The 144179-nt window shown below is 38.7% G+C and overlaps 4 protein-coding genes across 5 annotated transcripts in view; 1 reads left to right on the top strand and 3 right to left on the bottom strand.

Moving 5' to 3' along the window:
• Positions 1-5160, bottom strand: part of TDO2 (tryptophan 2,3-dioxygenase) — a 12319-nt gene extending 7159 nt beyond the window's left edge. Inside the window, exons 1-5 of the mRNA XM_082315326.1 lie at positions 5117-5160; positions 4636-4741; positions 3381-3471; positions 2474-2544; positions 598-725 (exon numbers count right to left, since the gene is read on the bottom strand). Of these exons, the coding sequence (XP_082171452.1) occupies positions 598-725; positions 2474-2544; positions 3381-3471; positions 4636-4741; positions 5117-5151 (431 nt within the window). The 5' untranslated portion in view covers positions 5152-5160. The remainder of the gene's footprint in view (positions 1-597; positions 726-2473; positions 2545-3380; positions 3472-4635; positions 4742-5116) is intronic.
• Positions 5161-16102: 10942 nt separating this feature from the next.
• ASIC5 (acid sensing ion channel subunit family member 5) lies at positions 16103-31686 on the top strand (the record flags this gene model as incomplete). The annotated part of the gene is made up of 10 exons (XM_082314981.1): positions 16103-16142; positions 18813-19119; positions 21112-21343; positions 22493-22612; positions 23609-23758; positions 24324-24471; positions 25624-25680; positions 27812-27980; positions 30768-30859; positions 31487-31686. 10 exons carry the CDS (start codon positions 16103-16105, stop codon positions 31684-31686), a joined length of 1515 nt encoding a protein of 504 aa, XP_082171107.1.
• Positions 31687-50357: 18671 nt separating this feature from the next.
• On the bottom strand, positions 50358-97430 carry GUCY1B1 (guanylate cyclase 1 soluble subunit beta 1). Its single transcript, XM_082316285.1, has 14 exons — positions 97385-97430; positions 96968-97041; positions 79891-79991; positions 78733-78851; positions 73609-73806; positions 64834-65064; positions 63261-63377; positions 62295-62428; positions 61299-61496; positions 59273-59510; positions 58269-58409; positions 56147-56301; positions 55703-55829; positions 50358-52275 (listed from the first exon to the last, which is right to left on the bottom strand). The coding sequence occupies exons 1-14, from the start codon at positions 97385-97387 to the stop codon at positions 52252-52254; spliced, it is 1860 nt and encodes a 619-aa protein (XP_082172411.1). The 5' UTR covers positions 97388-97430; the 3' UTR covers positions 50358-52251.
• Positions 97431-105406: 7976 nt separating this feature from the next.
• GUCY1A1 (guanylate cyclase 1 soluble subunit alpha 1) lies at positions 105407-138655 on the bottom strand. Of its 2 annotated transcripts, none has more exons than XM_082316391.1 (9): positions 138576-138655; positions 120491-120902; positions 117399-117460; positions 115712-115770; positions 113921-114630; positions 111908-112393; positions 111228-111371; positions 108870-109024; positions 105407-106616 (listed from the first exon to the last, which is right to left on the bottom strand). In XM_082316391.1, the coding sequence occupies exons 2-9, from the start codon at positions 120737-120739 to the stop codon at positions 106415-106417; spliced, it is 2067 nt and encodes a 688-aa protein (XP_082172517.1). In that variant the 5' UTR covers positions 120740-120902; positions 138576-138655; the 3' UTR covers positions 105407-106414. The 2 variants fall into 2 exon arrangements, with proteins under 2 accessions (XP_082172517.1, XP_082172518.1); XM_082316392.1 differs by lacking the exon at positions 138576-138655 and adding an exon at positions 127154-127175.
• Between the last annotated feature and the right edge of the window lie 5524 nt (positions 138656-144179).

Here is a 144179-nt window from a genome sequence, read left to right as displayed (position 1 = left end):
AGAAGAGCTACCAACCACTGGCCCAGCAATGCATTGAGCAGCTACTGGAGAGCAGAAGTTACTGGGGAGAAAGAAGAAGAGCCAGCAATGCTTCCTTCAGCCACAAGCCTCCAGCACTGCAGACCCACTGAAAACACAAAGCAAAGAAACACTGTGCAAACCAAGACAGCTGAAATATCTACTTGAGAATCTACAGAAAGTGCATTTCTCTCACCCAAGCACTTCTATGAGTTGCCACAGAATACAGCTGCAACTGCGCCTGCTAAGTTTCAAGTAAATTCTTAATGGAACCATGAGCTATTTCTATTGTTTCTATTCTTTTAACTTTTTAATCTGAAACCATTCAGGAGCACCACACATAAACATCAACAATTAACTTGTAGTTCTTTGCAGAGCACGCTGGACTCACACTCAACGCTCAACTTCTTAATTGACCCTTGCGCTCTAATGTCGCGGTTGCCTCTCTAAGGTATGCTCTCCCCTTGCTGAACGATGCATGTAACACAAGCTGCCAGGGCACATGCAAAATTCACAATCAGTTCTAAGGATGGGAATTACCAGCTCATGGACTACTGTGGAGGAATAGTATGTATTTACCTGAAATCAAAGAAGTCCAATGCAGTCATAGTTTCCAAAACTGAAAACTGTTCCACAAGTAATTTCAGAATCATTGAAATTCTGTTAATTCGAGTAATAACCTTCAGCATGTTCCTCTCATCTCTTACCTGCAGAAAAAATAAAGTTCATAACCAGACAGAATGGTGTTCTCTTTATATCCTACCTATTTATTTTACGTCTTGTCACTGTTGTGCATCGCTATAGTTCCAAAGTCCTTTCCATGTGAAATCCATAGCAGCAGAATCTCATATTGAACAGAGCACCCTGTTTTTAACTGAAAACTGAAACTAATTTTCAAAGATTGAAGTCTGTTTTTCTTTGACTGATGATACATTACAACTAGGCCAAACATACAGGATTTTTTTTTTCTTTTCTACATTTTTGACTGAAATAGAAGTCACCATAAGAAATTAAATTCTAGAACAAAATAATTCATATCATGATCATTTCCAATTATTACAATGTTATTTTAATGATATATGATATAATGGGATAATTATATTATGTTTTCTATCATAATCACGTCTACAATAATTTCTATTATTGTGAAGGAACAAGTCAGAAGGCAGGTGTGGAAAGTACTTAAAAGCTGAGAAGCAGAATAATCCGAGAGGTACACGAGGAAAGCTCATCTAGAAAGATGTTCATCAGACATGTGCATTAGCAAGCAGAGGAAAACAGAGAAAACTGCGTCGGGTAGGAAACAGAAAATATTAAATGGAAAACACAGAAGCTCTCTTCTGGCTAAGTTGGACACTTTGCCTGCAGAGGAGTCTGCTAAAATTCCTATGAGTTTCAATGGGATTAAATTTCTCTCTAAGACCTGGGCATGCAACCAGGAAATATCAAACTACAAAAATGAAAGATGACAACCATTTCCTTAATGGCCTGGCTGTGTACTTAACCTTAACATTGACATTTCAAATTCTGATTATAAGCAAAGTTTCATTTTTCACAAAAATAAAAAATGAAAAATTATTCTGCTTAATAACGGATTTTGATCAGTTATAATTTGATATAATGTTCAACTAAAAAGCCAACAAAATTATGAATGTGGAGGACAACAGAGAACATTTTCATTGGACATTATGATAAAAAGGTTCCTTCTTTCAGTCTGGTCTAGTTTCACATTTTCTTTGTATACACATGCTCATTTCTCAAATTACATGCAGTCAGCCATTTTCTGTCGATGTAATACCAAGTCAGGAGTTTTCCCTTGTTATCTATTATTATGAGGTGTGTTTAGGTTTGGACAAATGTTTAAAGATGTTCAAAATACTCCTGTTACATTTGTAATTTTCAGAAATTCTCATATGATTGTACACCGTGATTTTGATTATTGCTTTTCTATTGGATTTAATAATACACAACTACCAAAATGAGTTTTCCTTTCATATAGCAGATATTGGATGGAAGGATATAGTATGTAAACTTCAAAAAATTGAATAAAGGCAGAAATTACTTTTCAACATAAAAATACCCGTGAGACCTCTGGGTTTCAGTTTTGCCTCTGAGCATGCTTCTTCTGCAGTAGAATATTCCCAAGTTAAGTTTCGGCAGTTATCCAGTACTAGTAGGAGAGTATGAGAGCATTTTGGCCACTGAAATTGCTCTTGGAGAGTGAGCTACGAAAAAGGCAGACTTCAGGGGGAAATAAGAGTTTGCTGATCAAATGTCTGTACTATCAGGATATAAGTGCCACTCACCCAAATTTCATTGTTTTTTTTTTTTGATGCTGTTTTTAAAAACGAGCACACATTGCTTTAGTAAACCCAAATATATCAGGCTGGAAGGCAGGAGGCAAGAGTAAGAGAGGACTGCATTTTCCCAAAATTAATATTTGCTTTTAACTTACGTGGCCATTTTGAAAGATCACCCGCACAGAGTCCATTTCCCACAGAATCTGCTTAAACCAAAGTTCATAAGCTACAACAAGAAGGGCACTGTTAGCATTAACTTCAACATTACTTTGGTTTTTCTTCATAGCATTGAAGAAGTAAAACTCTTACAATTTGATTTGAAATGAGTAGCCTACATTTACACTGCTGGTGTATAAAAAGATGCTGATACTCAAATGAATTTCCTGTTACAGTATGCTGTCCTTTACCTAAACTGTTACATGAAATAATCTAGCATCGAGAATGTTAACAGATTTTTTTAAAGCATGTTTTACACATCAGGTATTTGATGTACAGAATGTTCATTACAAAAGGGGGAAAGAGAAAATCTAGTTCTGATGCTTCAATAAAAGCTAACCCCAGAGCTGCTTACAACCTTTACGTCATCTACATGTTTCCTGTCAACAACAGGAAAATATGCAGGCCAGTGCCTGCAAAACACGAGGATATTAGCAGTTAGGGAGCGCCTAACCAGTATGCTGGCTTCTAGACAGCCTCTAGATGGTTAAAATTGAAGTTTCAGAGAAGGCACAAGCCAACACACAAAGTTTGCCTACAACAAACTGCATAGCAGCCTATTACTCAGATGGGGAATGATTTTCACCACCTTAATTTCTCTAGAAACAGAACATCCAAATCTTACCAAATCCAAAGGTTGTACTTATGGCTTCATAAGCATAGAGTTGATTACAGCCTTACAGATGACATAGGGATAGATACAAATATGAATGCAGATAAAAGAGTAATTGTAGTGACTGTGTCTAAAATGAAAACAAATTGTGTATTGCATGTTTCAGCATTGAATAACTCCCTGTGGCAAAAATGCTGGTCTGAACCACCACTGAACTCCTCCCAACCACTTACCTTGATGCGTCACAATGAAAAGATGCTCATCATGGATTTTGTTTCCTTTCTTCTCACTCTGAAGTTCCTGAGCATTCAATATTTTGTTCAGCTTAAAAATAAAGATAAGACTGTTCTGTAAAGCTCTCAATTCTGCTATTAGCAATGGTAGTCCTACTGTGTAGAGCTAATATTTCAGGATAATATTAAAAAAAAATATATATATATATAGCCCTCATATTCAAGGTTGTATGAGAAGTTAGACTAAATGGTCTCAGGTGTCACTTTTAGTTTTTAATTTAAAAAAAAATCTTGCCTAAAATGGAATGTTTTCAAGTAAAAAAGTTTGGAAAATCATTTTAAGGGTGTTTTTAATTATAAAAAAAGAGAAAACAAAATATGCAGCATGTTTTCCAGATCTTACATCTATACTGTTGTGTTCTGTGAAAACAGAGCTCCTATAGTAAAAAATCTGTGTAATCATGCAATAACATCTGCACAAGAGCTCTGATTTGAAGCTGTACTAGTTATTTCAGTTCTGGCATTACTATATATTTTTTTTTACTGAGTCAAATTTACAGTCTAATCATAGTTGTTTAGAAAGAAATCTTTGCAAGATTCCATATAGTAGGTCAACAAATCAATCTTTTGTTCAAAAGCACAGAGTAATTCCACTCACTTTAGTTCATGCTGTCACCAAAATAAGAGAAAGTCTGGATTCTTTTATTACTTATGGCACTTTATTTTTGCTTATTTCTTAATTACTTAGGGTTGTTGTGGTTTTTTGTTTGGTGGGGTTTTTTTGGGTGTGGGTTTTTTTTTTTTTTTGGTCCCCCCTAGTCATCATCCCACCCCCTAGATTTCTGCAATATATTTTTCCAGCCAAATATTCTGGGCTTTCATGCAATAATTCAGGGAAGTTGCACACGGCCTGCTGATGTGGAGAAATTGCCAAGTGGTGATTGTCAGAGCAAAGAAAGCCTTTTGTGGTGCACCACTTTACAGTTCAGGTTTACCAATATAAATAATTCCCTACCAAAACCCTCAAAATACCCAGCTTCCCTACAGTTTGAGAAGCCATCCCACAGTCCCCCTGCATCATCCCAGTTGAGACAGGCACCCATGCCCGTGACTGCATGTGGAGAGCTCAGGTAGATGAAGGGCACTTGGAGACCTGTCTTAGTGACTGGCTGACTGCTGGAGAAGCGTCAATCACAGGTCCCAGCTCAAGTCTTAAGAGTGACCAGGGCAGTAAACATGAAATCCTTAAACTTACTTGGAGGTAGTCTCCATAGACAAGTCCACCTTTGCTGGCTTTATTTATCCCTTCTTGTGATTTGTCATCTTTTTCATCTTCCAAAGATAGCTTGCTAAAATTAAATCTAAGAAGAAAATTAAGTAAATATATAAACTATTTAATTAAAGAACTATGAATATACTTGCCTTTTTACTAACAGATGTATCTACAATTCAAACAATGCTTTGTTTTGAGAAACTGAACCACTAAAGCAGGCTTTTGAGAAAAAGAGTACGCCTGAAATACCTCTTGTCACAGTAACAGCTGGCAGCATTACATCTAGTTCATCAAATAACAAGTGCTTGGACAAGCCCTTGTACAATCTCTTTTCCTTTAGCGATAGCTACAGCTGTCTATTTGTTGATAATCATTAATTCCTCTCTGAGCTTTCATATCTTACATTAATATTATATCATTTGAACTGACATTATGAAGCAAAACACAGGGACGAGGGACTCACAGGTAATTGTTCCCTTTGAAGGGGCATCCGTTCATGATTCCAGGATCCAAACTTGCTGAGCTGCACACCAGGGAATACACTCCGTTAGCGTTCCCAAATCTGCTGCAGCAGCCTTATATGTAACTGCCTTATCTCAGCGCCTAGGCCAACCCCCAAATTCTCTTCCTTAGCCCTCAGCCCATCCCCGCTATTCAATAATTACAGAAACTATCACAGCACAGACGTCAATAACTTCATGTGTTGCTGGCTTTCCAGTTTTTTTGTTTGTTTGTTTTGGTTTTGGGTTTGTGGGTTTTTGTTTTTTTTTTCCAATCAGTTAAAACAGGAATGGCTGGCATACTTGCTTTGTCCTATGGCACACACTTTTTGTGCTTTTTACTGCAAGGTTTCCACCAGTTGCTTCTTTGGAGACCAAAGCTGGTGTAAGGGGTAAGTCAATGAGAGGTCTGTGTGTGAGTAAAAGACAATATTTAATAAATTAGGAATTGTTAAAGTAGCTTTTTAACTTGCAGCCCCTTCCACCAAGATATCAAGATACTTTTAAGTTTAAAAAATGAAACATATGGAAAAGGAAAGGGGAGGGGAAGGAAAGGAGAACACATTTCTATGGCAGACTGAATAATGCTTGTAAGAGATTTCAGGTAATACACATACTTTCAAAAAACGCACACAGATTAAGTAAAAGAACTAAAAATAATTGTGTACGTCTCATGCTATTTTCCAGTGGTTTAATTCATGACAATTTCTTAATTTTATTTCCTCTTACAAAAGTTTCACTCTCATTTATTGACAAATGTTACTCAATGCTATTTAATCATCAGCTTAACACACAATGAAGTAACATGTAACTAGTGTGCACTTCTTTCCTGCCTGCCAGCCTTTTCTGAAAAAAAAGTTAATGCTCAGTTTTACTGCAAACAAAGCTACAGGGCTGCTGTGAACCCAGACCGTCTGCTCTCTGCAAGACTTACTCTGCTCAGTGGCGTCCGGGTAGCGGTTTCAGCTGTTCTAGTCACCCATCACGTGGGTGATGGAATGTATGCCCTGCTCAGCCAGATGCTCTATGTCAGGCTATACAAATATTAGCTTAAAACTAAGCTGAGCCACAAGCAAAGTAGAACTCCACCGAGGCAACGCATCAAGCAAGGTCAAGGCACTTCTTCCTTCATGATGTAAAACCTGACAGAGGAAAATAATTCTCTCACCACACACATCTACACATCTGCTCGGGATGCAGGCAAGTAGAGGTGAAAGTGAAGACTGTGCACTGGCATATACATCAGAAATTAAATGCTGAAAACTGCTTTTCACCATCCCATTTGCACTCAAACAGCTTGATTACAAATATAATAATCTCTCACATCCACAGACCTCAAAGGCATGGACAAGGAAGGTTTATCTTGTAATTTCTATACACTTTTCACCTGAAACATCCAGACTGAGCCTCCACAGTGAAATCAAACTTTGTTACCTTTTCTCATGGCACAAGCAAAGAAAGAGTGTGAACCTAGTAAAAATAAGGACAGTTGAAAAATATTGAACTCTTAACCTCACCAAAGAAGTTACTGTCTGTTTTCTTGTGCAGTTTTAGTTTCTTCTGTGGGACACAGAGAATAATAAACTTCCAGAGCAATGGTCTCTGACTTGCAACCTTTACATTGCCTACCCAGTATGCGAAGGACTTTGAAGTATCAGAGCCCTTTTAAACTCTGTGCTTAACAAAACATTAACTCCCTATTTGGAAAGTAATGCTACCCTTAATCAGTTCAGGGTTACCAAACTCACTTGAAATCTAGCTGAGGATACTATCCAAACCAAGCACTAGACAAACTCCCCTTCTGATTCAGCAACAGACAAGCTTCAGTCAATTAAATAAATCAGCCAGACTACAATGATTTAGAAAGTTACTTCCAGTATTTCCAACATGTTCAAACTCTCTGTTTAGGGACCTCACAGCTGATTGGTCCCAAAGCACCTCCATCCTAAAAACAACCAGCCTAGTAACACTTGCGAAACTTGACAATCCACATGAAATGCATCCACTCCTCATCGCTCTTGCTTGATGACCATGTTCACTTTCTCCTGCTAAACCTCTTATGCTGGTGCATTTAGAAAGCTTGGCTATCCCCAGGACTCTCCTGCTGAGAGAACATTCCCAAGTGTCTCCAAGTCCTTTATCACCCATATCTGCCTTTCCATCACTAGCAACCAAGAACCTTATGATATACCTGAGAGGATTCAAAAATATGATTCTCCAAATCATCAGAAAACTGCAAAGACATTGGACAAAAGAAACACAAGCAGTTTGTTTCAAGCCCACGCTTGGGCCACAAATACATTCCTCTAACCATGTTTGTACAACATCATGCTTTGATTTAAAATAAGAAACAAAAATATTTTTTGCAGTGCTGTCAATACATGAAACACTATTATCAAAATATTCACTCAGATCCTAGAAAAGCCCCAACAATTTAACAATTCCTTTCCATGGCAGAGATAATTAAAAATAAGTAAGCTGTCACTTCCATACACAATGCAGAATGAAGGTGGTAAGCTCAAGTTTTGTATTTTTATGAGAAGCAAAAAACAAATATGTTTAAGAAAAAAAGACTACCTAGTGAATTAGTTTAAAAATGTCTTTAGCATCTAAAATATATACTTTATACTTTGTATATACATTGTAGAGCAAATACTACAGACTATATCCTTTGCATTAAATGCAAATCTGTGTTTACCAGGCAAAGTATATGAACTCTCTGATTTTGCACACAAACCAGAAATAATTTGCTCTCTCTTTTCTCTCTCTCATAGGTAACCCAACTGAAAGAAATGTTCAATCTAAAATGTGCATAAATTCAATCAGTCTGATTTGATGCTGCAGTAATTTAAAAGTCCATGTTTCACTTTGAAAACTAGAAATGTTCGAAGTGGCTTCACGTTAACTTCTTGAGCAAAAGCCTTACCTCTCCCCTGGCCTGCCTCAAGAACAAGGAAGCAAAATGAGACCACTGTATTCATGTTTTATAGAGAGAAGCAAAAACAAGTATGGGACTTAAAGTTGGTAGCTTCTACCTGCATTGCATATCTAGCCAGGGCAAGCTCTATAGACTGACCATTTCCTGAAAAGCTGGGTAATATTATGGTAATATTATCCTTGCAACCACTCATTTAAGGAAATTTAATCTCATGCTAGCTGAGTTCTGCTCTTTCACCATTTCGATTACAATAGACCTCAAATTATCCAAAATCAGTGGAAAAAAGAGGTCTTAATAAGGACTTGAAAACCCCTTGAAATAAAACCATAGACAATACAGAACTATCATTCATTCATCTTACTGTCTGCCTTCATCTGATCTCAGTAAGGCTTCACAAGTGTGTAATGAACTTGGTACTAAAAAAAACAAAAAAAAAAAATTTAAAAAGTGACTTGTACTACCTGATTATGAAATTGTCTGTTGGCAGCGTATATGATAGCACAGCTTAAAAGAGCCCTCAGGTTTGGATCAGCTCAGAGCCTTAAACTCTGGCGTGGCTGCGGACACTCTTAGAAATGAATGTGCTTCTACCATGCTGCTCAAATTTGGGGCTCACTGTAGGGACCTGATTTTGATTTGAGTGGTTTGAGTGGCCTTTATGCCCTGACAGAGATTTTACAGCTACTTTGCCATCTCTTTATACTAGCATAATCATAAATGAGTCTTGATGAAAAAAAGACTTCCATGTGAATATATCTGAAAGCAAAACGTAACCTTAATTTTAATTGACGGTATTACTTTTTTCTCAAAATGCATCAAATGATGCATTCCTTTTTCACCCTGAACACTCAGAACCACTTAGAAGCAGACGTAACCACACACACAACTTGCTGTTCGTGCTGTGGATGACTGAGTAAGGCTATGAAAACCAAGTGTGTGTGTGTGCCCTTGAACTTTTATTTAGTTATTTGTTTATTTACTTTTAAAGTATGAAAGTCAGACAGAAAGACTTCTGTTCATCCCAGAAACATATCAGAGGACTCTAACCTTCAGCAGACAGTGAGAACGTTCTGTTTTGTGAGTGGGCTGAATACAAGACAAACAGTGAAACATGGCAGGAAAAACTCGACAGCTTCCCAGAATTGCACTTTGCGGCCTTCAAACGAACTGTCATGGCCTTCATGACCAAGCATGGGAATTGTTAAGCACCCTTCTTAATCCACCATCATCCCCTTTCTGTTTACCTCCCCTTCCTCAGGTGGACATGGGGTGGCTGGGCTAGCTTTGCTCATCTCAGCTGCAACAGGGTTGCAGAGCAGAGAAAAACTGAACGAACTTGGACTGAGATACGTGATTCATATGGGCAAAAAGGGAGCCTCCCTCTAGCCTGGCCAAGGAGAGGTTTGATGTAAGCCAGAGGTGGGTGGCCTGTATCATATTTTGTAGATAGAGCTGGAGCCAAGAGTCTGCATGTTCTTATTGTGTGGGGCTCTATACCTGAAACATTAGTTTGATGAGGACAGGTAAGAATGACCTCCTATGTATTGTCATGAATCCAAAAAGAGTCTTCTCTCCTACTAAATTAGAAGTGACCTGTTCACCCAAGCCAAATCTCAAGTTATTCTACATGAAATCACTCATGAAGAAGAAAAAATGCACACACAAATGATTTGGACAGTGTCACCCATTCTTCTGCTCAAACTCTTATTCTGATTACAAAATCATCACAGATCAATTTGTTTTTCCAATGCTCATTAACTTGAACAAGATCTTGGAGACCTTCTGGCTACAAACAAGCGACACTTGAAGCTTCCCAACACAGAATTACAGACTAGGAGTTATCCAGCACAGGTGGCTTCTACCTACATAACAGTGGCTGCAGTGAGTTGGATAAAAGATCCAAAAGACCCACGCCATGCTGAAGAGTTTCTACTAGAAAGTAGCAGACGTCTTGGGAAGAGCTATTAGAACAAAACAAACAATCAAACATTTAAAACAAAAAACTAAAAAGCATGCTTACTGTTAGATAATTTCCCCAACATATCCATCTAACTTTCCAATGTTGATAGTCCAGGACTTCCTAAGATACCTGTGTCCTTGCATTTGATAACACTTCTTCTGGAATCCACAGCCTGCAGCAATGAGTTCCATAACTGAAGTGCATATCGTGTGAAAGAGTGCTAGTTTCAAACTTCCTGCCAAGTAATCAAGTAATTTTAATTTCCATTTGGTACTAAGTCATGGCTTATGAGAAATAACTGTACTATACCTTTATAGTCCCAGTCACCCTTTTCTGCACTTGTGCAGATACTGTTGTGACCTTTTTGAGACGAAGCATTCAAAAGACAAACGTCTTTTCGATATATAGATGTGAGCATTGTTAGTTCCATAAAATCACAGTGATGAAAGAACTTCTCTCTTGGACAACGAACCCACAGTTATAATAGTGAAACGCGGTACAGCAGCTACTAGTAGGTTTTGGTCGACAAGGTACAACTCAAACTGCACAGGTGAAGCATCCAGTAGCCTAAGCCAGAACCTCACCGTGCTGGCTGCTACACAAGCCCTGAACAAAAATCACTTCCCCGCCAATTTCATAATATAACAAGAGATAGACAGGTGAGTAAAGACACATAAAAGGAAGGTGAAAAGGAGAAGAGAAATTTGGCACCAAAACGTGTCTTCTGCTCAAATGAGTGTTTTGTGGTTTTCGAAACTGGACTTGCTACTTCACTAGCATTTGAAATTAACAGTCGGTTTTAAGAAAAATAAAAATTTAGTGACTCAAGGCTAAAACAAACAAGCTTAAAGTTGATGCAATATTAATAATCCAATCAGACATTTGTACCTGGGGGAGGAACAGAGCTCAAAGTCTTGCTAACTACAAACAAAGAGAAGAGATAGTGCTGCAAGGATTTTATTTTTTTTTTTTAAATATTGTATTTGTTCTTAACCACAAAGAACTATGTCATCACTTCTCCGCATACCTTTAACTTCCACTTATGTTTCACGCATCCCAGCACAGTCCCCCCCTACTGTCTATCATTTGTGGCTCAACAGAATGCAGCAGAATTTCATTCACATTGCACAGTATCTGACCCTGTTAATTCTGGTACCAAATCTCCTGCCCCAAGCTGTGCTTAAAAAGGAACTCTTCTTAGATTACCACCAGTTCCTCCTACACCTGTATTTTCTAAATATAGAGCACTCATGCTGAGTGTGCTTTCACAGGCTGTCTGTGAGCTGTACTCCGACGGTGAAGCTGCCTGTTTTCTGAATTGTCCCAGAGGAGCAATTTATCTTCCTCATGTTCTGACTGATAATTATTTCCCAGGTATGGAGAAAATGTTCTTTCACTGTTATTGCCAAAACTTCCTCCTTTCATCAACGAAATGTATCACTATCAGCCAAAACTATAAACTTAGGAAAAACAACATATCTTAAATACATGCCACAGAGTTGTCTCAAGGCAAACCCATCCTCTTTTAATGCCTTGCAGCCACATGCTGCAAGGTGCAGTTCTTTAGTATAAGAAGGCTGTTGGTTTTTCCCCTCCTAAACACCTGAATCCTGGTTACCAGTCAGGTACAGTGAAGTCAAAATCTGGAGCCATAAGCTACTCCCATGCCTCCACAGGCATGTATACTTCTTAAACTGACAAATGGGAACAGCCTGGAAGGTATAATAGCATGCTGGCAAATGGGGGCTAGAATTCAAAATTATCTTAATGCACCAAAATAAATAATGTGCAACTTCAGTGATGCAAAGAGCAGTACTTTTGATCTTCAGCTGTGATAACCAAACTAGCAAATAAGAAATTCTTTGGAAATTATCTGGGTGTTTCTGTTTGTTATTCAAAAATAACACGTTAAGCAACAAAAGGCAAAACTGAAAAGAGCAAATTTTGTACTGGAAATTTTAAATTGAAACTTTCTACACAGCATGAAAACCCTCCTTCCCATCCAGAATCAGGAGGAATTTGTCTGTTTTATTATGTCTTGGGCATCACTCTTCAAGAAAGATGAAGACCACTTGGAAAGGCCTCAGAGGAGAATGGCAAGAACAACGAATGTTTGATGCAGAAAATCATAGGCTTACTGTTCTCTCCATAAGAATAACTAACATCCCTTTTGGACTGAGTTTTCTGAAAACACTGTCTGTTGCTGATTGATAGTTCAGTTGCATTTGGACTCTTAGATTCTTTTTGTAAAAAGCACTGCATGTAATTGTGTTTTGTCAGATGCCACTGGAAATCTTTGTCTTTGCTGCAGCACGTCGTGTTCCTGATCAGACTGTTTAGAACATCTAGGCAGTGGTCCAGAGCGAGGAGAAAAGGAGAAAGCTGAACATGTCGGGAGTACAAAAAACACAATCACATGAGCTTCTCGGGCTGTAGCAAAGATACACAAGAGGATGGGTGACAGAAGTAAGGATCCCTGTATCTGCTACAGAAATGCAGGTGGAAAGTGTAGCAAAAGCACTTGCAATCTCTGAGATGAGACAGCACAGATAGCTTGAAAACTCAACTGCCAGGAGGAGATAAAGGATTCAGGAATGTCATATTGACTTAACCCTCCCTTGCAAGGGATTGTGAGTTCTTTCCCTCTTCAGTCCCGGGCTTAGTCGGCCTGCTTTCGCTTTACTCTTTAGCAGTGCAGAAACTTGAGGTGTACCTCAGCCCAGCTCTTTTGTTTGCAAAGGACTCTGCAAAGAAGTCCCTGTCCCAAAGATCTCAAAAGCTCTCAGAGGCAGCGCAGCAAAAGATAGCACATGCCATTGCATGCCACAAAGCTGGCAGTGCTGCTTAACTACATGCTTCTGCTTACAGTCATCAGTGAAGCAGTTAACGCTGTGACAGAAATGAGAAGGAAATGTTATCATTAAAAAAAAAACCAAACAAAAACCAAACAAACAAAAAACCCCAAACAACTTTTTGTCTGAGGGCAAATGCTTCCAATAACCAAGGGGTGTGGTGGTTGAACAGGCTGCAGAGTTATAGGGAACAAAACACTTTATTCTTGATTTCTAACTGTATACCTCATAAAATGCAGTGGTAGCAGCTGGCAATCTGCAAAGTGACAGGATAAAGCGCATTCTGCATATACACAGTAGCTTGTTGCAGTTGATATATTTTTTCCATAGAATTTTGTCTGTTCTAAATATGATGGCCCATTAAGAAAGATGGATAGAATTAGACTTGACCTGTATAACTAAGAGAAGATTGTGGGAGGAAAGTGATAAATACCTTTCCTTCAAAGGGAAGAGTAATAAACAATTTTCCATATACAAGGGAATGGGAAAAGGAGTAACCAGTTTAAATTATGGCAAGATAATACAGACATCAGAAAACAAAAAATAAAGAATTTTCTAGTATCTGTAGAGCAGTAGAAAACATTGACGAGAGCTTATAATTTCTCCAGTCATAGCTGATTCTGCCTCGATGCAGAAACAGACCCAATGAGTCCTCAAACTCTCTTTGAACTCCTCCTTCTGCAGCCCCCCGCCTCCATTGCTGAATCCACTGGCGTACCTGCTTTGAAGGAAGGAGAAAGACAGATCCTCACATATACAATTGGTTACCATTTTCCACATATCCCAGCATTTGCCATGAAATAGCAATGACAGTGCATTATAACAGTCCAGATGGTGGTCACTTCCTTTTTTTCTGCTCTGTTTTTTGGGGTTTTTTGCTAATATTTTTTGTATGAATTGAGTATAAGTATTTGCAGTCTGCTGTATTAGCTGTATTATAGCAAATGCATTACTTGCTCTGTCTTAAAAAGAGATAATATTTGAGATGCTTCTATTAAAAAAGAGAGCGAAGCAAAACATTATAAGAAGCATTAATGTTGATAAAGCACTTACAGAGCCTCATACAATGAGACAGAAGTTGGAAGGAAACACTTTGACATTTTCTGGGAAAAAAAAAATGTCTAATGAAAGCTAAATATGCACCGAATACATATTTGTGTTTGTATGTATGTATTTTCTCTCAGCAGCCCATAAGAATTCCTACAAGACATTTTGCTGCAACTAGGGTATAAAGAAATAACTTTATCAGAAAAACATTATCTATTTGTCTCAGCAAATAGCTATGTTATGCTGGATGCAGCTTTTTTTTAAATTTAGCACCATAAGAGAAGAACTGAACAGCACTGAGGACTGACTTCAAATAACATTTTAAGTACAAAATTTACAATATGTACGAATACAAAAAGTCATGACCATCTCTGTCATCAGTTGATTTTCCTAACCTTTACCACATTAAGTATCAGGGAACATGCTGTTTAGACAACCAGATACACACTGCAAGGACTGAGCGGACAAACCAAGCTCCCTGTGACCAATTTATAATCTGAAAGCTATTTGTGCAAGCCATTTGGGAAAGATGAACAAATACAAGATGGTTGGTCTTCGCCCCCTAGTGTTTGCTTAAGAATTAATGTAAAACAACCATAAAAGAAAGAAAACTTTAAAAATTAATTTATTTTGTAAAACACAACCAGAGAACACAAGCCATGTTTGTCTGAAATATTATATAAGCACAAAGACTCTTTGTAAGACATCAACTCACAGAATTTAAAAAAAACCAAACAAAACAGTAAGATGAATCGTATTTGCTGTGTAGAGAGCAACTTACAGTTTGTACTACTTAATCGCATGCACAGAGCAGTATAAAGGACCAACATAATTTGCTTTAGGAACTCGGGCAACTCAAGCAAGAGGTATTGTCTGAGTTTTGTGAATTAGACTGGTTTGCACTAATAGGACTCAACGGATCTGCAAATAACTGCTTGGCAGTGCATTAGATGTGGCTGAGTTACATACAGATGTTGAAAAACAGTTTACTGTTAAGCACTTCACTGCTTGAGTGAATGCAAGTGCTGTGCAAAGCTTTCCTGAGCAGAGAGCCTCATCGGTGATGCAAAAGTGACAAACAGAGCTGGGATTTCCAAGAAGCTGAGTACAGAAATCTCCTGCTTGCCACACAGGAATGTCTAAACGGAGTTTAGTGCTTTACCTTGCAGCTCATAGCTTGAGCAACACAGCCAGAAAACAGTTGGCAAACAACTGGACAGTGAGGCACTGAGGGGCCAAGCTAATACACCTGATAACCCAAGAACACTGTGGGTAATCAACTGGACCACTACTAAGAGAGCGAAAGAAAGAAGCAGCAGCCATTCCCATCCCCTGCAGATCAGAGAGGGAATGTGAAGGGTTTTATTATTATTATTATTATTTCCTAAAGCATTCATCAAGCGCATCCCAGATTTGAATTTTCTAGTATTTCTTATTGCTTTTTATTAGATGCTTAGTTCCTTGTTTGAAACAAATTTCAAACAAGATCATACCACACATCTAACACAAAAGCAGTCTCTGTCCTTTTTCATAAGGAGTTAATGGAATGATTGATTGACTCCGCATGCGTTTTCATCCTCACCCACAGGGTCAGTTCTCAGGAATAACAGCTCATTTCTGCTAACGCCCACAAGAACATGAAATCTGGAGCTGGTTATGAATCCTGCTGTTCAAAGTGTGGATGAACTGCATCCTGCTGCTGGTGGGAACCTAGCGGCAGACATTTACTGCCCTCCAGAGCAGGAAGGGCTCCTTATCAACTTAAAGAGAATCTATTCAGTTCGGAACAGCACAGTGTCTTACTGAAGATAATTGGTCTTTCTAAAATAAAAGGAAAAAATATGAAAGAAATTTGCAAGGTGATGCAACACACAAGACAAGCCTGCACTTGTACTATTAGTATAATAGGTACTTGAAATGTATATAAATATGTACATCTGATCCTGTCATAAAAATAATCTTCTCTTTTACATTGCAGACCATGTTATTTAAAGGCAAAACATAGCAACCCTGGCAGGTAAATTGCCCAGTGTTATGTGCCATCGAGTATCACCTCCCATTTAGTTTTCTATAAAAGCCATTACCTAGCAATGATCACAGTGATAAGGCAGCTTGTTATCCATTCCTTCCTTACTGAAATAAGCACAGCCTCATGGACCAGCTTGGGAGATTCATTCAATTGGATGCTAAAGGTATGTGACTAGACATGTTAGAGTGCTTTACCAGGAGTTTTGTTACGTTTTGGTAGTTTTTTTCAGGACTGACAAGCAAAATGAGAAAATCTGTCTCCTTTCTCTTGTAACCTTGTCCAAAAATAGCAGTAGTGTACATTTTCAAGATATAAAGAAGAAAGGAGAGGGGAAAAAATCTTGTACAAAAAAAATTGTACACTTACTTAAGAAGTGAGGAAAAGTCTCTAGCTATTGGTATTTTATGTATTTAGAATAAAGCTAACACAGTTTTAACTAGGCAATTATTTCTCTGAATGATACCACACTTCAATGATTTTTAGATTAAGGCAAAGAGGAAATCACAAATCTACCTAGACTAACTAACCCTTGCACAGGGGCCACAAATAATTTTCCTGAAATACCTCCTTCCAGGTAAGAGCTCTGGCTGAAGATAAGCTATCTTTTAAAAAGCCATTCTTTTTTAATGCATTCATTAATGAAAATCCAATCACAATTAAACATTGGGAATACAAAAATAAAAATGTTTTACCGTATTTCTGCTATGCAAGAGCTTAGCTTCCAGTTCTTCCCACTGGGTCCTGTTACATCTTTTTCCTCACTAGATGAAAGAGCCTATTATTATTATCTATCAGTTTCCTATACAAGTAGTTATAGATTGTGATCAATTACCTACTGACTGAAGTTAAAAAAAAAAAAAACCTTTAAATTCAATTTACAGTGTTAACATTAAAGATACTGTGAATTTCTGAGGTTTTTATATAAGCTCATAATAGTATGTCCCTGGCCATGTATCCCTGGTTATACATGCAGGGAAGTAATTTCTTCTTTAACAACATTGACTGGAAAATCAGATTTATCTGACTAACCATGATGGTTCTCGGGGCTTTTCCAGTAATCAGTGTTTCCTGAGGCAAAGCATCTGCAGCCCATCCCAAAGGTATGAGCTACCTTACTAGTTCTTACATGCATGTTCGATATTTGGCTCCAAACATGCGGTTTGCTCTTGGACCTGGATTCTTCTCATTTAGTTACCTCCTTGCTTTTTTACTTATCCATCCTCTACTCTTTGGATCTTCTATAAATATTGGTTTTATTCACATCTTTGACAAAAATATTTTTTATTGTAGTGCCTACATTAAATGTACTTTGTATTGCTACTAAAAGAACATAGTGCTCTCAAGACCTTATTGTCTAATATGTCTAAGGTCTTGCAAGACCTTACTGTCTATCTAGCAGCAGCTTGGATACTCTAACTCACTTACAGCCAGTTCAGCTGTGTTACTAACACAACCTTAGTCCAGATACACACAGCCTAAGTTTTGCACAGCATAGGATAAAGGGTTAATCATTTATAATCTCACACCCACCCATTATTGTGGTGTATTATTTTACTATTCATTATCTGAGACCTGGAATAACCATTCTATTATTAATTATATATCACTGGAATGTACCTATTCCTCATAAACAGATCAAATCCCCAAATAAATTGCTAGTCCCAATTTACACATTTCATGCTATTTTCCAATTCACCACATGAGAAATCTCATACTAGAAGTTTACTGCTTGACCCTACGTAGAGTAGTTAAAAATCTTATTTCTTTCTTTCTATTTTTTTTTTAATTATAGCATTTTCTAATGAAATTTGAAAGTAGAGTAAGGATTCTTAAAGACACTCACCTAATAGCGCTAATTCCTCTGGTGAAAGACAGTAATGAAAGCAGCAGTATGATATTAGATAATCTTATGCATTAATAGCAAAACTTTCACAATCAGATAAAACATCATGTATACTTACTGTAGTAGCTATGCACAAGAGCTGAAATACAGTTTAGTTACATATTTGCATAGATTCTAAGTTACCCTTCTGCTGATTAAGCTAACTAGTGGTTTTTGATAGCAATGGACTTTTATAGAATCATAGAATCGTTAAGGTTGGAAAAGACCCTTAAGATCATCAAATCCAACTGTTAACCTAGCACTGCCAAGTCCACCACTAAACCATGTCCTCAAGGACCTCATCTACCCGTCTTTTAAATACCTCCAGGGATGGAGACTCAACCACTTCCCCGGGCAGCGTGTTCCAGTGCCTGACTACCCTTTCAGTGAAGAAAAGTTTTTCCTAATATCCAACCTAAACTTCCCCTGGCACAGCTTGAGGCCGTTTCCTCTTGTCCTAGTAACCTGTAACCTTTCAAGTTTTACCCAGAAACTTTTAATAGGGAAAAAGTGAAATTCTCTTTCATATCATTCCATATCATGCCCTTTTTACCTTATTTCTCAGAGCAAGTATGAAGGACCAGGCCTTTAATGGGATGTTACTGTAAAAATCAGATGCTTAGCTTTTTACAGTAGGCTCACAGCATCCTATGGTTTTAGATCACTGAGGTATGTCAAAACCCAATCTTTTCCACAGAAGTGGAGCTATTCTTTTATATTAATGTGCTTAAAATATTGCAAGATACAGTCTGTTCTCAGGCAGCACCGAGCTCATCTCTTAGCACACAACTCTTTCATCCTCAGAAGCAAGTTCACTACTTAAAGAGAGCATTTACAATTAAAGAGAAATTTTACAACTGCTTTCCAATATCAAAATTATGTGGTTTCCTTTCTTAAGTGCCTTTTAAATGCTAATTTTAAAAATGTGTTTTCACTTTGTTCCATATTAAGGAATATTGGAAAAGATACGATTGTACTTAATAAAGAAACTGCTGCCACATTTGGAAGACAGAAGGAAGTATCACCAGGAGTTTGCCTCATCCACTTCATTTCATGGAGTGCATAATATTGTTCAAACGCAGAGCAAGACTCGCAAAGTGCTGTGGCTGTTAGTAGTCGTGGGCTGTCTTGCCATTGTTATTTGGCAAATCTGCAGTCGCTTCATCTACTACTTCAGCTGGCCAACCACAACTACAGTGGTAGTTCAGTACGTGGAAAATGTCAAATTCCCTGCTGTGACTTTTTGCAACTTGAACAGGTAAAAGTTATGTTTGTTGTTTGCTCTTGCGAGGCAACACCTCTTTATCTGAAAGCAGTCAGGTTCCACAACTTGCTTGAGCAAATCACATCAAACAAGGAAAATATGGGTCTGAGGGGCATGTCTTCCATACCATCACATGAGATTTAAATGAAGAGGAAAATACAAGAATCAAGGAAAGGAGGTTGTTTTTTTAATCATCCCCCTCCTTCAGATGAACAATTGCACTACAGACTTTTAAGTTTCAAAACATAAGTCGGAGTAGAAAAACCTCCCTGGTGTTGTTCTTCTATGTATGAGTGTTGCTTCTACAGGGTAACTAAGGGACAGTCATCAGTCACATCCAAGTTAAAAATGAAAGACAAGATTTGCAAATAGATTCAAATAGAAACCTCACACAAATGTAGAAATCTTACGCAAAGTAGATGATACTTTTTTTTCAGAGGTGCTCAGCCCTTACAGTTCCAGCTGAGGTCAGTGGGATTTGCAGGAAGGAAGCATTTGGCTTGCTTGGAAGTCATGTATCTGAGCAGGGACTTCACTACAGGTTTCCATTATTTGAAGATAAGATTCAGATGCAGCCACTTTGAAAATAATGTAACAAATCTACGGCCTGATTTTTAGAGCAAATATGTAATTTAGAAACAGTTTTAGAAATACAGAAAGTTTACCCACATTGCTTCCTCAAGAATTGTAAGTTTTCTTATCTTCTACCTTTTGCTGTCAGAATCAGCCAGAAGTCCAAGTCTCAGACATCTGGAGCCATTCTGCCTCAATATGCCTCCTTCCCATTGCCCTGCATGAAGCCACCCTGGGTTATATTGCACAACACGCACTGTGGATAGAAGTCCCTTTTGATTACAGTGGGCTGTCTGTTATAAAAATGCCTCACTTCTTGTAACTATAGCGGCAGCACATTATAAGTAAATAGTCAGCTCCTGAGCATGGCAGTTGTCCGCCTAAGCAACAGTTTGCTGCCACATCCATCTGTTGCTCATGCTGTGCTTGTCCTTCCCTCCTGTTTTTAGTAATCAGGTTTTTTGTTGGCAAGACAAAGAGGCACAGATCTACCTTTGCCTTTATTTTTTGACTCAGATTCAGTTGTGAAGAGTTGTTCCTACCAATCTTCCGTAAGTTGGGGCATTAAGATTTATTATACAAATACATGTATATGTTTTATATAATACATATGTTTTATATTATATTTTTAGGATACAATAGGATTACACAAAATGGCAATTCTAAAGAACATGGTATTGCAGTTTCGTTTGTGCTTATTCTCTTTTCAAACTTATAACTGTTCTGCAAACCCTTACTTTACTTCAATAAAGGACTTCAATGCTGTACATCAGGAAAGCACCTCCAACGCCACATCATGTTTTTGAGATTTTTCAAGTGGATTCTAGGAGTAAGGATCACCCTTGGTTTATATCACCGTGTCACCAGCCACAGAGCTCATGGGAAGGTAGACTGTCTCTACACTGGGGTGTAGTGCCTTAGTATAGCAGGTATATGAGATTACTGCAAATGCACTTAGAAATCAATTTTCTAAATGATGGAAGACAGGTTTTTTTAAAAGGAACAGCTCCTCCCAGCTAGTTTCCTGCATGTAAATGCAATTGTTCAGCTTGTCATCAGTTCTACAGATCTGGTTGTTGGCTTATGCAGATGACTAATCTAGTCCAGTGTTTTTGGGTCTGTTTTGTTTTTAATAAACAACCACACACAACAGAAATGCTTCCAATATGACTAACCAGAATAGCCATGGGAAGGTGTCCATCTTCTGTTTTCAGATATGGAAAATACCTTCCTAGAAATGTAGACTATATTGTTTATTCATGTTGTAGAGATCCAAGTGCAGCATGGTGGGCAAGAATCACTTAGAGTTTGCAAGCAGACAACAAATCGTGTCACAGGTTTGGCAAGAGCAGCCTTGAGATCAGTCCTATAATTGTAGAACTCCAAGCAATTCTTTCTCCTTCTCACTGACAGGTTCCAAGCTCATGCAGTTAGCAACCTCAAAATAATTTTTTTAATTTGGAACATTGTGTCTGGAGTTCTCCACAAATTTGTTATGGAAGATAAACATTCTCAAGAGCTAAATGATTTCCTTCTTGGGAACCGGAACTTCAGCATCAAAGAGTTTACAAGGAAAAATGGGTTTTATCTGAACAGCAGCACATTGCTAGAATGTGAATTTTTTGGAAAGCCATGTTACCCACAGGTAAAGATGTTTATTTTACTAAAACAGTAGCATGGAGGGGAAGGGGATGTATTCTTACCACTCAACTTGAGACATCTAGCTTTGCCAGCTCCCCCCCCTGCTTTCCCTTTAGAGTCGGCCAACGGAGAAAAAAAGCCCTGCTCTAAATCATGCTGAGGATCCCGATTCTCCCACTGACTGCAGAGACAGCCTGCTGGACTCCCTGAGCTGTAAAATGGGATTTCAGTCTAAATTGCTCTCTGCCTAGTGCCACTTCTGCACAGATAGCAGCCCTTGAAAGCTGTCATACCTCCAGGCTGTATCTAACAACCTTTTCCATAAATGGCCTATAACGAAGGTCATTTTGAACGGAGTTTTTTGCGTGACGTGATTGCATAGTTTTGTTCTTGAGGTCAAGAATATAAACAGCCAGGGTATGTATATGCAGAGTCGAGAGGAATTTTAAATAATGAGGTGAAAATAGTCCATCTTTGGGAATTCTGGACAACAGCCAAAGAATATGATCGTCCCATTCTTATGTCGATTCTTCCATAGAGCAATTCCTAACTTAAATAGAAAACATGAACAGAAAAGTCAAGCCTATATTCTTTCAGATAATCTAACCTTTGGATGTGCTGTAGCTTCTAAAATTAGGCATTGGAGAGTCCTCTTAACTGAAAGACACTAGTGCTAATAACTAAAACTAAAGCAATGAGATGCAGTCATATTAAATTATGAGGTGGCTTTGGGAAAAAATGCAAATATTGTACTTTCATATGTAGCACAACATTTAGTTTTGAAACAGTCTTCACTAAACATCTACTGGAAAAATTAAACAATTTGCTTTTGAATATATCATTTCTATATAAAGTAACAGGTATAGAAAAACAACAGGACCTCATTAAATGATTCTGAGTAGTTCATAGGTATTAATAAACAATGTGAAATTTCTCCTTTAAACTACATTTTCTGTAGAAAAGGATGAAATCCTTTTGAATATTTCCATCAATTACCACTTTTCTGATTGTAATATTTAGCACTGCCTTTGGGGGGGAAGGAAAAAAAAAACACCACACACCCCCGTAGTCCATCTCTTGCATTGTAATTCACTCAGGAAACTTCAAGTGATCTTGCTTTCATTTTACTCTTCCCTATTTTCCTTTACTGAAGGATTTTGAACATGTTTTCACTGAATACGGAAACTGCTTTACTTTTAATCACAATGATCTTCCAGCAAGAAGAGTGAGTTTGTCTGGAAGAGGCTTACATTTGCTTTTTGATGTCCAACAGGTACAGCTATCCTAATGATTATAAACAATAAATCATGTAATAACTTACAGATGAGTAGAGGTGTTTTGGTTTGGGTTTGGTTTTTTGTTTGGTTGGTTTTACAGAGACCTTCAGAATTTCATGCACAAAACTTTGTATCAAGACTATTTCTGAGTGTGAGGATATTTTAAAGGAAAGATCTAATACAGATTTAAAAAGTCAGAATTAGTATTGACTGTGCCCAGCTAAATGATTCTGAAAGTTGTGAGTGAGCGTGTGTGTGTGTATATGTATACACACACATACATAGCTCACCTACAATTGAAACATGTCATCAGAGCAGTAATTTAGTTTTATACAAGCACTTTGGGATAACATAATTTCATTTTAATAAAAGGCCCAGTAGGGAAGGTCATATGGTGCCAATTTCTAAGTAGTACTGAATTTTTGTTGCAGCAGCTGTAAGTGCTCAATGCCAGCTAAGATCTGGTCTTTGCACTGTAAACAGTCTCTGACCTTATTAGAATTGTCTTTGACCAACAAAAACCCAGAAAACTCAGGGAATATCACCTTGTGAGATCAGGGAAGAAAACTAAAATCTAGAGTGATAAATGACTTAGACATTCACTTTTGTTCTCTAGGAATTATGAGACAGGAGTGACAGGTTCAGGAGAGGGTAATGGAAAGTTTGCTGAAATGTGATGGGTAGTTGCAAGTAAAAGGAACGAATATCCAAGTTATGAGTAAATGTTTATCTATGCCTTCTTGCTTTTGAAACTGGGAGATGACAGAAGGAATTAAAGACCTGCAAGTTTATAGTAATTGGAAAGAAACCCACAGAGGTAATCAACAAAAGGAAATTCGAGTCAGTTTGCTTCTATACTTTTCTGTAAATTGCCAAAAATGTGACTAGAGATACAAGACCAAATAAAAAAGCATAGTACCATTTTAAATGTAGCTAAAGCTTCAGATGGTAAGCAAAGCCAAAATGATTTTAAATAATTCTTTTTGTATCAGGAACAATTCACTGATGAACCTGCTCTTGGTTACACTGATGCTGGTATAACTTTTGTTATCCATTCACCCAAAGAGCTTCCACGCTTTGATGGTTTAGGTTTACTAACACCGGTTGGCATGCATGCACAGGTCGCAATCCGCCAGCTGAAGGTAAGGACTTTGTCCTTCAAGTGGAAATATTGGTCTTTACTGTCTCTAATTCCCTTCTGAAGCATGACAATGAATTAGACATTTGGGAAGTTAAAATCTTTATCATGCCAAAGCGACTCCTAAAAATAACATTTCCTCCAGACACAAACTCCTGTTTTGGGGAGGGATGTCATTGGTCTTCATAATCTGTATTATTAAAGTCAGCCTTTCTTTCCTAACATCTTACAGTCTCGCTGACATATAATGATACATGGACACCACAGCATTTCCCCATCAACACATTCTGTTACCATTAAGGTTGTCTCAGATTACTAGTGGAATCCAAGTGGAGTAGGCTACCCTTCTGCTCTAGGCTGTCTGATCAGGTCCTACTTTTGCTGTGAGAGAGAGAGGAGATGATTTTATAATCCCAAAAGTACAAACTGTAATTGCTTCCAATTAAATCAAAATGTTACTGCTTATGTCTTCAACAGGTTTCCTTCAGCACTTTAAAGTGTGAGAAAATAATATCTAAATTTAAAACAGAGACAAAAAAATTATATCTTCTGTTATTATTACCCTACAGTCAATTATCCAAGAATACCCATGGGGAGAGTGCAAGCCTGATATAAAGCTTCAGTACCACAAGATTTATAGTACAAATGGATGTTTGCAGGAATGCAAAGCCCAGTACATACAGGACCGGTGTGGCTGTTTGCCATTCATTCTTCCAGGTATTTCTCAGGAATATCTTTATACCATACACTGATCATCTTGTTAGATCTCACCTGTCATTGAACAGTAAAGGAGATGGGGCACATGCTTAAGCGATATCTACAGCTGGGACTAATTAAAATTATATAAATTTGTCTTTTTTTTTTTTTTTAATTCAGAGAAAACAAGCAAGATATCTGGTCAGCTCTAGACCTAGCATCTGGGTCATTGGCTATTCTTAGGATACAGACCAAAAAACTTGAAATAAAAGATTATGCCTCAGGGCTGTGAGACAAGTCTGTAGTCTTCAATCTGACTTCCTAAAGAGCTGAAACTGAATCCATAAGAAGTCATAGATTTTCATATGTTGCATGGAGCTATCTCATCAGCCCGAAACGCAGAGTACAGGTGTATGCGGTAATATTCCCCTCAAGCATCTAGGCATCTTAATCACTCTAGAAATGTAAAGCAGTAACACTGAGTCCCGGCCAGTCTCCTCCGTCCCACCTTTTCAGCATTAAAAGTAATGATAATACTGTCACCTCTCTCCGAAGCAAGAGCTGGAACCCAAATCTCTGCTCACACAGCTCTTTTTTCACAATTGGCAGGCAAGAAAGCTACTGTCATGCCTGCACTTTCTGACTCAACGTATTTTTAAATATCCCCAAGCAAGGCAGCATGTTTTCAGTAAGGGAGACCCATTAATGAGTAACCTCTAGCCTGTTTGTTTGACAACCTCTTGGAAAGGAGGTTGGCAACCTCCCGGAAACTCTCATGAAAAAGGGTTTGAGAAGGAAATTAAGTCTAGGTCTCCCATCTACACTACTTTGTTTTTTTTTCATTTCCACTAGGAAAAACCAGAAATTCCTGGCTTTAGCAAGCTAACACAAAGAGTGAGTCACAAGCTTAAAGGCAGTTCTGGCTGGCACACATAGTAAAGATATTTGCTCCAACAGCAAGCCTCCTGGCTTGGTCTGTTGTCTCTCTTCATTATGTCCCCCTTTTGGTGTTGGTAAGTGCACTGTGCCCGACTGAATTGATTTCTCAGTTGTACAATGATAAACATGAAGTTGTGAGCAGGCTTTGATGACGTTACATTTCAGTTTAGTACAAATAGAGCTAAGGGTTGGATTTTTGATTGAAGTTCCTAAAGTTTGTTATTTGTTTTTAAGGAAATGGAACAGAATGTGATTTGCTGAAGTTTTATAATTGTGTTTATCCAGCAGTCTGTAAGTAATAACTTCATATTCATATTTTCTAAGTCAATTCCAAATAGCAGACAATATCAATTAAAACAAAATACCGAAAGTAGTACTGAAACGGAGTACATCCCAGTTCATTTAATATTCTGAAAATAGAGACCAGACAGAGCATTAAATAGATGCCAATTAAAAAAAATACCAATTCATGTTAGTAATCAGAAATAGTTTAAAATGGAAGAATGTTCAATTAATCTGTTTTCCATTATCAAGCCTCTGGCTTGCATTTTTTGCATCTTCATGGTATCATCCTCCTAGCTCCAATGTTGTATTCTTTTTGTTTGTGACAGAAAAGTGAACAACACAGTAATAACAGGTTTGTTAATTGATAGAAAATATAATTCAAAATCACGGGACTTCAAGGTTTTATCTTTTTCAAAAGTAAAATGAATTGTATATTTTCCAAAGTGTTGCAAATACAATTCATTCCCATAAGCAAATAGTCTGCACACAGTAGATATAAAATTTGTAAGTCACTATAACAGACTTTCTGGAAAATGGCAATCTGAAAAGTAACTGGTCATGAACTTTAGAAAGCCTCCTTTTTAATTGTTTTGGATTTTACTATGTAATGTGACTCTCCCTTCCCAAAGGAATGGATGATTAAGATACCAAGTAGATTAACAAGTTTTGGGGGCCCTGTGTGGGGGTTTATTTCTGTTTTGATCAGGTGTGTGCAACATTCAGGCAAGATCTACTGTTATGAACAATGACTACGTCTTTTTCCTGTGGCTCTTTTGAAATAGATTCCACTAAGTTCACATTTGTATATAATCATGATCTTTGATAGCCTGTTATGGTGGAAATACGTATATTATTTTACTTAATGGATATTCTGTGACCAAGTTTCAAAGAAACCACTGAGAAATAAACAAAAATCACCTAAGTCCTATCAAGGATGGATAGGACTCAGAGCTGGACCCCAGAAGGAACTGGTATCACAGTACTTTACACAGTGAACCTGGCTTGTAGGTGTCTGGTCCCCAGGACCCCAAGTTAGGTTTTAAGTCTCCTTTTACAGTGCAGGAGAGGTTAGACATCTGATAACAAAATATCCAATGACAGCACACTGACCCCGTATCTGCGGGACCTACCGTTGGTGAGAGCATTTATTTTAGGAACTCTAAAGGCCAGCTAGCCAGAATGAAATTCACACCACCAGCATCCCTGGAGACTACCTCAAATCATCAACTAACAGGCTGAGATATCTCCTCCCCTGCAGTTTGCAAAAGCGAGAAGCCCACACGCAGAGGGAACAGACACAATGGCCGCCACCACACCAGGACAAATAGAGCATCACAAGCAGGAGGTTATGGTACTCATTTCAGAGTACCAGATGGCTTTGGGTGATGGTTTATGCTTTAGGAAATATTTATGCCTTACCATTTTTCTTCTACATGAATGTTCTCCGGCTTCCCCAGATTTCTATAACGATTCCTTTCTCTTAGAGCCTCATCAGAGGAATGGTTCCCCACTTTCATGAGCAGCCAGACCTGCAGAATTTTGTGAGTTCTCTTTGGTATTTGAAGAAACAAAGCTCTCCCTAAGCCCTCTTAGATGTCTTAAGCCCAATTATCAAATGGCAGGCAGGGCTTAAGGTAAAGTGAACTTAGCTTACCAAGATTTTTATGTAGTTATCAGATGATAGTAAGCTACAATGGGCATTGCTCCGGAAGCTGTTTCTGTGCACTGAAATGAGCTAGGCAGACATCAAGACCAAGGATTATATACCTAGGTATGTAATCAGAAACCTAGCACAGAACATGAAGAGTCTTCTGCTGTCCTACTGTTTAACTGTGGATGAGAAAAAATACGCACACAAAGCCCTAATGAAGGCAGAAAGACTTACAGGTGCTGAATTTCTTTGGAAAAAGTGACCAAAAAAAATCTCCACCCTTATTACTGTGCACCAGTTTCCCAAATGCCAGTTACAAATACTTATTTGTTGCTTCAGAACTGATAAGTATCTGCTTTTCTCAGGATAACTAACCCATATATTTATCAAAGTCAGTTAAAGGTAATTTTGTAAATTTTTAAAAAAGTTTTTAAACTGGGTGCTTTCTTAGAAATATTTTGTCATTTCTTTCTCCTGAAATTTCAGATGATATAGAGATAAAAGGATTATGTACAGTAGGAACCCACAATTCCACTTGCCCTGCCCCATGTGAAGAAACGGATTATCCTACTACTGTCACCTATTCACATCTTGGAGGAGAAAAAGCCATAAAATACTTTTCTGCAAAACTGAAGAAGAGCCCAGAATACATCAGGTATTCTTGCTTAACACCTTGTCTAATGAAGAAATTATCAATTACTTTTAAGTGTGCTAACAGAGCGTATTATGTAAATATGGCCTCTTAAAAAGATATTCTTATGTGTGGTATTAACGTTGTCTGTGAGATAAAATAATCTCTTAGATAAAATAGATATAAGATTTATATATATATATATAATATACTCAGATACATCTAAGATTTGCGGATAACATAAAATAGATACTGCAATTAAAAAGTAATGTTCTCAATTACCTTCTGTGTCATTGATCTCTTATAATAAAGTTTTTTGATCACTTTTGCAATTAAGAATAAAGAAAGGGCAGGGTTATCAAACCTATCCACAGTCCACATGAGCAATCCATCCAACAGAGAAGACAAATCTTCACCCTTCCACAACTGAAGTCAATGAACAACCGAAAAAGATGCTATATAAAGTTGTTCTCCTTTCTCTCAACCCTTTCCCAAAGGAAGCTTCATAAGCACTGAAGAGCTAGGTTTTATTGTAGCAATAATGTCACAACTTTAACAATCTTTTCTACTGTTAGTAGAATTCACTAATACTGTTTATATTATAATAATTTAGAAAATATTTGGTACAATATTAGTTCTCATGAGGTAGCAGAAGAGTGAAATAGCATAGTTCTATCTGTGTGACTGAAAACACTACACAGCAAAAGAAAGTGGGTCTGTACCCAAAAGAAGACTTTCTAGTGGGAAAACATGTCTCAACAGTATTGACTACACCTTTTATCTAGGAAATGGTGTTAGGACTTACGCCGTGCACAGAGCTGTGTCACTCAGTAGTAGCGCTGAGCTCACATAATCTGCATACTTCTAAACTCATAGAAGAGAGATGCTTATATTTTAATAGCGCATATGTACCTTACTCTTACAATATAATAAATTGATGCCAGATTTCCCTGCAAATACAAGCATTATATATCCAAAACCAGAGTATTTCCAGATTTTTTTGCTAGAAAGATACAATCTAGTTGTCAAAGAGCATTAAATACAGTTTTATAGACTGAACTGACTCTTGGTCACAGATGTAGATGTTGGCAGTACAAATAAGTACTAAGGTGCTACACGAACTCATAGTATCCATACCATCAAAATATGTTTATAAATAACTAAATATAAATAGAAATATTTATAAATAAATTTGGCTAATGAAATATCTATGAGTATTTCATTGTTTCAGTGACTGCAGTTTTCTCACTCCTGAAGCCATCAATCTGCAAATGCCTGCATATGTTTATACATGAACAGGAACTATATGAATCATAGAATAGTTTGGGTTGGAAGGGACCTTTGAAGGTCATCTAGTCCAACCCCCCTGCAATGAGCAAGGACATCTCCAACTAGATCAGGTTGCTCAGAGCCCAGTCCAGCCCAACCTTGAATGTTTCCAGGGATGGGGCATCTACCACCTCTCTGGGCAACCTGTTCCAGTGTTTCACCGCCTTCCTCAGAAAAAAGGTCTTCCTTATATCCAGTCTGAACCTACCCTCTTTTAGTTTAAAACCATTACCTCTTGTCCTATCGCTACAGACCCTATTAAAACATCTGTCCCCAATGATTATGAAAATTAAACCTGTTGTTACATGTAGAAGATATTAATCTTTGAGGACGTTTTATCTTTGTTGATTATTTTATTGTCTGTACACATTATGCACAACCCAGTAATTATTCAATTAAGCAAGTGAAAATACAGAACATTCCACTGTTACCAAGCCTTAACCAATAGGAATCCTGCCCATGTATTAACAAGTGCATATTCTGAACTATAAAACGTAGAGTTCTATTGATTTCTGAAGATGTAAGAAGGGAAAAGTTAAATATTTATTGGATAGTCTTGCTAGCAACTCCATGACAATGGTAAGAAGTCTTATTAATAGAAGCTATGAGAAAAAGATTCTTTTTATTACTCAGTGCTACCAGAGTTTTAGAATTATCACCTAAAGAGATAGAAATGATTATTTTGTACAGCAAACACTATTTTCATGAATATTGTTAATGAGCTCATTATCACTGTCAACCTAAAAATCTGTAGCTGTTCACACTTCTGAAGAATAATCGCTACTGTTCTTCCTAAAGGTCACAACATTATGTGTGCAATCAGTTTTTGTGTCTGTTTTATTCCACAACTCTTATGCTCATATCCTATTTCGGAGGTAGGCAGAATCTTTCTGTAGACATGATATCATAAAGATGAGCTCTTTACTCACACTGAATCATTCCACAGGTCTTGCTTCAACTGAGGTTTACCTACTCTTCCGCTTTTGCAGCAGGCAAGAATATAAGTAGGTAAGCGAGGCTATTAGCAGAGGACAGAACTAAACATTTGATATAGGACGAGGGCTCTTCTGCACAAACATGCTCATTGAAATAAGCACAATTAAATATGCAGTTGCACATAATCAAGAGTGGTAGACTACACTTCCAAGCACTGTATCCACCATAGGTCAGGATGCTTGACACTTCCACTGAAGCTTACCTCTGTAACCCTTAAAAAGCATGAGTCTATCTCACAGTACAGATCTAGAGTTACTTTTTCAACATAGGCTGAAGATCTACTCCTCCGATAAGCTCCTGTTATAACTGTTGTTATTAGGACACTTTTTCTTCTTCAGTCATCTAACTCATTTTGGTAACACTCGTCTAATTGTTCTTTAAAAGACACCATCACTCTCCCTGAACTTGGTCCATGCTGATAAATGTTGGTAAAAATGAACAGCACTCCTGACTGTCTCAAGTAATACTGTATGTATTTGTCATTAGGCAGAACCTTGTGCGTATTGACATTAAATATCATGATCTGAGCTACAAAATAACACAGCAGCAGAAGGCCTTGACTATATCCGAGTTGCTTGGTAAGTGAATGCTTAATACTTATTTATTGCTGATTAATAATTAATCTAAAAATAAAAAAAAAAAAAACAAACACACAAACCTGTTTTTTTATTCCCTCCCCTCCCGAGTCATAGCCTATGTTGTATTCTAAACAAAAAGCAATACCTTTTATATTATAATGGTAATAATCATGTCTGCCTCACGGTCATTTTTTATACTGTCTCCTGTCATTCCATTAAAGAACCTGCAGTATGGACAGCAGCTGAGAGTAAGAATTAAGTTTGGCACTAGTTTACGGCTATGTCACACGCAGGACTGTAAGAATAGTGAAGTTTATGGTATCTGGAAGGGAGAGGGAGAATGTGGGGAGGAGAAGCAAGAGAACGGTTAAAAAGGCATAGAAGGAGGAAATATTTTAAGTACGTTTCACAGTAGGATGTGTTGTGTTGTACTTTTTTTATCTAGAATTTTAAGACACACATTAGTCTTCTCCAATAAACATTCTTAAGAATATTAATTCTGTTTTCTTAAAGTGATGGATTATGTATATTGAATTTATTTAACACTTGAACCCAGCAAGGTTTTCTTTGCTTGCTAGACTAAACCAAATGCTTAGGATGACATATGTTTATTTCCTTCTATTACAGCTGATGTAGGTGGCCAGCTTGGATTGTTTTGTGGTGCCAGTATGATTACAATCATAGAACTGCTCGAGTATATTTTTACTAACTTCTGTTGGATGTGCATCTTTCTTCTATTGAAAGCTCCTGAAATGCCTCAGTGGAACAACCCATCGCAGAACCAACCAACACACAGGGAAAAAGAGAAGGGAATACAGGAATGTTAGTGGCTTGTAGAAGCACAAAACTAATTCTTTCTGCAACTTCCCTTCCTTTTTAAGATACAAAGGAGACAGTAATATTTTGCATTGCTCCCCTCCCTGCACTCCTTATTCTTCCGGCTTCTTTTATTGCCTAGAGCTATTTCACTGTGCTAAATAACTTTGGAAAGTCTCACTTTGTTTCTCATGTAAAGAAAAATGTAATCTTTACCTCAAATTTTATTTTAAAGAATTACCAATTTTTTTTAAATAGCATAGCAAGTGATACTGACATACAATGCAATTTAGCATTTCTGACCCAGTTCTTATCTTCCATATTTTGAATGAGGAGAAACAATATGCATGCCAAATTAACATACACAAGTTTCTTAACCACCATAAAGGTGGAGCATTGCTATGCTGAAAAAGCAGATGCCTTATTAACAACGAAGTCTTTGCTAGTAGGTTACCACTGTTACATGTTCCAGTGAAGGATGTTGTAGCTTTGCCTATCAGAATTAGGAGCGTGCTTCTACAGCGTATTACCTGTTTGTCTGAAATGCATCAAAAAAATAAATCTCATGAGTCTGCCAACTACTATAGAGAACCATAGGGCATCTGAGTGGATGGCAAGCAGGCAAACATAAGCCAAGTTCAGCGTTTAATGCCATGAAAGATGATAATAAAGACTAAAGGCTTCATCTAAGTCTTACTAAAAATCAGTGAGAGTAAGATTTTTGTGGCTTTGGTGCTGAAACAGGCTTCCAGAACGTTTATTCCTTTAGAAGTCTTCAGAAAAGCTTCTGTGCTTTCCTACATCTGTGTGGGCCTCTAGAGCAGTGGTGGTTTAGTCTTATGTTTTTATTTAATCACCAAAGTCTTCTCTAAACTTCCAAATACATGTAATACTCTAGTATAAATAGACACTCTTCCCCTCTGCCCCTCCCCACACACTAAAGCTCATAGAACAAGAAGTGTGCACTGGAGGGGGTGTTGTGTTCTTTCTAAGTACAACATCTTAGTAAACAGCATAATAATTTTAAAATGTGAGAGAGTTAATAGGATAGGATAATTTCATATACAACGAATTTATACAGCGTACGTTTAATACATTTCTTTCTCTAGAATAGGTCTCTGAATACAGTTCTGAACAAATCCATGCTTGCCCTTGATAGTCTCCTGCCAGTCTATCAATCAGAGCTTTTGATGCATTTGGAGGTGCCAAACAGAGCCTGGATGGAAACCCTTTAGGAGAGGTAGACACAAAACAGTCTTGTACAAGATGCACCCAAGACAATTTTAAGACTACATTATAAAGGATTATTCTGATTTGAAGCACTGGCTTCTGTTCAATTAACAGATAACTGTTTATTTGAAAACTTGTTGCCTAGACTTCAGACTAGCACCATATAGACTTTGCTAATCAAATGATTTTTACATTAGAAAGCTCACAAAGGCTACAACATTATACCTTCTGAACCACTGCTCCCCAGTCGGTGCCTGGGCTCTGCAGCCCTCAGACTGTCCAGGAGCACGCCTCTGCGCTCTTAAGGAATGTCAGTTCGGCACCTGAAACTCCAATTGAGCAATCAGCCATAGCCATGCTGTATAATTCACGCTATTCTTCCATACCATCCGCTCAAATTCAGGGACTAATAATAAATTACTTTCTACAAAGGAAGTAGTAAATGTACTTACTAAGCAGCCAAGTCCTTAAGGTTGGATATAAAGTAATGAAAATGCTACCATTTGGCCATCATTGGCAACAGCTTCCCTTCAACATAAGCCCTAGGATAAGCAATTCAGGAAATACAGGAAATGTTTTTGCTTCCTAGAAAGAGATGCCTTGATTTTACTTCTCAGTAACTGTAGGCCTGAGAGACCTTAAGGCTAACTTAAAGATTTTTGCTCCATTCTTTGTTATTGGTCTTTTCTGCTGGTACTTCCCCCCCCCCCCCCATTACCAAGCACATACATACTTGGAACAGCGGCTGTACAAAAAGGTCTGTCTAAACCCACCGTCTGGGGTGTATATTGGCCAATGCAGAGGAAGAATGCAAAGAACAAAGCAAATATGACTGCTACATTTCTCTGAAGATTTCTCCCAGCCTCAAATAATTTGCAGCTGTGAAATTCTTGAGCCAGAAGAAATTATGTTTTTGGAAGTAGGAATCAGGTATTATCTGGCTTCTGCATAAAAAGAAAAGCAGGGGAAAGATTAAATATAGTGATCTAGCACACCTTGTATTTCAGAGATCAAAGTGTTTTGTAGCTACCAATCACAATATTTTTTTTTGTTTGCTTCTATTAATAAGGGCTAAATGAAAGAAAATCAGTATTGTAAGGAGTAAACGAAACTGGCATTGTTTCTGCTATGCTAAAACTTCAAGTGAAATGAAGCACAGAACATGCTAAAGAATCAGGAAAAAAAGCCAGTTCTCGGAAAGGGAAGACACTTGCATCTTCTCTTAGTTTAACGAGACTAAAATGACTTGCTGACTCCACTGACTTTGGACAAGGACAGCTGAAATCACTGCTTGGTTACAGATTCTTCTAACATATATGGCAGAAGGAGCTCTGAAGAAAGCACAAAGACTGGCGTTTTGCCCAAGGTTAAGTAACAGACTCGGATTTTTTTTTTTTTTTCAGCAATGGCTTGTGATGAGATTATATAAAGCAATTGATTCCCCATCACATCTAAATATAGCAAGTGTGCTGCGCAGCAGAGAAATAAGGGTGCTTTTCTATTTTGATGTATGATTACCATTCTATTAAGGCAAGAGAATTTTTAAAAAGCTTTAAGAAAATATTTGGCTTTACTGGATAGGTAAAGATGACATCTCTCTAAGGGCAGCAGAAGCAAGGGATTTTAACAGTTTGATCAGATCACCTCCCAATTTAGCATTACTTTGCTGCTTATTTGTTCGCTTTTCCTTTTCACAAGTGCATGTCCATGCTCCAAGTACAGATATCAGCAAGCTTTTCCCATGCTAATTGTTTGATTCTAAAATGTTAATCCTAACAATGAAATTAGTGACACGATTGGGAAAGGCCCCTTGGGCTCCTTCCAAATCCTTGTCTGACATGCACAAAGAGATGCAACACAGAATTTTGTAGCTAGAAACACATCAGCCTGAAGATGACACCCTCCAACTGGCCCAAAGTAGTAAGTGTTGCACAACAAATGAAGATGGGACATATTTTTAAATGCATTCTGCAGAAGTCATTAAACTTTATTTAACACTGTGGAGAATATCATGCTGTTACATACAACATTTTCTGAAGACTGAAGGCAATTGGGTTGTGTGGATAATGACCTGTGTTTGATTGCTCTGGATTTTATGTCTGTAGGGTATTGTTGCATTCTTTTATGCATTGTATTCATTTTCACACTCTTGGGAAGCAGATCAGAGTGTCAAAGTAGCTCCTGGTACGAGGGAGACAGCTTTATAATCTTATCAGACAGAGAACCTGCCATGATAGATTGGGGTGGGGGAAGGCTGGAGATTGTTAAAGACTTGCATCACCTCTTTTGACAAGTTTCTTTAGCTCATTTCCTTTCTTCTTCTAAGATATTTCACAATGCTACTATTGCAATGTATGTGGCAGACATCTCTAAAGGAGTGCCAGAAAGTAGGGATTTATTCAAGCAGAAATTGCAATTTTGGCCAAAGAACTCAGGAAACAGGTCTGGCACTTGCTTATTTTGAAAAGCAAAATGAACACAAAATGGCCCGTACAAGAGAAGGATTTGGATCAGACTTTTATGCAGAAGATTAATTCATTGCAGCATCTCACCAGTAGATGCCCTACTTACCTTAAGCTTCTGTTCACAAGCTTTCTCATCCGTGGAGCTGATTTCTCATCATCTATTATGGAATTACTCAGTATAACTTCAGTCAGATTATTTCCCTCTGATTAATGATGTATGAGCTGGGGAAATATTTCAAAGGAGTTGCTAGCAAACTCGATGTTACTTAGCCTGAACTAAGTGACAGCATCTTCGCTGCACCATGTTTAGATTAATTTCTGAGGTAAACAAACAAACAAAAATATACAGCCATCCCCATTCTGCATCAAAACAAGCAGATCAAAGTATCCCTTAAGGAGCTTATACAAGCCAGCTGATCTACTGTTGCTCAAGAAAGTGTTGGTTAACGTAAAATAAGAATCTCCTTAATACTCACCAATTCTTTAAGCTGAAACTACACAGGAAAAAAGGAATTACCCCATACAATCACTCAAGTTTGAAGGTAGTTAGCTGTGTCTACCCTCCAGCCCTAATACAAGCATTTGCACTGCGTGTGAATCTGGTGCTGGCAAAACTTCAGGAAAGCAGTCTTCCTTCCCCACGTAGTACCCCACGGCAGCATGATACAGCCCCTTGGTTTCTTATGGCTCCTTTCCAGTTTCACGCTGCTCTGGTGTTCTACCTCTAGAAAGTGTGTCATTTTGGAGTGTGAAGCCTGGTTAAGCGCATATCTAGTTTTGCCTTGCTAATTGTGGCGTTTGCTTTCAAAGAAATGGCCCTGAGCCTTAGAAAATTTAGTAATACTTCCAGTACACTTCAGGCTCCTTGATGAAAAGAAGGTTTGCAGTCCACCTCATAACTGTTAGGATTTCTGCTTACTTTGTGACACTTTCAAAGCCACTCTCAGCCTAGGCAGTTGTTTTGACTTAAAGTGATGAACACCTAGATTAATACAGGTTGTGTCCCTCGTGGATCTCAATCTAAAGCACAGCATTGGGTTCCCTTATCTACTTCCACTTATTCAAGACTTGGCAAATAGGCATTCAAGGCAGGATTGATGATTACATATTTGACCATTGCTGACGTATCCGTCACAAACTTGAAGGCTTCATTTTAAACTTTCTAGCCACCTTCTGTAGGATGAATATTATTTGTTACAGACTTGATCCAGAGTTCAGTGGAAATTTTCCAACCTAAAAACGCCAAACAACTTCAGATCATGCCTGTGTAAACTTACAGATCACTTACAGATTGTGCATGCTCTAGTCTAGAAGTGTTACATCACATCTTGATCTTTTCCTGCAGTCTGAACAAATGGAATTTTTTGGGGTTGTTTGAGTTCAAACTTCTAAGCGATGTATGAATAAAAATGGCAAACAACACCCCATATGAAACAAACCAGATTTGAGAAAAAAACCCAAACTATTTAACTGGAGAAACATCACAAAATGTCTGTTTTAAGACTAATTGTAAGAAACTCTTCACTGTTGAAACATGAAAATCTAGCAAATAGCAACAAGTAGCAAAACAGAAAAAGGCAAAACTGTTACTAAGAGACCTACATAATTCTAAAAATATCTGAGGGAAACAAAGAAAAAAGAGTCACATTGTGCAGTACACCACCATATTTTAGAGAATTAATTTTTCCTGAAGAGTAAGTTGCTAGTTGTTCTTTATTTTACAGTATCCTGGTTCAGACGCGACTCCACTGTGTGGAGCACTTCACAAAACGTGGCCTCTGTTCCAAAGGTCCTCCAGCCTTCGAAAGCTGTAAAGCATCTGTCTTGCCCCTCAATTCAAAGCACCAAAGTGTTTTGGGATAACACTTTAAATGGACAGATAGGGAAGTGAGGTAGGTAGGCAACGGCTATTACCTGTCCCCTCACTCCTACTGCTCGCAAAGAAAGCTTAAATGTCTGTCTTAACATAAAACGAATAGCCTAAATAGCGAGCAGAGAACAGCGACAGCACTGCCCTAGCAATGGGCATGACTCCTTGAGCCTCCCTGGCTAAGGGGGACGTTATGCACCTGGTGTGTGAGGAAGGCGGGGGAGAGCAGTGGTTTTGAACCGTGTCGCACAGCCCTGCTTCCTGCCACCCACTCCTTTTGATAACAGCTTTGAGTTTGCTCCGGCAAATATTCACCCACATCAGCTCTGCTGAGGACACTAGCAAATACTGGATTATGAGGTTTATATTTAAATTTGGAGACAATCTATTCGTTCTTTATTGTTGATACATGACTGAATTCTCTCTAGCTAGCGTTGCCAGTTTCTGCATATCCCATGAGAAGTTTTCAGTACAATAAGCCGACAAGAAACTTTTGGCAGAAAATTCTGTCTGGAAATCAAGAATACTATAAGCAAATTAATAACTATATTCAATCCCAAACATGCATCCAATAGGGGAAATGATCTTTCGGGGGAAGAGAAAGGGGTAGTTTCCAACAGAAGAACAGAGTATTTCTTGTGACACTTCCAATGAGAGATAGGGTTCATATCTCTGAGGAAAATCAGAAGGGCTGAGGATCCAAACAGTTCCTGTGCTATGGAAAACCCTAGACATTTGCCTTCTTTCTTAACCTCTGTGTCTTTCATAACACCAAACAGGAAATATACCTTCTAAATGCTGAACCTGCTACTGAGCTTGCACTCAGCAATGGTGGTAGGCCCCATTAATTAACCCTTACAGGAGCTTCCATCACACTCTCACAGTTTAAAATCAACAAATATATTTCAGAACTCAGCTGCATAATTCTGACATAGTTCCCTCAATAGAGCAAAGAATACAAACACATCCACAAACTGATCAGTCATTTACATGATTTCAAGAGCAGCCCTAGGGTGCCCTGTCAGGAAAACATGCAACTGTCTCTTATCAATATAGATTTCATTAACAACAAAATCCTATGCAATAGTGGTTAAAGCTAGCCAAATTCTGGAGGGTTACAGCAAGGATAAAATTTGACTACTTTCCCTCCCCCCCCCACCCCACCCCCCCAATCTGCCTGTCTGGATTTATAAACACTAGGTTACCCAAAGGCTCTCTACCTTCAAATAATCAACTGAAAGAGGTTAAGGGTTAGTTTTTGAGATTGTTCAGCAATCAGCCATCAAGACAGAATGGCTGTCCTGCTGAGAAAGCTACAAGAGGAATGGATTTATATCATGTATTCTGACTGCATGCATTTGGCTATGTATGACTAACAACAGATTAACAAAATAAAGCATATACAGGATTTGTTAATTAAAATGAATGCATAGTTCACACGCATCAACAGATGAATATTTGCCCTAAGGAGCATGAAGGACAGCAGAACAGACAACAGATGCCAGGCAGCTGTCAGACTTGTAAAACAAAACAACAAATTTCCGTGGCCATACTTACAGAACTGGTTAGTGCCCAACTTCTGCCCCTCTTTTTTTTGTTAAAACTAAAAAAACAGCAACATTGCTTTGTACTGTTTCTTTGCATGCTGATGGGAAGAAAGTCCTCAGCAGGGACCGGAGCCCCCAGCACCTTGCGTGCCAGTCTCCCTCGCCCAGGTCCCCTGCACCCACAGAGCCACGCTCCCTCTGCTACAGGGCAAGGCAGGTACATCCCACACGCTGCTGCTCGTGCAAGTGCCCAGACAACAACAGGGACCCAAATGAGGCCTAATGCTCATAAAGCATCAAGTCTCCTTTGTCCTACAGCCTCCTGATTATCTGTTCCACCTGCCCCTGTAGGGTGGAAACAGGCACCAATGAAAAAGCCACAGCAGTGCTTAAAGTTATTCCCTGACTGAGCTGTGTGCTGGTGGGTGGGGGCCGTTCCTTTCATCACCTGATTTCCTGCTCAGGTCCCTATTCCCTGATTGCTACTAAATTTTTTTGCACCAAGCCATGCACTGATACAATACACCCACTTGCATATCAGCCAGAAGAAAACTGCTCTTTGTTCTTCCCCGGGCAGGGAGTTTTCCAGCATGTGTTTGTTGTTTAGGAGCAGGAGACGTTCCAACCTGACCCAGCTACTGCAGTTAGTAATGCTAATGACTTATGGATGTTTTCAAGTGCAGTGAGCAAGTAAAACAGTTCTGATAAATGCAACCCAAAGTTCACGTCTGTGTTATTGAGATGCATAGGAGAGAAAGGGAATTGTTGAAGAAACAGATGAGGGAAAGAGGCAAAGACTCTTTAACATCAGTCCATCCAGTTTATCCACATCCTCATAATTAAAGGTTGTGCAGTAGTTTGAAGATGGTAGAACTGTAGAACAGAACAGAAGCATCAGACTTAGGGGCTTTTGGCATACTCCAGGTATGAGCAACAATCTGGAAATAATATGATACTAATTTTTCTTTTTTTTGCAAGTATTTTCAATCCTGTCTCCAATTCAGAGACACCCTCAGTCTTAATAGAACTTTTTCTGTATATTTACCAGAGGGCTGTGGTCAAAACGAACATAAGGCACAGAAATAGATGTGTAACACGGACTACCCTGTATTGGGAGTGATAGTGTTGGTCAGCAGAAACTGGAAACTCCTAGCAGAGAAGTGAGCACTCCACAACAGAAGCCACTCCTGAAGTGCTGACGAGCTCTTTCAAACAACTAATTCCATTAACAGACCAGATAAATGCATCACAGTAATGCCCTAATAAAACATTGTCTTGCAGCAGTGTTGCAGTTGCCACAAGTCTCCAGGTTCATAGGAGCAATAAAAGAAGCCACTATGCAAGCAGAAACGACACAAAAAACATTTCTATGAGAAACTATCCATGAACTATGAAATTAAATGTTTAGAAAGATGTGGTCCTATAGTATCTTTGGCTTGTAAGTCTTAAACAATTAAAACAATTATCTCTTAAAATAGGATCTGCTCTGTAACAAGTTTTGGTTGCTTCTAGGACACTTCTTCTAAGAGCTCCCTGTAAAGGTAGTTATGGGAATACCATGTGCTGCTTGGGAAAACTTTAACTCATTTATCTTGAATTGGGGTTGTTACATAACACTGTTGTTACATAATCCTTACCAAAAAAGTTACCAAAGATCAATGGCATTTTAACCATTTCTTATGGAAATAGTGGAATATTTTATCTCCATTTAAAATGGTAGGTTATGTCACATCCTTTTACACATGACAGCTGTTACAATGCAAAGTACCAACGCATCCATCAGAGGCAAAACATCTGGTTTGTGTATTCCTGAAGTAAAATGTAATGAACCACATGATGTATGTTTTCTAAATAACATTAATACCACCAGTATTAAATGAACCAACCACAAACATTAAACTGACACCTGAAGTCCAAAGCAGAGTTAGAAGTAGTCAAGAAGGGAAAGGCTTGTGATTTTCTTGGGGGTGGCAGGGACAGGCAGGGGTAAGATGAGAATTCAGCACTTTTAGTAAAAACAAAGCCAATGAACCAAAAGGCTGGACAATGTCCCTCGACAGGTATGCAGCGTGGTTTGGGGACTGTTGCCCGCGAATAAGGTTCAAGTGAAAATTGAGGTTGGGCCTCCCTCTCACAGAGGTAGAGATCTGAGTGTTAAACCAGCACTTTTGTCCGGATAGCCTCTCTTTTCAGCCTTATAAAATGAGCAATGGAAATTAATATATCTAATTCTGTATTTTGACAAATCATTATGTGCTGAAGGAAGCAATTGCTTTCAAAAATAAATATTTTCCTGTATAACAAAATTGACCTTTCTTTTCTTTCAGTGCCCAAAGCAAAGCAGCAGTTATTTCCATGGTCTTCCTTAGGAGGAGAATTGAGTACCTCAGGAAAGCAAGTTCTTCCAACAGCTGCTGACTTTATATTTTGCAGTTTGTATGCCACTCTTGCTACTCCATGTGAGAGTGTACAGTACCCAAATGGGTGCACAGTCAAAGGCGCCTGTTTGGTCAGTGGTTAATTCCTCACCTTTTAAACAGGAGTACTGCAGGCACAGCAGAGAGCTAACTGCCCGCTAGTCAGGAGAAAGACAACTACCACCAAGGTAACCCTGTGCTTCTTCCCTAGCACATACTTGCAAGATCTTGCTACCTCCAACCAAAAGCAAGCCTCCAGCACCCAAAGGTAAGCCCCTTGCCTCCAGGCTGATGGCCAGCTGCTTCTCTGTAGCCTTTTGCCAGGATGACAACAACAGGGGAGGCTGACAAGACCCTGGAGGTGCACTGTCCTGCAGCCACAGAGAGCTCTTTGCCCCTTCCGTCTGGCAGCAGACTCTGCCCTGTGATTGCAGATCAGACTTCTGGGTGTCCCTTCTGGGTGTCTATGCAGTGCTGGGACAGAAACATCAGCATCAGGTCACCTCCTGAGGGCCCCACTCACCACCTGCTCATGAATCCATGCCTCCACAGGCACTGACCTTGTTCAAAAAGGGAAGTGACATAGAGTGCCATCTGTGCAATCACCAACCCCATGGAGGTCAACATACTGAAGTTGCACATTTGCTAGGTACGTACAATCTCCTGCACCTCCCTTCTGCTTTTCCAAGTGAGGGTTTATCAAGGTTAAGCCATTTGGAGAGCAGGGGAGGAAAGGTAATTGAGCATTCGCAGCCAGAGCTACACTGTATGCAGGTTCCCTTTGATTAGTTTTGCCTTTTCTTCCTCCTCATTCCTGCAAAACGTCTGCAGTCTTATGAATTATCTCCAGCCATGACCTATCTGTGGAAGTGAATTATCCCTACCGTCTGTGTGTTTAATTGAGAATTTACTGGCTGTCTTCAATGAGAGTTTTGCCTGCGTATGAGTTGCAAACTCTTGCATCCTGTACCACAGCTAACAGGACTGCAGTCCCTGCTCTCGGTGGAGGTGATGGCCCAAGACAATGGCAATCAGCCAGAAGGACACAGAAAGACAACCTCCACCTCACAGGAACACTGTGCAATGTGTTTGTGTTCATGTCATGGCCTAACAAACATAAACTAATTCAGCACCAAACACACAGCCCGTCAATTAGCTCCTCTTTTCCAGGGGAAGCTTTATCTTCTAATCATGTATAAACAGATAATAAACATTAAAGCACAATAGGGTAGAACTATCCAGTTCACAGTACCTTCTTCTACACACTTCAATTTAAAAAAAACAACAAAACAGACACATTTCTTCTTCAGGCAGCACATGTTCCACCCTTGTATGACCTGTTGGAGACTGTTAATGTCTTTTTTGCTGCGGTCATGGCAAAGCAAGGCCCTACTGTTACTTTTTCCCAATGTTTTATAGCATGTGATACTTTCCCTTTAACCAGTTTTGAGTTGCTGCCCAAGAAAAATGGCTCTTCCTGCTAAAAATTAATGAACAACAAAAAGAGAAGCCCAGACTAATTGAGCAAATGCCTTAACAAAATGTTTCTGACAATGTTGTGGTGCTTCAGTAGATGGCGTCCACTGCCAGGCTGAGGGCGGATCCAGCAGAGCCAGCACAGGTCTGGAGAGCTGCAGGTCCTGGCTTTGGGCACAAAAGCCTCATACCCTTTGCAAGACTAACACAAGTTCAGCAACCCATCTCATCACCTCCCTTTAAGTTTCAACTGAGAGAAGCTAGGATTTTCTTTTCTACAGTGTGTTCCTCCATCCTGTTTTGTTATGATTTTACAAAGCGAATTGAAATTGTTTTTCGGATGGACAGTATTTTACCCAGGTGGTATTACAGTGGGACATGCAGGTACCTCTCAGGCGGGATCACATGCAAAGCAACCACTACAGCTTTATCTTGTCAGCCTTGCAGAGCTTTCAAAACCTGACACAACAGTCTAATACGATATCCTTTTTGTTTTCTTCAAGAGTGTTATAACATTCTACATAGATTGTAGCAACAGGGGGAGAAAATATTAGCACCCTGCAGCATTTAATTAGAAAACATGACATCATCTGACACAGAACAGGCTCTTCCATTAGACAAGAAGGAACATAAAAACCGGGGACTGGCAGCTGTGCCAGCGAAGAGCTACCCAGTCAGATTTATTGGTTGGCTACTGCGTGATCTCCAATGTTGCAGCAGCAATTCATTTTGTAGGTCCTTTCTGAACAATTTATTGGAGAGTTTTTAGCCTGTTGAGCCAGAAATGAAGAAAGCATAATGAGAAAATGTATCAGTGGCCTTTTAAAGTGTTGGGTTCATTTTGGCTCTTTTTGATAGGTTATGGCACTCAGTCAGAGAGTAATGTTTCCTACTGCTGCAGTGCCGTGTTGCCAGGAAAAATGCGGTCCAAAGATAAGGAAGTATCATAGTTCATAGAATCATAGAATCGTTTAGATTGGAAAAGACCCTTAAGATCATCAAGTCTAATCATTAACCTAGCACTGCCAAGTCCACCACTAAACCATGTCCCTAAGCACCACATCTACCTGTCTTTTAAATACCTCCAGGGATGGGGACTCAACCACTTCCCTGGGCAGCCTGGTCCAATGCCTGACTACCCTTTCAGTGAAGAAGTTTTTCCTAATATCCAATCTAAACCTCCCCTTGTGCAGCTTGAGGCCGTTTCCTCTTGTCCTACCGCTTGCTACTAGGGAGAAGAGACCGACCCCCACCTTGCTACAACCTCCTTTCAGGTAGTTGTAGAGAGTGATAAGGTCTCTCCTCAGCCTCCTTCTCTCCACACTAAACAACCCCAGGTCCCTCAGCCGCTCCTCGTAAGATTTGTGCTCTAGAGCCTTCACCAGCTTCGTTGCCCTTCTTTGGACACGCTCCAGCACCTCAATGTCCTTCTTGTGAGGGGCCCAAAACTGAACACAGTACTCGAGGTGCGGCCTCACCACTGCCGAGTACAGGGAGACGATCACTTCCCTAGTCCTGCTGGCCACACTATTCCTGATACAAGCCAGGATGCTATTGGCCTTCTTGGCCACCTGGGCACACTACCAGCTCATATTCAGCCAGCTGTCAGCTAACACCCGCAGGTCTTTTTCCGCCAGGCAGCTCTCCAGCCACTCCTCCCCAAGCCTGTAGCGTTGCATGGGGCTGCTGTGGCCCAAGTGCAGGACCCAGCATTGAGCCTTGTTGAACCTCATACAGTTGGCCCCGGCCCATCGACCCAGCCTGTCCAGGTCCCTCTGTAGAGCCTTCCTACCCTCCAGCAGATCAACACTCCCACCCAACTTGGTGTCATCTGCAAACTTACTGAGGGTGCACTCAATCCCCTCATCCAGATCATCGATAAAGATATTAAACAGAACTGGCCCCAATACTGAGCCCTGGGGAACACCACTTGTGACCGGCCACCAACAGGATTTAACTCCATTCACCACAACTCTTTGGGCCTGGCCATCCACCAGTTTTTTACCCAGCGAAGCGTACGCCTGTCCAAGCCATGAGCAGCCAGTTTCTCCAGGAGAATGCTGTGGGAAACGGTGTCAAAGGCTTTACTAAAGTCCAGGTAGACAACATCCACAGCCTTTCCCTCATCCACTAAGAGGGTCACCTTGTCATAGGAGATCAGGTTAGTGAAGCAGGACCTGCCTTTCATAAACGCATGCTGACTGGGCCCAATCCCCTGGTTGTCCCATATGTGCCGCATGATGACAGTCAGGATGATCTGCTCCATAACTTTCCCTGGCACCGAGGTCAGGCTGACAGGCCTGTAGTTCCCTGCATCCTCCTTCCAGCCCTTCTTGTAGATGGGCGTCACATTTGCTAACTTCCAGTCAACTGGAAAATTAGTTAAAATGTAACATACCTGGGAATGCAAGAGACAATGGAGATAGATTGTCTCCAACTGTAGTGCTGTGTTTTCCAACTGAAAATACAAGGCAACATTTACCCACAGATACCATAGTGGGAAAATGAATCATGCCCAATAATGAGAGTAAGCAAGAAACCTGTCCTAGGACAAGTACTTCATAAATAAATGTTGACTTTTTCTTGGCATCTTCATGATAAAACAATAATTAATTATAGCTTAAGAAAATACTGACATCTCCACTTTACAATGTATGTACACCAAACCTTAAATTTACACAGTATGAGACACAGATGAGAAAACAATGTTTGTTTGCAATCTGAGACACTTTTTGATCATTGTAGTTGGAGCTCAGGTGTTCCCCTCCTGTCCCTCGCTGTACTGTTCTCTGCCAATAACTGTGCTCCTAAGATTGCTCATACATTTTATGTTAAATAGAAAAGAAGGTGTGCAGGTAGAAGACCAGAGAGTAATCACACAGACCCCACACAGTGCCTTTATCAGGATTACTGCAGTGTTACTGTACTTGTTTTATAGGCTTCATGAGCATCATCTTTTTCCCTGGATACAGTCCCAAGCAGTAAGGAAAGAAGAAAGGTGGCCTACACAGAAGTTGGAGTGTGAGATATACGTATTTATTTATTTATTTATTTATAAAACCTGAGGGGTGCGATGATGTGGGAAAGGCTTTGTGAAAAGGCATATATCTTCACTTTGTGGGCAAGTTTCTTATCCTCTAGATCATTAAATAATTGCTCACAAGCACACCTATAATGTGACAGAAGGCAAGGCTGTTAAATCTCTGAATGATTCACTATGCCCTCTGTGGATAAAGGATACTTACTCTTCAATCTCCTGATACAGGTTGTTTGAAAATCAGATTGTTTCTGAACACGCTGCATCTGAAAATTGCCCTTTATTAAGTTGGCTTGCACAAAATATCTGAAAATAACAGGACATAACCTGCTTGCTTTTCTTTCCAGAATCCTTACACACAGTGTTTAGGACTTGTGAGAAATAGATGTGCATTTCTTCACACTTAGTACATTGCGTATTTCAGTGAGATTTATGAAGGTGGTTTGATTTTTCACACAGTTCATTACAACACTACGCTCATAGTGACATCAGGGCTGCAGCCAGCAATACTGAACTGAAACAGAGTTTTACTTCTCATCTGAAAACTATGACCATGTAGGTTTTGTGTGGGTTTTTTTGTTTGGTTTTTATTTTTAAACAAAGGCTCAAGGACTATTGACTTAATTGGTCATCAGTTCAGGATTATGATTAACACCAGCTAGGAACTATGAACGCTTTCAGTCTTTTGTTTTCACTCAGCTAAGTTCTGTCATTTTAATCAAAAGTCAGTTGTTTGAGCACTAGACAGGATACCACACTGCAAAATCAGTTTTGGAAGGCTAGAATGACCCTGAGAACCTGCAATATAAAAAACCACACAGGCTTCATGCCAGAGGTGTCCAGCACTTGAACAGATAAAAACAAATGTGTGCTAGCATTGGCTGACTGCTGCGAGGTCACAGACCCTCATCACACAAAATCATTTCCCTTGAGAGTACAATTGTGCTGTACCGTAAAATTTGTACTAGGTGCTTTATATATATTGAAATCCCCATAATCAGCTCTGCAAAAAAAACCAATAACAAAGGCATTGTCAATCTGACTGCTGGATATGTGGAATAGTCTGGAACAAAACCTTTATAACAGAGAACACACATCTTCATCCCAGAATAATAATCACAAAATTGTTTTCACATTCCCTGGATGTCGTTATCTCCAAAACAGTCACATTGGCAGAAAGACCCATCGACCATTATGATGAAAATGAACACTAGCCTTTTCCTGCTAATAACAAACAAAGAGTGAATTGGTGGAGACAGCATGTATTGTTGCAGTTTTTCCACAACTGTCACCCAAAGCCAGCCAAAAGTCTGAAGAACAATAGAGAAAAAAAATAGTGCCTTGTATGTGCAGCTATAGATTGGAGAATGGAACCACTTTTTTTTTCTTTGCAGTTAGATTAGCCTGGCTCTGTTTACTGGCTTATTACTTGCTCCCCTCTCATTGTCAGGTAGGTGCATGAAATGACAACAATTTCAGACTCTCATCCAGGAAAGAAAGGACCTTGTTAATTGAAAAATAATAACACACTCTGTCTGTCCCTGGCACTCAAATAAAACAGGACTAAAAGTCAAGTAATGTCCCTTTACTTGGAGATGATAAGCCAACAGAGTGAGTGACAGAATTAATTTACAATAGCGCATAAGCTCCTATTTGTACCACTAGGCTGACTGCCTGATGACTGTCTGGAGAACATGAGCACCAAATTCTCTTCCAGTTCTCATACCGCTAGAACGTGATGACCCAACATTTTTTTTTTCTTTTTTAATATATGATGGCTCTGGAAATGCACTGAATAACCATTTTACAGTTTGTGACAATACATCTATAGTGTTGACCTGTCTACATGGTGAATGAAAAACACATTAGGATACCGATGCCTCAGGCCTTGCTGTGGCTCCATGGATATAGATGTTATTGACAAGGCTATCAAAGTTTCAGAGTACAAGCATGTATTGCAGTGCACAGCTTGGCTGCAGCACACTCAAATGTTTATTAGCTTTAGATTTTGCTGGAGTTTTGCTCAAAGAAAAGGGTCTGGGCCCTCAAGCTCCACCCAGCTCTTATTCATATCATGCTAGCATATGCCTTCCTTTTTCCTTCTTGTGCATATGATTGTCTTTCAAATGTGAGCTTACAACTAGTCAGATACATTTTGTACTACCGCTTACATTAAACATTGTAATATATATATTATATATATGTATGTAAGAGCTAAACTAACTTTTCTGGGTGCTAATAAACTGTTGCTGCCAATGATGCCTAAAATCATGCAGTTCCTCTAAAAACAAACAAACAAACAAAAAACCAACCAAACAAAATATAGCCCAATAGCAGCAGGGTGAATTAACAGTCTTCTGGGCAACAGTTTTTATTACTGTACCTAGGTCTAAGACACATACTGCTGTCTCCTGTTCCTACAAACCTGTAGTGAAGGTAAACAAAAAGTCCCCAGATCCTGCAGAATTTAAGTGTGCATTCAGCTGGACTTAGTGGATAGTCCCAAGAGAAATCACAGCAATAAGGATAAGGCCACTACTTTCATGAATAATGCATCACTCTCTTACATCATCAAATTTGGGGGCAAGGGAGAGACACTATACCTGTAAGATCATTACAGCTAAGCTGGTGCTGGATACAGAAGGGAAAAGAATTGAACTACGAGCTGTGCAATAGCTTGTGATATCAATCAGAGAGATCAGAGCTGGAGCCCTGACGTTCAGTCTTCTGCTCTAGCTGCTGACTTGACTGCACTTTCCAGCTACATCCCAATTATGACATCCGTAGATGTGTTTGCCAGAATGGCAAAGTTTGCAAGCCCACACTCTCCTAAAAGAAAATGGAGTTCTGCTTGTGTAGCTTATTGTTTGGTCTGTCCCCATGTGTAACTTTTCAGAAACATATATGGAGTTAAAAGCAGCACTATTCCACCCATGGCCTTCCCACTTACTGACATTTCAAGATAGTTTTCAAGCTACTGGGGACAGACTTTTTAGTAGGGCCAGTACCGATAAGACAAGGGGTAATGGTTTTAAACTAAAAGAGGGTACATTCAGACTGGATATAAGGAAGAAATTTTTTACAATGAGGGTGGTGAAACACTGGAACAGGTTGCCCAGAGAGGCGGTAGATGCCCCATCCTTGGAAACATTCAAGGCCAGGCTGGATGGGGCTCTGAGCAACCTGATCTAGTTGTAGATGTCCCTGCCAATTTGCAGGGGGGATGGACTAGATGACCTTTAAAGGTCCCTTCCATCCCAAAGCATTCTATGATTCTATTCTTATTTATAAAGCCTTTCTAGTTCCGTAACCACAGTAGTACAACATTTTAATTTCTTTTTGTAAGTAAAAAATGCAAGAATAACTGTTGTGATAATACTGTAAATACATACCCAAATGAGTGTCTCATTCATTGTTTATCATTCTGTTTTTTCCCCAAATATTATCAAACATGAAATTATGTTCCCAAGTTTGTTCCCGCTGAGGACTGGATTTACAGTTTTTACCTTATGGCATACAAACATAAACAAAAATTGACTGCAGAAGGCTCATAACTTGTAACATCCCAACAGAGCCTGTAAGAAGTGTATTGGTGATTAAAAAGTAAATATAGTAATAATACATTCCTCTTACTATGCTAGAATTGATAATATTTTTGCTAAAAAAGTAAACACTCATATTTGCCTACCCATATAAATTTTAAAAAATTAAGTTTTGATAGAATTCCACATGGGGAAGGTCAATGAAAAGATCAGCATCTAAAAATATGGGCCATATTATCAAATAGCCTCATTGGTTGTGGAAGTCTTTATAATGTAACTTCTAAAGATTGACAGTATGTGCTTAATAAGCTTGCTTCAAAATTTACTGAAACCAGTGAGAGTCCTTCTGCTCTTTTTCAAGCCCTGTGTTAGGAAAAAAAGGGAGTATATTGTCCAACAATGCAGCCTTGCATTATGGAAGCCAACCACAGTGCCAACTTTAAGATAGCCGTAGAGTAGCGGAGTCCCCTGCATGGCCACAGCCTTAATTAATAATACCACAGAAACCCAAATTCTTTTGCGTATCTGAATTCAAAGGAAAGCATACGATCCAAAAGGTTACAAACAGCTAAGCATCCCATAATTTGCAATTTCATTGCTGCTTTCCCCTTTCTTCTGTTTAAACTTTTTTACAAAAAATACTACAATAAAAGAGATGCATTTGTAAACGCCTTTGAAAGAGACCTTGGTAATTACTTTGCCTCATGTTTCAGCTAGAGAGCTTCTATTGAAAAAGTAAATCACTGTAGTTAAATAAAAGAGGCAACAGAGCACACATAAAAGAACTAAATACCTGCAGAAGTTTTTAACTGTTATCTGAAAGTAATATTTAACCAAAGTGTGATTTTAGTAGCTGAATGCGGCATTTAAGTGAAGACCAGTTTTAGTAATAAAAGTGGTTAAGTGCTTAAATCGTACTGGTTTCTTTGAGATAAAAGCTCTTATATGAACACAATATATAAGCTATTATTCTAGTGCTTTAAGAAATTGGTTATGTTACAGAGTAGCTTAATAGGAGCTTTAATACTTTGAAATTATTAAGAAGGTAAAATATAAACTCCGAGCATTATTTGAGATTTCTGACATGCCATCTTCCATCAGCTTGAAGTGTAATACAGAAACATCAGTTACTTTACATCCATTTGCATGAATTATGTCAGTGCACAACCACAGCCGTCACCAATCCCATGTCTTTAGGAGTCACCATTAAAGTTTTGGTAAGTTTGATCAACTGTTGCTGTTGTGTATCTATTAGAGCGAGGGCAGTCTCTCACAGAGTGCTGGGATGCGTTGCTGTCCGATGGTGAGATGATGGAAGGGAATCTATGTGTATTCCTCTCTTCATTTCCCATTCCTAAAGCTTTGGTTGGCGATGTCCATCCTGCTCAAAGTGGACGGCTAATAGGTTTTGATTGTTAAATATTGTCCAAGAGTTTCAAAGGAATGTATGCATTTTTGTGACCTCGTCTACTATTTTTGGAGCATTAATTTACACATTTTGAACACTACTTTAATCTGAGGATGTGATCCATTAACCTGAATGTGGCAGACTCTTGGACATTTGCAAACAGGGGAACAACAACTCGATAAATTATTTAAACTTGGACTTCAAATTATGGAATGGAGAACATACTTGTTTTGTATCAAACAATAAAATACAGCTTTCACTAAAAAGAAAATCCCAAAATTTCTCAGTGGAAAAAATAATTTATTGCAATTTCTTTTGCACATTAACATGAAACATTTATACATATATATTCTGTGCTGATAAGGTATACTAGATATAGACAATTTTTATACACAAATTGCACTACCCTATTTTATAATGCAAATATTCAGAAATTATCAGTCAGATAAGAATGGATATTATTCACATAAAAATGCGCTGTGTGTTGTAGTTATGGAAGGTCTATGCATCTGAAACTTTGTCCACTTTTACTAATTGTATCAGCTGATAAAAGACACTATGCCCCCTTACAAGCTTTACATCCCTTTATTATGCCATGATGCCTAGTATATTATCAGGTCCTCCCAAGGAATAAAATAAGATCATTTCTGAAAATTAGAGAGACAAAACCAAAAGGCAACCATGACAACCATGTCCCGGCAGCATGCCTCTTAATTCTGGGGGCTCGATCAGAAAAGATTCAAAGCACTAGAAGTGGTCTAAAATTGTCCAGCAATCTATTATTAACATGACAACTTAATTTAGTTAATATAAATCAATGAGAAATACATTGCAAGTGAACAGCATTTCAGTAGAAGTACATTGGCACATGCTCCAAATGGCAGTATCAGACAAACAACTGCCCCCTTTCAATATAGAAAATGTTTACATAGTGTCTACAAAGGGAAAATGCAGGATGATCTCAAAAGAGGAACCTTTTTCTAACCAGGAATTTACAGTGCATCAAGTGTTATTCACAAAATGGATGGGAAGCATGGCAATAGCAGAACTAAATCTGATAAACAACATTTATACAATAATTTTCATAATGCTTCTTTAGGTATTATTTTTAAAAATAGTTCTTTTGGTTCAGTGTTCTGCCCAACAGCTGAAATACCTATCTTTCCAGAAATGTCAGAGATTCACGTAACCACTATACTTCAGAGATGAAGATGAAGATGTGAAGCATCAGATTGAAGTGGTTAGTTGTGGCGTGCATACTACAAAATTTTATTCAATATTATCTTGGTGGTAGGAAGGGCCACATGACTGACGTGCAAAAATGCGTATCAAAAAAAGGAAAGCTTGAAATACATGCTCATAGCAGAGATATAACAATACCAAACCTTAAGAAAAAAAAATAGCAAGCAAGCCTGGAGAAAAATGGTGAGTATGATTTCAGGAGCAGAGCAAAAGACAATGGTACGGCACATGGGAATGGGAGATACGACGTGAAATAACATCCATAACTAAACCTTACTGCCTGGCACCCTATTTGGAGTCAGTATTGCACCCTATCCAGCGTCCTCTTCCTCTTCGCTCAGCTCAGAAAGCATCTGGCTTTGTTTCCTTGAGTGCATGCAAGTAGAATTTGAGATGTAAGGGATTTCATTTGAAGCAACAACATGGTGGCTCAATGCAGTGACAAAACACATTTTACAACTTGCAACCAATATCAGTAAATAATAAAAATAATAAAACACAGCATAGGTGATGCACGTATTTCTTTTGTATGTGTTGTATGTAGGAACGTAACAATTCCTACATTCCCTGATGAACTACCAGTTCTGATTGAGGTACTTTAACTTGTTCCCATCAGTAATGTGGGGACAGGGCAGAAGAGAAAGATATTTGAAAGTGGGGAACGGTGGAAATTGCAGTCAGACACCTGACGCTCTCTGCAAGCTTTACTTTTTACAACAAATCTGTTTCTCAAGAGAGAAGCTGCAGCTGAACCTCTGTTAAAATAATAATGATAGTAATAATTAATCTTATAACATGCAAACAAGCGGATGCAAAATGAGTAATTGGTCATAGTTGCTTTTGTTCTATGCATATTTCTGATGCAATTCTGATTTTTGCTGTAATGGTATCATGGAAGAGAGATCTGAAGTGGAAAAAAGTAAAGGAGCAGCACTCCAGACCAACACTGATTCTTGTAAATCAAGTTTTTCTCAGAAGTAACTACTGCTCTTGGCGACTGATATTAGAGATGTCAACTTAGGAACCAAGTCTGAGGTATGCTGAGCTGCTCCAACCCTATCATTTTCTACAGGTCTGGCAGAGGGACAGCTTATTTTAAGCCTTGGTTTCACATCTCTATGCCAGCTCTAAGTATTTTGTCCTCTTTCTTCACCATATATAAATTACTGGGCTTCAGGGTAAAATATTATGTTGATAGATTTGCAAATGCTGAGCTAATCACTATCTAAGGGATATAATGAAAAGGAGAATATATCACTATTGTGAATTTATCCTAGATTTAAAGATATTGGAGGCAGAAAACTTTACAGTAAAAGAATAATCAGCAGAAATATCTTCAGGATGATTTAAGAAATATTTTCATGTTTACTTCTATAAGCCACTTCTTGCAATATTGTGGAGTGACCTTTCAGGAAATCTACCATATAGTTTCTGAATATATGTTAACATGCTGTATTTATTGTTATGAACAGTCCCCCTGAAACAGCACTGCACATGATAATACATTAGCACGTGTACGTGTTTGAAAGGTCAGAGAGAAAGAGATTCTGAAAAGAAAACCAAAACTACACCCTTGCCTAAAGCAAAGCCATTACTCTAAGGTAATCAGACAAAAAATGGTTATCCGATTTCCGCTTTTGGATTACAACTATTCTGTACAGCCTATAAAGTGCCAGAAATAACATGAAGAGTACCTTCACAAGAAAAAGAGAAACTGCAAACAGTTCAGAAAATCTTAAAGGAGTAAAACTCAGTGCATCTTTTTGTGTATGGACAGATGAAATTGTGCAGGGAGTGATAAAGAACTAAAAGATCAGAGGATTATATTCTTTCACTTTTCAACATCACCTCTGACAAAATGATTACCAGTTCCAATCACCACATGAATGCATCTTTCTAATCTCCTGTTCTCCCAAACTTACTACAGTTTAGAAGAGATAGATACCTGTGATGGGAGAAGTCCTTCTATCTATAAGAATTACATGTATATCTGAATTTTCAGAATTAACAAGAACTGACAAAAATTAGAGAGACTTTTTGAGTGTGCTTAAACTGTGAGCCTTAAGTGCTCCTGAAAATCAGGCTGACAGTGTTTTTCTGTCAGGTTGATTCCTGCCCCATGTACCCCTCTACAAAGCTTGATCACTAGATAATAGTATCAACAAGTACCTCTCAGGACTGCTGTGAGGATTAACAAAACCAACTGTTGTACAAGATCTCTAAAAGGAAATTGCAATATTTAAAATTCTAAATTATATGAACCCTATATTCACATTAAACACGTGTGAAGCTGAAACAAGGAAAATACCCACCTGACTCAGTACCTCTCTGAAATTTTACATTTAAAATTATAATGTGCCCTGCTACAAATGATAGGACATAATTTATGATGCAGAAAAAAGTGAAAGGTGTTTAATTAAAATATATTTTAAATACAACTATAGACTTGAAAGAATAGTAGTCATGTGAAATTATAGTTAATCTTGATATAGAATAAAAATAGAAAAGTATTATCAAAAGTGGCACCCAGAATATTATTGCAAGTAATATATATTAAAATACAGACTTCAGCAGAGTTAAAGTACTGCTCTCTCCTAAAGTTTAATACTGAGAGTTAATACTGGAAGTTAACATTAAAAAGTCAGTATTCATATACTTGGGTACCAGTGGTAATAAATCTGGATTAGATCTCCTGAAGAGCCCAAACAGTTTAACAGCCTAAATTTCATTTTCAGAAGCACATGAGTATTCAGACGCGTAATGAATTTCCTGTGACTTACAGGAATTATTTCAGCTAAGGTAACTGATGACTTCCATTATTTTAGTCAAGTGTATTTTTAACATCAAACACATTAGCTTAAAACTCCGTCTTTTTGCATTGCTTCAGGACAAAATTCAAGCTATGTAAATAACTTTTACTCTTTCTTTCTCCCTCTTGGCAATGGGTGGAATGTACGCACCTGCTGAGGTACAGCAAATCAGCTGGCATACTGTTACCCGATTAAGTGTCTAAGTTTGTAGCGCACTTATGACTCTAGATCTCATTGGCTTTTAATGAGATTTTGGTTAATACGTGCCCAGACTTCTGAGGCATAAGCTTAAAGACCACTCAGTGCTTGAAGAGCTTTATCCTACATCATTTTGAGAAGAGGATTTAGGCTCATATGTCATTTAGAAGAAACAGTTTTCACCCCATATATTTCTAAAGCAAGACCTCTATCCTGCAACAGTCTCTGAACAAGGAGATCCATCTGGGGTTAACAGACCACCATATACATCAGGTGTGAACCTGCCTGCAGGTAGTTGCTGTACTGTTGCCTAAATATTTGAAGGCACATTTATTCACTCACTGTAAGAAAGCAAATGGTGAATTTTGAAGTTTTGAAGAACCAGACATGTCAGCTAAACAGAAACGGTGAATTTTGAATTTTTGAAGAACCAGACATGTCAGCTAAACAGAAACGGACATTATACTGCAAAATCTAGTACAGTGGAGAAATCCGTAAGAAGAGGGAGATATAAATATTTAAAAACTTGGCATTCTCTCAAGGACTTTTTAAAATACAAAAGTATTCTTTCAGGGACTGCACAAACTGCAAAGACAAATAATCAACGACTTTAATGTGCTGTCAAGATAGTAAATGCATTAATGAAATAGAGTTGTACAAAACTCTTCATTTTTTCTAGGGAACATTTAGTTTTGAAAATGCAAATGGATCTCAGTGGTTTAGATTAAATTTGTCATGTTTATGCCTTGTTTAAAAAAAAAAAATTACACACTGGTTAGTCATACCTCTGTCTCTGTACTCTTTCTGGACAAAAACCAAACCTGCATTGGTTCTTTTTTACCCTTCATAGAAACTGGACCCCTGTACTCCAGGTGGAACTGAGGATCTGAATTTTCTGGTGTCATAAGACACCTGAAATTGAAAGAGAAAACATGTGAATGTATGTATTATGCATGCACGCCACACGCTATATAAAATATTAAACATGCTACAGACATGAGAGCAAATTAACTAAAGAATCAAATATATCTCTAGATCATTATTATATTTGCATACCAGTAACAGTATATCATAATGCAGTCTGCCATCCAGTTTCATGAGAACTCATGTACTTAAATAATGTGTTACAGGAGTCCTGTCACTTTCAACTCCAAAGACACTTTGATGTTATGCTGACAAAGTGATTTCTTTTAAGATGTCAACACCAATAAAAACACCGCATCACTTACCTGTAAGTATATTCAGAGACATTGATCTTTCCCTTTTCTCCAGTAGTTTCTGTTCTGCTTGTTAGATTGACGGTATTTCCAAAGAGACAGTAACGTGGCATCCTTTGGCCTATGACACCTGTGACTACCTCACCAGTATGGATTCCTATTGTTATCTTTAGAGAGAAAAAATAAAGTTTGAATATTCAAAATCAACATAACTCATCTGATGCTTTTGACTAAATACAGGTATTATGCCATTTCTATCTACTAGAGTTTATTTTTTCAATGTGCCACTCCTACTTCTTGAAAGCCTTGCATTTTGTGTTTTGTGTCACTTTTTTTTATTGTAGTGCAGTGTCATGTCTCTGTCTCCCACATGAAAGAACAAACTCCGTATTTTTCCAGCATGCACCATGCCATGCCGCTATTATATACTGTGAAATTAAAAAAAGTGGAAAGAGAGGCATACTCTGCAGGTCTGTGTTTAATGAGTGCCCAGAAGATGCAGAAATGCATGATGTAGGTCAAGAAAAAAAGATGTTTCTCAAAGGAAACATCATGGTATTTTGCATTTAAAAGCTCAAGAGATAGGACAGTGGTTTGGAGAAGCTCATTCTTATAGCACATTACAGTTATTTTAAAGCCCCAGATCAAACCTTCTCACTTCTTTGCCCAGTGACAAAGTGAAGTACACAGATCTACGCCAGGTGTTAGACCAATAACATTCATGTAAATAGAAATATGCATCACAGTCATTACTTATTTTGCTCTCACAACCTTCTGATGAGAATAGGTCAATGCGGCCTCCCCAGTTCTGTATTAACGCCACATCTTCATAAAATTCCACAATAAGTGAACTTCCACTAGTATACATTGTTGCCAGTAATCATTGCCATAACTGCCTATGGAACCGTACTTTTCTTTTTAATGCAGTATTTTCTCATGCTGACGTGAGGATCTGAAGCGTGATCAAAAATATCAGTGAGGGAATATTATTGTTCTGGACAGGCTGGACCGGTGGGCCGGGGCCAACTGCATGAGATTCAACAAGGCTCAGTGCCAGGTCCTGCACTTGGGTCACAACAACCCCATGCAACGCTGCAGGCTGGGGGAGGAGTGGCTGGAGAGCTGCCTGGTGGAAAAGGACCTGGGGGTGTTGGTCAACAGCCGGCTGAATATGAGCCAGCAGTGTGCCCAGGTGGCCAAGAGGGCCAATGGCATCCTCGCCTGTATCAAGAACAGTGTGGCTAGCAGGACCAGGGAGGTGATAGTGCCCCTGTACTCGGCACTGGTGAGGCCACACCTCGAGTACTGTGTTCAGTTTTGGGCCCCTCACTCCAAGAAGGACATCGAGGTGCTGGAGCGCATCCAGAGGAGGGCAACGAAGTTGGTGAAGGGTCTAGAGCACAAGTCGTATGAGGAGCGGCTGAGGGAGCTGCGGTTGTTTAGTCTGGAGAAGAGGAGGCTGAGGGGAGAGCTTATTGCTCTCTACAACTACCTGAAAGGAGGTTGTAGCGAGGTGGGGGTCGGTCTCTTCTCCCAAGTAACGAGTGATAGAATGAGAGGAAACAGCCTCAAGCTGCGCCAGGGGAGGTTTAGGTTGGATATTAGGAAAAACTTCTTCACCAAGAGGATGGTCAGGCATTGGACCAGGCTGCCCAGGGAAGTGGTTGAGTCTCCATCCCTGGAGGTATTTAAAGAACGGATAGATACGGTGCTTGAAGACATGGTATAGATGGACTTGGCAGTGATAGGTTGACGGTTGGACTCGATGATCTTAAGGGTCTTTTCCAACCTTGACGATTTTATGATTCTATGATTCTATGAAGAAGACTCAACGAATTGTACTTGATGCACAATGGGCATTTGTTGATTAGATTGACATGATTGGAAAACAGACATAAATGATGCGGACCTATTTTAGTCCTTTGAAAGGTTAAGGACAATAATTAGATTTTAAGGTCTGGGAACTGCACATGTCACATCTACATGTGACTCTTCATATTATTTGTAGGTATCAGTCTCAAAATCTAACAATAACAAAGCTTGCATGGGCTGGGACTTGAGCATTATCATATTTCAAAGCATTATCATCATATCAAAGAATGGGCTCTTCATTCAAGCCCACACATTTACTAACCTGTACAGGCTCACCATCTACTTGAACTTGGCCTGCTATTTCCATCATATCCAATGCCAGGTGGCAGATAGATCGTGCATGATGAATGCAAGGCTCTGGTAGACCACTCACTGTCATATACTTGTCCCCAACTGTTTCCACCTATCAAGATATATATTTTTCAATTACTTTATTATCATGGGCTTTAGAGGACTAGAATGGACGTAGTGCTTCCTTCAAGACTGCTTGTCCTTTCAAACAGTTTCCCTTCATTTTCATTCAAATCACCCTAATTCCTGTCGTCTCTGCTTGTTATTGAAAAGAAATTATTGTATGCCCACGATGTAACAAATTAAAATAACACTGTGATTGTGTGAACTTGAGCCTCTCTTTTGGGGTCTTCTGAATTTCTGTAGAAACTGAGCACTATGTTTATTTTGACTCACACCCTTGATTCACTTGGTACAGGGCATAAAATTGATTTCTAGTAAAAGCTAGGAATGAATATTATACATATAAACACACAAGCATAAACATGTACATATATATGGGAGATATAGGTCTCTCTCTCTCTCTACCTATCTACCTGCTACCAGCCACATCTGCAACTACACCTCATTCCTAATGAAGGAATGAAATTCACATTGAATAACTGAATAATAAGTTATACTTTACAACCAGGAGACCCAGGTATATGACTGAAAAACTTAAAGCACAGGGTCAGCAAAACCACAAACTCCTTGTGTAAGTGTTCATATCTGCTAAACGTGGAAGTAGATTTACATATCCACCTAATGGGTGACTGTGCAGAAATCCTGCTGAGACCTAAGCCCTTTATATTCCTTCATACACTTAGAGATAAACGACATACTCTTCTTTAGTTATGCAGTATCAGGTAACACAGTTCAAAGACTGAGAACGTAACTATTTTTTTAAAAAAGCCTAAAATCCAAAGGATGGAAAAGGGTGACATGATACTAAATTATTGAAAAGTCATAGATTAAATACTTTGAAAACCTGCTTACCTTATAAACAAATGGATTCCTTCGTGAATCAGTCAGAATATCAAATCTCGTGTAAAGATCATTTAAAAGATTAACAATCTTCATGGCTCCCTCTCCAGAGGCATGTTTACTACAGAAGGTATTGAATCCAACGATGCCACTGAAAAGAATGGTCACATTGTCGTACCGCTTAGCTGGAACAGGACGCTTGTGTCTCAGCTCATTTGCCACTGATGGTGGTAGAACAGAGTACAGTAATCTAAACGTGTAAGAAAAGAAAGGCATAAGCAAAACAGAAAGAATATGGAGAAAGGTCTTTACATCAGCACTCTTCAAATATTAACTTAGTACCTCCCATCGGGTTTATAACATACTCGCATCATCAAAGAGCAATATAAAAGATGTTTACTGAAGAATATGTTATTTGGGAAACAGGAACTGATCTACATCAACATACCTAAAGCCATGACACTTCAAACACACATCAATACATCTAAACTACCAACAAAATGAGGCATATATTACTAATTCTTCTAACATGATCTGCTAATAGTGTCTTGGATCATTTTTGCTTATTGCTTAAGCATTTCTGCCATATCCTCAGCTCCTATAACCTGGTTTTGCTCACAGAACCATAAAAACTGCAAAAAAGGCCATGAAGAGATCAAACAGTTTTCCACCTTTGATCAATTCATGCATTGCTAAATGCTTCCTCTTCTGTTGAGAATGCTGCTTTTAGGGTTTATTGCATGTTTTTTTAATTAATAGTCTATATGACATATTAATGCTTGTTCATACTACATATTAGGCAAATAAAGTCCAAATCGCACACAGACCTTCACCCTACTCTCATGTGTATTCCTTCAACTTTCTAACTGCCATCTTAAGGTATATTTCCCTCCTTACACAGCTAGTGGGCAAGCTGAAGATCTCTGACTGTTTCACAAATCTTGAGCATCATTTTGGTCACAGCCTCCTGCACAAACCCTCATTAGCTGCATTTTTGGCAAGTTCACTACTGCATGAGTTATAATTAGTGAATGCTTTTGGCACATGATATAGTAACTGCCACTGTCTGTTCCAGTGGCTGCCAAGAAGGCTAGCATTCCTGAAGATAAAATGACTTTATAAAGCAAGTCAACAGGAATGAACAGAAAAAGTATTTTTTAGGCTTCTTTTCTCTCTGACTCTTCCATCCATCCCTTTCAAGTCTTTTTACAATAATTTCCATTACTCTGCTACAGAAAAAAATATCTGCCAATAGAATTCATAGCTCAACAAATGTTAATGCTACTACTAAACAAGTATAATCCACGAGACATTCTTCTAATACAGAGATGAGAACTATGTTTTATAAATGAAGAGTCAATCATCAATCCCACAATGCTTGTCACATAAACTTTTGTTTAATTTACTTGCCAGTAGTCCTTGAGCAGAGCTGCCATAGACTAATGCTATGAATTTGATTTTATAGTTACCTGTAGAAATCCAAATCCATTTCTACAGGCAACTATAAAATCAAATTCATAGCATTAGCCTATTGCAAAACTTTACCTTTACATAGACTGTTTTCAAGGCTTATAAGGTATGTTTTTCTGTTCTATTAACCTGTGAGCACAGCAGTCCAGAAAGACAAAGCGGTCTACACCTGGTTTACAGAACTCTGTCAAACAGTAGCATTTGGGCATTCATCAAATTCATCTTGGCTACAGGGACTGCATGTAAGAAAGTTTGCAAAACTACTGTTTTAGGTAATTCACAAAGCAAAAAGGACTGTCAGTTCACTTCTCATAACTTTCCTTATCAGGAACGGAGCCATCAAAACACCTGTGCATGTAACAGCCTAGACTGCAGATGACATTTGACAATCTAAATAAAGAAATACCTTATGAGGCATTAAAGTAAAATGTTCTTTCTTGACTCTAAAATTATCAGCCCTGAATATCTCTTATATTCCTTCCAAGATTCTGTTATTTTTTGAAGAAGATAGCTATAAATAATATATTGCTGTGACTGTTTCAGCTCAAAATCAGGATTTGGTTCTTACGTGTCTGTCTTCTTCTTTTCATCTTCCAGTGCACGCAGTGTGTGCTGCAGTCTGTCAGTGAGGATCTCAAGCTCTTGAGTCAGTTTATATTCCTCTCTGAACTGCTCTCCCAAAAGAACCAGATCACGGGTAGCATCATGCAATGGAATATCACTCAGATATAAACCTCTTCTGGTTAAATCATCCAAGTTCATCACACTGCAATGTGGAGAAATATATAATAATATGGGTACAATTAAACTTGCCAAAGGAGCATTTAAAACTCAAATAAACAGCAGAGGCTGCTGAATGCAGAAGAAAAATTATGCTTCTGAACGTGTGATGACCTGTACAACATACCCCTTCTACGAAATACCTTATTTGTGTTCATTCATGTTAACACAGGGGTCTTGATTTTTGCATTTAAATACAGAATTCTCATTGATGAATTCCATGAACGTATCAAATGGACATACTTCAGTGCACAAATAAAAGCGAGATTATGCTATCGTAGCCTCTTCCCTTTGTGTCTTCATCCACTCTCTTCCTTTTACATGAGATTAACGTATCATAACTGTAATCTGATGTGTTCGCTCAATATGCTCTTAGCTAAAGAAGCTCTCCATTCAATTCCCCATTCCAACCACTTCTTTATAATCATCGCTGCTCTATTACATTAAAACTACTGCAAAAATATATGAATCCACATAGGAAACCAAATCATTGTGACATTTCTTAGCACTGTCAGAGTAAGATACAAAGGACAAAACTTGCCAAAAATCATGGAATCATGAGGAATTCCCATTTGTACAAACTGGGCCAAAGCATCCCAATATTTATATTGAATTATCTAATAATCAGTCAAGTTCTGATGTTTAAATGCTCCTCCCTCTTTTAGTATAAACACATAAAAATCAATGAAATCAATACTTGAACCAATTAATCTCTGTAGTGCTCTTAAAATTAGTAATTGTAAAATGAAAATCAATATTATAGAACTCTTAAGGTTTAAAGTACCTTGGTGAACAAAGAAAGAGAATACTGTCTGCTTCAGGCAAGTAGATCATTTGCCCTTTCAGGCGTAAGCAGCTGATTTCTGTGCCAGTCAGTTCATCTTCACACTCCAGCTTTTCCACATCCAACAGCCCCTCCTGGTCGTGAAAAGTCACAATTACATAAGGGCAATGGTACGTGTTACGCACCAGGCCACGTATGTAAGTGCCTTCACTGTGAAGGCAGTCAGAATGTTTGGAATAGAGTTACAGCCTACTTTAAAACCCAATTAATTTCTTATTTGAACACCATGTACTACCCCTATTTTAAATTTGTGATTTGCTGCCTCAAAGATATAAAGTATGGTATCTTTCTTTATGTTCATGTTCATAACTTGTTGTTTTCTTCTGCATCATTTCTTAACAATAGTTTGACAAAAGTATTGCCCATTCTATGAAGTTCTGTCTGTGCCTGGGAGCATCTCCAAGAAATCTTGTTGGCTTCTCTCAGGTACAGTTTTCTATAACTAAACAGACTCCTTGACATAGTAGATGATACTCTACATGCTGCCTTCATTCATATCACCCACCTCCTCTCCTGCTCTCTCTAGAGAAAAGGACACAGAACTGTCTGAACGTATGGGCCCAAGCAAGAACACATTTCGTATTTGTCTCCCATATGGTTATGAAGCAAAAGTAAATGTAATTGCCTCTCTACATTTACTTTGGTACAATGCCATATAATGGGTTGGCCCCTTGCAAAGAAAGCATCAGACAGTATATGTACTTCACCATTCCTATAAAGCATTCTGCTTAACAGCTACACATGAATTCCCACCTGTGACTTTTTCTTGGCTCAAGACTCAAAAGGGACTGAGTATACTACTGTGCAAAGAATTTTCTCTGAAGACTTCTGAGCTTTCAGCACTTCTTCTTGTCTCTCCAAAGCATGCTTACTTAAAGAAAAGCCAGGTGAATATTCTGTACTTACCTTGGTCCTCAGTACAAAGACTGTATTGATATGTGAGAGGATCCCATGGAAACTAATATCAATATGAGGCCGGACCAAGGAGAAAACTGACAACAGACTGCAATTTCCTGGCTGCAGCTAGAATAAAAAAATAAAAAAAAAAAAGATTGTTATGTTTTATAATAAAAATATACATGGACTAATTCTGTTCGATTTGCTTAGATAACAATACTGAATGGAAGAGAATATATGCTTCATGCATTTCTCCACTAAAACACAGGGTTTTTAAATTAAGGATTTTACATCAGTAGTATATTGACTTCAAAGTGCAATTCTAGTCTGCCGGATGACTTTGTAAAATTGTGTTAGACTATCACATTCGTTATCTGTCAAACTGTTCCCACTCTACAGTAAAAAAAGCTTTCCAATGTCTTCCTCCTAAGTGACCTCCTTCAAACTGCCTTTTCAATAAGCTATGTTCTCTAAAGTATCAGCTCTAATAGGATTCTGATAGCCATCCTCAGTTGGCTGAATAGTTAGTTATAGCTGTTCAGTGAATGTCCTTGGGAAAAATCTGGCAGAGCTACTTACATAGCTCTTCTTTCATATCTTTCTGCAAAATTCAGAGAGAAATCACCAAAAACAAATTGCAGGAGAAAGCAAATAACATAAAATTGCATTTTAAAATTATGCCAATGATTCAGAAACAACATGGTATGTGCAACATTAGCCTACATAACTGCAAAGATCATTTGATGTTTCCATCATCCTACCTTTTGCTTCTCTCATATTACTGCTTTTACCTGTTGCTTATTTTTAGAAACAGTGTCAGCTCTTTCAGGCAAGAACTGAGGTATCCTATTCATATACAGAATACATAAGATTAAATGGACCTCTGAGTACTCTTTTACTGTAAATAACCAGAGGAAATTGCAGCAGCTGCATTCAGTTCAGAACACACATATGTGTGTGTATATATATATATATCTATCTCACAAACATAGTTTGGTTCATGTTAGTTAATACTGATGCTTTTGATGCACAAGCCAAGAAAGTATTCCACAATTTCTGTTATTCTGCTCTTCTGTTATTGTGCATCTCCCAGCTTAAGTATTTGAAGGCATTACTGTCAAGTAATATATACACAGACTATATACCTGCTGCTACACTATACAGTAGTATGGGCAAGACCATTTCCTGAACTCCAGGCCAAGTTGCACTGACTGTCTCACATCCACTTTGAAGAGTTATCTGCCATTTTAATAGCAAATGTATCTTCGAGTGAGCTACAAGAAAGAATCGGGTATCAAGCTAACACCTGAATTGTGGGGGTGATGAGGTTTTCTCTGCTCAAGCTTATTCTCTTACTGCACATGGACATGATCATAAGGAACAGAGCTGTTGTAGAATTAGGGCTATTTTCACAGTCCTTTTTCAAACAGGAGGAGCACAATGTAGTAAATATTATACAGTTACACAGGAATGCCATTTAGACAGAGAATCCTAAATCTATTTTATTCATTTTTAAAATAAACCTGTAAAGCATCTAGCATCAGGAATCTCTATGATTATTCATGCATGAGAATCATCTAACCTGTGGAAGGACTCTGTAGATAGCATTGCCACACTGCGTGACCACCAGATCTCTGTCAAATATTATGTGGAAAGGAAAGGCCTTGCAGAAAGTATAGGGACTGATGCGAGACTCTTGGGTACCATTTTCTTCAAATCTGTCAAGGTCTTCATAGTAGTCCTCTTCTTTAGACTCTTTCTCTTCAATTAAAAACTGAATGTGGTCACATTCCTCATTTCTTTGTTGAATAACCTAGAAAAATGAAAGAAAAAATGAAAAACTAAAAACTTTGCTACTCCTTAATAACTGGAATGCTACTATGAAGACAAGATTACATTTAGAGCAGAAAGATGAATTCAAGAATGATTTTTGTATCTTGAAAAATACTGTATTCTAATAAGTATTTCTGATTTTAGAGTCTTTATAATTCCAGGTGAATAACTATGCCCTTGCTTAGCCACAGTTGCCCTTTGCATGAACAACATACTGATGATCGCTCAAATACAATTTATAAAGCCTGAGTGAAATGCACATCCTGAAATCAGGGGTCAAGGCTCAAGTTGTGCTTGCTTTTACTGGTACTTGCCAGAAAACAGGACTCTCCCCTCCCCTTGAATGAACATGTGGCAAATCTTGAATTACACAGCCCACTTGAATCCTTATTTTGATGAAAGGTTTTTGCGAGGTCTGTAACACAACAGGAAACAGTGCTGACCAGAGGATGTGCATGTCACAGTCAGCCAGAAGAAAGGCAGATGGAGCAGATGTTTGAATATACAGTCCTTACACATTCAAGCAGTGATGACTGCAAGATCAGGACCAACAGATAAAACTAAAAGCAATGACAATCTTCTGCAAGCTGCATTCCATATTAAACGAAATCACAGCAAAACGAGAGTCATCTGCATCAGTCGTCTCAAATAAGTGTCTTGAATATAGCATTTCAAACTTCAGTAAAGTTACTCAAAGTTAGTAAAAAATATGAAATTAATAGGGATTATTTTGTTTGCAGTGAGAGTCATGTATTGCAGTATAATTAAAGCTAATAACTAATAGACTAACATAATTTACCTTGAGAGGCCAAATTCATCTCTTCTCAAGCCTAATTAGATTTAATGACTGGAACAGAACAATTCTATTTACACAGCATTGTTTAGCAGCAACTTTCTGGAACATGTTGCACCTGATTCTACTTTCATGTAAAGTCTGATCCTAAAGCCACTGAAGCAAAAAAAGACTTCTTAAAATCTCCAATGCACCCTGATTCTGCCCTTTACACAAAGTCTAACCACAGAGATTAACAGTTACAATATGAAAACAGAATGGATATGCACAAACACTGCACTTCATCCCTAAGATGTTTAGTTTATTAAATACTTCTCTACAACTGTCAGCCATGCTACTTGACTGGTTGGGGAGTGCTGATTCCTTTATTTGTACCTATACAAATGGAGGAGTGTAAAACAACAGAACAATATTTTATTGCTTAATAATGCTTAGTTTAAGAAGGTAGTGTTCCTTGATCTCCTATTTGACCATTCATTTAAAGGAAAGAGAGGCTTTTCTGGAGGACAGTTCAGAGCAGGAGCCTGATTTAGGTGCTCTACACTATGTGCTGCATTAGTCTTCTCTTTCTATTGCATACATAAGTAACTGAGAGGAAGATCAGCCTACTAAATTTACCAGCTAATGCAGGTACTTAAAGTTGGATGTATGAACAAGTTCAAATGTTAATGATGATAAAATCTAATTTCCTCAAGAAACTCTGCTGGTAATCCATATGGCAGTGTGTGGCAAAGAGAAGTGGGAAATTACAAGCTAATAAGAGGTAAGCCTTGGAAAGAATATGTGGTGGTCATTTGAGGAAAACAACTTCTGTGAGTTTGTCTAGGAAAATGGAACATAGTAGATGGAGAGCTAGTTTTCCTCTGAATTCAGGGTTTAAAGGTTCTCCATGTCTTCCTCTTTTTTAAAATCATTATCTCTGAAATTGTAAGAGACTGTGGCCATACTGAGGATTGATAGAATGCAGTTAGTGTCTTAGTTCTTACTTTCTATCACTCATACACACTCCCACAGGCTTTATTTTATTCTTACTATTATTGCGGCCAGGGACAGCTGAGATTATACACAGTAACCTTTTTCAAATTCTGTAGAATTATCACTAGAAATGATCTATGCTTCCAGATCATTTCCAGTCTTGGATCTTACTTCAAAGAGTTGCTCTTGCCACAACTGGAAAAAAAGAATGCGTACTTTGGATGAAAACCTTCTTCATTCAGCAAAGCAGTCCTAAAATTGATTTTTAAAGATCTAATAATTTTTAAGGAAATGTTCATATTAACAGCACTTCACTTTCCAGAGATATTATCACCTAATGGCCACCTTAGACACTGCACACTAGTATTCTGTTATCAACCTGCACCTGTAACTTATAGGTTTTTTCCTGCTACCATGCAGCACCTAATGGATTTTTCTTAACTTCCCAGTTTTTTCCATTTATTAGAAATGAATGATGAATCAATAAAAAAACCTCAAGTGTTGGTTAAAAAAAAACTCGCCTATAAAAACAGAAGTGCTACATGCTTCAAGACGTCTAGCTAAGACACGACCCTCCACAGATCCTACAAGCTTACACAGCGATGAAGTCAGTCATCACACACGATGTGCTATTTTGGTAACCTTTATAGATTAGAACTGTATCAGTAACAGTGCAAAGCTGAAAATTTCCCAGGCATCTTCAAGTTCATTTGCAACACTATTTTTGACCAGACTCAAGGGCATCTAGAAATGCTTGCTGGACCAGTGCATCACATTAGTGCAGCAAATGAACAACAGCCCAAACACATGGAAATGTGTCAGATCTACGAGACAGCCACAGTGCCAGCTGCACACTCTTGGTAAACCTGATATGCTGTGGACATGGCTGGTTTACTGAATTTGATTCTGGTCATCCACACACAGACCCTTATTAACAGAAGCTACAATCATATCCCTCTCCAGGCTAAGAAAGCTACTGATTCATCCTTAAATAACTTCCCATTGGATATGTAATTTCATGATGTCTTTTCTGCTCACATCATTTATGCACTATCTAATATTCCTATGTCATGATTTCATCCACCTTGTGAGCAAATTTAACATGAGCACTTCTGGCCATTAACATAGTATGTTAAATTCTGTCCCTTTACACTTGTACCTACAGATCCAGTCTAACTGTCCAGATACTTACCTGGCATAAAGACCTGCCCGAGATACTCTTCAGTAAGCTTAACTAGAATAGAACTTATCTCTTGTTTCATTTTGCAAGCGAAGTTTGCAAGCCGCAGAATTTCATTATCATTTAAATCATTTAAATTTATCATTTAAATATTGTTGAAGAAGGCTCTGTTAAATAGAAGTTCAGTGACAGAAGCAACAAAGCCAGGAATCAAGTCTAATTCTTCCTCCCCCTGCGGTCTTAGCTGGTGAAGTGACATCAGTTCACCACGTCTAGGAGCTCTATCACCATAGTAACTGCAGCTAAAAACTGAAGGGAAAAATCACTCTCCTGGTTTCAAAGAGAATATATAACATCTAACTGCTAACCTGCCTGTGCTTTCCAGAAGATGTATTTTCAGCGTTTGTCCTTGCTTAGCCAAGTGAAAAGTCACACCAATATTTCAGGGAAGGACAATTCAGAGAACAGTTATTCTAAAATGACTTTGTGGTTTAATGTATTTGGTGAGCTTCACACAAGATAATAAATCAAGCAGTATCACTGTGATACAGCATGTATAATGAACACATGCTATCTATCTGTTAAACTGTCACTGATGTATCTACAAGACAAGACTCAATTCTATAGACACGAGCATAGCCCCACGACACACTCGTATCTCAGCATGGGGGAGGGACAGAATGCCCTTGGACAGGGATCTTTTTCCATCAGATTGTGAAGATTAATACAAAGTCAGGTTTTTGACATTTAAAGGTCAATACAGGATGAAATTCTTGATCTCTTCTGATCAAAACCAACTATGCAATGCTACTTGACAAATTTCACTGCAGCTGTTTCAGGGTAATCCTGAGGCAAAGCAGTTCACTGTGAAAATGGTACCACTCTTAGCTTTGCACACCCAAATTTAAAACTGTGGAGGTGTCTCCACCTGGCAGCTGGTTTCAAGGCAGAGACTCTCCCTGCACTGAACCTCTGAGCCTGGAGCTAGTGAAGTTTCCTGCTGTCCTTGTATCAGAATTAGAGGCTGATTATGCTCCACGATTGACTTATCTTCATACACAGCTAGCATTTTAATGTATGGATCAGTACTGCTTGTCCTCCATAACAAGTACCTAAGTGGTTTTTAGGTCAGCTCTCCAGCTGGTCACATTCTGGCTTTGTTTTTTTATATCGCCATTAGTAATGAGACAGTCAGAAATTACTGTCTTGTCAAGGATTTCCCCTTGCCTTTTCTCACTTGATATTGTAAACCATCTAAAAGAAAGAGTTTGATATTCTGCTCTCAGATAATAACAGAACTGCATAAATCTGTTTTCCCAACAGATTTTTGCGCTTTGTAGGATTGCACAACATTCTTCGTTGAGCCATACCATTTGTAGCCTTGAGGGAATCTGTCCTGACTTCACCTTCACAGGTCACCCTCATTTATACACAAACAACCTCTGACAAGTGAAGCAAGAGAAGTCATAGCCAGAAGGCTGCTAACAGAGATCCCACGCCAAAGCTGGTGACCAGCACCATGACAATTTTCAGTTCTCATACTGAGACTGGCAGAACTTAAATATTCTTAGTGTGTTCTCAAAGTCAGCAACAATTCTTGGGACAATACCTGCTGCAAAAATTATATAGTCTTAGCTCTATTTAGCTAAAAATGGATTGCCATATCAGGGAAGATAAGGCAAACTGGATTGGAACTAATTAATCAATTAATGTCAACCTAGGCTTTCCTGAACTATCCAACTGGAATTGTGAATCCAAGTTAAAAAAAAATTGCCTTCCTTTCAGTGCTAACAGAATTTAACAGAGACAAACTGAGACCTTTTATTTTTTTTCCTGCTTTCAGCACACACATATCCTAGGTGCTAAAAGAAAAGGTACATTTCCTGAAGGACACGATTCTGGAAAAAGAAAGCCCTACTGTATTTCAGAAGAACATGTGTGTGTGTATATATGTATGTAAGTATATATAAAATAGTTCTGTGTGAAACTGCAGAAAGGTGATAAAATTAAACACCTTTTTTTTCCATTTAGCTATTTCTCCACCCAAAGAAATAATTTGGGACAAAAGATGAACAATGTGTTTTTCTCAATATTTATTTTTCCTCTTGTGATCATGAGACTTCTCAGGTTTTCTCTGCAGGTTGAGGGAGGTGATCCTTCCCCTCTACTCAGCAGTGCAGAGGCCACACCTGGAGTGCTGTGTCCAGTTCTAGGCTCCTCAGTACAAGAGAGAGATGGAGCAACTGGAGAGAGTCCAGTGAGGGGCCACTAAGATGATTAAGGCACTGGAACATCTCTCATAAGAGATGAGATAGCTGGCTTGGAGAAAAGAAGGCTCGGGAAGATCTTATCCATGTGTACAAATAGCTGAAGGGAGGGTGCACAGAGGATGGAGCCAGGCTCTTTTCAGTGGTGCCGGGTGCCAGGACCAGAGGCAATGGGCACAAACTGAAACACAGGAGGTGCTGTCTGAACATCAGGAAACGCTTTTCCACTGTGAGGGGGACTGAGCACTGGCACCAGTTGTCCAAAGAGTTTGCAGTCTCCATCCTTAGAGATAGCTGAAAGCTGTCTGAACATGGACCAGAGCAACTGGCTCTAGGTGGCCCTGCTTGAGCAGCAGGGGTTGGACAAAATGACCTCCAGAGGTCCCTTCCAACCTCTGCCATTCTGTGATTCTGTGTAAACCATGAAAAAAAAATCTAACCACTTAATAAAAACAGTATTATTGTAAACAATTAAGATCTGCCACCACCTTCACAGAAACTGGTAATATGTAAGGCAAATTCAAGCAAAATTTCATGAAAATACAGACTTAGAAGCATGCATTCTCTCAAACAGATTTATGTAAGCATTTCTTCTAAATAGCCGGAGAAGGAAAGTTGATAATAAAGTATTAAACATCAAATTGCAGATATCAACTTTACACTAATATAAAGAGAACTGCAGAACTTACTAAACCAGTCTTGTGTTGGATTGTTATCTAAATGCTTTGGATAAAGAGATTTGGAAGGACAACTTGGGAATCAGCTCTGTTCTTGCAAATTGGAAGGGAACTCCCATAATAACATGAGAAACTTAGGGCTAGGCACTGAGGCTCTTATCAGTTAAAAAAAAAAATTCTTCCTTAAGCAAAACTCTAGATAAAGTCCAAACCAGAAATTTTACAGAAGAGGCACTGATTGGTCCACAAAAACTGAGGGGATGAAAAGCAACTCCGTTGTTTTTCTGTGCTGTGCTATTTCAAACAATGCATTACTAAGTCTGAAACTTACTCTGCTTTAAAACCCTCACTCTGTACCATTAATGATTAATAGTTGACCTGTGCAGTAATGGAGGGAGACTTTCATTGTCTGTGTGGATAATCTGCAAATTTTGTCACTCTCACCTTACAGAAACAAGTAGCTGATTATTCTCTGCTTATCTACCACTGAAGTTTGTGAGTAACTGCAGAGCAAAGCACTATTTAATGTCATTGAAGGTGTCAAAAGCTAGGCTTTATTAACCAGCAGAGACAAGAAAAAGTTCAGGGTTGAGGGCACATGACTTTCTAATAGGGACAAGGGAAAAAACAGGGTAACAGACAAAACAAAATACAGACAATATGTGCTTTCTTCAGTTTAGAGGTAATACTAATTTTTAGGCACCGATGTGCTTTTGGCTCAGATGGTCTGGAAGAATAGTTTGGATTTAAATTAAACTTTGTGCTCACTTACAACAGGTTTGACCAATACTATTAAATTTCTATTTAATTACAGTACAACCGTAAGATTTCCAGAAAAGCCTAACAAAATCAAATGAAAATGAGAAGTAAATTTAGAACCAGTATTTAAAACTCTTTGGAACATATATTATTTGTAAGAAGTCCTAGATGGATATCAGTACTGTCTAGTACAATCTTCTCAGCAAAGTAACATTCAGATTGAGGACATAGTTTGCCAAAAGTTTGTTCTGGTAGCTGCTTTGCACAACCCATATTTCTCCTCTGCCCCACTGATCACTTTTTCCTCTGCATGACCCTTCAACTATGCTGGCAGAACTCTCTCTGAGAGACAGAACACCAAACCACGTAAAGGAACAGATGTGTGTAAAAATAACCCAGAAGAAAAACCTGTTATTTTGAACCCAGTTCATTTCCTCAGTCTAGTTTATTTTATAGCTTCACAACAGCTGGAGAGACACAGCTGAAGAAGCTGTTGTAGGACAAGCTTGAGCAGTAAGAGAAGGGGGACTGCGTAAGCTGCCTGTGCTACCAAAAGAAATGCCTGTCAAGCAACAGCTTCAGCACTCTTGCAGCCAACTTTCCAACATGGTCCTCCTTGTCTGTTTCAATACTTTGAATAAACAGGGACCTAAGAAGAAGATTGTTTTGATTCTGTTGCATCCTTCCTATCTGATTACTAACACCTGCTGTAAAAGTTTGTACTATGGGCTTCTACAAAGTATAAACAAGGACATCAAGTATATCACCATCACTATACAGAAGTAGCCATTCACTATAAACGGGAGCTAGCTTATAACAAGAGACCTAAAAGGCAAATACTCTGACATAGCAGTACAAACACTTTTGTCATTGGGTTCCTTGTAAATCTGTTATCTGAGCAAGGCCATGTTTTTGTGATACACTCATGAAACTAGAACGGATTTTGTGAGCAAGAATACAATGAAACTGTGTTAGAAATGTAATAACACTAGGAAATAGTTAAAAGAGAAAAAAAAAGAATGCTTGCTCTACCTGCTTAGGTTCTTTTCTACTTGATGAAAAGTATTTTATATCAGTCGCAATATTTCTAACACCAAAAATCTTTTATTTGCTGTTCTTCCCCAGATATATCTGCACCTTGGATCAAGCTCTGATTTTATACCATTACATATACAAGGCCTGATCAATTAACTCTTTGTGTTGCTCTGTATGAACACAAAGCAGAAGCCTCTTTCCCATTTCACAAGTGACTTAGCACACATAACATTATGTAAACTCTGTGTCTGAGGAACATTTTTCCACCTCTGGGGCTGTAGGTGTATATCCAGCCACGCTCCCACACAATGGTAGTATGAGACCTACAAACACATCTTGATTCTGGGACAGACCTGGCATGCAGGCTGGGAGGAACACACTCTGCTCGCCAGCCAGGCCTCATCAACACACATCAGCCTCACAGCCTGCACATAGATGAAGAATCTAGGACACAGAGACAAAATGTCCGTGTTCTCACAGAACACAGTAGACAGCAAGAAATATATGCCAAATATAAAATAAAGTGGAAAACAGCATACCAAATAACCCAGTACCTAATTTCTGTACATGTCATTTCCTTCTTTGAATAAGGGGATATTGTTCTGAACTGTTCCCGATTGGGTCTGTTTGCAAATCAGTGCTGGCCTTCTCAGCACGTCTGACCTGTCCTTAAAACAACACAAATGATGATGGCTCTTCCTGAGTCAATACTGATGCCACTGCCTCGTCAGAGGACAGCAACAATGAAAATGATTGTTTGCCATCACTTCACTTTCGATTTTCTTGATTTTGTCCTAATGACGTAAACTTCCAATGTGTACATCCCTTCAGACATTACCTTCATATCTATTTCTGTACCGTGGATCTGTTGAGCTACTGTTTTGATGATTCCAATGACAATGTCCTGGAGCCCTTCTCTTTCTGAATAGTAATGCAGAATGAGTCCCTTCCCCTTCTCCGCATCAGTGCATCTAAAGGAAGGGGCTCGCATACCCGGGTAAATAGTAGCAAGGTGGTCATGCAAAGCATCCAGGTTCTGGAAGAAGAAATTAAAAACATGATTATAAGTCATTCACTTATTAGTTCTGAAGAAAGTAAGTACATATTCTGTCTAATCTGAAAATTTCCTTTCTCCTACTGCTCCCACTCCCTGTGCATTTATTTGCCTTATTGTTTGTACAACTGTCATCATAGCAGGCTTTTCAGGTAGCTCATGATGTTCTGTCCATCTACTGTGGCAATATTTGGACAATGAATGGCATCAAAATTAGCACTATTAAAAATTACTCCAGATAGTAAGAATTCGTGCTTGACTATGCTGTATTTTGAAACTCACTGATGATTAATTACCTCATGTGTGTTTCTCAATCCTGTGCCCCATCCATTTTCATTCCTTCTGAATTCTAGTTCCTATACTATCCTCTTCAGATGTGAATTTATGTGTCAGACACAAATACGCATGTCTGAACAAACATGAATCTTTTTCCTTATTCTCAATGAAACAGGCTAGTTCTGACACCATAACAGTCAACCCAAGTCTACAGGGCCTGACAAAGTCTCAAATTTTGAAGTAAAGATTTAAATGATTAAATCATTAAATCAACCTCAAATACATACTTTCTTTGAGAATAATTGAAAAAAATATGCAGAATTCATAGAACATACCACAGCTGCTGTAATAACGTTTCAGAACAGGTTATTAAAGAAAGGGAAGAGATCTTCTATTTTTCCAGCTGATGTCCTGGACATCTTATGCATTTAACTTTAAATTTTGACCAGACAAATTGCTCTCTGGAGAGGAAAGCTAAATGATAAATTTATAGGCATATCTAATAAGGACATTAAAAAGAACAATGAGATCAAAGTCACACTTAGAACACAATGCTAGCTCTGACTTTGATTATGAAGCAATTACCAAGGCTCCACTTTGCTATTTACTGTATATTTAACACAGAAAGAGCAACCTAGAGCAACCTTGCTGGATAGTGTTGCAACCCACATAATTATTTACCTATGTTGTAAAATTCATACAACTCCTTTACATCTGAAGTCCACAACACTACTGCATATTTTAAATGTTGTTCTCCCACCCCCTACAGGCAACCGCTAGCACCAGGCTTTGCACGTTGTTTTCTGTCAGCACAAGAAGTGAGATGAAAATATTTTCAATGTGCTGTCTGGGCCATTCTCCACCTTTCACGAGCATCTGTCAATCACCACATTTGTGGAAGCATACTGAACTTGATTTCGTGTGAGCTGTGAAGTGCTCCAACAGCTGCCTCTTCTCCTGGGAGGCCTCCAGAGGAAATGAGACTCTTAGAAATGAATTCTGTAGCATGCACTCAGCCTGGAACTTCCTCCTTCAGTTTTTTATCAAATTCATGTTTTTGTTGCTATATTAACACCTCCAAATTAAAACCTGAAGAGGCAACAATCCAGGAGTCAATTCATTCCAGCTGTTAGTGGGCATTCAATTGCAAAAAGTATAAAGCTTGAAGGCAAACTCTGCCAGAACTTTGCAGGGTTCAAGACGATGAAATTGGAAGAGACTGCTTTGAAAGAGTGTGGATGAGAAGAGAGCAAGAGAGCTGACTGGCTCTGAGGGAGTGCCCCACAATCTCCTTAATCAGATGCAGAACTGCTCTTTCAGTACACACGCCTCAGAAAGGGGTGGGATATATCAACCTTTTGGAAAAAAACTCTTAAGGAGATACATGGGAAAAGATGCTAATCTTCCAGTTACACAGTCATCAACACCTGAGGAATTCCAAAAGGAGTTTGCTATGCGAAATGGCCAATGTCAAGGACAGAATTTTTATAAGATGGTTGTCTAATTATTAACATTTAAGTCCGGCACAAGTGTTGCTAACAAATGGCAGTAGCCCCCCCTTCTACAAGACCCCATTACTGACTTTGTCCAAGCACTGTCACAGGCAAGCCCATGTGATATGCCCTTCAGTCTTGACTTTCTAATCACCTAGAGTGGGGGGACTCTCCCCAGGATGTATTGCAGCTGCTTTCCAGTCCCCAATGTGTCTTTTCTCCCTATGCGTACAGATTATGGGGTGAGCAAAGAGCTTATTGTATTAGGAACCTTGCTACAACACATAGTCAAGAAGCAGCAGAGAGGTGCTTCCAGACCAAGGAGCTGAAATCACTCCCAGATCCTGTCATTTGGACATTGTCATTGTCACTCCCACTCCTATTTTTTGTTGTGTTTGATCCATTCAAAATTGACCTTGCAGCTTCTGGAAGAACAAATGTGTCTTTTTTTCTAGTTTGTTCACCTGCTGTGGGCCAGAGGTGCAGTCAGGTACAGATAATAATAGGTTAAGCTCTCTCCCTGAACTGTTGGCTCCTAGACTGCTCAGATGTATGCCAGAGCTTGCGCTGGGACCAGAGACATGAATTCTAGAGCTTTGTAGAGCAGTGATCAGCCCCATGGTGAAACACAAAGGGATCTCCAAGCGGGAACATGCAGTGATACTAAATCAGGCACATCCTGGCCTGTCTAAAAGCAAAAGAGTTGTGATTGGCACCTGAAATACAAAGATATGCTGTTCAGCTCTGTGTGGTACAGAGCATCTGGAAACTTTTCTAAAAGAGGAATTAGTCCCCTGAAATTTATTGCACTGCAATTATGAACAACTAAATGGCCATGTAAATGATTCCCTAAATGAGAGAACTTACCACTACTTCAATGTTTGATTTGCATTCAGTAGAAAGCTACTGAACATAACATAAAAGCACACTTGGGGTTTCTTAGGAGGTACCTCTTTTCACACTGCTTCTCTTTAACACAGTATCTTTCAATATGATTTGCATTTTTCCAGGCCTGTGTTTTTCATAGAAAGTATAAATATTAGATTTAGTTGTGCTATCTTTTTCCTCTTTCATGAAGCTTGAAGTACCTGTGTTTCATCTAAGAATAAACCAAATTTTGTCAGAGATGTCAAGGGAAACTGAACATAAATATGAGATTTCTTTTCAGATGTTTTAAAAAGCTGCAGCCCTCAATTATTTTGCATATCCTGGACTCAGTACAGATTTCAAGAAGCACCTTTTGGAACTCTATTATGTATTTTAAGAATTTGACAAAAGTTCAGCACATTAAAGCCAATCTGCATCTATTTTTGTAATAGGTATATAAATTAGTTTCCTGACCTAATCTGACTGCTGGAAGATGCAAAAATAATAAATCACAGATAACGTTAATTTTCCATCATAATAAAAAGCTAAAAAGTACACTTCTGGCACAGCGACTAATACACGAGGCCTGTTAAAATTTACAGAAGTATAGATTAGCCAATGTAATCTGTTAACACTGAAATTCAAACAAAGCAGCTTAAAATACTGTCATCAGAAGAATATAAATGTAAGCTGTTCATGCTTTTATAGAGGTTTGGTGTGCACTACAAACATCTCCAGTCTTTTCATCATCACACATGGTAAGGAATGGAAAGAGAAGTATACTATATGAAAAAGGGGATGAGGAAAGGAATAGGGAAGGACTGGCCCATCCATGTGTACCCAAAGTGATGGAGCAACGGGCCAGCTACACCTTTTTTTTCCTCCTCCCCTACTCTCACTCAACCCTAACTGCAACTTCAGTACATGAGTCATCCTTAAGAATTACATTTATCTGAAGGCTTGCTTTGTGGGCAGCCTGTGAATGAAGCTATGAAATATCAAGGATGTCACATCCCATAAACAGGCAGTGGTATACAGATCACACATGGTATGCACATGTTGGAGCAGACACATCCCCTGTTTTTCTGCCCAGCAATTACAGTCCATGAGATTTGTACAAGAAATGTGGGTTGACTACATCTAGGATGCTCTGGAATAATCCAGATTTTGGGGCAGGTAGTGAGACACAGGAGTAAATTTTCTAGCAATCCAGCAAACTATGAACTCTGCTCTTTCCACTTATTATCACTGAAGAGATTTTAAGGCAACAGATGACAAGAGGCTGATAAATTTCCAGTGAAAATCAATAGAGATTTGACACTCAGCTTTTGGGCAATCTCCCGTGAAATCTTAATCACATCAGTGTTTTTAAACTCATTACAGCACATAGTTCTCTCCAAGAGTGATATATATCACAAATCTTAAATCCAAAGTGTATTTTTGAAGTGAACAATTTTCAGGTGACAAAAAAGGGAAGCCCATTTTTTCTAGAAATCACACTTTAGAGAAGTCACTACATTTCTTCCATGCTACTGAAAAATTGTTTTCATTTTGTTTTGTTTTACAGTGCAGTATCATGCTGTTCTGCAGTTAGGAAAGCATAAAAATTAACTTAAACACTGGTGCTCTATCCCACCCTCAGTTCACGGATGAAGGATTATGTCTTAAAGATAAGCTCTGTGTGGGCACCAGCTCTGTACATAATGTACAATTAGAAATAACCAGTATCTACAACTAGTCAAAGAGAACTTAGGAGAAGAAATATCCTACATATCTGATGACCACATTTTCTGTTAGTATAAACAAGGTGAGTCTTTTTACTTAACACACACGGACAATTTGAATTGGTGGGTTTTGTCATGTCTCTCATACTCCATAGGTTTGTTACATACGAAAACTCCTGTTAAAAACTTTTTTTTGGAATTTCAAATGAAATTTCAGATTTATGAATGCCTCTGCAACCCCAGCTTACCTGCCTTCTCACTACTTTTTTATGAAACTGAATAGTCAAAATGCTATGGGAAAATTATTACTCTATCAGGTAACTGAATAATATATTAACCGAGAGGGAAAGAGAACAACAATGCCAAAACTGCCGAGCAGTGGAAAGCTCTACAGAATACAAACACTAAGGAACAAAGTTTTCAGACACCTCTCCACAAATAACTGGAAGATTATAGAGCACAACCTATATCTCCAAATCTCAATCTAATCTGTTGACTAGACCATACTTCTGTCTGGTATCCAAAATAATTTGGCACAAAATTCTTACCTGCAAAAACTCTCTGACATTTGAGCCCAAGACACGCAGAATTGTATCATAACCAGATTCTTGACAAAACACAAAAAACATCTTCCCAAACATTTGAAGAATTTCCCCGGCATTTAGATCTAGTAAAAACAGGAAAATATGATTCAGTCCAAACACTGCATTTCACGCATTTTGCTTACTACTTTAGTCTCGTATTCATAAATAAGAAAGATAGTACCTAAACTCTACCCAGATCCAGTAGGTCAAGAATATGAGAAAAACAAGATTTTTGGGTGCACACAGCAAATAATGGGTATTCAATACAGGAATTTCATTTGGATTTACCAATTACCATTATGACTTTGCTGCATTGTGCATTTCATACATGTATAGCATTTTAGATTTTGATGCAGATGATAGGAAATCATTACTTGAAAATAAAGGAACTCTGTTGTTAGTAGTGCTCACCTCAGGGGAGTTACTTCTGGTTTACAATAGCATGAAACCACATCAGCTGCTCCAATTCAACATAACTACTACAGTCATCATAGTCTTATGGGTTCTTGGCTAGTTACTGATTCAGAATAAATTCATACCACACTTGGGTCTGCAGGTAAAATAATGCTGATGGGTGTAATTCTACTTTTTAAATTCCAGACCAGAGCTGCAATGACTGAAAATGAATGGGACCCGAATCAATGGCAGATATGAAATGAAATGTGCCCATGCCACAAACATTTCTGTAACTGAGCACACTTGTTCAGCAGAGTGATCAAGGTCTCATTCACGGGCTGCTCTTGCAGCAGTGGTTGAAACCTGGGTGTATTGTCAAGGTAGCTACAGCAGTATGTTGTTACTTCATGACTGCTTGTAATACTGACAGTGCTCTGTGGATGAGGTATATTACTGCAGTTTAAGGCATACCTATGACTTGGAATACTTTGGAAGTAATAAAAATCACTTCAAGTAATAAAAGTAATAGAATTATCTCAGATGAATAAAAAAAATAAAATCTTTTCTTCTGAGATTTTTACAAAATTCTCTCTTTGACCAATACCCTGTTTTCACTTCCTCTGTGCTAAATCCTGTTTCTCTCTGCTACATGGATTTTGGGGGGGGATGGGGTGGGTGTTATCTTTTATGTGATAACTGGGCAAAGAAGATATCCGTATTACTTACTGAGGACTTTGCTTGCAGCTGCAACCAGATCATAGGTTTTGGAATCATCGTAAATTATTCTGACGAGAAACTGCCCTTCTTCATCCAGCTGTGCCTCCTTCCTAAAAAGAACATAGAACAAAATCTTTTTGGTTGAGGGAGAAGCACCATATCGATAAATCAATTATATATTGCTTGGTATTAGTCTTTTAAATAAAATAAGTTTGCAGGTTCTACCTTTAAGAAGCTACTTAGGATAGAAAATTAGAAATAAATCTGTTCCATATCTCAGAGTCATTAAGGTACAATATAAATATTTCAGACCAAGTATGTTCCAAAAATAATAATTAGCTGTGAGAAAATAAACACAATTTTTCAGTACAGAGGTTCACAAAGAAGTTGCTGAACTAATAAAGACAGAATTTATATTTTAAAATAGGGGAATATCCAATAATCCAGCCCAAGATGGGCTCTTTAAACACGTTTTAAGCAAGTGTTTTCGTTCCTTCCAATTTTGATTACACTTTATTTACAAAAGACATGGGATGTTTTTAACAACCATTTGCATATATCTTCAAAGAGGAATCTAAAATCCAGATGTAGATACCTAATCAAACACCTTTTTTCCAGAATTCTGCACACGCCCAGCAGGTAGTAATAAAAAAAAGGATCCTAAGATTTTGTAAGGCCTTGTTCTCGCATTGCACATCAGTTCTTCACAAGTAAAGTGTCACCACTTAACTAAAGCACAATAAAAATATACATTTCTTCACTAAAGGAAACAATTCTCAACCCCAGGTTTAAGACAAGACTCATGCATATGTCACGTGCACACTCACTACTGCTGCTAAGTAAAAAACCAAAACGACTCCTTTGTTTTTCAGGATCATTCATTATTCTCTTCAGCTTGAATGTTGAGTCAGCAGCTTGTCCAAAAGGCAGCACAACTCTGTAGGCTATTTTTTTTTCCTGAGGAAAACAAGTCAATATCCGTAGGCAATGAGCTGTTGTGCCTTCCAAGCCTTGTATTTGACACAAGTGAGTTGCTAGGGAGGGCCCACAAGAGTCTTCCTCCCTGTTTTACCCCATGTGCTTAACACAGGAGCCAGGACACTGGTGCTGCGGTGGTGGCTGAGTCCCAGCTCTCTGGAGGAGGACAAGGAGCACCTTCGTGGGCAGGCAGACGACAGGACCCTGAAGGGCCAGCTGCCCCGTGTGGCTGGTCCCGCTGTGCAGAGCATGCCAATGGACATGGCCGTGGCTCTGTCCTGTTGCAAGTGCAAATCGCATTCTGTGTTTGCTCCTCATTCCCTGGCACATTCTCCTTCAGCAGAGAGAGGGGGACGTGCCGGGGGGGGGACTGTGGTCTCCAATGAAGCCATGCTTTGTTTGTTGAAGTCCTCATCTGGCAAAGGGGCACAGCCTCCTTTCTCAGTATAGTTTTTATAATAGCTATTCACCTTCTGTGATCTCACCTACAATGACTCTCTATAAAGACAATGTGCTTTGCAGAAATAGTGACAAAAGAGGAGACATTTGTAGGTACTCATGCTCTAATTTATGTGCTTAGAATGTATTTTGGCTCAGCAAAACTAATATGATCATGGCATCACTAGTATCTTTGCAGGTGGAGGGTCATGGCTACCTCATTAAAAAGATAAGATCCCCTTTCATCTAAATGCAGATCTATGCTGCAGAACACTTCAGAAAGACAAAAGAAAGGCAAAGAGGTAGGAAAGCCTAGAAGAGAATGACTGAATCACACCTTCTTATGTCACAGCAAAAAAAAAAAAAAAATAGCACAGGGAGTTGTTCTTCAGAAAAAGCCTTAGAATTAGAAAAAATATCAAAAAGGCAGACGATGAGGTAGTTTTTTATAAAAAACTAAGCATATGTCATGCAAATCAAGACATTCATCATCTCAGGACTGGAAGAGTTATTTTTCTAACATACAAATGAAAGAGAACCATGAGTAAAAAATTATTTACTAGTATCATGCTAATGAAGGGCTATTACCAGGCTAGGACAGAAATGTTACTTGAGATAAGGCTGAAACATACAGTGTAAGAGCCAATATTTCTAACTGCTCTAAATTTCTACTAGTCATCAGAGGAATTATAAACCTATAAAATAAATAAACCTATAAATCTACTATGTAAAATCCTACATCCTCTTTTACATCAAAATCTTTGTCTCCATCATCATAACATGATCAACCATCAATCAAAACAAGAGCCTTTGACTGAAACTTAGATTCTAATTTTCTAGAGCTGGCATAATTCATTTTAAAAATGAAATAATACAAAATAATAATGCCTGCACAACAATTCAAGCATTTACAGTTGTAGTGGAATTATCCAGCCATACAAACAGAAACATTTTCTGTGTTACACAAGGGGGAGAGAGGTCTGAGAATTAAGTACTCTTGTTCATCTTAAAACTGCTAGATGGCAAATGGTACTGCTGATACAGCCTGATTCCAATCTCATATGGTAGTACTCTATTTACCTAAATGAAATTACTTGTAATTTAATCCTCCAATTAGTAATCATCAGTCTTTGATAAACTGTTATCAATGGAAGTCTGGAACCCATTATTTTCTTTTTCCTCTTCATCTTCCTTTAATCCTGCTCATCACATTCTTACTGCTGATCAAAAATTATACATTGTTTTTATATTTCAAAAATATATCTACTTTTTTAAATTAATTAATGAACTGCTACTTGACATATACATTTTTATACTCACTCTATGAATAGGCACAATGAGCTTAAAAGAAGCTAAGCAATTTTCCCAAAGTAATATGACAAGGCTATAGGGGAGGTAAGACCAAACATCCTATATAATTCTACATAAAAGGAACATAATCCTCTATTCAATGGCATGAGAAACATTAATAAACTTAATGGTGTGGGTTTTTATCTTAAACTCTTCGGGAACTTCCCAAAAGGAGTAAAAGAACAGACAGTAGCAAGCAGGACAAAACTGGCTTCAAGAGTGTTCTCAGAGATACAAAAATATAAAGTACAGTATTATCTTTTTTAAATCATCAATTACAATATTTTTTTCATTACTTGAAGAAACAGTGTATTTATACAGAAGCAAGCAGAAATGGTATGCGTACACACAGTCCCCTAAAACACTCTTATTTTCATACTCCAAAATAGTACTTCTGGTCTTCTTCCCCAACCATTCTCTGAAAACTTCTGATCAGCCTGCAGGATATCAGGTCTCACTGATTCCTGAAAACAGCTCCCATGCCACATATTCCCTCTCTTCCTAAGCAGGAGGAGAGCTGGAGTTATTAATGGGAAATGTTGTCTTGAAGCATATGAGGTTAGTCAGGGACAAGAAGGTAAAGTTTATATTTCCTAAGCAGTGAACTGAAATTAATATGAGAAAAGAAAACCATCTTGATTCTTTGATTCTCACAACATGATATGTAACTGGAAGTCAGATACAATTTGGAGGGAAGTTTGCAAAGGGTGAACAAACTTTCCCACATCTCTGAAACACACTGTGATTTCTTTTAGTTTCTCTGATCTCAGCCAAACCACAAAAGATAACATACACATCTGGAAAAGCAATGAACATCCTCAAAAATACTGCATACTTGCACAATACAGTAGACACAGTTTTTGTGTGTGAGAATTTTCTCTGTTAAAAATTGACCCAGTTTGATGATGCCAGTGTCTCTTTCAAAACTTCTTACATTTCTTTCCAATTACATTGACTGGAACTTTTCCTGTTTCCTTCTCTGCGCCAAGCCAGAGAAGGCTTTTTTCTTATTTTAATTGTCTTTAGTTCACTTTGTCAAGGTTTTTCTTCAATGCCTGAGGTTCTCTGAGCCACCACTTTTTAAAATCATCAGTGGTTATTTCAAAGCCTATTCCATTTAGATTATTTTAGCTATTTTGTTTTTCTCCAGTTTTCTCTAGATGCTTTGGATCACTCAGCAGCCATCTTCTCTGTAGCCTTAATGATGTATTTCCCATTAAAATAACTTTATTGATAAAGTTAAACAAAAAATAATTCCATTAGCACTCACATCTGCATTCCTTGGATATAATTTTCTGGGGTGAAACTCCCTGCTAGAGCCTTAGAAGGCTTCACTCTGCCTCAGTATTAGCAGTCTTACTGTGCGTTCCAGCAGTACAGGAAAAGGACCCAGTGCTTGTACTGCAGGTTTATATTCCAAAACAAAAAAAATGTCCTGTCTTTTAGTTATTTTTATTTTCAAAAGACAGAGAAAAATACATTAAAAAAAAGTAATCCAACAAAAGCCAATCTCATTTGGGGAAATTTTTTCTAGAAAATTTGTCAAATTAAATATTTACTCCTGCACGGGATTACACTCCTTGCTCAAAACCATGTGGGCAACAATCTCTTTGCTTGTCCAGCAAATATGGCATTTTTGGCAGTCTCTGATCTAAACCTGTGTCAAAAGATAAACTGCCTTTTTAAAGTCTGTTCTTGAAAATTATTATATTCCAGAACTTTTTTTTCCTTGCCAGGATAATTCCCTCTCCATACCTCTGTTCCCTGTTGCGCTGGTACATCCCAATCATTTAGCTAGATGCTGAGCTGAAATATAATTCAGTTAGATATTTGTTCTTCTGGATTGTTTTTCTAATGGATGGATTTCCGTGTCTGCTTCACCACCTGGTCACAGAAGTGGGTGTGCATACAGAATAACATGTAGCCAGACGAAGTGACTGAGGACAGCACAGGAGGTTCAGTGAAGTCAGCCGAAGCCTTTCCCCTGCCTCCAGTGAGCTGCGTGTGCAGCTTCTGAAGCCTTCCTGTCTCCCTCAGTAATCTGACAGTCGTGAGAACTTCCAAAAGTCTTTCTCTCTGAAGTATTTGATTAGCCTTAAGACTGCATGTGATGGGAAATGCTGCTGTAAGCTTATCCAAAATGGCCAATGCAATGTGAAAACACTCCTATTTTTACAGACGCACTTGGCCTTCAGCAAGTCTACAGAATTGCAGGTCATCTAAAAAACTTGTATTGGAGAGCGTATCAGCACCAGAGAGGCTGACCATCATGTGACCACCAGCACTCTAGGAAACAGGACAAAGTCATTGAAATGTTCATTCAGGTGAATGGGCAAACCCTAAATTGTTTCCTCACGGCTGCAGTTTTCTCACCTAATTACCTGACCCCCTACCTGGTCTATCAAACCTGCCTGCATTTACACTATAGAACTGGTTCTACAACAAGGGTGATATGAAGAAATATATGATAGCGTTGTGAAAACTGTTATAACTAATACTAAAAATGAGGCTGCTTTGTTAGCTTTGCGGAGCTGCTGTGGTTGGCTGTCCATCAACAGCAATTCCTCCAGTGTGACACAGCTGTTTTTAACTCCATAATCTACGAGTAGCACGTATGAACACAAACCTGCCTGTGTGGAACAACAAGGTATGGCTACAAACCTGAGTATGTGAACTTTAAAAGACCAGAAGGCTGCAAATGTTCTCATCAAAACAGCTTCCCTCTCTCTCCTGGCTGACAAATGGTTCATGAGCAGGGATTAGAACTGCAATGTATCCTTAGATGCAAAGAATTTACATTTGGCTGACCATATTTCACAGAATACTTCATAATCCATAGCTTTATGAAAAACTGTGGCATTTCCCTTGAAATATTTTGCTGCAGTCTTTATTCCCAGTTTTTTACCAGATAAAAATATGGGAGTAAATTAGCATAGCTCTAATGTTTTCTGCAGACTGCAGTGTTTGATCACAAAGGCATTAACAGCAATAACATGTTGGTGGCTTTCTTAAGGGCTTGACTGGAAATAAGCCAAAAGCAACAAGCTCTGGCAAATTCACTAATTCTTTAGTGAAGCAGCAGCACTACAGTAGCAAACTTTTATATGGCCTTTCTTTCAAAATAACTTCTAAGTCAAATAGAACAGAATTTACAATTAATGTCTCGTTTACATTTCTGGAGACAAAAGAAGAGTGTGCTTTGCTCCCCAGAAGTTTACATTCAAAACTTTAAAAAAATCCAGGATTTTAATGCGCTTGCGCAAACTGACTCCTGTTGTCAGCACATGGGATGTGATACTTCATGGTTCAAAACCTGCATCCTATGTTATGCCTGTCCTAACTGCTACAGTCTGGCAGCCCTTTTTATCTACTCTAGGCTAATTTTGAATGATTACACAGAGCTATTCAAATTGTGGGAAACAAAGATTCCAGCCCAGACTTTTCTAAAATGCCTTTGTTTTCCTCCAGAAAGTTTATATTATCCAGGTTAATGTGAGGAAGTTTACTTGGGGAAAAAAGAACCTTAACCATTGTACCATGGAAAATAAAACAGCTATACAGAAACCATTTTTCATGTAGAGGTTTGACCTTGAAATTAATGGAAAAATTCCTATTGAGTAGATCAAAGCAGGATCAAATCTTAAAGCAGCCTTTCCTCCATCAGTCATGCTAACACCCCCCAAACTGCTGTTGGTCTAGCGGCACAGAATAGTGTTACAGGTGATACTACGCGTGTACAATGGGCCCTTTGAAAATCTTTCCCATTGTGAAACTAGTTTAGCATTTGAAAACACACTACTAGTGTTCAAAGGTAATGTTAATAATTCACAGAGATGGATGAAATGTTAAGTGTGGAGAAACATTCTGACAAAAACCACTCTTAAAATCAGAACAGACCTTGCACTGCAAATTTCTAAACCACAGATTGCACACATTTTTATTTCACATAGTGGAAATATTTTCTCTGTTTTGATATAGTAAGGATTTCTTCTGCCATCTTTAGAGAGTTTACAGACAACATAGTTGGAGAAGATGCCACGTCAGGTTGGTCTTACTTACATAGCCCATTCTGCACAAAGTGGATTTTAATGTGGTTTTGCAGTCAGATTGCAGCATTTAAAGGGAATTTGAGTAAATCATAATCAAGAAGGTTGCTGCTGTCAGAACTTTTTTATTCATGTGAAGTAGCACTTGCTATCCTGTCTCTGTAGTCAGCCATAAAGCTGGAATTAAAAAAAAAAATCTTACAGAAAAAGAACCCCTCCCATTACAGAACTTTGCATGCAGTAAATATTGAGAACATGTAATAGATACAAACAGGAAAAAAAGATGGCACAAGACTGCATGGAACAATTACTTTGTATCCTGAAGACGCACAGGCTTCTCCGTGATACAACAACATTATTATTTAGAAGCTGTTGGTGTCACTTTAACACATCATCTAGTGTCCCAAACACACAACTGGATCTCTTCCTATCAAAACTCCAGTCTAAAGTGCATGCCCTGGGTGTGTCACCTTGAACACACCACAACAACAGCTAGTTCCAAGAGCACCTCTAGGACTTCTTCCATGATAGGTATTGTTTCTTTTGGGACTTTTGCCACCATTGTGCTTAACTGTTCTTGGTGTACCAAGGATGGAAAAAGTGCTCATTAAATTGAAGAGACCAGTCAAAACAATCTTAATGACAAAATAACACTACTGCGCTTGGAAACCCAGCATGGTTCTGATCTCACTGATAGCAGCATGTCAAGCTTAATTCCGTTCCAAGAGTAACACTATTAAACAGAATTACATGTGTCAGAACTAAAGATGGTATCAGTGACACCAGAATCATCGTCTTTGCATCTCTTTTACGTTAAAATGGCAAACTCACTGCTCATTATATTCATTTACAGATGGTTTGTGTTTTCAAAATGCTTCTCATCTTTCTTCCATGTATTTTGCAAAGATGCTTTGCTAAAAAACATTAAAAATATTGAACGACTTTTCTCACTCCTTCCAAAAGGGAAAAAAAGAAAATAGACTTATACATGTTGTGGATGGTCCAGAGATATTTTAAAACACCCAGCTGGGAAAAGCATAAATTATATTAAGTTACAAGATTAAATAAAAATGGGAATCTGTCCAGGAAAATGACGTTCTGGGTAAAGTAAATAGGTGTATTTATAGACTTCAGAGCTCTGAGCTATTTCCCAGTTTTACAGGCTGGATATGAGAGTGTTTAATGTAGGTTTTCAAAACAAGATAATCCTAGAAGATACGGTTAACAAATGCACGAGTTCTTTGCTACTACTCCAAATCCTAAAAATATTATTAAAAATATAAAGCTAGTATTATTTTTCTTCCTTTTACATGAGTGGACTAAAAGGAATGGTATTTACAAAATACTCTTTTAAGCATTTCATTTATAAGAGTGAATGATATGTTTATAACACCTGGTATCCTGACAACTCTAAAAGCACTTCCCAATTCTGGAAAAAACGAAAAGTACCTGAGAGATACTGCAAGAACACTCACACCATGTTTCACAACACGCCCCTATTTCCTTTTAGCCAAGTCTTTCCCAGACGAATTAAAGAATTTGGCATCCATACAGTTTGAACTCCTGACCTCCAGGCCAGGTCCTTCCGCTGTGAGGAACCGAAGGAGCAGGAAGTGTAGTGACCTGACCCTACAAATCTTGTGAATATTAGCCTCCAGACCCATGAAGAACTATCTGTTCCGCATCAGTTTTAAGAAAACTTAAAAAAATACTGCTTAGGACTTTAGAATACTATGAAATAAAGACTTAGAAACATAACAATAAATGTTCCTACTTAATGCCACTTCCTGGATAAACACTCATTAATATTAAGAGGTGTATGGATTAAAAAATTAATCTGTTGTCCTTTCACCATTAATGGCTTTCCAAAGTCTCTTTCTGACATCTATTTATAAGTAATCTGTATTTTTTTCAAAATTATTATGAGATTGATTGAACAGAACACTCCATCTTCAGCATTGGGTAAACCCCCATGGTGCTAAGGAGGCAGTGAAAAATCAGTTTTCATGTTTTTTCACAGACCACTGCAATTAATCATAACTGAGTCCTACATGACCCAAAATAAGTACGGACTTCCAATCTAAAACTCTAGTGAATAGTCTATTTTTTCATCAGTGCTTATGGTGAGAAGACAATTAAGATAATTAACACAGTATGTCTCCAATGTTTTTGAGCATGGAAGAATCAGTAACTTTAGGTAAACCGTAAAGCAAGCATTCTTTATAATAAATTAGTTGTGAGCTGGGGAAGGGAAATACCGAGCAAGCTCACAGCAGTTCAACAAAGCAGGAGAGGTTATTCACACAGGACTGATTACCACCACTGCAATATACAGCTATACATGCCTATGTGGTAAAATCCATAACCCACTCGTTAGCCACCTTAACTCTACAGTTCCTGGGAAGAGAAGTACCTAAGAAAGGAATACAAAAGCCAGCAATTTGATGGGAGAAATCCCAAAGGCATTAATAGATAAAAAAAAATTGAAGCTCTGGGCACATCCAAACCTACACTTAGATGTTTAAAAGGAGTTCGGTGCCAAGGTTGTCTTGCAAATCAGCCCTTGTTGAGAAATACCACACATAACTGGAAGGCTTTTCACTCACTTCAACTACATGTAGTAACTAACTGAAATGCCACACCTCACATTTTGTACAGATATCTGATTCTTATCGCCTGTTTAGTTTGCATTTTTATTGCCCAGGCCACATTGTGGTTACGTAGGCATAATATGCACACTCACACACACATATACATACACACATTTATATGCATATGTATCTACCTATACAAATATAGTCTCGCCAAAAACTTCACATTCTAAGCTGACGATTACCCATCTTCTCTCCTAGCAGAAGTGACACTGTTAACACTGTAGACAGATTGGTATAGACTATGGTACTGTTTTACATGTTTTTTAAAGGGTTGCCCTATATAGAGAGAACCTACAGTCAGCTGAAAACTTAGAAAACACGACATCTTCCAGAATTATTATGGAGAAATAAAATGAGTGTCTCATAAAGAGCCATAAGCATTTGATGAGTGTTTTTTTGTTGTTTTGTGAAAGCAGGAAAGGTGGACTCAGGTACCACTCGTAGCAACATTAGTGAAGTTTGCTCCAAGCCACATTTCCCTGCCTCTCCCTGAGCCTGCACTACGCAACCTACCAGTCACACCCACGAGCCCACAGACCTGTTCCTGTTCCTCCAGGCTACCAGTTCTTTCAGTACTCAGGCTAGATCCTACTCAGTTAATGCACAACTACTCTGTATTTTATTTTATCCCATTCATTGATATATAAACTCAGGCTTGATTTACAGCATAGTTTTCAAATCCAGCTCTGAAGACAGAATTATTTGTTTCTAACAAGCCTTCCTGTGGAACTGATCCCTATACTATTTGCATGCACAAGCATTAATTAGCTCTCCAACAAGCTTGTGAGGCCAATTATATCATTTCCATTTTAAATGGGCAAGACTACCACGGATCAAAAAAATTTCATTAATTTTGGATGCCCAGGTTGAGACAAGTGGACCTGGTTTTGCTCACTTTTTGTGCTCAAAACACAGCTTTCATGGACTTCACATGCCACCAGCATCAGACCTACAAGTTACCTGAGTTCCAGCACCTCTTAAGAGCTCACTGTTGCAACTTGTAACAACAGTCTTCCACTACAGCTTTTGTGCATAATTTTCCAGGCTTCTGAAAAGGGAAACCATAGTATAGTACTAATTATTATTACATCTAAACGTTATGTTAAGCAACAGTAATAGGCCAAAACCTTGATTTTTACAGGATTCGTCCACAAATGTAAACTGTGTTTTGCCATACCAGTAAGCAGAAAAAAACAACTTTGACAAGGTGACATTCTGAACTCAGTATATAGACACAAGAAGTCAAGTGCCTTTATTCTGCAGCTACAAAAGGTTTTCAATTATTTGCTTTATGGAAGAAGCATAAAAATGGACAGGTTTTGCAATGCCAGAAATTCCCAGGGAACAATGCGAGTATAAAAAAAATCCGATTTTCTCACCTGTAAAAAAACTGTAATACATACCCTTAAAGGCAGAGTTGAGTAGATTTTCTATTATAGGATTGGATTGGATTGGATTGGCAGTGTTAAGTTTATGGTTGGACTCGATGATCTTAAAGGTCTTTTCCAACCTAAATGATTCTATGCTTCTATGATTTTATATTATTTACTATTTTGGAATATAACTGCAAATAAAATTAATCAGAATATCACATCATGTCAATGAGTTCATAAGTATCCAAACTCTAGTGAAAGTCAGTGGAGGACATTTTTAAATGCATAAATGAATAAAAGCATCTACCTCTCCTGACTTAACTAGCCAACCTCCAACAACACTGATGTACCTAACTGCTAGGAATGCCTTTGAAAATTTACCCAATAAACATGTATTCTTAAATCACCTACATTTTCCTGCAAAAGCCACACTGAGTAACTAAAGTCTGACCTATGTTAACCTTTACCAATATGACACAGAAGTTTCTGTGTCTGTTTAGTTTTCTAAAGGCAAATGATAGCCCTACAGTTTATTCCACTCCCCCAAATTGTACAGTTTTCTACCACTTCAGTTGAACCCAATTTGAAACTGAGGAGAGGAGCTTTTCTCTTACATCGCACCAGGATAATTTCTCAACCCTGCATGTTTCACCATTTTAACCATAACAGGAGAGTTACAGAAAACAAATTCTGATGAGTCAACTAGTGTGGAGCCTTGGTAGGTGATAATGTGTGAAGTCTGGGGGAGAACAACAAAAATGTCCTTCCTCATAGCACAAGTGATTGATTGATTGACTTTTGCTCTTCCTTTGTGTGCACTTCCAGACCATTGGGTCCATGTAAAGTTTGTGCTACCCAGCAGGCTCCCCGGACCTTGAGCCTTGGCATTTAAGAGCATGTGCGGGCAGCACATGACAGCCTAACCCACAAAAGGAGGACAAAAAAGGGCAAAGGCAGGATGATGCCTTAATTCTACACTAAGCATAGAGCACAGGGAAAATAAGATGCTTTCTGCATCCCATGCTAAGGTACAGCCAGCAAAGGATACATGGCTCTTGGGCCACAAAATGCCTATTCTGCTACTGGGCAAGTTTCAACACAGACCTTATTTTCTAAAATCAATGAAAAAGTGGTTTGACCTCTAGGTAGTTACTTTTTGCAAACACGGAGTTTTCAACTTCTGTTCCAGTTTTTCCATGCTCATCAGGCTACACATGGTTTTGTGCAGACTTCTACCATAGAAACGGAAAGACGATGAAGACTGCAATTGACTGGTTGTACCATTTCACTTCCCAAAACCAGATCTTTCATGTACCTCTATGTGGGAAAAATACTAATTTGTTCTACAGTCTTGTGATGAAGCATTTTAATGCGTTTCTTAATACGATATTTGAGTTCTCGTTCCTTTTCTTGGCAACATATTTAAAAGTGCCACAGTTTGAGCATCTAACCTGGCCTAAATTCAGATTTAGGAGCCCGTGGGAAAACCTTGTATTCATTTAATCAAACACAGAGGGATACTGTTGGGAAACACAGGATAAATGACTATGTACATATTCCCTGCTGACAACACGGCCCTAGCTCTCACATATTGTCCTGGAGCTGTTTCAAGAAGACATCCTTTTTTGCTACACAATTAAACCTTTAGAGCTGCTGAATGGAGTGCTCAGAATTTCACATATATTGGCTGTTCAGCTCAGCCAGATGTGACACCTGTTGCAGAAGAGCTCACATTTTATCATGATAGAAGCCCCTTTTAAAAATGTATAACCACACACCTATTTAAATATGTCCACTGCAAAAACATACCACAGAAGACACAATTTCATAAGCCTTAGATTTTATATATTTTTTAATTTGGTTAATCTCTCTGTTTCATTTTGGACAGGCACATAGACGGTAATTCCACACACACTACTTACGATCATGTTCACACGCTACCACATCACCCAGCACTACAAAGCTGGCCTTGATCAGACATGAGCACATAACTGCATGTATGTGAGAATGGTGAGGCCTGACAATTTTTAGTTTATGTCAGCTAGTGTTTATGTTGGCTGCAGAGGAACTGAAGATATCTAATGCCAAGGGAATCTTGAGAACCATCTTTTCAAGCCATTGCAATTGTGGTCACACGATCTGAAATAGCCCTCTGGATGTAACAATGACAAAACAAGATATTTGAGAGAGGTTTTCTCTTAAGCAGGGAAGGGACAAATCAAAAGTGTCTTCTCAGCAAAAACATAGTTAACAGCTCTAAGTAACAGTTTATTTACTAAGAAAATAACTGTTTGCAGAATTAGTGGAGTGCTGATCAAAGAAGCATGTCTCCATGCATTCCAGGTCCTAAGTCCCTCCTTCCAAGGACTGAAGGAGTGAACTACAATGACAAGTGTACATGCAGCTTACAACTGCCAGTAAGCAAAAGAAATTATTATGCTGATTCATCTTCACTTTCCACTAACAAAAATTTGCTACTGCAGAATTCAGCTGCAGAAGGACTCTACCAAGTGGCTCTCGCTCCCCGCCTCTCACTCAGTTTTGCTAAATCCCTCTAATGCTTCTAGGGCTTCATCACAAAAAAACTGAGCCCAAATTATCAATTCTATGAGTGGTAGCCAGAGAAAAAGTAAGAAGAAACAAATTTTTGAGAAAATGAATAAAGGGTCCATATATCAAGATTACCTTTCATTGATCATATGCCAGCTTTCTTCATCTTATTTTGAATTCAACCTATTTGGGATCAACAACGGTGGTTCAGAAACAGATGGCTTTGAATTGTTTTGGGTTTTAAGCATTTTAATTCTAGTTCTTTAGTAAAACCAAGCCATATTTCCATTGAGCCAACAAAATTGATATTCAGTAAAATTTCAGAGTATATACTATAATTTTTCCATGAGCTTAGTGCCTCATTGTAAAAGTTGCCTGATGTGTAAAAAAAAAAAATCTGTTGTTTAGTTATGCTCTGTTTTAAAAGTGGATGGAAAAAACATGGAGTCTAGCTTTCCCAAGAATTCCACTCTGGGACATTTAAAAACAACATCAGTATGTATCTTTTTCAGATAGATCATGGTTTCACAAGCACATTGAAAAATTAATGAAATAGCAAAAACAGAAACTTGAAATCATCATTCTGACTCAGTTAACAGTAAGTGATGCTAGTGAAAACACCACTCTCATAAGAGCATTAAATTCAACTACATGGTCTCCCAAATTCTATATTTAAGAACTTCATTCAATGTCACTTTTGACTGAAGAAGGTACAGGAGACAAGAGTTTTCATGCTTCTGATGGAGCATACCCTTTCAATTCAGTATTTAACTTTTCTGAATGTAATTTTTTTTTTTAAGAATGACCTGTTTTCATTACTTCAGTTTATTCAGTTCTATGTTTTCTTTTCACTTCTATCAATATTAAGTACAAATTCACCCGCTGGCATTTGAGAATCACTCAGTAATCACAACCCACCACGCTGCAATGCTGATTCACAGCTTCTGCAGTGACTTCAGGGAGAACAAAACAGCAATATGTGATCAGCTCAACATAAAAAAAAAAAAAAGGCTTAGATGTCAAATTTTGTAATGAGCTACCCAGAGGCCTCTCTGCTTCACAGAAACACCTAAGTTGTTGCAAATTCAACCACATTAACAGTGCAAAGCTCCTCTCTTTTTTTTTCTTTTTTAACAGCCAAAGACTCTTGACTTCAACAACTACTCCTCCAATTCAACCATTAGTGATCGAACTGATTCAACCCAGCATGCCACAACACTGGTCTGTATCTTTCCTTTGTTTCCTAAATGATTAACAGTTCTAACAAAGCCTTTGCAAGAAGTCTGTATTTGCTTACATAAGGTAAAACATCTAACCTCTTCCACAACATCTCTATAAGTGTACCACAGGGCCTTAAAGTGCCTAAAGCAACAAGCATTCAGTGGCTATCAGTTGACCCCGTACCATCCCCTAAACCAGCACAACCACTATATTCCATTCCAGTGAGATATATAGGGGTTTGTTTGCTGGATTCTAAACTCTAGGACACACTATTTTTAAGATAAATCCTGCTGAATAAATACCCTGTTGCAAACACCTTTTGCATAAGAAGCTATGGCAGCTGTTGCATATATGTCGGCTCTTTCTTGCAGATCATGTTCCATTCTTCTGTTTGGGTGGTGTTCTGGTACAGTTTCCTTCCAGAAAGCCATCTCCTCTGTGAGTTAAAAGCAGAGCCTCGCTGTTGGGCTGCTACAAGACAGAAATGTTTCTCAGCTGAAAGACAGAAATGGGATGTGGCAGCTCCCTGAATTTTCACAGCTGACCTTTAGCAAAATATTTCGTATCTTTCTATTAAATTTCGCCAAAGCATTAAATGAGTAATACTCCTCATAGGCTTTAGTTATCTTCAGTATTCTATTAGGCATGTGTAAAATCTTAGAGATAGGATGCATCAGGAATTATGACCAAGTTCTGACAGTCTGCAGCATGATCTTGTACTAAAGAAGAAACTTCTTTGTATCTTCTCAGATCCATCAATCCTAAATACAAATTCTATTCAGTGGGTAATCTGGACAAAAGCAGACCATAATACTCAAAAGCATCTTGGTAAGGGATGGCATGCCAGCAAAGAGTGAACATTCTTTATTGTATCTTATACATTTTTTTTTATAATTTTCATGGAAAATGATGTGTGTATCACTGTTTTTTACTAAATCTCTTAACTTACATGTGTCATATAAAACCAGTATCAAACCATAAGAATTCAAAATAGATCAGTGTGTTTAGACAAGGTATGTAAGAAAAATAACCTTCTATAGCTCACAACTTAGAGCAGAAAACTGTGTGGCATTCACTGAAGACTCATCTACGCAATCCATAGAACTGCATTTGCAAAGAGTAACTTACAGACTGTCAGGGATCACTGGAACAGCGAATGTCTGCTGAACCAGAACTGTGGACTCTCCATCTTTGGTGATTTTAAAGTCTCAGCTAGACAAAAGTCATAGCTGAGCCATGGTCTAGTGCCCGTAACAGTCCTGGTTGGAACAGAGACTGGACTAGATGACCTCCAGAGATCCATTGAAACCAACATTTCTATGATTCTCTGATTTCACAGTACTGTGTAAGATTACCACATTCTTGATGAATGGATTACTGAAAAAAAGTGTCACGGTCACAAAAATCTCACAGTCAAGAGCAGTCCTTAACTCCAAAAATTGTATTAGGACAGTGGCAAGACAGCTACATTGACATATTAAAATTGGCACAAAATAAATGGGAGAGAGGAATACAGAAGGTGTCCAGTAAAAAGAAGACCACTTTCTCCAAGTTAGATAATCTACTTCCCCCTTAAAACATACAATATCAAGAGACCATATTAAACCCCTTCTTCTAACTACGTAGATACCTGAAGCCTCACAAAGTAAATTTACAACCCTGTAAGCATTTATGTGTTTTTAAAAATATTTCTTGTAGTTTTGCCCAAGTATCAATACTACCATATTTATGGTAAATAGAATTTTGTTTCCACTACCCATTTCAAACTTTTAGTGCAATCTCACAATTCATCAAAAATTTAAAGTGAAGACAGTCATCTCCTTGCAAAAATGCTACACTGACAGACATGCAAGGGTTGGGCACAGAAAATCAGGCTCAAGACAAGAAAGGCAAAAATCATTCTTATATGTACCTTCTCATACATGTTTCTCTATAGCGGTGACTTTTTTTCATTTTAAGCTGAGTACACGACCAAAACCTCACACTAGTTTTAGACAGAGTTTACTAGCTAAAAACTGTATTTTAGTTCCTTCAGGAATGCAAAGAGATGTAACTGTTGCATGGTTCGTCTGGTGGTCTGACTCAAGGAAGGGCTTTTGCAGTTTCTGGGATGTTTTGCCTGCCCATTACTTCTGCCACATGCTTTGTATAACGGAGGGAACCGCAGGGATCAATGTCATCTCCGCTGCGGCTCCTGGCGATCAGTAAAGACGGAACAAGGCGGGTCTTTGCGGCGTTAAGAAAGGCCCCGAGCAGGCAAGAAACGCGGCAAGAACCGTGCTGGTCTCGTCACAGCTGAAGGCCACCTCCTGGGGACCGCCGCCGGCCAGCAGACCTCCACACAGACCTGCCGGTACCGGAGGGCCGCGCGGGGCGGCAAACCCGGCGCCCTGGTACCCCCGCGGCCCCGGCCCAGCCCAGCCCGCCCCCGCGACGGGACGGAGGGACACGGGCACGGACACGCACACGCACTTACTTGATGTCCTCCCAGACGGCGGGGCCGTAGTTGCGGATGACGAGCAGCTCCAGGGCGTGATTGACGAAGCCGTACTGCGGGGCAGGGCGAGGCGGCGGCACGGTCAGGCGCCGGGCGGGGGAGCCCCTTCCGCCGCCCCGCAGCATCCCACCTCACCCGACCCCTCCCCTCCCACCCCGGTGCCGGTCACCCCGGGTGGAAGAAACCTCTCCCAAACACCCCCCACCTCCCCCCAAAACAAAGGGCTGGGCCCCGGCTCCCCTCACGGTTCCTTCTTCCCAAGCGGATTCAGCCTCTTCCCTCCCACCACGGGCCCGGGCAGACCAGACCGGACCGGACCTGACCGGACCGGACCAGACCAGCCGTCCTCCGTCAGCCCCGGTCTCCTGGGTAGGGAAGGTGCCCGGCGGAGCTCACCATGGTGCCGCCGCCACCCCGCCGCCGCCGCCGCCGCCGCGGAGCAGATCGGTCCCGATCGCCTCACCACCTCCCCCGGCCGCCACCGCCCCGAGTGGCATCCGCCGATAGCCAATGGCGAGCGCGGCCGCTGCTCTAGTATCCAATGGCGGGCGCGGCCGCCGCGCTCTCCTCCAATCAGAGGCGGAGGCGGGACTGCGGGTGGCTGGGGGATGCGGCGGCGCGGCGGGGGCTGGGCGCGTGGAAGCGGGAGCGGCGGGCGCGGGAGCGGCGGGGCCGCGGGCAGGCGCCGTCCGCGGAGCGGCCCGGGACGCCGCTGCCTGCGCCCAGCGGGGAGCTGAGGGCGGGGGCCGGGCCGGGCCGGCTGCCCTGGTGGCTAGGTGGGCTCCCTATGAGCGCTGCCAGCTCTGCGGCTCGCCCTGCTCCTCCTCAGGTGCTGAGGCGGCGGCGGTCGGCGGGATAACGGTGTTCGCTGTCGCCCCAGGCCGGCGTGTGTGGGAGAGGGAAGGAGGGACAGGCCTAGGAAATGCATACATCCCGCTCGGGCTTATTTTCCCCGACGTTCGCCTCAGCGGGGAACCTTTCGAACTTCTGTCTGACAGTTTCCTGCGCATCAAGAAAGGATTTTCCAAATGCTTTTCTCCAGCTGGAGTTGTTGGGACTCGCCTGACACTGAGTCGGAAGATGAGTCCAGGTGCCTGGCAGGTTCCTAGTGGTTAGGTAGGTACGTGCAGGGCAACGTGTCAGTGCCATTTGCAGCGGTTCCCTTCGCAGGAACAAGTTGTTTCACATCCCAATGCAAACACTTAGCTTTTAGGAAGATAAACGCCCCCTAAAAAGCAAAGAATCTGAGGGGCAAAATGATGACAGACATTTCTGTGCATTCCTTTTTCAAAGCCTAGTGAAGTGAAAAGCATAATAATGAGTGCTTTCGGTAATTTTTTTTTTGTGTTGTTGAGTCCTCGTCAGTAGCCAACGTGAATAAACTCTGCATTGTATCGTTAACCTGCTGCATACGGATTCTCAAAGGGTTCTCCAAGTAAGGTATGACCCTTACAACAGGAGATTTTGAGCAGAGGATTGCTGACAACATGCCAAGGGCAGTTCAGAAATAACACACTGTCATCATATGTTATGATATACATGGAACAAAAAAGATAGTGCACCACTTGAAAAACCCATTTAAAGCCCTTTGTACCATCTAAAGACCTGGCCTTAGCATACGAAATAAAAATCCTAACGAAGCTACTGATTTTTTTTTTTGCTTGCTTAAAAAGAATCAAAATATATTCAAGAGATAATGAGATTATCTAGGAGGATTATAGGATGAATACTTGATGGGCTACTCCTGTAGTAGCTCTTGGGCAGAGACCTTTGATACATGAAGTCAGCAGAGCCATAGATGCTAATCGATCCAGATGGATTGTAGATGTAAGTAAAATTGGACAAGTTCAGTCCTTAGTAAGACAGTGCAAAATAAGTTTAAAATTTGAACTGTTCACATACCTAATGAAAAAAAATTAAAAAAAAAAAAAAGATGGAGTATGTGTGTTGGAACTTCCATGTAAGTTAACAAATGACAGCATTTAAAATATTTTGAAATCTCATTTATTGCTTGGTGAACTTTTGAATCTGTGTTGAAATCTGTTAAAATTGCTAGTAAGTGAGGAGACAAATTATGGGTGGATAGCCATTAGAAATCTGGCAAATGTCATCTCAGTAGGCATTCCAAGAACAGTAGAGGGAAAAGCAGAGACCTGCTTTTAGGTCACGTAGGCATAATAATCAATTCTACTTAGTTTAACACATTTCAAATCTACTGGGAAAACCAGTTGTAGATTTTTTGAAGGATGACCAAGAACAAAAGTTTCAATATAACCAGTTAAAACCATACAAATAATAGGCTAATTTTGAAGGGAGGAAAGAAAATTTTTAGAAAAAACAACCAAACTACTGGTTGAAGATATCTGTGTAGAAAACCAAACAAAAAACTGAAGAGATGCAAATCTCTAAGAATCTCTTCAATCTCCAGGAAACTGGCAACAGAGGTGATGTAGTAAATCATGCTGCTGTAGCCAGACAAAAGGCTATGTTTCCTTATAGCTGAGGAGGGTCAGCTTGTCACCAATTAACTAGGATTTGAGTATATCAGGTCACCATCTACTTTTCCTATTCGGTAGGAAGGAAGTTTTGGGAAAATGGGGAAACATATCATACAATACAAATGTTGTAGTTACATGCCCTTTGTAATCTTTGTGTGCCTGCTGTTGGTAGTGAGTCAACACTACTGTAAGATCTAAGACAACACCTGGGAGTTTTGCCCTCTGATGTTGTGTAGTCTTCCTCTTCACACACCTACAAAATAGTTTTGAGGATACAAAATGTCAAGGAAGTCCTGACAGCACATCCCAGGCAGGAAGCAAGAAGACTGGATTGGGAATCAGTGTTAGCAACATCCCCATTCTTCATCAGTTTCAAGGGAATCCACTTGCTCAGTCTGTATATGGGGTAAACGCTCATGCTCATAAAATGATGCTAGAGAGATTACACAAAATTCTTTTTGGATATGGTTTTCAGAAAGTAGATAATCCTGGCAATTTTGTGTACCTGAGTAAAAGTGCTGATATCTGCAAAGGTCGAAATTGCTTTAGACAATTGTGAAATTGCCTTTCTTCTTCTGATTTGGTTCAGGCTTGGTAGCTTGCATTTGCAGGCTATTCTTGCAATTAAGCCATTGTAATACAAGTGGAATTTCTAGCATCTGAGGTGAGATTTGTACAATGTGAACTGAAAACAGCACAGGCAGAGTTAAAGCAGACAATGATTGATTTAGTTTTCTAAAACAGGGATCCCGTTTTAAAAGTTTGGAAGATGCTGAATTAAAGAATTCAACCAAGTGATTTGCTGAGAGGGACCAGCTTCCAGTCCAGATGCCTGCTGAATCAAGACTATCTGGTAGGTCTTAGGCAAGATTTGGTTTCAGCTGAAGGAAAGGCTTTAGGTGAACAAGATAAAGTAAATGTCAGACTAAGCTGTTAATATTGGGCTGTATTTTCAAGGCCCAACCCTGTCAGTATCAGGACTGTTAGGTCACATATATTACGCACATCACGCAACCATTTGGACTGTATCTGATGCACTTCCATAAAGCCTTCAGCTTATTCACTATAGCACGCAATCTCATGCACTAGGTACAGCTCGTGACCTGCTGCCCAGCTGATTTTTGGTATTCAGGGGTGGGAGGGTAACTGTGGCACTAGCCACAACTCAGACCTGCTTGGGATGGAATGCTGGCACAAAAGGAACCTTTTAGAAAGTGTTTTCTGTAACTAAAATCCTACAAGGGAGCGTCTCCACTTTGTGTCCCCCTGAACATGTTTCTCAGGAGGTGTCTCCTGCACTGGCCATCAGAAAGCCAAGAGTTGCAGTCAGTGATTACAGGAGAAAAACAACTGCTGTACATTTTAAGTGGTGGTATACATGTTTTTTTCCTGATTTGAGATGCTAACGTCATCTGGAAATTCTTGTTGAGATCCATGAAAGCAAAAAGTAGCATAGGATCCTTTTATACTGTATGAAAGGGCAGTTGCTGAGATAGTAACTTTGGGAAGACCACTAGCTCGCCAACAACATCTACATTCAGTTCAATATGGTTTGTGTTAATACACAAGTACTATAAACCAAAATATTTTAATAAGTTGCATTTTTTACTTTGGAGTTTGTTTTTACAGTTTATATTGTTACCGTAATCCTGAATAAAAATGCTGCCTTATATGGTATGGCTGGATTTCACTTACTGAAGATGGAGTTACTTTACTGACATCAAACTGAATTATAGGTATTTTCTAGTTAGGTGTTTCAAATCATAATGGTCTGAGACTTGACATGTGGGATTGTCATAATAATACTTCTCAGGTGCAGAAATATGCTCTTTTTTTTTAAGATCACTTCAGCAAGATTCATTATTTCTACTGTACCACTACACACTATTTCACTATACCATTACATTCATTTTCCAATACTGGTATTGACAAGCTATGACTGAAACAGCCCTCAACATGTCAATGCTGTTCTGTACTGCAATAACCTGTGTAGATTTGAGAAACTCTGTGGGCTCTGTTGCATCCCCCTGTAAGAGGAATGTAATCTTAGCAATGCAGAGCAAACTAATCATATGTCTAAATCTTCCCTAACACCTTCTGCAGTCAGTGGAAAGGCTCCTGTTGATTTTCATAGGCTTGTAGTCGAAAGCTCCTGGGAACATTATTGTCCTCGATATTTCTTTGGCAGGTTTTGTTTGGGCTGAAAAAATCAGAAGAGCAGAAGTGTATCTATGACTTAATCTGCCCCTTTTCACATCCTTTGGATGTTACTGCATGTATTCCTCTAGGTTATTTCCTATTACATGCTGTGTGTATAGGATACTCATATAAACATGGCATTTGTTGGTGTCATGGCACAAGAATTTGTAACTTTGTACTACTCAGAAGATGGGAAACAATTTCAGCACAGATCATCAAAGGAGGCCTTATAATGGGGCTGCAAATCAATGTGCTCATTTCCATTTATGTGAGGAAACCACTGGCTCAACTTGACTTTACTGTCAGCATTAAAAATCTGCTGAAGCAGATGAGACACACAACTTTATAAGGTTGTTTACTTTGTTTTAGATTCTTTCACAGTTTATTATTTCTTTGACTGGCTCTCCAGCTTCATGTTCCAGCCTAACTGCATATTTAACATTCAGATCCTACTGTTTGTGCTCAGGAGAGTACGTTTCTTTGAACTGTTGCATCTGGATGTAGCGGAGGTTCCAGAACCATTTATTATCTTCCATCTTTTATTTGTGCTTCCATCTTTTATTTGTGCTTCAGTACTCAGCAATGCTGAGTAACATAAGACAGTGAGTTTTACTCTCTCCTTTTGCTGTACATAAAAGGACTGTCATTAAACTCATGCAAATGGAATTGGGAAATTAAAGGGAAAAAGAAAAAGAGCAGCTTATATCTGATTATTTCCTCCCTATGCAGTTGTGAGCAGCCATACCATCAGAGATGGTTTCAGAGGTCTCTGAAGACTGTTGTGGCACACATCTTGCAGACTTTAGAAGCAGAAAAGAAAGTCCTAGCTTTCATTTCAGAAACAGCCTCAAAGTTAAATTTGGTTCCTGCCAAGCTGACTTCTGATAAACTGGAGCAGGGCTTTGAAGCAACACAGTCCCTTGTACACTATATGGCAAATAGCCACAAAAATTATTGCTGTTGCAGGAAACAAAAACTCCCCTTCCACTGCTTTTGCAGAACAATGAGCAGGCGTAAAGAATGGTAGCAGCTACAGTGGCCTGCTAGTTTATAGGATGGGTGGGGTTTGAAAAAGGGTCCCCTTGCCAAGATGCAAGAGAAATTCTCCTTAATTCTGACGGCTTTCAGCTGGAAATACTGATTTTGCCTCCTGTACTATCTGTTGCAGCTGTTTCTGCAGAGAATGCAAAAGAAAATGGTGGGAGAAATAAACTGGGTTTGGGGGAGTTCTGAACTCTTCCTGTGTAAGATTTCACAGGAAAAAGTAGATCTGTCCTGGGGCTCCATTATCTGTGCACTTCACCGTTTTGTCAGTTTCTGTGAGTACGTTTGCTTTGGTTTTGCACAGTAGTTCAGAGAGAAAGAAAACACCAGCTCCACACTAATTGCACTTCCTCTGACACCAGCAATGAGAATTTTTTTCCAACATCTCCCTGAAATCTTATCAGCTCTTGCCTGAATGAAATAAAACTAGTTGAATTCTTTCGCTATAGCTTTTACTTTAGCTATGTCACTGTGAAGATTCAAAGGACCCACTTTTTATTTATTTCAAGGGCCATTTACACATTTAAATTGCAGGGTGATAAAAATGCATCTTCCATCACATAGTGTAAATGTGAACAGGAATCAGCCCCACAGAATCTTCATGAACTAATAAAATAAAAATTCACATAATAATAAAACTCTTTCTGGACATAATATTAAGGTATTTGTATATTTATATAAATAGCATTGCATAGTCTCTGAAGACTTTCACAAGATCATACAACATAATACTATACAAGACATCAGCTTAAAAACAACTGCTTTATTTCCTTGCAAAATCTCCGGGTATTGTATCAGTTAAATTGCCTTCCTTTTGTTTATCTCAACAATTTGCTTATTGGCTTTCTGATTCCTTTTTTTCCATTGGCTTTAATTTAAGTGAAAAGATTAGTTAAAAGTGAAAGGACTATTTAAGATCTAAGTGAAAAGATTAGTTAAAAATAATTGTCCCTTATTAAATACATATTCATTCAGCAAAAAACTTAAACAGAGGAACAGCTTCAGTGAGACCTAAATTCTTAATTTATGCTTAAAGCTAAACATAGACTTGTGGGTTTCTTTGCAGAACAGGTCTGAACACAAGTACATTTTACAGCACTTTCTTGAATCATTGCCTTAAATACATGCCTAAATCCTATTTACTTCACTGAGATTCAAGCATATTGCTTTATGTATACACTTAAGCGCCTCATCAGGATTCTTCTCTGAACTAAGGCTGAAGTAGATGTGGGAATGTTTTGAACTTTTCAGAAAAAAAGTTAGTGAAATAAAAAGGAATTCTACAGCAATTCTGTCCTAGCTGGTAATGTAGCCTAGGGTGTATTAGAAAATAGTGTTAAAAAAAGTAATGTTGGAAGATGAATTTGGTCTGTAATAAGAACTTTGGCCTAGAGCACATTTTATTTTACAGAGATACACTTAGGAAGGTGTCAGGAACTGCCATGATGAATATCCTACTGAATGACAGATTTATATGAAATCTGGCTTTGAGAATGGCCATCATCCAGTCCAGCAATAGTTCTTTCCTAGGGACAAAAGGAAATTCACTCCTAAGAGTCCCTCCCATTCGGTAGATATGGAGAAAGAAATCCTTTTTATTTAAAAGTCTATTTGTTTTTTAACATCCAACAGATGACAGGGATGGATAGATTCCTACTGACTTCAGTCATTACTAGCTTAATATCATGAGCCTACTGAAGAATCAGTAGTCAAATACTGACACATTTTTAAATCCAGGAGCACCCACATGGGACTGCTACTAGCCTCTGGGTATTCATGTCAGTAGAACAGAATTCTCTGAGCAAAGTAATATTGCAAAGATCAGTCTCCAAGATTTGCATAGTTGTTTCCTTGAAACACTGCTGTTAAAAAAATTACAAATATGTATGCCTGCATATGTGCATGTATATATATGGTATATGCAAGAGAGAGATGTGTATATAGAGAGAGACCTTCAGGTTCCATTTTTGTGTCACAGAATTATTTCTAAGCATATTGGATGGATATAGGAGACCTCAAGCAATAGCAAGATTCAATGCTTCAAGTTTTGTTCAAATGCTGCTTACAGGAAACCTTAATTAAAACAGGCTTTTAAAATGTTCTTAGTGCTAGTCCCTTATAAGGATTTTTCTCAAGGCTCTGATGGTACATGTTCTGTATGAGTTGCTACTGCAAAATAGTAGGATAAAACAGTATATTGAGCTTCAGAATGAACCAGTCAAGTTCAGAAAATTAACAGAATGGCACCCTAGTCTAAGGTAATTGCTCCCTGTAAATATTGAGAGCAAAATCTGATTCAGTGGCAAGTAGCTTGAAGAAAGACTTTTATGGCTTGATATGCCAAAACACAAGAGTTTAAGAGGTTAGACTAATAACTAATAATATTTGATACTACTGGAAATATTTTTACATGTGTAAGCAGTGCAGTCCTCCAGCCTGCAGCTGGGATCAAACTGCGTGGCACAGAGAAATTTCTGTGCAGATGGATCTGCTAGTTAGAGAGGCAGAATCCTAAACTCAGGACTCATAAAACTCCATTCTGCCAGGTCTAGAGGCAGACCCTTGAGAGTTCTCCACTCATGTTCCACCATCCACGATAGAAAAGCTTGTACCGTAGTAATAGTAATACTTCATATATGTGTTCATATGTTTTAAAGCATTTCTGTTCACCTGTAGATTCCCCTGGCACCTTTAAAGTGAGTATACCGTAGGCATTTCAATAACATGTCATACCGACACTGCTGTCCTTGAATAAGGGTCATAGCTTTAATCTGGTGTGCTTCTGTTCCATTTTATACAGTCTGACTGGAATTTGCTTTCTAAGCAAACACTCCAAAGCATGTTTTATTACACTTGTTTTAAAACATTTCAAATTTAAATGACAACAAAAAGAAAACATTTATTGCTCTAATACATAATAGTAAGTGGATATTATTATTTTTTGTAAAGTATTTTAAAAACCCCAAGAACTAAAATATTGTTTGATGATTACAGAGACTTTAGTATGTGATTATACAGTGTTTTAATCTATATTCATTTTATACACAAAATAAAGTCCATGAAACAGTAAGCAGCAAACTCTGCCATGTATATGTGTATTAGCTACAATAAGCAACCCGATCCAGAAGATGCCGAGCACCCTCAACACATTGACTCCAGTCAGTGTCAGAAGATGGTCAGCAGCTTCTAGCATGGGGCCCAAATGATGCACTGGAAGGAGTATGTGATAGCAATGACAATATTTTAATGGATATTTTCTTATGGAATCACTAAGAAAATATATTTTAATAGTCATTGATAAGCACCAGCTCACAACACTGCATGTGGCTGCATCACTTGCACGTTACATTTCCTGACACACTGCATGTACAACACATCTAGAATTCTCAGCACAGAAAGAACTGAGAGAGTTGTTACGTAGCACTTACAAATTACCACAGGGAAAATGTAGTTTTTAGTAGCATTTTCAACAGTGAAGTTGCAACATTATTTTAGTGACTATGTTCCCTATGCAAAGGAAAAATAAAAAGTAGTCAGTGAGATACTTCCTGAAATTTTAATACTGGCTTTCAGGTGTTAACAATCTAAAGTGCTTTCATGTTTCATACATTTTTAAAAATTTTCAATTTATACAAAAAAATCAAAATATTTATAAATTTATTCTATACACTTGTGAATGTACAATTTAGTCTATTCCTGTTTCCTCACCCAAAAAATTGGCATTGCCATCTCCCAAATCTCTCTTTTGAAACCAAGTCTGTGAGTTTGTTCCTTGAATATAAGCATCCAGAAAATAGCAAATTCCAGGGATATCACTGGGAAAATTTGGTGGAAGCTCTTCTCTTGAGCGAGGTGTGAACACAAAACCTGGATACTCCTTTAACAACCTAGAACAAAAATGAATCATCTTGATTAAAAATGAATCAGTCACTAATTGTTACTACAAGCGCAGGCATTCAATAATTCTTCAGGTATGACAGGGCAGAATGTAGCAGGGCAGAATCTAATTTAATATTTATATGTTATTTACTGAAAATATAAAAAAAAATACTGGTTATTTGGTAACCTTGATTACCTATTAACTTGTGTACCATGCAAACAGGAGTATTGCCTCTCTTTTTTTGTCTTCTCAATGTTTTGCATGTAGGTGCTGTTTGTGGTAAAAATTTTCAAAAATTATTTAGTACTGAAAGCTAGCTCAGATTTGCACATGAAACTGGCACCATAATTAATGTTTCAACTAATGAAATACTGAAAAGCTTATTAACTAAACTATTGAGATCCTCTTATGGATTCTAATAATTTTGCTTTTTCACACGTGTCCACTAAACCCAGTGGTTTTCTATATCTGAAACACAGTTTGCTAATCTGTAAGGACAAATACTGATGACTGGGATCTAATCTTCCAAACAACTATTGCAATATACAGGAGTTGTGCAAGGTGCCATAATGTTATGTGTTTAGAATTTGTGTATGAATCAAAAAGAAAAAAACACTAAACAAAAAGGAGGTTGACACATCATTCACTCAGGGAAAAAAACAAACATACCACAACAATAATAACAATAGTTTACCCTTTAACCAAATTGCCTACTTCCTAGGCACTCAGAGAATTAATTACCTTTTTTTTTTTCAACAGTATACTCATTTCAAATATTCTCTTGAGAGGACTACACAGCCATGCAGAAACCTACTTATGCCACAAGTTATAGGCAAATCTTGTGTGGACGACATGTCTAATGGTTTTAAGAAAAGACTGTAGTCAGTATCATTCAAAATGATTTTCCATATGGATACGGAAAAAAATCACTGTTGGCCAGCACTGTTCTTCTACCATACATAAGCACTGGCGATGCTAATGCTAACTCTGCCTTTGTTCAGAGTGCGTGATTGAAAAGGTTACTTACCGTGTGCCCTAATACCTGTGCTACTTTTATCTAAATCGCCTATATGAGATAATCTAAAGCTTGGCACCCTGTAAGTCACATAGCACATACTGCAGGGGATGTCAGGATCCTGTGCCAAATTCTCTGTCTGATGTTGGACACAGCACCTGGCCACAAGGCTTTACCAGATACATGGCAGTGGGTACAAGCTGAGTAGGAACAACTGCCTGTCCAGGCTACAGTGAGGGTAGCAGAGCTTCCTTAAAAGGAAAAAATATTTTATATCCGTATTTCTGGTTATTTTACCCAGCCAGCCATATCACTTTCTACTAGTAGGTTCACCCTCTACAGCTCATTCTTACAAAACTTTTGGCCACTCTGGAGGAAACAATAGTCTCTGTCAGCTCAGTGGCATAAAATTCAGACCTGGACCTGGAGTTCAGATGTACACTGTTGTTACCATCAAATCCAAAACAGTTTCCAATTATTTTGCCTGGCTCCTATAAGACACTGTTACTTGGCCATGAACATGTTGCAAGGTGATTTTTAAGTACAATTAAACAGATAATACAAAGAGAGTATTAGGTGCGGAGGACAAAGGAAAGATGCTGTGTTTCCCACGGGAAAGCCTGCTAGCTGTCTGCATAATCACATAGTACACATCACTAAAAATGTCTGATCTGAGTGGATAAATAGTACAGCCCAAGTTCCATACTAAAAGGTTTAAACTGAGCTGGGATCAAGACCTGTATAAACTAAACACTGGCATGGTTGGTTCATTGCAACCTATTCATTAATCTTCCCTAACCAAAAGAGAATGAAGGTGTGTAGGGTAATGTTTTAATAATTCTTCAGTTAGGTTGTCATTTTCAAAGGCACCTGCAGCCAGTTTGGCATCCAGTTCACACTGAAAGCCACATAGCTCAAAGAAGAGCCAAATATATGAGAGAAGAAAAAAAAAAAAAGCAAGAGGTATACAGCTGCAGGGTAAGAAACAAAATTGGCCCAGACAGTCCATTTATTTTAAATGTAACATCTGAAAAATAAATATCAGCTGTTCTGTTTCACCCTTTTTCTTGCTGCTGCTGGTTGCATTCTGACTAAAAATAAGCATGGTGCATTCATAAGCAGTCAGATAAAAAATGAAAAAGGAAAATAAACAGCAGTACTTCAGAGGGGAAAAAAAAAAGGAAGATAATGAACTATTACAGTAACTACTTCAGGTGGACATTTTACAGATATGAAGCACTGTACCTGTAAGTTGTTGGGCTGACATTTATTTTTCTAGGTATACTGCAAGATTCAAACTTATTGGCAAGGGTTACATTATTTCCAAAAAGGCAATAACGAGGCATTTTAACACCAACAACCCCAGCAAAGACAGATCCAGAATGAAGGCCAATACGCATCTTTAAACAAAAGACAGAAAACAGCATTATTAGGTAAAATGGATAAAGTCAGTTTTATAAATTCTTCCTCTATTAAAAAAAAAAAAAAAGAAAGAATGAGCTACTAATACAAATTGAGTTAGTACAGTCTCCTTAAAATGTCTGTGTTCTGGTCATCACTGCTCATGGAGAGGAAACTATCTGAAGTTTACCTTGCTTTACATTTATAGTAAGTAATCCTTCATCTGATATGGCTGTGATAATGCTGGTCTCTGTGGCAGTGAATTGATCTAGAAACATCATCAGAAGTTACTATGACACTTGGATACCTTCCTTGGGAGGAATTACATGACACAATGTTGTTAGACTGGTGACAGTTAATGAATAGTACTTGCTTTGCTGTTAGGGTCAGAAGACAAGTCTTAGGGAATAGCAAAGAGAGTATGTGTATGCTGTAATTCTAACTGAACTCTATTGACAAGGCTGTGCATAAAATAAATCCCAATCCCAGAGTACAGAATTTTGATAATTAATCAAATTATACAGCAGTTGAAACATTTTGATACCTCGTCTTTGTAACTCATACTCAGATTTTTGAGTTTTGCTTAGCTGGTGCTGCTTTCTATGTTCCCTTTTTTTTTTTTTTTGAGATGTGTTCTTTTTCTTATGCGCATTATACATATGTCGACATGTTTTCTTCAGAATAGCACTCTGACACAATAATGGCATGATGTTGGGAAGCTTGTGTATCTACTATGTGTGCTACTCTTTACATATCAAGAGAATATCATCATTATGAAGACATCACAATTTCTAATTTTCAGTGGAAAAGCAGAAAAGCCTGCAACAAAAGCAAAATCCACCCACACAGCAAAGATGGCTGAAATATGTACATCGATTTACAAGTCTGATTTAAAGTAAGAGGCTTCAGTCACGCCTTTTCTTTGACAATTGATATATAAAATGACAGCAGACCGTGTGACGTATTTGTTGCTTTGCAAAACAGCCAATGCTTTCATGAAGCATTTCATTAAAATAGATGCATGCTTTCATTAAAAATAGAAACAGTTTTCTTCTAAGAAGCTTCTAGTAGGTACTTACTTACATAATTTTTTTCTCCCTATTTTAAAATTACTTTTTAAAAAGTAATAGCATTCCTCATTCAAAATTATAGAGGTAGCATCTGCGTGGAAATTATAAACATGTTTTAATATTGTCAAGATGTTTCCAGATTTTTTAAGCATAATTTAACTTGATATTGTGAAATACAAAAAGAACAACATTTATCTCTAATCTAATACTGCTATTCTCTGTGATAAGTGTGGAGCATGTAATCCTCTTAATAACCATTTCCTTTGTCTTGGAATACAAATATTCCTTAATCTAAAATCAAAGAAGCCTGAAGTTTTCTAAAGGAACAAATGAACAGATAAATGTTAAAAATGAGCAAACGAAAGACATAATGAACGGAGACACCTGTATTAAAATTAATACAGGTGTATTAATTAATTTAATACACCTGTATTAAAATTAATACAGGACCCCATTCCAGGACATTTGAACTTAGCAGAAGGTCCACATCATTTGTAATGCACACAGGCCTTTCTCTTTTTTTCTCAGTGAGAGGTACACCTACATGAAAAGTTCAGTACATGTGTAACGAAGTCCTCATTGAAAGGAAGCCATAAATATAACTACCACTGACAGTATTAACACCGTTATCTTATGGTAGTCGTTCAGTAGCTGACTGTAAAACAAGAACAGCAACAGAATCCTTTGAAGACGTGTGGATTACTGCAGTCAGAACATGTCTTTGATGATTCATGTGTATACCTGTTACCTCAAAAGACGTAGATGTTCTCATTGGGTCTAATTTTGAGAGAGGATTAGTCTCCTCATTAGAAAACAGTAACAGAATATTCCATGCCACTGACAAACTTATTGCTCATGTGACAAAAACTGCAGCATGTCAGTGTGCGCCTATTGATGTCACTGCATTTAAGTCTTTCGGGTTGATTTTCAGATCTCTGTTTCATCTTTACCGCTCCACAAAACTCATTCATAGAACTAAAAAGGTCAGCTTCTCCAGCCATACACACTTGATTCCCCAACTTGTCTGAGTTAATGCAACAATGTGAAATTTCCTTGAGACAAAAAGCCCAAAAGCGACTCAACAAACAGAAATGCCCACTTTAACCATATAAAACACAATAAAATATATGACCTTGATAGGCTCTCCATGGGGAGACACCACCTCATCTGACAGCTCCATCATCTTCAGGGCCATCAATGCTATTTGAACAGCATGTGTTTCACTTTCTTTGTGTAGACCTCCAGCGACACAGTAGGCATCTCCAATAGTCTCAACCTAAAACAGGCATATTTGTTCCTTACTGTTAGACTGTTTGACATATAAAAGAATAGTCTGTGGCTTCAGTAAGAACTGTACCTACATACTGACTGAGTCTTATTTGTCCTGCTAAATTATTTAAGTCCTGGGCAAATCATGCAGTATCATTCAAAAGGAAAAATTGCAAAACTTCTATCTGTTGCTGGGCATGATGCTAAAATACTTTTCCTTGCTCACCTGGTGCCAGGCACCCATAGCTACAGTAAACACCTATTTACTCCAGATTCACAGCACTGTCATTGAAATGAATTTTTAAAATTAACTCTTAAGTTTTGATGGGTTTCTCTCTTGGCTGCCTGAACAGCTGATTCTGTTGGGGTTTTTTTGTTTGTTTGTTTGTTTGTTTGTTTGTTTTATGATTTATCTTAATATGTCCTTCTTATAATGAAGGTTTAGGGCAAAATAATTTCTGGACTTCTATTATCCTCTGTCCCATTTAGTCTTCATTTCCTTTCCTGCCCCAGAACCCCACAGAAGTGCAATAAATTGTGTACCTTGTAGACATCTAGCTCTCCACATTGGTAATCAAAGCGAGTATAAAGCTCATTAAGCATGGTGATAACCTGCATAGGTGAGCACTGGGAACAGATGGCAGTGAATCCAACAATGTCAGAGAAAAGCATTGTGACATTATTAAATTTCTTGGCTTGCACAACTTGTCCCTGCCACAGCTGCTGAGCAACTTCTCCAGGAAAAATTGAAAACAGAAGATCTACGGTCTTCTTCTTTTCTTCTTCAAGTGCTTGATGGGCCTGCTCAAGGGTTGCCTTTAGCTTTCCTAACCTCTTCTTCAGTCCATCCTGAGCTCTGGCCTGCTCTCCTATCAGAACAACATCTCTCAATGCATTGTGAATGGGAATATCTGAGAGGTACAATCCACGTCCTGTAAAATCTTCTAGTCTATCCACACAAGGAGATCCCAAGAATAGGATGGCACTGGATTCAAAAATATAGATCATTTGGCCTTTAAGATCCATTACCTGAAACAGTTAAAGAAACAAGAATTCATGCAAAACATGCATGGCAATGGTTTAGAAGCAAGAAGTTTTAGAGGAAATACATTTTGCTGAAATGTAGGAAAATCAGACTGGTCCATAGTCCTTACATTTTCATTTAGTTGCTTAAGAGAAAACAAGGGGTGCTAAATCACAGAGCCATCAAATAAGTCTATTTTGCTTGAGCCTTCTGGTACAAAAGTTAGACCACAACTTAAGGATAAATGCCTAATTATGTTTGAATATCAGTATCAGTTTTAGCTTAGGAAGAAAAGAAAAACAAAAAGAATAATTTTGTGCATTTTCATCTATTGATAAAATGTTACTGACTATAGTGCTTATGAATTTCTGCTAATACTTCTAGTGTTTAGTTCATGCACCACTTTCTTTGTAAGACAAAGTGAGAAAATCTGCTTCAATTTTATCATAGGATGTTCAGTACTCACTGCGGTTTAAAATTAAAGGCATAAATGGCAGAAATATCCCATTTTAATGATCTAAAAAAGCAAAATATTTTGTGTGAAGTGTTTTTATGTCCCTTCTGTATTCAGCTGTGTAATGCGGAAGGTGCTGCAGAGCTCCGCTTAACATTGCTTTGACAGATCATTTTTTGAAGAAAACCCGTTACTTGCTAACAGATATTTGCATATGAAAGTACATGCAAAAGCAAAGCAGAGCCTACTATCTCTTGTAATCATTAAACTGTTGCCTAGTGCAGAAATGGATCTGAGATGAAGTAGCTAATCAGTGCTACATTTTTTCCGACTTCATTAATAACTGGATGAAACCTTTATTACCATTCTTCATTTAAGTTCTTGGAGTGTTGAGTCTGAACTGTTAATTCATCCTGGAGTGCCTCAGGCGTATATAAGCTGGAATTCAGCTGGGGCCAGTGATGAATAAAAGCAGTCATTGAATATTCAATGTTTTTTACTGTCCCAGGTCATCTGCCACAGACCCAGCTTCAGCAAAGATAGTAAGTAATCCCATCATCTGAAACTAAGTGGGACCTTTGGCAATTGCATCTGATGAAACCATCAGAATATCAAAGATACCAAATTACCAAAGATACCAAAGGATGAGTGAGAACAGGAAATGTCTACTTCTTTCCCCCAATCCTAGAGCTGTTGTTTCCAGATGATTGAGGTGCATTTTGGTAAAGCTTTCCCTGCCACTGTCTTTGTGTTGGAGATGCCCTTATTCTCAGCTGCATGGCATGTCATTGGCTTTATCTCAATTTACTGAGTTTATCTCAGTATTTCAGGTTTTTTTAATAAAATCAAGTTAACAGTCAGATTTTACTTGCGTAAAAGTCCTAAAGCACGGTTTTGACTGAATATTGAGTTCAGAATCTGAATTACACTTGAGTGCCCTCAATAAATCATTATTATTCAGTTGTATTAGATGTTGAGACGTAGACAATGCGAAGTGCACCATGTTTTGTGGCTATTTTAAGTCTATCTGAAGAAAACAAATTCCTCACAGAAGTACTGGTTATAAAAAGTCTCTTACCATGGATGATTTCATATCAGTATTATCCCATCTTCTGACTCGTACAGTAAACTGCATATTTAGCATTGTCATTATTCCACTAAAAGTGCAGCTTACTTTGGGGGTAAGAATTTCAAAATACTCTTCAAAATTGGGCTTAGCTTGAAATTCTCTCCTGGTCAAAAGTCTTCTTATCCCATTTCCAATTTGAAGAACTGACATATCCTTGTCGAACATAAAATGAAATGGGAAAGTCTTACAGAAGACAGCAGCAGGAATCACAAGTGAAGACTGCGGTTTACATGGAGATAAGGAAGGTTTTGCACTTTTGACTTGTATAGAGTACAGCAAATAAGGCTGATTAGCAAACTCAGTGCAGTCATTATGGAAACAAGGAGGCATGAGCATCACTTCCACCTCAGTTTCATACAAAATATGAGCTGCTGCTTTAATAATGCCAGGTAGAATAAGACTCGTGATTTTCTTAGGAAAGAAATAATACACATTTAAGAAGTCCTGATCTTTCTCCAGGCATAATATGGAGGCATCTTCAAGTCTGTCCTTTTTTCCTGCTTCTTGGCCGTGGCCACTCTGCTTCAGCAGAGTAGTGAAACTGTTCAAGAAGTCCTTAAGGGTTCCTCCAATAACCCCTAATATGTGTTCATCCTCTTCATAGCATATTTTGAATAGCTCTTCACCAAGAGATTCCCGTAGAGACTCCACGGGAACACCTGCATGGAACCACATTTTAGTCAGAACTGCACTCATCACACTGAATCTCAGGCTAACCTCCACTTTTTTTCATGCTAGACCAAATCAAATTAGCAATATCCTTCCCTGATCCAGCACTGACACCTGAGGGCCCTCTCATTTAGGAGTCCTGCAGTAACCAAAGACATACCCGTGTTGCCTGGAAAAGAGGGAGACAATAGGTTGTAGTTTGGACGGATCCAAGACTCGATGTTCTTTGTAGAGATGTAGACAGAATGAATGCACGTTTTGGCACAGGATTTAACCCAATTGCCTCAGCTTGATCAACAGAAATAAAGTAAGAATTTAAAAACTTAAAATAAGAATAAAAAGTAAGAATAAAATAGGATCTGTGCACACATGCAGATATAAGTACTATGCCTGATCCGATACACTGAATGACCCTTGGAATATTCCAGTGCACTAAGGCCAATTGGCACAGAACAGCTCACATCTTTGGTAGTAAATTTGTTTTAACAGGATAGCTGCATCCAGACTGACTGTTGGGAATGTTCCAACCCCCCAACTGTTACTGGGAATCATTTGGAAAAGTGTTATCTGTCACAGGCCCACTGTGTGCCAGGCCCAGCTTAACAGTTTACGCGTATAGAAGACCACGTTTCAGTTCCTGGAAATGTTAATTAGTATTACAGATGTAGCCAGAGAGTTCTGTATCGCAAATTACAGCAGTTCTCTTCCAACAGACTATGGTCCTTCAGAAGATGAAAAGGATCAAACAGTTTTTCATGAGTATAAAACTGTAACATTGCTGAATGTATGTTACAACTCCCTCTAGGTGTTGGATCTTAGGGGTGGATGATTCTATGACAGCTCAGACTTGAGAAACTCATCTCTGTAGCTCAAATTTTGACACTCTGAAATGTTAGTTGCAGAGATCACAGTTTAGGCTCTGTGTTGTCAACATCACTGCAGCCCTTACATGGAGGAAATTATTTCTTAGTAACAAGACTAATTTATATATACATATATTATTTTATATATATAACATATATAATCTATATATTTTTTATATATGTCTATTATTAAACAAGCTTACATTACCTGCTGCATTAGCATGATCACTGATTATTTTTTCAAAATCTTCTCTATCCCCAGTTTTTCTGTAAAGATCATAAAAATATAAATAAAACCTCAGAAAAATCAAGATAAACATGGTAAAAGTAGTAAGTAACAGAAGTTACCTACCCTGTGTTTAATGTGTACAGACCAAGTTTTGCTGATCAAATAGGCAGCTTTTCATTAATTCAAAATAAGGTCTTGGTAGGATCTTAGATTATCCTGTGCATTTGTGATAAATTAAAGTTTTAGTGGTCTGAGCTCAGATTATGGATTGAGGCCAAATGCTATAGACTGTCATTGATTAAAAACTCTTAGGTTGCAACACTCCTGTTTTTTGTTTGGTTAGGGTTTTTTGCTTGAAGCCATAACTATATTTCATAACGTATTGTAAAATATGATTGGAATTTATATTCAAGCATTTATTGGAATTACATTGCATTAAAATCAAGAGGTGGGAAGGTATTTCTGTTTTGAGAGGAAATACCAATAACAACTATTAACTTCAAAATATTACTTGTTCATTGGTAGATTGTCCAGATTCTGTGACACAAAACTGCAGCCCTCCGAGTTCTCTGAAGTCAATACGCGTCAGCCTGAATGTCAGACCCAAAATGATGAAAAGGACATGTAGCTTAGCTTAACTTCCATATCAGCAATAAGCTTTTGATACATGCTTTCTGAATTTCTTCACTTGAAGTATCTTAGATATATTTATATGCAAAAGCAATACAGACATTCAGATCTGTTTTACATTTGCATTATTACATCATTCAGAATAGCATAATAATTTTTTGTTTCAAATCAATACTCCAGGAAGCAATACATAATTAAAGATAAGGAAAATATTCATATCAATAAGCCAGTCAGCAATTGCAATGCACATCTGACCCGTTATCTTTGGTTCAGTCAATCCGTGTAAAGTGCTCTGAAAATATCAAGTATAATTTAGAAGATATATACTAATTATCTATTGTTATCAAGGTGAGCAACAGTGTAGTTTCCAACTTCATTATTTTTCTCCACTTTTGAAAGGAGATTTAAACTGAGGGGCTTTTTTTTCAGATGCATTCAATAAATTGAATCCTCAATGTGTAATGAGACGCTAAGAAATTCTCACTCCCTACAAGGCTCAAATGATTAATATTGGATTAGTACTAAGGAGTGCTGAAAATCAAGCTGAGTTCCTCAGAAACAGAAACCAGAAGCCAATGTCAGTCAGTATCTGTAGCGTATGATTGTTCACTGTATCACAAGCCAAATTTTTTTGTATAATACTAATCGTTTGCATTTAAAATTATTTTCCTGGGATCTTAGAAACACTGGGCTAGATCCATATACAACCATATCTACCTTTCCATCTATGCCTGAGCAGTCTCCAAGTTCCTCCAAAACACTTGTTCATTTTAAACAAAGTCCTTGCCTGTTTCCATGCACAAATGGGCTAAATTTGCCCATTAAGTCAACTTTGTGAGTGATTTAAATATTTGTGAATATTTTAAAATAAACTAAATCATTATTAACTTACAATACATGAAATGTTAACACAGCAATTTGACAAGATAGTTGAAAACAGATTCCAGAAGTCCTAATTCCCAGTCACCACCCTAGTCCTTATGAACTCTCTGCAAAACATTCTTGCTATTAAGTTAGTTGCAAACCCATTACATACCTGGTTTCTTTTATTCGGTGTTTTGCAAGTGTTCTCTGAAGTGCAAGGTTTAGCCTTTCAAACTGGGGAAGAAAAGAAGGTATGCTGATTAAAATGTCATTGCTGAAAATTTAGTTGTACGAATAACATTTTTATAAAGAGAAGAATTACTTCGCGGCCCTTGGGATTAACATCTGTTTTCAAGATGGTACAGTTGTTAGAAACAGCATGTCATTTCTGTGTTGGAGGTTTAGTTTATGTTGATGCCTTCAGCTGCAGTACAACTATAATGAAGCCCCTTAGCTCATGTGTGCCTGTAGTGCATTTTAAATATAGTGATGTCCTTTACCTCCAAGTTGTCAGGTGGCAATAAACACAGTGCTGCTAAGAAATAAGTATAGCTAACCCAACTTTCTATTATTACATGTCCCCCCAAAAATCCCCACCCTACCACAGATGCAAAATGTAGAAAGAAATCTTTTCAGTTTAAAATATATTCTCCTGACAGAAAAAGCCAGTTATATTCTGCATTGCTAGGTTAATGGTTGGACTTGATGATCTTAAAGGTCTTCCAACCTAAACGATTCTATGATTCTATGATTATGCCCAGAGCAAAACAGTAAAAAGTGGCTCTTCTACCTAGTAACTTTTCTTGGAATATTAAGAGTTAAACTTTTTTTCAGGGCAATTTTCAGAAATGTCAAGATTGAAATTGCAAAAGGTAGCAGAGTTTCAAATGCAGCTATAAAAGATCAATATAGCATTCTGTGCTTCAGATTACCTCCTTTTCTGTTTTCAAGACTATAGCGTTTCAAGACAATGTTAGAACCATTTATTTTATATTTGTAGAAAAAGAAGAATTTTGTCTATGTATGTTGCAAACCCAAATATCCTCCAGATGAAAATCTAGTCACTGTAGATAGCCTTTGTGAAAGGATTTGGTAATAAAAGACCCTTTAGAATCTCATGAAGATTTACCTTAATTTACCTCAATCCCATGCTTCCATATCCTTTCTGTAGTTCCTAATTGAAACAGATATAACACTTTCCAAACATGCATATTTCAAATTGTTGGGGCCAGTAAAGCTGTCTTACGTATGTAGTCTCTGATCATTCGAAACCCAAACTTCCCATAAAGACAGAATCATAGAGTAGTACTATACTGCCATGATAGAATTTGGCTGTGAGGCTTGCTGTGGTCTGGCTTTTCTTTGGTTCTCATTCATAAAGAAACTAGCGTGTTCTACTGCATCTTTTACTCTTGGTATTTTCAAAAGGAAAGCTTGCATACCCGAAGAAAATATCATGTGAAAGAAAGGCAATATATTCTGGAGACTTTTTCCAGGCAAAAATCTAAACTGAATAACTGTTCTACCATGTATATGAACACAATGTAAATTACATCTGTGTATAAACGGGTACAGTAAGTGGAATGGCATCCAATTAATTACTTATCTCCAAACAATGTTCTCTATATTTCTGCAAACACCCAAAGAAGCAAATAAAACAATCACACGCACTACATTATATCTCAAATTTAATCAAAAGTTATTCTGGAGGCACTGTGTCCTGGGCTTCCATGCACAACTCACTGTTTTCATGAGGAGTTCATGAATCAGTCGGGGTCATGATGCGGCCCCCTGTTTTGGAGTTTCCAATTGGGAAGAAGATGGTGTTAGTCACTGATGGTTAAGTAAGGCACTATAAAGTATCTAAGCAATGAAAAATATGGTTTTAAACAAGCAAAACCCTTCTACAGAGAACCAGGATTGGGAAGATGCTTAGATCTTGACCCCAAATCAGGATAAGAACAGACTACTACACCTGGACAAAGTTCCAATGAATATGACTTGAGTAACTGCAAACAGCAGTGACAATAACCTTGAACTTCAGTAGCTCCTGGGGTACATGGTCATAATATCCTTTCCTTTACCAAGCTTTTGTCCCAGCTGATGAACTAGCCTACCATGATTATGTAATAGGCAGCTGCATACATTTATACCACTCTTCAAGAAAAAAATACCAGCTATTTCATTAATAACCCTACCAACAACTATATACTAGAAAAGCAATAAAGCAATCATGACACCATAGAAAGGGTGTTTTGCCAGTTCATTCTTGAGTTAAAAGTCCTTTCCTTTATACGTTTAAAGATCATTTTAAAGGGATGAATTTCTTCTGTGTAAGTACAGCAGAGGTAAAAAGGGGTCTATCAAAAATTGGTTATGTAGCTTTTTAGCAAAAGGGTAATAGACGAAGTGTTGTGAAAACAAATCGGCAAATAGATGTAACAAAACTCCAGCACTTTTAGTAAGGTACACTGAATGTCCAAGTAATAGAATTGTAATTCATTGAATATACAGAGTTGGCCATTCGCCATGTGTAGGCCCAATATGCTGTACCAGTTAGTTCCTTCACCTTTCCGCAGAATTTGAGGCAAGCCCAAGTGTTAAATGTTATGGAGCTGCATTTTTCATGTTCTTTTTACAGAGACAAACCATGGTATTCATCTCCACTGAAGCAAACCACTGTGCATGCACTGCAGCTGTTTTCAGTTGAGTTGAGCAGAGACATAAGAAAACCTTTGTGGTAAACACAGACAGTAATGGTTTTAAAATAGTATGGCAGGAGGTTAGCATCATAGCAGATGAAAACAGCTATTTTAATTTTTTTGTGATAATGACTAATGTACTTAGCAGTATGGATTCAGCTAGGTGAATTGATGAGGTGACCACATAATTTACATAATTAGGTAACAAGGCGGAGTTTCTCTAATTGTATCTCTATGTAAAAAAATTGCTACAGAAATACATGGATTTAAAAGGAACAATTAAAATGATCAGTGCAAGGTTGCAAATAAAATGCAAAAATATAGGGAAATACAGTGGAAGGGATGGTGTGTACAAAACTGATTGTGGCAAAATTGTATCCAGAAGGAATGGAAGAGGATGAAAGAAGGATTTAAACTATGCAAACCTTGATAAGAACACAAAATTTGAAGTCAAAACAACTTTCTAAAGGCTTACATCTAAAGGCTGGCAGTAAAATGCTTTTTTAATATTTATAATTAAATGCTATTAAAGTAGTATTATTATTATGCAGTATCTGTTTACCTCAGGAAAGATTAGTTTGCAGATGCTTTCAGTTAATGTGTGCAGGTACACTCTGCTTCTGCTCGTTTTTCTTTGTGGAAGGTTTCCTTGAGCATCTTTTTCATGGACTTCTTTGCAGATGGGCAAAGCTGCTCTAGAGCTGTTTTCTGTGCAGTCCTTGTCATGTTCCTCAGTAACGTGACTTTGAGTCAGTAAGGAGAAAGGACATTCCCCTGTGATCTTCAAGTCTTTCAGTTTTGTACAGAACATACTGTATGAAGTCTCCCTCTTGAGATTAAGAGCGCTTGGCTTTGAGTTTAATAGTTCTCTTCTGTTTACTAACAAGAGCAGAAGATGCCAGAATAGTAGATAAGGCAACCACTGTGGAAGATTATTGGTAGCTATAAATCACCACAGGAAAAAATGTATGCCCCTACAAAACAAGAAGAAAGAAAAAAAAAATTAAAACCATTTATTTTCTCTTTTAAATTCTTGTGACACGCCAGTTTTATCATATGTGCATTAAAATAATGGCTTTTCTCGGACCTTGCTCAGGAAAGCACTTAAGCTCATGTGCCGTGTTAAGCATGTAATCCCTACTGACTTCAGTGCTTCAGGTAATTAAAGCTGTGTGCATGGTTAAGTTCTGGGCTGAACTGGGGCTCTAGTGATTAAGGCAGAGGAGTTGTTTTATCTGATGTATCTTTGGTCACATTGATGGATGAGGTTTCTGAAAGAGTAGACAGCAGAATTCTAATGAGAAAACCTTTTTAATTCTTCATAAGCAGCTATTAAAAACTACCTGATATGGCACAATGAAACTGATTTGTTATGGATACTTAAATCTCAATTTACTTGATGTGCAAGATATCCTTTTTGTAATAGAGAAATATATGACTGAAATTAGTACTTGCACTTCTGGAACAGCAAACCATCCAAGACCAAAGGTTAGCGCCTCATGTAAAAGCCACTGACTGGTGACAACTAACATCATGGGAATTTGACCACATAACTGAAGTTGCTTGGAAACGGCAAGGAATTTTTATGCTTTTGAAGGCGCTATCTTTCAAACAAGACATTAAAAAAAAGGGCTGAACTTTTCATTTTAATAATTGTTCCCTGTTTGTTACATTTATTTCAGTCAGACTTAATCTGAAAAAGGCTCTTCCCTTAAGGGCTTCATTTTCTTTTGACTGTATCTCACTGAATCAGATCCTCTCATCCTCATATAATACTCTAACAAGGTAATCCTTGAGAGCTTTTGTCGACTCTGGAAGCAGCTGAAGTATTATATTTGTCTCTCTGGAGATACAGTACAATAACTATTTCTTTCAGAGGCACTATGGCTTTTATCAGCCTGTGCATCACACTGCTTATTTCTGCCCCTGAGACACCCAAGGAGCTTTTAGGGTCACACAGCAACTGTACCAGGGTTAAACAGAAATAATTCCCTGATACAGGTTATCAGCTGCTTCCTTTGAAACAGCTGGAATGAATGGCCCAGCAGATGAGTGCTGCAGACCTGGCACGAGTGGCACCGATAGGAGGAGAAACAAGCAGAAGCTACTTTGGCTGGACCTCCTGCTGAAAAAAACTATTTGTCAGAAAAGGCCCTTTTAAAGTATGCTGTAATACTGATGGTGTCAGGCCAGCTTCTAGGGGACATCTATCAAAATTATTAAAGTATTATTTTAAGAATCAATAAACACAATGCTAAGAACAAGAGGCTAAAGAATGTTTACATAACATTCTGTATTTCTGGTTTCTGTTTTTACATAGAAACTCATTTGTTTCTACTGCATGGATATCAGTAATGCTTTATTTTTTATTGTTGAATACTGTTGGGTAGCAAATGAGGCCATGAAAAATTTCAAGCAATCAAAATTTCAATCAGATTTCACACTCTCAATGCATAAGTATACATAATACTTTTTTTTATAATGTAAGCATTGTTATATATATGTAAAAGTATCTTTATTCAGGAGCCATTATATAACCTTCTATTACTTTTCACTAAAACAGAAAAGCAGAAAAGAACCAGCTTTTCTGTAGTTATACTGATCTGGGTACTGAAATAAATTGTTAAGAAAAATAGTAACATAAATATATACGTGCACCATTGTCAAAGGATAAAAAAAATTTATGGCTTTGATGGATCTTACATGTATACTCACATGCTTTGCTGAATCTGGGCCTTAAATTTCAAGATAAATCTTGAATTTATAAAATAACACTACTAAAACTTTTTAAATCAAGTATACCAGCATTTTGGAAGAAAAAAAATTTATGAAATATATTTTTGTGCAAAAATATATAATGAAACATTTAAAACATCTCCCAGTGAATGTACTACTGCATTTATATGTGCTGCTATTTAAAAAAAAGAGTTTCTCTCTCTGTGAATAACGCAAGACTGAATTAATGGTTAAATTAGATACCAACAAATATTTACTGCATTGCAGTAAACTAAGAACAAAGAAGGTGAATGACCTTCAGCAATTACCAATAGATGTGATGTTTGTTTTTTTTTTTTTTTCCTGCTGGTGAAAACTATTTCTCTGTTTCTAGAAGACAATAATCTGGAATTATTTGGGGGTTCACTTCCATGCTAGCATATTGTATTTTAATTAAATTACATTTGATGTGGTAGGAAAGATATCCAGGCCAGTAGAGTCAGCTCTGTGAAGGACGTGATGCCATTATTTTACACCTGGAAAACCTCAAGTCTCCAGAAGCTGCCAAGTGGGAAGGAGAGGTCCCAGAAAATGGTCATGGGCCAGAACTTATTCAGGGGCAAAACGGGCACTGATGTGAAGGTGCCTGAGTCAATAAAGCTGCTGGACATGCAGCTGCTGTGTCTGCGGCCTCCTTTTGCAATGCAGCCTGCCATCCTTTGTGCTGCAGGACACCCACATTCAACCTCTTCCTGCCCTGGTGGGGACTAGAATCTGTGCCCTTGCTCTGAACATGACCTTGGGCTCCTGCCAATTGCTATTTATGACAAAATCATCATTGATTTGCAAGAAAGTGGAGATCCATGATGTTTCTAGTAATAATACTGTTGTACGAAACCAGTATCATTAATGTACAGGTCTTTAAATTCCAAATAATGATGACACAGTTCCTAAAGAAAGCTTCCTGCAGAACTATTTTCTAAGTATCCTGAAGTTCTTGTTTTCCCAGAAACAAATGGGATGGTCCTTTGATAACATATATCCCAGTTCAAAACCAGTATCAACTTAATAGGTGTAATAATTTTCAGGCAGTGACCAATTCAAGACTCTTCGTGACCTCTGCAATGACAAGAGCCCCTAAATCACATATTTAAAGAAACAAAGTGAAAAACCTAATTCCATGACATTTCAGATGATTGATACTGAATTTTTTTTTTTTCAGATACTGAAAAGAAACATGCATATACTAGGTCTTCCTTTATTAAAACATCAAGTTTGCATCTAGTATCCTAAGTGCATCTTGCAGTCAACGTAACTAAAATTCAGAAAAGGTCTATTGTGTTATAGGAGAACCTGTCTCACTCAAACAGTAATTAGACAGTGGTTTGAAAGGTCTGACAGGAGAAAGATAATAAATTGCCAGTGTAGAGTTTACGGAAGGAATTTCAGCAGTATAATGGACCTTAAAAAGGTATGAGAAAGATGATGGCACACATCACAGGTTAAGTCAAACATTTGCAGATGTGTTTCAAGAATGAGGAGCACCAGCCCTCCCGTTGTTCACAATTTTTAAAGACATTTTCTGACCATAACAAAAAAATAAGAAACATGAGGAAGCATGGGAAAAGTTTCTGGTTTTAATTCCTCTCTAAATGTGCTTCGAGAGAGCTCGTCCCAGGGGAGCAGCAATGTTTAATGTGAATTCTCCATCTCTGCCATATTAATTGCTGTCATATTTACCTCGGGAAGCAAACTGAAAATTAAAATTAAATAATCTGCTGTGAGATCAAACTACAAGCAACCAATTTATTCAGTGTCTGGCTGAACGCAACATGGCACTGTGCCACTCAGAAAAATGAAGATGACTTTACACAGTATAGTCATAGCAGCAGGATAACTTAACAGTGCTCAAAATGCTTTGTGCAAACATTTCATTGTGTATTTACATCTATACTTGTCTTACAGCCAAAATGCCTTCCTGTGTGCTTATTTGTACTAGTCGCTTCTGAATGTTTTCCTCTGCTAAAACATTTCCTTGACAGTGCCATGAAATACGGTGCAATGAATCAATCATACAGTAAAATCCCCTAATATTAACACAGCCATTTATAAGAATTAAGCAATACCACTTGTTAACAGTAGCTAAAGGTGGTTTATAATCTTAGCTTATGGACATGGGACAAGAATTAGAAGCAACATTAAATACCTTCTTATTACAAGCAGAGTCCTTTGCTCAGAGTAGGATAGAATATGGTATTATGCTGTAATGTCACTTTTTTATTTTTAATCATACATATTACTTTGTTTGGCAAACTGCTGCATGTTGAGCAAGAATTAAAAAAAAAAATAGTTTGTTTTGCAGCAGTCAGAAGATAGATAGCACTGACTGGATCTAGCTTTCTCCAGCACGAGAATGACTGCAGCACTTGCAGGAGCTCAGTGTGGTCTTGGAGCCACTTCCTCAACAGAAGCAGCTGTTAACTTCTGGCTTGCCTTTATGTAAGACTGAGGCTTGCAGTTCCCACTCAGCTCTTAACTCTGTGGGATTCGGAAATCACTGCTTTTTGCCCCTTGCCAGTCAGTAGGCCTCTGCACAGAGCAAGGCAGGAACTGTTACTTTTACGCACAGGCAAAACACAACCAGCTTCTGGCAAGACAGGTTAGTACCCATCACCCTAACAGTAGCAGCTCATTGTGGATTCAGCTGTTGTGCCTGTCACCAGACAAACACAGGGAAAATAACTCAATCCTATCATTTTGTCTTATTAATCTGAAGTACAACATCCACACTTTACTTTTTCTGCTTCAAGTGCTGTGTGTAGCAACAGAATCAAAGCCCTGGTGATTTGTCCGTTTCCAAGGATTTTAAGGAGGCTTCTAAAATACTCAGAGAAAATTGCTCAAGTCTGCATCAATATGTAAGTTAATATTTTAAGAAGTCAAAGTAAGCATTTATTAGTCTTATAAAATCCTGTACAAATAAGTAAGCTTTCTTTGGCTGCTTCATTGTTAACTTAAACACGTTCAGAGTGCACACACCTTCAAAGCATTTATTTGTTTGGGTATTGCTGCTTTGGAGAGCACAAGATGCAAGTAACTGGAGGAGATAGGCAAATCTGTTCACAAATTTCTAAGTGGTAATGAGTCATACCTAATAGAAAACTGCCAATTGTTGACTTAGGTAGAGGACATCTTGGAAAAGATGCGTCCTTGTGAAGAGGAGTGAGATGTTTTCCTACATCTCCCCAGTCAGAGACTAACCCATCAACTGAAATTTGAAATTGCCTCATTTACCCTTTTCCAGTAATCTCGTCCTGTCATTAACACAGTAAATACATTTGCTAATCTACCTGGGGGTAACTGTGTCATTACACAAGAATAATTTAAAAACCGTATCGTGTGCAATATTAGGTAAATTGCGCAGTAGGGATAGGATTTCTAAACCTGCAGCAGCAACACAAACAGAATTAAAATATTAATCAGACCAAATTGCATAGAGAATATAACTCTATGAAAAGAAAACTGCAAAGCAACGGAGTTGAGCTGTAGGAAATCCCAAATATAGGTGACCATTCAATCCTAAATCATTACCACCCTTGTGCAGATATGGGCTTTACTTACACTACAAAGTAATACATTTTTTTTCCAGGAAGATTCTAGGCTCTTTCACGGCACAGATTTTTGCTACTTCAGCAAAGGCAGTAACTGATGAAAAGGTTGTTATCCTCTCTGTAGATCAGGATGACATGATATTGGACAGTGGACTTCACAAAAATTTACTGGTACTCAAGAAATTACTAGATTCAGCAATCTCAAATTCCACTCTAGCTCTCAAAAGGAATAGGCTTTGTCAGGCATTAATTTTTCTGCTTCTTCCCCTGAACTTCCCTGCTTCTTTCTGACAAGTCATCCCTAGTTCTGATCTGTCTGTACCCCAGAGCCCTCTACAGTAGTCTTAGCATTTTTTCTCCAGAGCACTAATTGCCATTGTGTGCTGTGCAAGCCCAGTTCCAGTGCCCTTACTGCCAGACGTAGCTCTGTTTGGGGCTATTTCTAAGAAAAGTATACTCAAAACTTTTCTGTAAGTCACAGCATGCTTTTGATAGTAAGGAAATACCACAGCACACCACAGCACTTACTGAACTAGCTAGTGGAATTGCAGTGATTGCCATGCTAAGTACAAGGCAGTAAAGCAGCTATGATAAAATAATACAAGTCATAGCAATCAGTTATTATTTTAATAGTCCAAACATTTTAGTAAATCCAAATTCAGTGTTAACTCATTCCGGTGACTGTTCTATATGACTGCTCAGGGCAAGCTAAGAATCTAGACCTTGCTAACAAGAAAGACTTTCTCCTGCCATAATGTGGAATTTCCTTAGCTTTCTACCTTTTTTTCTTTATGAAGTGTTTCAAGAAATGGAGAAACACAATCAAGTCAAATGGATTGTGATCTGTGTTGCTGCAACATTAGACAGCTACCAAGCCAGGAGATGAAGAAAATAATTACCTTTGTTTTCTGAGAAGAAAATAAGTTCTCTCCTCTTCCATCTTGTCCCTATTGAATTCAGCAGAAAATAAGTTTCACAGTACACATTAAACTTCAAAACGGCTAATTTGTCTCATTTTTAAGGTCATCATGAGACAGACATTTCTGCTGCTTTAAAATATTAGCATTTGTGTAATAACACCAAGCTCTATACTTCGATATAGAAACCAGTGTTCTTGAAGACAGGGAAAAACTCCAGTTTTAAAGTATCTCTGAATTTCTGATACTGATTTTGTGACTGACTCATTTCCCACTAATGGTCTGAAGCAAATCCCTGGATCCAAATACAGCCCTGGGAGAAGCCCAGACTCCAGATGTGAAAGTTACATTGCAGCCACATCTCTGTTTTCAATTAAAGGCACAGGGGGAACCCTAATTATTGCACCCATGTTTTGGCACGTAGCTAAAGGAAGGACTGATTTCCAAATGTTGCTTATAAAATATATATTTGTCATTTTAAGTCTCACATGTACTTTCATAGGGTAAATATTTTTCCTATGCTAGGACCAAATAGCATGGAGGCATGCTGAGAAGATAGCGTGGGAAAAATATTCTCTTCCTGTGAGTCAAAGCCTATCTGTGAAAACACTCCATAGCAAGCCCAGCAGGCAGCCTCATAGAACCTGATACTCTGCTTCCCTCCTCCTGCGCTCAGGCAGAAACAGCAGCCCTTAGTTGTGGCACGTCCTCGCACCCTCACCCCGGGCCCAGAGCATGGCTTGTACCACCAGCCAAGCAACTTACGATGGGAGAGTACCCAGGACTGCCCACAGTTCTTCATCTCACAGCCTGTATAACTGCATTGACTGCAACAGTGTTAACATCACAGTATTCTTACCAAAGTCTGAAAGATCAAGGCTTTGCTCCATTTCTCAGACAGCATAGTTTTTCTCATTTGTCGTAGAATTATTTTGCAATGTCTGCTGTTCTTTATTATGTGAGAGATAAAAAGGAGAGAAGGGAGATACAGACAGAATAAAGGAGCAAGGAGGAAGAAACAGAAGAAAGTAGAGAAGGAAGCCTATAGAGGGACATGAGGATTAAAAAATCCATAAGAAAGAAGGAAAACATGGGCAATAGAACAAAACAATTTGCAAAGGCACAGACAGTTCTCTTGCTGATATATTGCTTTTTCTCTACTACAAATCCACTGAAGTATGGTGGGTACTTATGCAAATAAGTTTTCTGTAATCTGTCAGTATAGCCTATAGAAAATGCTGAAATTATTATTTCAAGGAGCTTTTCAGTAATGTTTTAGATTTTAGGGGAATTTTTTTTTGTGGTAGTTACAGCTTGTGTTTCAACCAACTCTGTTGGTTACCTATTACTCTCTGTTGCACAATTAAGGAAGGATACGTGTTTGTCGCCCTGATTTGACTGCCAAGATCCAATTTCTAGTTTCGGTGTTTTGCCTCACTAGCATCTAATGGGAGGCAGGGAGTGACATACCTTGTTTAATGAGATTACCTGTGTTAATAAAGAAGTAAAAACTTTCTAGACTTGGACATTTCATGTTATTTTCTAGTATTTTGTTTTAAGCGGCACTGATTTGTAAGTCAAAGGCCAGATACACGCAGTTACTGATTTAAGATTTCACAGTTTTACATTTTATTTTTTAAAGATATTTCACTTCTCTTTTATAATATGTCTATAAGGAACCTCTTTTCTCCCTCCATCAGGCCTTCTGAAATACCAGTTAGTGCTGCATCTGAGATCCCAGGATGGAAGCACTACTTCCCTGGCTTCCTTGAAGGCCCTGACCTGCACTCCAGTGAGGCAGCATGAAACTGCACTAGTGTCAGCAATCACCAATAACTGCAAGCCACACCTTCTTCCCACTGTGCCACCACAGAAGGTAAGGAACTCTAAGGGCACTCGGTTCTTAGTTCAAGGTGTGGCAATTTATGCTTCAGTGCTGGGAGTCTTTGGGTTTCAGTCCTCAGGCAAAACGAGCACAGAACACAGCTTGAGAGTCTCACTCTAGAGCCCAGGGCTCCAAATGAGAGCCTCAGCTAAAGAGAAGTAGCAGCAGATAGGCATGTGGAAATGACAGCTGAGCGATGGACATTACGTGCCAGTCATCCTTGAAGGCTGACATGTGAACCCTGAAGTGGCAGGCAATGACTGTAGAGGATCTCGGCTGCATTGCCTTTACTGAGGTAATGGGGTCATCTCAGATTTACTTTGTTGAGAACCAAAACTAGTATCAAATGTAATTGATAAACATCTTTGTCTCAACACTTCAGCTTGTGGAATGATAAACTCCTCAGATATCGTAACGCTCACTCCTAGTGTAGGAGCTGTCCCACAGCAAAGGCCATTCAAGTACTGTTTCCCACGACAATGTTAAAGAACAACCACTCTGTATGTGCCGTTTTCTAAATCTATAAAATGGGCACCCACCACTGAACACCTGTTTTTTTTTCATTCTATTAAGAAACCACATTCATTTCAAAAATGGGGCCAGAAAATAGGATGTCTCCAACTTTCTATGTTGCATACTGGTGCTATGAATAGTAGCTCCAAGCCAGCACGGAAAACAGTTCAGCTGTTTCAGAGGGGGAAGGGCAGGGAGACAGGACAGTGAACTGTGGGAGAAAACCTAAAAATGAATCAAAATCAAATTCTGGCCCTAGAAAGTCCATATGTACTCAGAGGAGTACTCAGAGGTTTTGAATGTCATTTAAATATTATCCTGAAAAGAAATGCTCCTTTGACTGGACAAATGTATTGTTAACTGGGTTCTTGATAAAAGAAATCCCATAACAAATAATAGGTTCCACCTCTGTGTTTGTGTATGTTCACAGAAAAAGGATGCTGCATAGCAAGTTCCCCCTTTTTCTAGAAATGTATGAAATTCCATGATGAAAGAGCTGAGAGACCAAGTGTATAGTTGGGGCAGAGGGAGGGAACGAGAGGCATGAGTTCCTAGAGGATATAACCAGAGACCTAAATTTAGGGATAAAGAAAGGTAGTATCTCTTGCATGAAGAATTTCCTGCCAAGATGAAGACAATATTTTTTTTAAGCCTTTTGGTATTCTGGAGCATCAGGAAGCACCATGAATCTTATGGAGTGTGGACTCTCGGCAGGTGAAAAAAAAAAAACAGGGAGTTGGCTGCACTGTGTACAGTGCACCCTTTACACAGGGTCAGAAACCTTTGACATTTCTGCTTACAGTTTAGGTGATGCTTAAAATTCAAAATGTTTGTTTTCATATTTGTACCTGGCAAGTTCCAACAAGACAAAAGCGCTAACTTTACAAGTATCCCGTGACAATGGAGAAATGAAGTTCTCACAGTATCACAAGTACCTTTGCAGCATATTCAGGCTGTAAACCTTTGCTCTGGGTTTTCAACTCTGTTTATAACAGGCATCTAAATCCCACACTGCCCATAATATATTAAACTGACAACAGGATTGTATTCCTAAGTAATGCAGCTGCTTTGCTGAAAGACAGAGTATCAAACTTAAGTTTAGCATTAAAGATCTGAATGCATTTATTAATATTTTACTAAAGACTATGAGTGTTTTCCATGGTTGTGGAGTAACAGTTGGGAAAGAAAACAGTGAGGATATGTTATATAAATACTTGCATAAACTACCTTTTTTTTTGCATATTTATTCCAGCATTAGCTAGATCAGCCATTTACAATACAGTACATTACAGCAACTGCAATAAAATCTAACTGCAGTTTTTTAAAATACATCAACCCCATTAGATGCTTTTCTGCCACTAATACTCTCATTTCAGTTTCTTATCTTATTTTTTCCTATTCCAGTTTATTGCTAACAAAAATCTGCCCACAACATGGACAGGGATGGATGGTGTTTTTTAGTTTTTGCTACATTTAAATCATAATCCTGTATTCCATCAGTACTCCTTGTTCTTCACTGCTTCAAAGCCTATTTGAAAAGATACTTTTACCTTTTAATTCCCCTCTATCTATTGTTTAAACCATTTTTTGCTTAGAACTCAGTATTGCTTAGAACTGCAAATTATTTTCAAAGAGAATCTGGAAGATATCATGAAACCACATTTCATATATTAATCAACAGTTAAAAACATATTTTACTGGTATTTGCTAGTGCCAGTCTCTAATCTTCTAAAAGAATAATTATTCTGTCATGATGCCCACCATTATCATCTCATGGATGGTATAGTTGCACACTTCAAACTTTGACTAAGCTATGACTCTGTTGGTTCTAAAATTTATCATTGTTATGGTCAATTACTTTTTCCACATATAGTTGACTATCATGCTGCATCTCCCACAGATCTGGAGCACGTGACATGCAGAGTAAGTGCAGAGCTGATCTAAGTTGATACTAATTTTCAGATCAGCTGTAGATTTTCAGTGTCATACTACAAATGTAGTCTCTGCCTCATGAGCCTATCAAAATGTTCTGCAGGCCATGCCAAACTCATGACTGAAAGAATGGTCTCCTCTATGCTATTTCATTGCCACCACACAACTAAATGTTTTTGTCTGGGAAGGGAACTATTTCATTACATTTTAGCAGTCATGTAGGCCACCATTCAGTCAGTGAGACTGATACCTGGTCAACGTGAAAATTCTTATGGAGCCTTTGCTTCAACTGAAATACTGGTATTTAACCTTCTGTCTGGTGGTTTCATCCTTGGGCAGGTTGCTCAGCAGAGACGCTGTGCCAATGTTATCTTGCATTCTGCTTTTTCTCTAGCACTGTTGCTCGCTGTATTACTTATTTTAACCTCGCAGAAGGCCCAAATTAAGATCAAGGCCATACACATTAAATATACAGTAAAATATGATGTTTGACCTGAAGGGTTTGCCCTATGAATAACTGAGACAGAAAAATGGGATAGGAAAGGAAGCGTTACTGTGCCTCTTTTAGAAGTGGGGAAATAATGCATGCTGGAGATCACAAAAGAAACACTGCAGCTGAGCTAAGAAGTGAATCCAGATCTCTTGAACAGATTTTCACAAGTTTTTTTGGCCAGGAGTTTAGTAGATCTCAGTGATTTACAAAAATCAGGTCAAACCTTATAAAAATTTGCAGCCAGATTTTAAAAATAAAAATAGGATTGAAACACTTGACCATTTCTTCAAGTGAAATTCAAATAGATTTTCCAGGTAGGATTCATAAGAGGGTGTAGGCACTATACATAAAAGCAGAACAAGGAAGGTGTCCTCACCCTACAGCTTCATGCCTAACACACGCCAGGTTTAACTTCATTCTCTCATTTCTGAAGGCTCTGTAATTGCTTATAGGAAAGGCATTTCCTTGTGGCTAGTTTTACTAATATCATGCAACCTGTTTGGGAAGCTTTAACTGCATCAAAATATGCATTTAATTCAATCTAAAATTAATTGTAATTATTCCTGTCATGATTTCCTGAAGTTTTTGAGAAAAAAAAAAATCAGTTCCACATTGACCAAAAGCCTTGCTAAGTTTCTTAAGCCACAAGACTATCCTTCCCTTCATACCAGTCTTCCCACGTGGAAGTTCTAAAATCCTACCTCTAAATATGCTTTGTGAGTTCTACGGACTAAGGGCTATATTTTTACCAAAATTTGAACAGTTTATCAATCTACCAGATATTTTTCTCAACATGAGGCAAGTGGTTTTGCACTCTCAGCTTGCCAGTGCAAATAGACAACTACGAAGACAATTTTGGCAAAAAGAAAAAAAAAGGAAATTTAAGTTAGATTGATGCATGCTTTCTCCAAAAACATGGAAATTTTGCCATTTTTAGCAGTGCTATTTAAAACAGGAACTGCAATGAGTATTTTAGGCTCCAGGGTGCCTGCAGTCAGGACTAGGGACCCACACAGCTATTAATATAAGTAGACACCCCTCCTTATTAACCAGAAGACAGCAACTGGGTATATTGTCTTGTGTTTTCAAATCATAGAAATAATTACGAGCAAATGCAAAATCCCAGTTTTTCCAAGCAACAAACTGGAAATCTTGCTGAGGTGTTCCTCCATTGTAGTCAGCCTTTTACTAATGCTCTTTCATGTGTGAAGAGTTTGTATTTGCCGAGGAGGGAAATCAGCTTTCCCTGAACAACTTTTGTCAGTCTCCATCTGTATCAAGTGCCAAGTGAAATGCAAGGTTAAAGTGAAATTAAACACACGTTTACCTTGGTCAGCATTAGAAAGGCAGTCATTGCACTCCTGTCTAATATACCATAGGGAAACCTGTTTCTGGGATCTCAAAAATAACTGTGCTATTATTCATTAAAACTGGAGAGTTTAGCAGCAACTACTGTATGTGGCATCACAGAAACCATAAGTTTTACCGCACCCTCTGGAACTGGTGACATTCTAGAATTACACCAGGAGGATTCCCACAAAATATGTTTTCCCCAAAAGAGAGAGATATTTTTGTTCTGAATACCGTAGAATGGGTCTGAGGAAGAGATTCACTTCATAAATATATGTTTCTTTCAATTTCCATTTGTGGAGGAGAAAATAATCAAAATATTTTAGCACATTGCCTTATACTAAGAAATTTTTACTCACACTGAAACGATTGGATGACTTGCATGGGATATTCCCTGCAACTCTCTAATAGAAATAGCTGTCTAAAGGCTGGATTCCACAATGCTTGATAACATCTTTGGAACTGGTTCCAGCCTCCTCCATGACGATGCACACACTCTGCTTTCTAGATTACAACCCACACAACTAAAGTGCTCTTCCTGAGCCACTGCATGGCTGACCTATTTTCTACATGGACTTAGCCGAAACAATCAATGGGCATAACCATGCGCAAAGTGCAAGGCGTAGCCGAACAATCCCAAGAGAGGGTTTCAGACAGCTCTGTGCCCCATAGCCCCATGCTGGGATGCAAGTCTTCAGGCATTTTTCCCCTTGCCCTAGGGCTGAGAAAAAGTGACTTTGGCACTCAAGCAGGGACAGCATAGCATTCAGTTCACATTCAGGCAGATACATATGCATAGGAGGCACAGACAGGGGGTCTTGTGAAAGAAGTACCCCCTCCGAAACAATACATAAGGTCACAACTTGGTTATCATCTAGGCTTAGTGTGCTGCCTGTAAGAAATGAGTCTACTGGTGCTGACTTGCATGAGGAGGTGGCTTGTTTGAATACTTCTGCTAGCAGGGCACCATTCTATTGGAACAGCTACTTCTAGTATGAATATGCAAGAAGAAAATTAATTCACAAGTTGGCTTTAAGTAACACAAAGGAACTAATTTAAGGAGTTAGAGCAGTAAAATCAAGAATAATGGCTACCACAATACTGCTGAGTTCAAGGAACAGGGAGGGTGCCTAAAGGTAGCAGTGAGGGTCTGAACTATGGAAGGGGGCATTTCAATCAAATGAGAATGTTAGTTAAAGTACTCAGCAGCTAAATGTGAAAGCAGTAATATTCTTAGCAAGGGCATTGATTCCACTTAACTATCAGATAATAGGAAATATGAATGAAAAATAAGTGGAAGTGAATATCACAAAAGACTATGCTCTGATAGGGGGAGATTCTTCCAAAGGTTGAAGGCCTGTGGAAGCCCTAAAGCTCAAATTTACTTGGGGTCTGAAGGAATGAACAAGACTTGGTGAGGTCTCTCCATGGTGAAATAAAATTAATCCCTAGAGAACGTATGTGCTCTGACTTAGGTCATGAAGCAGCAGAACTGACAGCAGTGAAACCTGCACTCCTGTGAAAAGGGAGTAGCTTGCTCCAGACTCCGCATCTACAAAAATAAGTAAGCATCCTGCATGAGCTACAGGCCATAAATGAGGAGCCAAAATGACAAGGAAATGCTAGCACTGACCTAAGAGTGGCATCACCTGAGTAGGACAACCAAAAAAGTGGAAGAACAGCATGTTACCAAATGAGTAGCAATCGATACCTGTGTTACATGTAAAAGGCTTCATTAGAGACATTAACATGGTCTTTTCAATTAGTTCATAGCAGGTGGATCTATAAGCAAAAACCTTATAAAAAAACCTGCTGTGTCTAGCAAATTTTGCTGCCTTTATTAAAAAAAAAAAAATCGTTGTTTACGCCCTGGCTAGAAGCCCTAGCCAGAAGCCCTAGCCCATTTATGCACATGCTTAAATCCTATTGGAATTTTAAAATTAAATAGATACTACTATTCTGTCCTGAACAGTGTTGCTTTCTTGAACAAAGACTTATGCCCTGAACACTGACTTAAAAATATAATATCTGTTCAATGATAAACTTGAATCTCTACTCCTGGTACAACCAGTCATGCAAGACTCTCTGAATATATATCACATATATTAGAGCCATATCTCAGATGCTGAAAACATGCTGAAAAGAATATTCAAAGTAATGTCAAATGTGAGATTTGGCTTAATTTAAATTTCAAGTGCTACAAATCTTAATTGCAATGCTAAGCATCTAAAGAAATGCAGTGAATTTTAATAAACACTTAATAACACTTTAATAACTAGACAATAAAGATCTTTAAAAAGGAAACAGTACAAAATGTGCAAGGAATTCCAGCAAGGAAACTAATGGCAGCTCTCCACGGCTCAATTTTCATTTGCTAATAAAATGTGCAAGCTGAAACGTAATGATTTCGAAATACAGTTACAACAAAATTCTTTAAAACATGTCCTGTCGTTTCCAATAACTATTTTAAAAGACTTCCCTTTACCTATACTGAACTTTCCTTAAATGAATAAGTTTGTACAAAAAAAGGAAACTTGCTGCTTGGCTACAGAGTAGATATAAAATACGGCCAGTACCTTCTAATACATATTTGCTTGTTGATAATTTAGATGTTGTGTCTGTTTCCTTAGATTACTGAGGTGCTTGATTTTTTATTTTTTTAACTAAGATATAATTTACAACATCTTTTGGTTTAACAACTCATTTTGGTTAAAAGGAAAATAGCTGTATTTGCTACAAACTCTACCTTGACTTCTTGGATGGCTTATTGTGAGTCTCGGTATTTGTTTTTTAGAATTTCAAACAGATGACATCTATCTTCATAATGGCTGTGATATTCTACCTTTTATTACATGACATAACCAGGTTTTGACTGCTACTGATGTTTTGAGGATCGTATTTTATGATAAACTCTTACTTATGTTTTGATTTCACTATGGAATCTGTTTTGAAACAGACTGTCATAGAACGGTTAAGGACAGGTTTTTTAAAGGAAGCATTAATCAGAATAAGACAAATATACAAGGCTTTAGTACTTACTTTTGTGGACACGACATTAAAGACTAACCTTGACTTCTCATTTGTAACGGTTCATTGAAAACTTAATTGAATAATTTAAGTGAATACTCAGCAAGTGAACCAGTGGGAGAGGGGATAGTGAGCCATTTTAATGATGATATCAAAAAAGGGTAAACAACCCACTGTAGAACTAAATTCCTTACTTTCTCCTCCAATTTGCCTCATGATCTTGCACTGTCATGACTCATAATAGCTCCAAGCTACATAATTCCACCATAAAAAATACAACCAAGAGATCTCAAGATGTGTTTTCCTTCTTTCTCCTTCCTTACTTTTCCTGCCTGCTTTAGATCAGCATGATTTCAGCAATTGCTTTTCTCTTCCAAGAATGTGGAGCATAAAGTCTTTTACATCACCATTACAGTATTCCTCATGCTTCCTTACAATCACCTAGTTCATTTAAGGTTCTTGCTATTAGCAAAGCAAAGAGAAGAGTCATCAGAGCTGCAGAACATATGGCCATATGTAGCGCCCCAGAGCAACACAATCCAAGCAAGAAACTTCTCTACAATAAAGAGAACTTCCCATGCTTGCATTTGTAACATATTTGCACACAGTCTCTGGTTGCTTAAACTGCTTACATTCTCTGGTTAATTATGTAAAATAGTCTCTTACTGGAATCTCTTTCCAGCATGGGCTGTCACCACCTTTTGTTCCTAGCCCTAGAAAAGCAGCAGACCCATTTATGTGGTTTAAAGTGTATGTTTCCTTGCTCCTACCTTCCGTAGTTTGGAAACAAATCATCTTAATCATAACTACGAGAAAAGGGCGTGGCTCCATTGGGAGTTTTGTCTTAGGAAAGACTATAAGATTAGACCATTTCCAAATAAGTAAAAGACTTTGTTCTATTCATAGAAAGATAATTAAAGTCTTACACTTGTTATGAAAACTTGCTCGGTTGTTACATTTTTCTCTAACTCCGTACTCTGAGACTTCACAATGGAAAATCTGAGTGAATAAAAATTTCTTTTTTCCTACCAGTGTTTCACCTATCAAAAGTCTTAGCATTTCTCTGCAGACCAACCCATGTGCAGTACAGTGGAACCTGTAGTCCAGGGAAAGTGCACAGCCCCAATACAGCATTACAAACAGTTCATTTCACCGTAATGCTCATGTTTAGTAATACTGCATCCTTGCTTAGGACTATTTTCCTGTTAATTCATCCTTTGAACTTAGAAAGCCATCTCACTACATACACAGAATAAGCGACCAGCTCTGAAAATAGAGCCATTTTAGGAGCAGCATTAGATCAAGCTTGAGAGAGTACATAGGATGTATAAAAGTACTCCTTTACGTCTGAGAGAAAAACTTTTCAAGTGTCTCATTTGTACATAGAGATGATTTTATAAAGGGACTATTAGGCCTGGGCTAGTAATGGTTGCTGAACTTTAGCCACAGAAACAACTCTGTCCACTCGGAAAAGGAGTTACGAGCCTAAAGTCTTGAAAAAATAGAAAGCGTAGTGGAGCTAAGAAAATCGACTGCAAAAGTAAACTGCCAATCATAATGAATACAACACAGTTTGGGGTTTCATTTACTCTTCCTAGAAAAAAAATAATTGGAGTAACAACAAATGCAAAAATGAAGTTATTGTTAGAGCGTCAAGTATGTGATTAAATCTCAGGTTTGCGTCTAATTCGTGAAGTGCCATGATATAAATTACTCTGAAAACCAGATAAGAAACCTTACCTAAGTATAACGCAGTAAGACTAGTCTGAACGGGCCGAATTAGCTTGACAGGCAGCAGCAGTCAGCAAATTCTTAGAAAGCCTCACAATGCACAAAGGCCGCCGAAGTACCCCTCGTGGCTGAGGACCTCAGCGAGCTCCCCGATCGCTTCCAGCCCCGAATCGCCACATATTCCGCTCAAGACCATATTTGGCTCGGGGCACGCTGCAAACGGGGCTGGGGGTGCCGAGGGGAGGGGGCTTCCCGCGCCCCCCCCCCCCGCCCCGGACCCGGGGCTCAGCCTCACACCGCACAGCCGGGCGAGAGACCCGGCCCCGGCCCCGGCCCCGGCCGGCCCTGATCGCCCCGCGCCCCCGGGCACGGCCGGGCGCCCCGTCCCAGCGCTGTCCAGGGTCCCCGCCGCGCCGCGCCGCTCCGCGCCCCGCTCCGCGCCCCGCTCCGCGCCCCGGGCGCCGCTCACTCACCATGGGGCGGGGGCTGCCCGCGGCCGCGCAGCCCCGCCGAGGGGCTCTGGGCAGGGCGCCGCTGCCGCTCCCGGGCGCCGCCAAGGTGTATTTGGGGAGCGGGCGCGGCGCGGCGGCGGGGCCGCCCGGGCGGCGGGCGGGGGCCCGGCGGGAGGGGCCTCCCCGCGGGCCCAATCAGGGCCGGGGCGGGCGGCCCCGGGCCGCGGCGGGGGCGGGGGCGGGGGCGGCGGCCCGAGGGGGGTCGCGCTGCCCCCGGCCGCCCCCGCGCCGCTCCCCCGCCGCCGGCGGCGCGGCCGGGCCGCCGAGCCCCGCGCCCCGCCGAGCGCCGCCGGGCCGCCGCGTTGGCGGGCGGTGCGGGGCTGCGGCCGGGCTTCGCCAAGGGCGGGCGCTGCCCCGCTGCCGCACGCTCCCGCGGCGGCGGCGCCTGCTTCCCCGGCTTCGCGCAGCCCCGCTCGGATGTCGGTTTCCAGAAATGTCAGTTTGCGCAGAGTCAGTGGCTTCTGCTGGCGGCTTCGCGCGGGTAGGAGCCGGTGTCTGCAGGGGCTGCAAGACCCGGTGGTTACCGACGTCTTTCCACACAAGTATCCTTCCAAATACTCCTCAGTTTGAAAATGGCGTGCTACTGTATTCGTTTGATTTGCGCTTTTTCTACCACGGCTTTGATTTACTTGTTGCCAGTGATAGTCTGTACAATCTATAATATATATCCATTCTTACTACAGCTTTGGAGCGTGACTATTACAACCAATATATTATAACTAATAGCTAAGCGATGGCAGAAGGGAAACAATACCTTTCCAAATAAGCACAGCAAACAAGAATCATTCAAACAGCTTCAGGATATCAGATAGCCAACTTCAATTTAGGACACAAATTCATGAAACACTTTTTATAGGGTTGCCCGGGTCAGAAATCATACTCTTAATTCTTGCATGTCGCCATTGAAACAGAATGATGACGCCACAATTTTTAAATCTTCACAAATGCCATAGCATATTCATAGTATTTTCAGTGTAAAAACACTGGATGGTTTTTGGAAGCCCAGGGTCAGAAATAGTTATTTTGTTGGACTTGGACAATTAACAGTGACCGACCTCACAGTAGGATTAGTTGCCCTATCAAGTCACATGGAAGCAAACAGAACTTTTCACCAAGAGAAACAGCTGTTGTAAGCTGAAGGATGAGTTTGGAGGAACACCATACCTACAGGGCAAGACAAGAAAGGGTACCATTTCTTGCAGCTCACTGTTGTAGCTCAACAAGCTGGAGTGGAAGGGAGAGTTGAACGCAACCAAAACAAAAGCAGCACATCTCCAACCGGCTTTGAACAGACCAGCTTTACACAAGAGAGGGTGAATGTTTTGTTGTCTCCTTGACTGTCAGAACTGAAAAATGGTTTAATAAATATATCTGCTTCACACCATGCTTCCCTCCCTGCAGTGTTAAAAGAAGAGAAACCTGTCAGCTAGAGTAAAGAACTGATAAATCCCTTCAACCACCAGTTAGGCAGCTGAAAATAATCTGCCAAAGCCCATTTTGTTGCCATTTCTGAAGTTATTGACAAGCAATGTGAAGCTTAGTTGAGTGCTAAATAGTCTAGGACATCGTGTACCTCATAAAATTACTGTATTAATAGATAATGTATTGATGCAGTCTCTTGCCTTCAGAAACAAAGATAAGTCTCAAGGCAAGGCGCAGTCTTGCTAATGCTTGCCCTCACCTGCAAACTACCCTAACTCTTGCTGTTCAGTCTCACTTTTCTTGCCTCAGCGAACCAGCTTTTTCTGTAAAAAAAAACAGTAGAACCAGCTTCTGAGCAACTGATATAAATGAATTCCATTATCAAGTTTCTGTATCAAAAAGGACTAAGAGCTTCTGTTGCACAGAGAATGCCTATTCCAGGATGCGCTGTGCAAATTTAGATATGATGATCACTGCAATGTAAAACTGCTGTGCCCAGTGCGACAAATTAATGCTAGGCAAGAAAGGTGAATGCGGACTTTCGGTGAGTAACTGGGTCATCAGCACCCAAAGGTCTCCCAGAGTTCTTGAAAAGCCACTGTTTGTCCCTATCACGTCAATCGCTATATGCGTACTAGTAATGACTCGCAAACTTGCACCAAATAAAAAAACAAAGAAAATGCTTGAGTAAGACCTTTGCAGTCAGTATTTGGAAGAAGAAAATAATATTTCAAATTATATTAATTGAATATAGTTCTCTAAACAAAATTAGATAAATTTCTTCCATAATATCCTACAAATACCAAAAAGATATCATCATGTTTCCATCAAGAAACACTTATGTCACACTTAAAAATGGCTATATTTTCTTCAGTTTCCTCTTTAAATTAAAGGTCTCTTTTTGACCAATAAAATAGAAAGATTATATTATATGTAATGATGCTAAAATGTATGTATAATCAAATAGAAGGGCATCATAATTCAGAGCATAATTAGCACTCCTAAACTGCCATTTACTAGCATCTGCTGTATTTAAATCAAGCTCTCAAAATCAGATGTCTTCAAAGAAGCACCTCTCAAATTTATCATCTCCCCCGTGGCAACTGAAATTTCTGAAAATACAGAAAGCTGCAGCCCAGAGCTGTGGTGCTGAGCAGCTGATGGCTCAGCCTTGATGGCTTCAGGCACCAGCACAGTAGGACTGGAGATGCTGGCAGATCACAGAACTGCAGAAAGACTGAGGTTGGAAGGCTCCTCTGGACTTCAGCTCGTCCAACCCTGCTGCTCAGAGCAGGGTCAACTAGAGCACGTTGTTCAGGGCAGTGTCCAGTCAGGCTTTTGGTATCTCTGAGGATGAGGACTCCACAACCTCTGTAGGTAACGTGTTGCAGTGTTTGACAACCCTCATATAGCAAAAAAGTTTTTTCCTGTGTTTAAATGGAATTTCCTGTATTCCAGTCTGTGCCCACAGCCTCCTGTCTTTTCACAGGATGCCACCGAGAAGAGTCCAGCTCCCTGTTCTTTTCTTTCCCATCAGATAGTCATACACATGGATAAGATCTCCCTGAGCCTCCTCTTCTCTAGGCTGAAGAGTCACAGCTGTCTTCACCTCTCCTCATATGTCAGCTGCTGCTGTCTCTTAATCATCTTAGCAGCCCTTTGCTGGACTTGCTGCGGTAAGTCCATGTCTCTCTTGTACTGGGGAGCCCAGACCTAGACCCAGCACCCCAGGTGTGTTTCCCCAGTGCTGAGTAGAAGGGAAGCATGACCTCCCTCCACCTGCTGGCTGTGCTTTTCCTAATGCAGGCTGTATAATGTTTATTGCAGCCCAAATGATATTATTTGCATTTATCACTAGAAATAGCATTGTTGCAACTGTGCAGTGCTCCACTTCAGTTAGCAGTCCATATGGCCATCGTACTATGCTCATTTAGGTTTTCGGCTTTTGAATCCAATCTGGTCAACCAGAGTCCTCATGGACTCCCTGGCTCAGTTCACCTCTAGTTTGTGGATTATTGAACCCAGGAGTGATGTGGCTACGCTGTGCGTCTTTTTTCAAGGCATGGGCGAACTTAATTCTTTCCTTAACTATAATGCTTGGCTTTGCAGCTTTGATTTTTTTTTTTTTTTTTTTGCATCATGTTTCTTGATTGTAATTGTAACTTCTACTCCACTCCCTAATGATACATTTTCAGTATTGCTATTCAATGACATTTATTGGAGACTCACATGAGAAACACATTAGCTTTTCATTCCAGTGCAGAGGAGGTGCACATGACACAAAAAGGTGACAGTCACCTGATCCATGGCACTAGTAATCAAATTAGGTTTTACAGAGCAAAAAATGACAATTATTCCTGAAGGCAGATGAGAATTTGAAAACCTAAAAAAAAATTGTATCATACAATGTATCTTTTTAAGAGCCTTCTAAGATCAGTCAAAGTGCCAAAAAGTGTGCTGCCAACTGAAGAGTTAATTTAATTTTGCACTATCTATCTAAAATACATCTGAACTGAGATTAACTGTGGGTTTTGGATACCTCTGCCACCTGGTTAGTATTCTTTTATTGCTTCACTTGTTCTTGCTATAGGGAGCTGAAAACACTGTGGAAAACATACTACCACTGATGTGCCTGCAGGCGTCTACTGGACTTCTTATTAAAATTATATCAAATTCAGAGGAGGTTTCAGTGATTTATCCACATCTAGCTCAACTTATCCCTTTCTGGACAATGTTAAGTCATCTCAGTTAGAAATTACTTATCCTTAAGGCTCATAAATACCTTCCTTAGGAACATGTCTCTTGCTGTTTGGAAATACACCGCATTTCAAAAGGGCACCAATATTAAAATGTTTTCCCTTCGCCCTTTTCCACTGAAAGACTCCTTTTCAAATAGTACATGTCATATTCTTACCGTTACTCAGCTTTGGTCAGTCAGATATGAGTATTTATCAGGAGTAACGTCTACATTTTCACCAAAGAAAGTTTTGTGGAGAGTTTCAGGTCTGCCTTGAAGAAGGGTTTTGTTTCAATGAATGAATAAAAGCACAGGTTCCCCCATTCTTTCATAGACTTCATTGACATGCAAGCAAGCTGTCCTGGAACACAAAATTTTTGAGGATCGAAAGGATTTTTGTTGCTCTTACAAGTTTTCTTGGTAAACTGCTGTTTCCTGAAGGGCAGGCTAGATTTACTGTGTGTCCTCTGGCAATATGTCTGTATCTTGTATAGAAAGACAATTTTGTGACGTTCCTATGGTGATTTACCATGGAGAGTCACAGAAATATTACAAAGGTTCTAACAGCAGCGACAGATAAATAGGATTCTCAGCCTTTGTCTTCCTTGGAAGGTACAGGTAAGTCAGACTTCCTGTGGCAACATCTTCCTGCCAGCCGGATTTGTTTTCTTGCCCAACATTCTTGTTTTCAGTTGGAAGATGGGTGTAATCCTTGTTTGTACTGATCGACTATTAATACCTCTTTTTAGACAAGGAAGCAGTGATACTTGGCCAGAGGATAAATTTATTTCGTTTCTGAAGTCATACTTAGGAAGCTCTCGACTTAAATACAAGTTCCAACTTGGGTAATTGCAAACTTTTTGCATCCTCCTCTAATTTAAATTGTTATGGCATCCTTCCTGTCCTGAGCAAATTGTTATGAAATCTTTGTCATGCGTTCTACTAAACATTGGCTATGCCTATGCTGTGTGATCCGGAATCATTTTTCAGCTCCCCGCTCCAGGTGCGTGCCCCGACGACACCCTGAGTTTGTCTTGGATGAGCTCTGCAAATGCATTCTTTTCCATTGTGCCTTGATTTCCACTCAAAGGCAGCCTAGGCAGGCAGCCAGGTGGCAGGAAAGCAGCTGCAGAGTGCTCCCAAAGGGAGCACGGAGCTCAGGGAATTAGGAGTGCAGGGAGCAGACACCGTAAAGTGCATTTATGCTGCAACACGTTTTAGCCTTTTGCACATTTTATCTTCAGATGAGTGAATTGATTCCTGTAGGCACAGGAATTCAAGTCTAGCAAAAGTTTTGGTATTTCTTGATATATAAGAAACTTAATATATAAAGATTAGATTATTCACCTATTCAATGCATTTCTTACAGCTAGGAAAGACACAGCTATGTTAGACAGTGGTGGAAA

Source organism: Platalea leucorodia, assembly GCF_965183815.1.
Source record: "Platalea leucorodia genome assembly, chromosome: 6".
In the NCBI taxonomy this organism is placed as follows: Eukaryota; Metazoa; Chordata; class Aves; order Pelecaniformes; family Threskiornithidae; genus Platalea; species Platalea leucorodia.
The sequence above is the reverse complement of the archived record's forward strand: the minus strand, read 5'-3'. Positions and strand labels throughout refer to the sequence as shown.

Coding starts and splice junctions, on each gene's coding strand:
- GUCY1B1 (XM_082316285.1), bottom strand. Junction 73,807..78,732: donor ATGTCAGAGAGTTTTTGCAG/GTAAGAATTTTG, acceptor TTCTTCTTCCAG/AACCTGGATGCTTTGCATGA. Junction 58,410..59,272: donor GGAATCCATTTGTTTATAAG/GTAAGCAGGTTT, acceptor ATATCTTGATAG/GTGGAAACAGTTGGGGACAA.
- GUCY1A1 (XM_082316391.1), bottom strand. CDS start 120,739: ATGTTCTGTACAAAACTGAAAGACTTGAAGATCACAGGGGAATGTCCT. Junction 115,771..117,398: donor CACCGAATAAAAGAAACCAG/GTATGTAATGGG, acceptor TGATCTTTACAG/AAAAACTGGGGATAGAGAAG. Junction 111,372..111,907: donor GAGAGCTAGATGTCTACAAG/GTACACAATTTA, acceptor TGCCTGTTTTAG/GTTGAGACTATTGGAGATGC.